Source organism: Polyergus mexicanus, unplaced genomic scaffold, assembly GCF_030449975.1.
Source record: "Polyergus mexicanus isolate NDT 795.1 unplaced genomic scaffold, iyPolMexi1.0 SCAF_7, whole genome shotgun sequence".
Taxonomy (NCBI): domain Eukaryota; kingdom Metazoa; phylum Arthropoda; class Insecta; order Hymenoptera; family Formicidae; genus Polyergus; species Polyergus mexicanus.
The window spans coordinates 11,500,577-11,644,325 of record NW_027223327.1 but is presented as its reverse complement, the minus strand read 5'-3'; the positions used below and the strand labels follow the sequence as shown (position 1 = coordinate 11,644,325).

The following is a 143,749-nucleotide window of genomic DNA, read 5'->3' as shown; positions in this document are numbered from 1 at the left end:
TTTTTTTCTATTATAAATTAATTATATTTATAATATTATACGATATTCATTATAAATTACCTTCGTATTTTGTTGTCAACGTTGCAATATTCAAACAGAACGACGGTTCGAAAAACGACGCTCTTTGAAGGATCACTCATTCAAACAATAAAAAAAAAAAGCAATGATCTTTTATTTAAACTGAAAACACAGTTTAACGGCAAGTCGGTTCGTTGTACGAGCAAGTGTATCAAATCTATCAATAGATATGTATTGACATACACTTTGAATGCATCGATAAACGCATTGAAATGCAGGTACATAACTTTTCCGTACGGGCCGGCTCAATGAAAAAGGAAACAAAAAATATGAATGACAACATGTGCTCGCGGAGATAATTTAATTTAACGCGCCGCAGGCACGAGAATAACGAATCTACATTTCTCGATCGATGGAAAGAGTATCATCGTTATGTTTCATTCTATTTTTTATGTCAATTCCTCTGAAAAGAAAAATGATTCTGTTTCAGTGCAGAAGTGTCAGGCAAAAAATTGACAGAAATCGAAAGATAAATGTTGAATGCATAATGTTAGAAATTTGTTGGAAATGCTTTCTTTTTTTATTATGTAGTTAGAGTTTTATCAAAAGTAAATTAGAACACAGACAATTTTATTTTTATCCATAAATCTTTAATTATAATGAATAAAAACAAAAGCTCTTATAAATATAAACTTGAAATACGGGACGAGATAAAGATTTTTTGTGTTATCGGTAAATTTCGTTTAACAATAAGAGTTTTCGAGATGTGACATCCCTTCGTTACATCGATTTCTGTTGTCAAGAGAAAATCCCGAGATTTTCGTGCTATCTGCAGAACTCGTTTCGAGACTCGATCAATTTCGTTATGGACGAGAAGGAATCAGATACAACGGATCAGCGAAAAGACTTCGTCCGGATCAGGAGAGGAGGCTTTATGGCCGAGGTGACATTTGAAACGCTTTCCAATTTCACCGGAGTCTGTCCACCCCGTGAGACACGTAACAGTTTTGCGGACACGGCTATGGTCGACGAAACTCGAATCGCAAACACGATTAACCCCCAGACTACTCACGTCGCCGTCGGGGTTGGTTTCGCGCGTATCTTTATGTTAGGAATGAGAAGAAATGTGTGGATGAACGAAGAGACCTCGGTACTGAAAGTGCAGTAAAGAATACGACCGACATTAATTGTAAGGCACTTCAAGGTACAAGTCTATCCAGATACTACGTATATCTCATGGTATAGAATTTAATGACACGGCACATATGCACTAATATACGATAAACGAGTAGCCTTGCTTACGAACCGTGTCAGCAGAAAAATTGCACACAAAAATAAAGTGATAATAAATAATACACATAGATAACAAAATATAACAAATTCGATGGGTCGATTGAAATGCGTATCATACGCGACTATACACGACTACAATATATCATCTATAAATTGTAAAGTAGTTATCTTATCAAGCTTTATGTCGATCTACACTTCAGTTATTTAAGTTTCCCATTTTCCGAATAGATGCCTTATCTATTCAAAACATTTTTCAGGTACATTATGCAAATCTGTACAGGATATCAAATAATTAAAAATAAAATCGCTAAAGTTATATATATATATATATATATATATATATATAACAATATTTGTTCTTAAAATAACGTAGATAAATCTAAAGCCTTTTTTTATATATTATTAGATAGCTGTTAGGTATTATATTAGACAATATTATAGAATATTACATCATTTTTCTCAAATATTAACTTATCGAGACAAAGATTAGTAGTTAATCCAACATTGGTAACAATAATTTTTCATTTATAAATAATTGCCGATTATAAAGTTTTAATAAATAAGATTTTTAGCAAATAAAACCTTAGTCTTTAATTAATTTCAAAGGGATCTTAACAGATCGGTAATCTGAATTATAATAATAAGAAGTCAATATAAAAAATTGGAAATAATTTACTGGAAATAATTTAATCTTTATATTATTTTCTATCAATTTTTTTTTATTTATTATTACAAATTAAATTATTAAGGATTTATACTTGCACTGAATTTAATAAAATCCGATTTAAAAATTACTTTTGCGGCGGAGCAATGTTTGCATATTAATGCCAATATCGATATATGCTTTAGTATGCAGACAAGAACGATGGATATCATAGTGTTTATTATTAAAGAATAATATTAAGCTGCGTGACCTGTCAGATTGAATCGTATCGTACATACACAACAAAACATGCAGAGCGTAACATATCAATTTCTCTTATTGATTTTAGAAGAAGATGCTTTAAACGAAATATATATATATATATATATTATAGCATTGATCTTCTTTCATTAAAAATTTGAAAAAAAAAAAAGAAAAAAAAAGATTTTATTTAAAATCAAACTCTTATCGTGATTTTTTCTTCTTCTTCGAAACAACGGAATTTATGACAAGAAAATTATAGAAAAATAGCTTGGTAATTGTGCACATAATTTTAAGCAACTTTAAGCATTTCTTTTTTAATCAATTTAGTATTTTTTTGAGATAATAATCACACTTGGAACACGTCTCGCTCTATATACGTGCATCGCTACTATATTTGTACGTAAGCCATCGCATATGCTCTGACCTCTGACAAGAGTAAAGTCCCATAGAGAAGATAGCACATGAGTAGGTAGAGTTATGCATAATGTAACACGTGATACGAAACAAAACGCCTTCTCCACGATAACAAAATCGATGCACGGAGGATACGGTTAGAAATTGAGAGAGCAAGCTGCAAAGGCGACAAAGCTACAAAATTGTATTGAGCATTTAAAATTATGAACCACGTGTAAGATACTTGTCAATATATCAACGAATGAATATTATTTAAAATAACAAAAAGAATAATCTCATCACAGTAGTAACGTCGATGAATAAAAAGATATTTTTACAAATATAAATATATATACAATACATATAATATTCTTCTTCATATGTAATACAAAAAGAAGAGAGAGAAATATGAAAAGTATTATATATTTGCTGCATATACAAGAAATATGTGTGTGTGTGTGTGTGTGTGTACATGTAATAATCTTATTGTACATAGTTAGAATGGAAAGTTCGTTACACTGACATAGTATGTTTATTACTAACAATTTTTTCACGGTAATAAATATGTAATAAGAAATATGTATGTTCTTATATATGACGAGAAAGTAAAAGGCTCATAGATAACATAAACACCGTAAAATACATTTTTACAAGCTTCTTACATGATTCAATCGGCGATATTCACATGTCCAGAAAAAATGAGAAATTATTTCTTAAATTTATATAAATATGCTATTTAAGATTGTGTATATATGTTATGTGTCTCGTCAAAACTATAAAGTGTGTGGTGCGTTTCTTGAATTTTCTCACACATTCCAATATTATACGTATAATCCGGAAGAAATAATCAGGACAAAGTGCCGAAGTCGATAAAATCCAAGTGGAAGAATTTATATATGGTAAGAACTAGCTTTGAATGGCAGAAAATCTGAAAGCAGCTTTGATATTCCACGTACGTCAGTAAGATTCTGTATCTCGCATACGGTTGAAAACGTAGAGTGGTTCGCGAGATACACAAAAATCTCGAAAGCTAGCGCCAGATTATGCACGTATTCGCGAATGCATGAATAATATAATGTAAAGAAATCTGATCGATCGAATTTAACGAATCTTCCATCCCACACTATTCATAAATTATAAGCCTACTGTGAATACGCACATAATCTGGTGCCAACTGAAGGGGTACAAGATTCAATATCGATGATTAAAACGAGTTAATATGATTCGGGCCATCGTTGATTCGCATGCACGCACGGCTCTAATTAAATTCACAGCTTAATACGGTATTACTAATGAATAATTTAACGATATTATCGTGTCAGTACCGACCGCGAAATAGCTGTTCACGTCGGAAATCAAGTGAGATAATATAGCTTTATAGGATTATGCGATACTTTACACGGGAGATTAATTGCAAATAATAGAGATAAGTTTGTTCCTTTTATTATATATTTGTCGCCAATAGATAATTCCATTCGTGTGAATATATAGTTAGTAAATATTGATTTTTTTACATAATAACGTTGAATTATGAACGAAATTGCGTTCACATAACATATTTAAGTTTGGTAAAAACTAGAAATTTTCGAAAGACAAGATATATCTCGATGGCTTTTTTAAATTATCAAATAAAGGACAGAGAGAGAATTATTTTTAAATATACAGGGTGGCCCCGAACGTTCCAGCCAAACTTTGAGATCTTATAGGAAATTTAATTCTAAACAAAAAATTTCCTATAAACAAGAATCGAAAAATGCTTTCTTAAGAAGTTATCGCTCAAAAACCTCTGAAATCGTCATTATTTTACACATTTTTCCAAATATCATGGAAAATGTGCGTCTTTTAACAAAAAGTACCGAAACAAAAGTTGTAGAAAATTAAATTATCTTTCAAATGAGATCAAAATGATCGTTGTACGTTCCATAGATTTTGATATAACCAGTTTCAAACGTACAAAAAGTGCTTTTGTTACTTATTGTTAGATCGATTAAAGTTGAATCAGGAGGAAATCCGACTAGATCAGGTCATTACTCGATGCCGAAGGTGTATTGGAGCTAAGAGGGGGAGACATTTTGAGAACAGTTAGGTTTTTCATGTCTTTATTCATTTTCTATTATTACGTGCTATTTTAGTTTAAAAAAATTTATTTTATTTTCATAAAAGAAAAAGATTTTTATTTTTTATTTTTATCGTTTTTTCAAGAAATTTATTAAGTTTCATTTTCTTTTCACCTTTCCCTCTTCCTTTGCATCAGAGGTTTTTGACCGATAACTTCTTAAGGAAGCATTTTTCGACTCGTGTTTATAGAAAATTTTTTTGTTCAGAATTAAATTTCCTATAAGATCTCAAAGTCTGGCTGGAACGTTCGGAGTCACCCTATATATATTACTTCCAAGATAATAATGCGCAATATTAATAGCTTAATAAAGAGCTTTTGAAATCGTTGGCGCAATGATACCAAATGTGAACGACGTTCACTATATTTAAAGAAGGATTCAAATTGAACGTAATCACCCTATATAATTTATAATCTGTGCAACGGGAAAAAGCGAACGAGACACACACATAGAGGAGAAAAAAATCACCGAGTAATTATTATCGCGTAGCTATTATCGACCAATTAACTCGCGAATGAATACACACTATAAGCGCTGCATTGAAATAAAGAATCAGTTTCCTTTTGCATCAACGATTATAAAAAGTATCTTTATAAATCACTATCTGTCTCCACTGTCAATCTATCAGAATATAAAATCAAAATCAATTCTGACTCTTTCATTCCAGATCAATCATGATTCTTTATTCTTATATTTATTGATCAATTCAAAATTGTTTCAAAATTAATAATTGTTAATTATATAATACGTTATAAGCTAATCAAATTGCAAGATAATTGCATTCGCTATTTTCATTCGAAGCAAAGCAGCTTTTCCAATGCGGCGCGAATTAACGAAATAATGCCAGACGCTTGGAGAGGCCGCGCTTTTTAGGAAACAATTTCATCGACACCTCGTCGTATGACAGAAGGGCGCATAGAGATGCGCCATGGCACTTGACCAACGGGAAACAAATAGGAATGGAGGGACATAATTAGTACGGCTATAGAGAGATCAAGCTTGGCCTAACCAACTAACGAGCTTTTGCATTCATGCGCCTTCTGTCGACGATGATGCAGTTTACATTGCCGGTGCAGACTAGCGCATTACGCGAACACAATGAAAGGCATGTTCCGAAAACTTCACATCTCTCTCTCTCTCTTTCTCTCTATCTCGTCGCACGCTTTTGTCACGTGTATCGCTACGCAAAAACATAAAGAATCGCACGTAGCGCGCGAATACATATAAAAGAAATGTGTAAATTTATGATATGTCGCCTGCAGTCGTTTCAAAGCTGCGAATATTGATTACAGAGATTATTTAGAATATTTGAACGTTTTTGAATTAAATTGTCTTTAATGCGAATTTTATTTGAAATTAATTTAAGATCACAATATTGTTATAAATTTATAACTTTTACATTTTTTAATTCGCAAAAGATATTTCAAAAATCATAGCGTTTTGAGATATTTCAATATACAATTCTTATTCGTTTTTAAAACGCGCTAAATGACCTATTAGGCGGTTTATTTAGGCTAAAGTCAATTGCATAGCGATTTAACTCGTATTTTTGGCTAGTCTCTGTTTTTGTGTACAAAAATTATATATATTGTGTATATATATATAACAATAGAGAGGGCGAGAAAGAGAGAAATTGCACCGTAATAGCGTTATGTAAAGTGCAAAGTGAAGCAGAAAAGAAGAGATGATGATGCCCGCGATCTATTCGCGATCTATTCACGTTCGCAATGTCTATCAATCATTGTCACCGACACTGCAACGCTCCGAATCGGAATTAACTTTTTAGAGAAAGGCAAAAAAGAGTTCACGCCAAAGTTCGATCTCTTGCTCGAATGCGAGTGACCATTCGATTTTCCTCGACGGAAACTTTTTTCCAGAAATATCGTGAAATTTCGGAATCGATATTCATCTAAACTATAAAAAGGACAGAAGGGAGAGATTCGTCCTTTTATTCTTTGAAGAAAAAAACTTTCTTGCAATTTCCGGAACATGCGGCGAAACGCGATATTAAAATCAAAATCGAAATATTCTGTCGATATTTGTAACAATCTATGAGAAAAAAATATTTCGTGGTATTGCAAATTCTCTCTCTCTCTCTCTCTCTCAACAAAATATAAAACTCAAAGTTATGAATAAACAAAATTTCAATATTTAATTCATATCATATTTATAATCCGGAAAAAGGAATTGAAAAATTTTTATATTTTATTTAATATTATATTTAATATATATTTAAAAATAAATGTTATTAAAGAGTTTTATTATTAACAGTATTCAGAAATCTGAATATTGCGAAAGATATGAAAATCCTAGAGGATCTTTGAATATTGATCGAATATTCGTAGCGAATGTCTTCAAATATTCGTTAAATATTTAAAAAGGAGCAGAAACAGCCAGCAGGAATGTCATATCTACAGCGGAATAGTATAGTATCTATACATTTTCAATATCCATTAAATATCTAAAGAAAATATCCAAGAATATCTATCGAATATTTCACTCCGTAGACTCTTATCGCTCGTTCCAGCTTTCTCACGGCGAAAGCACGACGATTGATCGGGTGATGTGTGCGTATATGCACCTTTGACATTTTCTCAGAAACTCTGAACGTGAACATCCGGTTAGGAACGGAAATTGAGGTGCGTAGTGAGAGAGTACGAGCTACCCAACGCAGGGCGAAAATATATGTATTTCGAATTCTTGGGAAGGAAAAAAAAACTTGCCAAACTTGAAACGCACAATGATGATGAAAACTCTTTGTCTATTCTATGTATTTAAAAAGTCATGATCAATTTCAAAACGAGATTCCGATTTAAAAAGTTATTGCTTTTTCGCAAGAGCATCTACATTTGTCTCGACACTAAAATGTATTATTAATTTAAGAGAAAAAAGTAAAGACTGTATATAAATATTTTTCGCATATTATGCAAAAAACAATTATCCTTATTTATTGAAGATTTTTTTTTTATATATTATAGATATATGTATGCGACGAGTTTTGAAACTTGCATTTCAGATTGATAATATAAATTTTTCAAATAACAACGTATCTTAAAACAAGATAGAGCAATGTTTTATATGGTACAAAGGGACAGAATATTTTTGCTCCATCCCTACATTGAGCAAGTTCACGTAATCATGGGACAGAGAGCACTTTGCTCGTCATTTTTAACGGCGATGATCCACCGATCCGATCAGACAAATCTAATCTCTGATCCTTCCCAGAGGCTGTCAGACTCTCGTCTTACGGCGATCGGTGTCACGGCAAGATACAGAGGAGCTTGCTTTGTTCAGGATTGGCAAAATTTCACATTTTTTTGATAAAATTCATGCCAGTGGTATAAACCGGTTTTTTTTTCCCGAAAAACTTGCCACAAAACTTGTCTTTTCTATCAAAAATGTTAAAATAAAATAAGAAATTCTTTTATATCTTTGTTTTCGTCAATTGATAGAATGTTTTCTATTTTAAGCTTTGTCGAAAATATAAAATCCGTAATAGATTAAATATCGATGTAACAAATATAACATTTGCTTCTTTTGTTAAAAGATGTTGAATGGTAAAGACAAACCGCAGATCTATATTGGCAAAGATTTTTAATTTTAGTTACTATTACGTTTTTCTTATTAAAATAAAAATTAATAGAAAATTTAGTAACATTTATATTATCCTTCAAAGATTTTATTTTAAAAATTTCACATATATCGATTTGAATTAAAAAAGACTATCGTTATATCGATTTTACTATTTTTTTAAACTATAGTAATTAATATGATTTATTAATTAAAGCAAAAATACCTTTTTGTATAAAGTTATATAAATACATTTTAATGTTACATATTACGATTGTTTTACATGTTATAATTTTTGCCAATTTATTCCATTGGATAAAGTCCGGGACAATAAAAATCATAATTTTTTTCCACTTACTGAACTTTTCCGATCAACTATGTACATATTATATCTCGAGGCAACAAAATACATATATGTTAATCTGTTTGCCCTGTACTTTTTCTTTTCATTATTTCTTTGTCCTTCGAATAAAATGCGATAATAACAATTAATCGCTTGTTTCGACTTGCTTAGATAAGGGAAAGTAGAACAAAGAAGCTAATATAATGTGCAGCCACACAAGGAGAATGCCTCCTTCGAAGAGACGCACCAAAAGTACGCATGCACGCGCGCACCCAGACGTTTTATTTACGTCGCGCGCCCGAGGGGGGTGGATGAATCTCTCTCTTTCTCTCCCTCTCTCTCTCTCTCCGTCACCCGGAACACGCGATCGAAGCGATGAGAACGACCTAAAAAGTGGCCAGATACCGTTGCACTTGACACGGACTACGCGCGCTTATGTACGTAAGAGATACGATGCGCTACATACGCACTGTACATGGATATCTCACCGCGTACCCGCGTGTCGTCCTCTGGACGAACGAGGTCGCCCCTTACATCGTTCGCGCTCCAAAGATCGGCAAGACTCGCGACGAATGATAGACGCGGATATATGAATACGTGGAGAAAAAGGGACGGAGAAAATCTCACGACGATAAGATCTCGTGACAGATGCTGAGCTGTCACGGGAAAGTGACAGAGCGATAGCTTACCTGACCTTCCCGCCGCAAAACTGACAGTGCGCGCCCTGCCAGCCCTCGCGGCACACGCAGCTGCCATTGACGCAGTCACCGTTGACGCAGCTGTCGAGATCGCAGACTGTTTCCACCGTCGGTGACGAGGAGGAGGAAGAAGCGGCGTCGCTTACGCGCATCACCCAGCAGCAGACGAGCACCGCCCATGGTAGGAACGTCGCCCACGGCACCGCGACCGCCGCAGCGGTGTCGCTGCCATGGCCGCGTCCTCGTCGCCACCGTCGATCGCGCACCCCGGCGATCTCGTCGTCGTCGTCATCGTCGCTGCCGTTGCCCCCGCCACCGCTGCCACGACGAGATCGCCGCCACTGATCTTTCCGACGATACTTGGACTTATATAGGAACAAAAACATGTGCGCGATCTCTGCCATTTTGATAGGCTTCCATGTCAGGGACAATGGCCGCAACGGACGCACCGACGAGGGACGCGCATACGGGACGAGACAACGACGGATAAAATCAGACAGCCTCACCAACACCCGTAATCTTCAACGCGACAATTCGAGTCCACCTCGATCTATCTCGCCCGACGTACTCGCGCGACTCACTGCTACTGTCCGCGCGCTGGCGAGTGGCGAGTGGCGAGTGGCGAGCGGCGAGTTCGGGAAGAGAGTGCGCAGACGTCACCGCCATGCCACGGTGCACATATATATATGTAGACGAGATATATTATGAAATAATATAGCCTGCTCCTGCTCTAGAAAGGAACCAGATGTAACAAGCGCGACGAAAGGGACAATGATATCTAGTTAAACGTCCTTTTCTTTCCTTTTGTCAACAAGCAGATAAGCAAATTTTCTGCGTACTTTTTATTCAAACGGATATCTTCCACTTACTTTCTATGTCTATGAATACCATATATGTGGGTTCGAAGTTCGAACGATCAAGAGACCGCCACCGTCCACTCGTCCATCGTCCTACTATATTCTGTTGCAAAATTTGTTTTCGTCAGATATCTATCTATCTGAGGGTAGATAGATGATAAAACTTTATCTTACGTTTAATTATATGGGCGGTATTTAAAATTTAAGAAACAGCTTAATTTTCTCAATTCAATTTTCAACTTTTGTATCTATTAGTATCTAATCTAATTTTTCTTTCTATTATAAAAAGAAAGAGGAAAGAAGAATATTCAGAAAAATACATTTTCAAATTGGTCGGGTAAGCAAAAAAAAAAAAAAAAAAAAGTATTCAGGTTTGCCATCTGTTCTCTTTAGCTGACTTGTTCAGTATTCGGCCGTTCGTAGCCGAATCGAGCAACGCGATTGGTCGAAACCTTACCGTGCCGTCTTACGGAAAGCGTGTGTGGCCAGCTTTATCGGTTGCTATGGTGATTTTGCAAGATGGCGGAAACTTGATGCTGCGCAGAATGTGACGAAAATTCGTCCGAGAAGATAGCACACGTTGTTACTTACAACATGGTTAAGCTATGGCGAAGTATCTGATACAGATCATCGTGATGGGCACTCAGGTCGTCGGCAAGGCATTCGCGCGCGCTTTGCGTCAGGAGATCGCGGCGAGCCAGGAAGCGGCGCGACGAGCCGGTGGCGGGAGGCAGGGAGCGCAACACGCCGCCGTCAACACCAGGACAGGACTTTCGTTGGACGAGGCGCTCCGTATCCTTAACGCGGAGCGTCTTGATCAGACGGAGCTGATCGAGCGAAACTACAAGTATCTCGTGGAAGCTAATGACAGAACGAAGGGCGGTTCGTTCTATCTGCAGTCAAAGATTGTACGCGCTAAGGAACGCGTAGACGAGGAACTGAGGAACCGGGAAACAACGGGACCTCCGCCACGAACAGACTCGACGAGCGGTCAAGAAGCTTCCAAGCAGCCATGAGATTCACTTCTAGTCTAAATTTACTTATTTCAATTCTCTAGAAAGTCTTGTACATAAAATATCATAATTAATAATAAATAGTAGATTCTGATCTATCAATTGGGATAGTTTCTCTCAACATGATATAGTTATTTCTTTTATTCGATACATATGTAATATACCATTACGGAAACAGCGACCCAGATATTTTAAATTTATAATTTGTGTATATTCTTCAATGCGTTCAATGATAAAAATCTTTGTAAATACAAAAATGTTACTCTTTCTGTGGATTGAAAAATATGATTTATGAATTAGAAACTATTGCATCGTATTGTGCGAGGTGTAAATATAAATAAGAGAAATAAAGTATCCATGTATATATGTACGTATATTCAGGAGATATATTGATTTGTATAAAAGTTTGTCAAGTTCTCGCTCTTTTACGAAACTTCTTTGTTTAGCTAATTTTCAAATTATAGCGCTATTTCGTTAATCCAGCCACTTTCGCATCCTGCGGTTCAATTCTATTCTGTGCCTGGCGTATGATCAAGCGCTCTTGATTGTGGCGTACAGACCATAAACTTGGCAAGTATTTTGGTTCCATTTTGTTAAGAAAATGTTCTCTCCACATACGTTCCAATTCAACGAGTCCACCTTCTTTCTTTTGAAAATATTGTACAACCTATCGTAGAAAAATTAGACGGTATGAAAATTTCATGGCTACGTGTCTAAATAATATTGAAACAATTACCTTCAAGCCATGTGGCTGGCATTTGTATTGATTAGAAACTGGTTGCATCAATGCATTCTTCAATTGTTCGCTCAGGGCGTTAAGTAGATCTGGCGTAATCTTTTGTTGTCCTGTATGTTCTAGTATGTATTTCTCAAGCTCTTCTCGTCGTCGCGGAGGTAACAATATTCTTTCCTTCAAGGCCTTAACAGCGGAATGTAATTTCTGATAATTTTGCATGTATTTATCCCGTACATGCGACATTGGCCCAATCAGTGGTGCATCGCACATGTCTGCTAACTTTCTTCTGAGCTGCAGATCATGATTATTGCTGATTTCGTGGCAAGATGGGCACAGTAGTAACACATCGTGAGATTGATGTGCCTTCATTACCACTGAAAAGAATATCCAGTATTTTATACAATATTTTATATATACGGAAAGAACTATATATATCTTTATGTTTATATGTGTACTATATTATCATAGTTATTATTGCACAATACTTGTTCTCATCATCGATCACTCTATATCACATTTGCTATTTTTAATCATACTTATATTATTGCACAATGTATTGAAAAAAAATGATGCTTACATGGGAAATATTTTCGGTACTCTCGCGGCACGACGTTCTTTCTAATAAATTTTTCTGTGCACCCACAGACTACACATTGATTAATCTTTACTTGCGTATAATATTGCCCAACTTCTCCTAATGCTCGACCAGATGGCTCAAAATTTAATCTTACTGTATATGGTTCTGTTTCCACAAGTTCTCCCAATTTTTTCGTAATATACCACTCCGCCTTTTTGCGGTCGCATGTACACAATATATCTCCATCAGGCGCTTGTAAGTAACAATTATGATATAATGGTTTGATCCTTGTAGGAATCGTATTCTTATGTTCGTTACTATCGTCTTTATCTAACGCTGATGACTTTTTCTTAGTATTATTATTGCTAGTAGTACTATCTACGCTTGGTGATCGCTGAGCTTTGAACCTTAAGCAGATATATATATATATATATTTATGTATTCTCCGTGAATATACATATATATAATTTATACGAAAAAGCTCATAAATTTTCATACCTCGTATCAACTGTATTAGCAGGCACGCCATGAATCCGTACATTTACATCATTGCTCAATATATTATACAAATAAGTCCCTACTCTCTGCCAGAATGAATACTTTTTTCTCTCTTTTTGCATTATCTACGACAAGATTCAAATGTAAAGAGTTTAATTCATTATAGTAATTATACATGTAAAAAATATTGTTTTTAATAAATTTCCTTACTTTACGATAAATGATAACGGATGCAAGTGCATCGCAAGCAGCATATGCCACTTGTTCGTCTGATAGGGTGCTAGCGTCCCAGTCACCGCACCTCACTTCTACTATTTTGTCCATCTCAATGTTAAGATATTCTAAACTCATGGCAGCTAAACTTTTTCGACTTGGTAAATGGAAGTTTTCAGCTAAAGTTCGTAAATCAAGAGTTCCATTAACTCTACATCCATAATCCTTCACTACCTTTTGTCCATCTTCGAAGGAAGCAACTCCAACTTTTAAGATGTGCTTACTAGCTAATAGTTCCTGTAGACAAATACAACAAATATTATTAAAAATAAATTTTGTTAATGTTATACGGATTTGGATAATAGTTGTCCATTTTTTGCAAAATATACCTTAAGCTTAAGTGGAATATATCCGATCTTTCCGATGCGAAATAGAGCTACTACCCCATTAAAAGTAGCCAATTGTAACAGAGAAACCGGTCCTTCTTTGACCCATTCGCAATCAAAACCAAGTACGCCATCAGACAGATTACTATCAAAGAAGTATTATGCGCAATTAAAGTTAATAATTTTATTATAATAAGATAAAGAATCATAAATGACACATTTCTACTTGAAAAATATATTTTGTAAAAGACTTTTAAAAATGAGCAATATAGAGAAAAAATTTTCAATGTAAATTTATATGAAAGAAAAACTGAGAAGAAATAAAAATTCACTTTTAATTAATCATAATAAAATTCGTTTAATTATGAGAAACTAAAATTCATATAAATCGCATAGAATATATATATATATATAAAATAAATTCTCTTTCATATAATATTTTGCGACAATTTAATTTCCCAAGTATTATAAATATTTGCAAGTATTCTAGATCTTTCTGTGAGAATTTCAAGGATATGCTGCCTTTCTTATACACAACACTTTGGTATTCAATAATACTCTCCCCCCCCCCTCCCCCGCCCCCCCCAAAAAAAAAATGTAAACAAAAATTATGAAAACGTCCGTTTCGATATTATGGAAAGTCACAAGAGACAATAACGTATACATATTCGTTCTAACATTTAATTTATGTTCATATGATATTTTAGAATATTTTATGCACGAGCAAAATATGCTTATTCTTTGATATCGATAATATGATATAATTTCGTTATATTTTTACCAGCGAATACGTTGTACGGCGTAATCGCATTTCTCCGGAGAGTCTGCCAGAATAATCTTGTCTAATATAAGCTTAATTTCTTTGTTGTCACCGTTATTCTCATTATTATTTAAATCTTTATTATCTTTATTATCCGCATCTTCCTCGGATTTATCTTTACAGCTATTATCGTTCCGATTTTTATCTCGATTTTTTATATTTTTATACAAGTGTTTGACGCTACGAAGCACGTTATTGCGATACTTCGATGCCAAAAAGACGAGTCCCACGGTCACGCAAACGAGAAACATTTTGTTGCGCGCGGGAACCATTAATTAAAGAGAGAACGTAATTAAGACAGACGAAAAATTGAATTAAAAAGTTCTTATTTACAATTCAGATTCGTTATATACACGCAACTCGTTAATGTTACGATTTTATAAATATCAATCGATTATTGAGAAATTGTACTATCGCGCCAACGATTATGCGAAAGCGCAATTTGTGAGATAAATTTTCAATCACAAAGATAAACTTATTATATAGACATTTATATAAAACTGACGTGAACTAGCGATTATTAAACATGATAAATCTACTAGTATTCGAAATCGCGATCGCGCCTGCTTTGAAACTTTCGTATAAAACAATCATCTCGCGGTGATCAGATCTCCGACACATCGAAATTTAACGAGGTTCAAAAGACCCCGTAGCTTTATAAACGACCAGCGTACACGGCTACGGGTATCAACGTATCACGCACGACTACGAGACAATTTCGATCGAACACACTTATATCATCTGTGCTTATATCAGCTGTTCGAATCGATCTTCCTATCGGAGTCGAATCTCGACAAGCGCTTTGTCCAGTCGAGAATCGAAATTCTTCGATCTTCGTTCAGAGGATGTAAGAAAAATCTTGTCCATCCTTTCTCGAAGTTTTTTGTCTTATCGATATAATGGACCATATTTGTCTTGACGTATAAAAAAAATAATCTCAAATAAAGTGTTATAAAATTCATTCTTTGACATTTTTTGATTGCGCTAATGCTAAAGCAGGCTACGGCTACGAGAAATAGCAAGATTGATTGGCAATATCCTTTCTGTCTTTCGATATATATCGAATGAGATATGATTGGTTGACGCTCCTGCATGTTCTGTTGGATATTCAATATGGCGTATTTGGTTTTACGTACTTATCTTACTCTTACATCATCCAGTTATTTCTTGGAGATACATTCTAATCTTTCTTCGTAAACACGTGTAATGCGCTTATATCTCTTCTATAGTGTAGTTTCCTATCTATAATGCCCGTAGATTTTGTTTTTGCGCGTCAATTGCGGTGAGATTCAAGTTTCGTTTTTAGGTTACATGCTATTTATACAATAGTATCCCAAAAGGTAATGAGCTAATATTGTACTGTCGTCCGATAATCCTTGAGGATCTTGGTCGAGATACAATGATAACTTGCGCGGCCAACGGCTGTCCCTCGACACAAACTACAAGAATAGACGGCAATCTGATATTGTTTTTTCCCTTCCCAGACGATGATCTGTAAGTATATTTCTTGAGTAGATGATTAACTATTGCGGAGATTGGAATTATTAACTGCTTCTACATTGAATTTCAGAAGAAAGAATCAATGGCTTCACAATTGCAATTTGGCATCGGGCATCGTCAACGACCAGAAACCTTTGCATCTCTGCGAGCTGCATTTTGAAAGAATTAATTTTACAGCATCGAGAGATTTGAAATCGAACTCTGTACCTACCCTATTTGGTAGAATAGAAGGTTTGTATAAGTCTACATAAAAAAACTACATCCTACATTTATGAAGATGTTTTTTTAACAAATAATTTGATGACAACTCGAAAACTATATATACTTGGAATTAACAATCATATTTACAAATATATTTTTAATTTTGCTTGTGTTAGATAATTATTCATTCTTTTAACATTTTAATTTATAATAATAATTTTTGGCAATAAGGGTTTATATATAAATACATTGAAAAATTATTTATTATCTTCTTCTAGAACCTCCAAGGAAACTGAATAAAGTTGAAAATATATTACAAAAAGAATCATCGAAACAGAAAAAGTTAGATGAACATTCGCATACTTTAGTGACACCACCACAGAGTCCATTCATGCAAGACAATGTAAATATAGTTTTTTGACAATATGTCGCTAATATATATGTTTACAAAATATTAATGAATTATTATTTATAGGCATTTACATTTATACTTATGTGTTATATTGCAGGCTGAAGATACAACTAGTGGAAATAAAACAAATGTATCAATTGATGAAACGGTAACTATAAATGGTTCTGCCACATCAAGTTCTGTATTGCATGAGAATCTTCAAACAAACACAAAGACATATCGTTTGATGATACAAATCGATAAGATACGTGGTAAACCAGGCCCAAAGTGCAAAAAGATAATGCCTTTGATAATGCTTAATAACGACACAAAAGTGATAAGCGAACAAGACAAAAACAAGCTTCGGCCATTATTTATTAAGAAACCCTGTGTTCCGGGTAGTTGCAAACTAAGAAGATGTGTGTATAATTCAAGATTAGCATTTCAATGTGAACTATGTAATAAATATTATATTACAAAGAAAGAGGAAATCAAAAACTACTCTTGTACCATATGTAGCAAGAAATTCTCTAATCCACAAGCATTATATCTGCACATTAGAAAACATTTTACATGTGACATCTGTGATACAGAATGTAGTTCTCAAACTGGTTACGACAAACATGTAAGATTACATGTCAGTACTGATCCATTATGTCCATATAAATGTCACCAGTGTAAAAAGACATTTGAATTAAAAGAAAGTGTTAAGCAGCATTGTTTGGAGCATCCTAAGATAAAACTACAGAAGTCTCTTCTTCAAGTCTCGCCTTCTGTAGCCACAATAATCTCTCAACGAAATGATTATCGATGTATGAACTGTAATATTAGCTTTAAAAGCGATCAAGCATACAGGTAAACTATTCTTATATGTGAATAATATTTATAATTTTTTTTAATTATAAGTATGTTAGAAAATTATGTTCTTTTTGTGTATTTATAACCACATAAAATATGCTTATATAACACAAGTTATCAACCTCACCTTCGTCTATTATAAATTTTATAATAGAAAATATACAATTTTAGATTTTATGACATAAAATAATACATATATTGCTTTATGTATTCTAGTATAATCTAAAAATATTACAGGAATCATATAAGTTCTCATGGAAAGAAAGAAGGTTTAAATTGTAACATTAAGGAGACCAACAAGATAATTCCGGTACCGAATTTAACTGGAAGTCAAATAGGTATTCTCCAAGCGGTGAAGTTCAGCTGTCGGGTATGCTCTAAAGAATTCGATAATGTTGGGGAAGTTGATTTACATACAAGGACTCATTTGGACACTGAGGAAGATCTCAAGTGTAATATCTGTAAAAAATTTTTCAAGAGTAGTTTGGCATTTAGCGAACATTTGAAACAGCACCTAGCACGCGCACATCCCTGTCCAATTTGCTCGAAAGCCTTCATCAACAAAACTACTTTAAAAATACACTTAAAAACGCACTCTGATTCATAAGATTTATAAATGGCAATACACTTTTATTTCGATTATTTTATTATGGGTATATTCTATGTAATTATTTTTTAAAGAAGTCTTGTATGTAAAATACAATTATTATTTAAATATTATCTATTCATAAATAGCCGATACTTACACTATCTATTAATATGCTATTATGATGCAATGATAATAAAAGTTTTATGTTCACGAAACTTTTTAAAATTAGATTACATCAATTAGTTCATATTTGCGCGTTTCATATATGATGACAAAAAGCTCGTATATAAATATATATAGTGTCTCTTATTTTTTAAGATATAAATGCAAAAATGTTCATAGCAAGAAATTTTTTGAGTTTTGTTCCGATAAATTATGATTAATTAACATGATGGATAAATTTTTTTAGTTTTTATAGAATTTTATCTTTTTTATATAATTATAAAAATGAAATCCGTCAATGATTTATTTATATCAAAAAAAAAAATATGGATAGTATGGAAACATCTACATTTCTGTATATATAAAATTTATATATTATATAAACACATTATATGAAGACACATATTGCAATTATCCATAGTTGCTTATAGTTATACTGGTATCTTTTATTATATGTATATATTATATAAAAATGTAGAAAATTTGACTATTGCATGCATGCACACACATGTGTGTGTAATTTATTCTATTCAAGTTATAAATAAAGAAATAAAAATTTTCCCATAATATACATATTTTTATCAATATGTATTTTCCTATAATGTATATATCCTTGTCAATATTTTCGTAAACATAGATGTTGAAAATATCAAATGAGCAAGAATCTTTTTATTGTCGAAATATATATCGCTGGTCTTGGATATGTGTATCACACATTTATATCATCAACTTTTTTGGATTTATTAAATATCTTTTGCTTTGTGCTTCTTTATCCTTTTTTATGATTCAAGAATGGAAAAACGAATTTTGTACTTATCGGATATTTAAAATAATAAGAGACACATATAAAGTATCTCTAAATAAATAATAAATATCGTATTATATACACATATGTACATACTTAACACACATACACGATAATATCGGTTTATGATATTACAATAAAATACGCGATGCTGCATATAAATAGATATATCTTCAAGACACCATTCTATATGAAATTGAACTCGCAATCTTTATAATCACGAATTAAAATTAAATCTTGAATTTCAGATTATCTTCTTTAATTTTAATGTAGCGTCTCTTCCAAGAGAGAAAGATTAAACGGATAATATTCTAATTTGTTCAATAGAATAAGCATATAATAATATTAATAGAATAAATAAAATTAATGACGAAACCGCGCCCAATAAACAGAGATATACATTTTTTGATCTTATTCTAAAAAAAATTAAAAATTAAATTATAATTTCTATTTAATTTAGAATCTTTTCTGTTGAAAACAATAGAAAAGATATGAATTCGAATATTTTTAAAGCTATCTCTGATTATTTATATTCATGTTTGAATTCTATTGATTTTATTTTTTGCAAATATCTGCAGGAATGACAAAGTGCGGGTGATAGACTCGAGATCGTGAAGAGGGGTATGACCGCAAGTATGAATGAACGAATGAATGAGCGAACGAATGGCGATAATAGCATCCTTTGAGATGCCGCGGTGTACTTTGGTGAAATGCGCGCAGAATGATCCTGATTTTTACAAGGAAAGGAACGTTCAGATGTTATACCGGCAGCAATACGGAAGGGGCATCTGGGAGGAAGGAGAACCGCCCCCGAGATCCAAAAGGTGCCGACGACCCGCTGCGGAACAATCGCGCCGATGTTCACGGGTCGCCCACTGTCAACGGGGACCACTTCAAACGTAGCCGGCCTCAATGTGTTTATTTGGCCAACGTCAAATTTACACGTGGAAAAAGGGGAAGCCGAAACGATGCGCCATGCCGCCACGGGCATGTCGTCCGAGACACAAATCCGATCGTTTTGTGTCGGGACGCATCACTTTGCAGCCGCAGGCTCGTGTAACCCCGTTGTAAGCTCTTGACTTTCGCTCGACGTGCTTAAGTCGAACACGGGCGTAATGCGATTGTTGTCGGTCGTTTCGAAAGAATCGAAAAGCCCCGATGAACGAACGCGAATTTTCTTTTCTTTTCTTGTAAAATTTGCTGCATAGATTAGATATGTGAAATGTGCGACATATCGTTTATTATATAAATGTGAATATAATAGAAATTTTCCCGATTAGCAATTATACATGTTCAGGTATATATTTGATACTTATTCTCTCTCTTTCTCTCTTATATTTGATTTTATTTTGCATCGCGATCAGCAAATAAAAAATGAGACAAAGGGAAATATTCCTCTATGAGGCGTTTAAAATATTTGTTGATTCTTTTACCATGAGATATTGCTATATAATTAAAAAAAAAAAAAAAAAAAAAAAAAAAAAAAAAAGTGATAAATATAAGTTATAAGTTAATAAGTAATAGTGATGAATATATAATTATTGAAAATATGAAGAGACATTTATTCGATAATTCATTATTAATTTATTATACAATTGTTTGAAAAAAATATCTTCTGGAACTTCAATTTTTATAGAAATAATATTCTATGTTTTGTAATAATGTTTATAATATTTGTTGAACACAACTGCAGTTTCTATGTTTAAATTTCGTAATATATAAAGATTTAATAAATAGAAGTTTAGGATCTATTAGGCCTCGCGTGTATTAGATAGTGCGTGAAGACATTTAGCAACGCTATGTTATGTTTAGAATAAGGTCAAGGTACCAGGTATATCGTTGGAAAAGCCTAGGAGAGGATTCCATAAATTCGTCACGGTCTTCTCCATGAACCACTAAACGCTAAACGACGTATACGCGTATCGCGTATACGCAGAGAGTATGGAACTATAGGATTAAGGGTGGTGAAGGGTCGTCGTGTGACGAATTCGGCAATTTGCCGTGAACGTTTCTAGAAATAGATCTCGAAATAATCCGCAAGACACGTCTCAATTCGTTTCCATTTAGCACATCTTGATATACCTCTGCAGACATCGATTTGTGTATTGATTGATCGGAAAGACCGCGAATATTTTGAATAAAAGTATGTAAAGAAAATATGGCTACTATAATTTTCTCTTTTCCATTGTAAACGTAATCTATAAAATCATTCAGAACTGTTAACGATATTACTATTATCTAAACTAAGATAACTATAAACTAATGTTTTGCCTTTTTATATATTACGGATTTTTATTTAATAGAAATTATAAATACTCGATACAATCCATCGTGAATAAAATTAGGAAATGGATAATCTTAGCGGAATCAAAAGACCTGCGAAAAATTCTAAAAAAAGATATTTCGCGACTAAATTTGCACGGTATTTTTCTATCGTCCATCGAAAGGGTTGTTCGACTATAAAGCCGGCAAATGTGCTAATTCACAATCGTGTCAAAGTGACCGACATTCAGCGTCGGAAAGCGCTTTCTCGATTCAATCTGGTCATTTTCTATATATGTGTGTGTTAGAAAATGTTTAGAGATTCCTGACGCGTGCAATCTGGACAGCTGTATAGAGATGAATGACACGTGCATTATTTGATAGAAGCAAATGAAAAGATCATATAAATATTTAAAAATATTTAGAAATTTTATTTATATATATTATACTAATATAGCATTATCAATTAGTTTAATCATAATTTCATTTTTCAGAGATTATCATTCTATATATTTTTATATCTTATATAATTATATATGAAGATACACAGAAAAGAGAGAAATTTATATAATCGATCAAGCTAATGCAATCAATGCTAATAGATTAAAACTTAAACCTTATCAATTTTTTTGTATTGCTAAAATAAAATGATATATTTGTTATCATGACTTTGTTATAGAACTTTGAGAAGAAGGAAGAGATAATATTTAAAGGAAGAGATGAATCGTGAAGATACACATATATAGCCAATATTTGGTGCATTTGTTTTCTACTGGTCCTTGCATCTAAAAATTAGACAAGATTAAACAGATTCGTTGTTTTTTATATTCTAATCTATAAGAGATATGCGACATAATCAGAATGCAAGACAGTTTTAATCTCTCGGCCGTGGACAATCGTGGAGAAAAAGGCATTACGATTTAATATCAATGTTCGCGGGGAAACATATGCTCCATAGAATATAAATCCGTGAAAAATGCCTACAACCTCTCATCCTGAAGGAAAAAACTAAGAGCGATCAAAGGAAGAGAAAGAGTACGTTCGAAAGAAAAGTAGAGGGAAAGAGAGAAAGAGTCTCTCTTTTGGTATCAGGCACGGGCCATCTGGCAGAAAGATCTTTTATTATGGTATCTATTCCTCCCGTAGGCTCTCTCTCTCTCTCTCTCTCTCTCTCTCTCTCTTTTCGAACGACGAAGGATTCACTCGCGCGGAAGTTGAATCTTTGATTAATGGACGGCGAGATAAACCGCATCGATTTCCCGATCGATATCGAAAGCGAGAGATGGTGTCATGATTGCTTTTACCGTAGCTAATATTCGCGCATAATTTCGTACTTAGACAATGTCGTTTTTCTTTTTGAAGCTGTTGTGCCATATATATATAGATGTTAAAAAATTATTTATATAAAATTATAAAAAATATATGTTGAGGAAGTTTAAAGAGAAAAAAGCGTAATCATTTTTACATTCCTTCTTTATAAAATTTATTTAATAAAAAATAAGATTTTTACGTATAAAATTTGTATTTTATTGGTAGAAATATCTCTTCGCTGCGGTGTAAGAACGGCGTGTCACGTCACGTCACGTCACGTCACGTTACGCGTAATTGTTTGGTGGCTGCTAGATGCTCAGATGGCTGGGTGACTCTTTGGGAGTAACGCACCCCACACTCCTTCGGGGTATCCACGGGAGAGCCCGGGGTGAGCCCCATAATAGCCCTCCACCAGATCCCACCCTCTTGGCAAACAGAAAGGCCTTGAAAGTGTGCACAACCGCAGAGTCGCCGCCCCTTGCATGGCGGGGTGAAATTTGATTATGCCCTTTCCACATGGATGAACGGTGAGATTCATCGGCGGGTACCCGCCAATGATTTATGCCACTTTTTTTCCTTACCGCAGCGACAAGTTGTCTTTGTCGTCGTTAGATATACGCATGCGTGCATGCGTTTCTATCGTTTTTACTGAGAAACAGTTGAAGACAAAAATTCATATTTTTTTCTCTCGTATACCTTTTACATACTTTAGCGTTGACTTTCTTATCTTATTCTGTGTTGAATATTATTTAGAACAATTTATTCAGATATGCGTATCATTAGATACGATTTGTTAAATGTATCGCTATATACATATAATGCAGCTATAATTTATGAAGACTGGATCAATCGAGAAGAATTTTTACATCTCTTGAATTTTGCCTGAATATTAACATTTTCTTGATAAATTTTAATTTAGTATAAGTATTGAAACACATCTTAATAATTTTAAAATTTTAAGCACTTCTTTAGACTTCTTTAAAAACATATTCTTTAGACTTTACTTTAATATGTGTAAATAAGATACTTTCTATTTCAGCTAATTGCAAATGGAGATCAACAGAATTAATATCAATTAAATATTAATATATTTTAGAATTTTATTAAAATATTTTACATATTACGGTATACGCACAAAGAAAGAGAAGGAAATAAAGAAAGATTATATAACTGAAAAAATATAAGAAACATATGACAATCATATATTGAATGCAACAGACGTCATCGGATTATATTAGTCGCGATGCTTCATATTTTTATGTGAGGTAACTTTTTTTACAATACAACAGACACAATACGGTTTCGAAATCACGACGAAAAAAGCGCGCTCCCAATAAATTCAGTAAAATTAGGCAGAAATCTGCGATATTTGTAGCCGCCTGATCCATCATCGGTTATTGACGGATATACAATGAAACTTCAGAAAGCAATAATACCAGCGCGGTGCACCCACGATCGCTCATGTTTTTTTTTTTTTTTCCCGTTTCCATCGGAACAGACCAATTTCTAACGATTGTACATACACAAGATAGGAAAATATCATGCAAAAAAATACGTTTGATAGATCTGTTACTACTCCGTTTTGTAACACGAACACTCAATTAAATGTGTCTATCCTGTCTTAGATTTTTGACGATATTATATCAAAAAATATGACGTGCAAAATATTGCATTTCAAAATAAAGGTAAAAGTTCATTTAAGTGGAATCTCTCTTATATACATATTAATACAAAATAATTTAGATTATAACTTGATTTATAGCTCGTTTAAAAAAAAATTATATAGATTATTTGTAAAATCATATGAGGTTAAATACGTTTGTAACAAAGATTTATTATATAATGCGTTAATTTATAATTATTAATTCTTGCATAAATCGCGAATGCGCCAAAAAATATTCGGCAGATGGAATAGATCCTGTCATTCATCGATCGGAGGAAATACGCGATCCCGAATTGAGGCAACAACTACAAACCTTCGTTTTGCTTATTGCAGAAAGACGCAACTTAAACCTGACACATGAATATCAGTAGCCATAACTCGTTGTTGTGACTTCCGTCGTTCCAAATAAGACGGATCGGAAAGAATTCCGTAAAAGGAATACCGTAGTAACTTCGAGAACTGATCGATCCATCATCAGACTAACATAACTTCTGCATTTAAACGGTGCGTACGCAAGAAAAGGAGAGAAGTGCCTTGACGCTGTCGCAAGATTTCGAAATAGAATTAAAATTTTTTTTTTTTTTTTTGGCTAGACCAATCGCAGAAATTGTTCCACACCTCTTATCTCTAACCAGATTGACAGATCTCAAAAACAATGATGTGAGAAGAAAATAGTAAGATTTATATAATAGTCTGAAATTGAACTTGAAATTTTTTGGAACGAAAAATTGAACAGATCAAGCCTAGTTTAGACAATTTGTAATTTGCAGCAGAATATATAAATTTTAGATGAATATTTATATGCAATTTAAAAGTAAATCTTTATTTTTCTCAGGGGATTACAAGTAATATCTTTACATATTGTATCTCCAAAAGAGAGAGAGGGTGGGAAAGTTTGATTTATCAACATATATAGAGCACTTACTTATTTTTGACGACTTAGCTAGAAAAGATAATAATGAGAAAGAAGAGAGAAATAGGGAGAGAGAGGATCCGTTTTATATTAGGGAGAAGACCGTAAATTACTAAATCGCGGCATCACGGAGATCGTATGATCGCGCAACGGGGCTCAGGCAACGGGATCTTCGCAAAACGGGCGACGGCGATGATGTCGCGACGAATGCGACAAAGGGCAGAGCCCGGTATCAATGGCCCCTGGCCGGTTTTGTAGGAACATCGTTTTGACAGAAGGGTGTCGTCACAGTTGGTGGAAGCGAGACGGCCGACGAAAGCGGGAAGGGTGGGTGGCGAACGCGGCTCTCTTCGTTTCTGAGGGTAACGCGAGATCTTTCTCTCTCTCTCTCTCTCTCTCTCTCCTCGAGTGTTACAATAAATCAACGGCGCGCTTTTGCAAAGCTCCACCCTCGGAGACCTTTGCTGTATATAAGCAGTATATACCATACATGATGCGACACCCCGTACCATGACGGTCCGACTCTGTCTGCCTTGGTCCTCATTGTGTCTAAAGTGGCCTGTCCGTCGATTTTGGAACGGATCGCTTTCTATAAACAATTTATTCTTTCAGCTCGCGTGACCAACCGTGAACGATTCGCATGGAGCTAAATTATCAATGAAATTAAGTAGCAGATAGATGACTCGCGTTTCGTTAGAATTGTTATTTATTCATAATTATTTATTTTTCTTCGATTACTATCTAAGATCATTAACATAACGTAACATTTTTTAAGAAAAAATTCATTGCGATTTAACTATAAAATTCGTAAAAGAAAGCAAACTTAAAAAATTTTGTATTTATTTTTTGAAAATTTCAAGCATTTTTTAGAAAGCTTTTAAATTAATGTTTAAATGTAACTTGTATATCTTTGCAAATATATTCTCGTTAATGTTTAAATGTAATTTCATTTTTAGCCAATGAAAATTGTATCCTTGTTGCGATCTTTTTTGTTACTAATATTAAAAATATTCATAGCACATAAATATCGTAAATGAAAATTACTCGTTAATATTATTTTTATTATGATGCATAACATTATGAAGAAACAGCGATAATAATAATAATGAATCGGTAAATAATGTCTGAGAGTAAGAAATCGGATAATATCTTATTCTGGCGATATGTTCCACACTTACGCAAGGGTTGTCGGGGACCGCGATCCTTCCGCGGCCAATAATCGGCGTCGATCCCAAATTTTGTGTCACTAGGCGTGCCTAGTTTGAGAGAACCGGCATGTTTGAGCAAACGGGGTGGACCCGCGATATAGGCCCTGCGACCCTTCGATATCGTTCGTTCATTCGTATCGGTTCTGCATCGACTTTTTCCGACTCCCCTGTTTCGTCCGCGCTTTGACTTTCCACGCCGATCGTCCATATTCCTCCCTACGTCCGCACTCGTGCTCCCTCGTGACAAAAAGGGCGAGAGCCCCGTGGCCGCAGCGACCGATTAATTCACTACAAAGGGGCTGCGTATCGCGCATCGAGCCCTCGACAGGCCCCTCTAAACCCACCTTCGGCCCTACTGCCAAGGGCGTCCCAGCTCTTATCCTTCTCCCGCCGACGCTTTTCGGGGGACGAACCGATCCTCCCTCCATAAAGAGGATTGGTTCGACCCCCGAAAGGCCGTTAGTAGCGGGAAATATTTCTATATAAGGTCGGGGTGAGCTTAGATTCGTGCTTAGTGAGTTTCGGACAATCCGTAGCACTATCGCGCTGATTATCCTATGTCCGCGAACGAGCGACGACGGTGAAGTTTCATAAGTGGCGATAGAAGTATTTACTGTTTTTGAACTTCCGCTAAGTCTCCAAAGATGTCCGAGCTGAGGACCAACGGCTTCTTTCGACCTTGGCATATTCCAGAGACCGCGAACAAAGCTTCCGGGATTATCGCCGTCGACGATACGCTCCATGACACGTCGTGCAACAGACAGGAGGAGGACGACGAGAGCGTCGTGTCTTCGGCGACATCGACAACCTCTACAACAAGCTCGACCATCGTGGAAACATCCGAAAAATATAACGATCGTCTCTTGAATCGAGATACGGCAGACTCGACATCGTTAAACGTTCGTCATCGCCGTTGCGCGAGGAGACGTCGAGGAAGTGAGTCCTCCGACGACGTGGCGACCAGTACTACGCTTTCCCTCGAAGGCGAGGACATTGTCGGGAGTACCGTGCAAAATGCGAGGAACAAATCACGTGCCTTCCGTTCGCAGCAGCCAGTCGATTCGACGTCTCCCGCGGTTCCTGCTCGCGATCCGGACGTGTTTAACGGTTCCAGTGATGTTAGTCCGCTGAAGTATCTCTCGACGCTCGAATTCCGACGACCGGAGGCTTTCGCATCGATAAGCGATGAAACTTATTCGATGGCGAATTTAGATATCGCTGGACCATCATCGGCCGCGAACTCGATGATCCCCGAGTTGTACTATGCCTTTACTGACTTTCATTCCGGGATTCATCCCGGAATACAATCTGTGGTTCAACCGGAGATTCTTCCTTCGGATTTTTATAATCGTTCCATGGAGGAAGCGGTGCAAATGGTGCACCGACAGGATGCTGTCGCCAAACAAATGAAGAAGATGCGTCCAAAGAAATTTCGCTGCCAGTACTGCGACGTAGCGTTCAGCAACAACGGCCAACTTAAGGGACACGTTCGCATACACACTGGTATATTAAAATTTTTTATATATTTTATCTGTACCAGTTATATGTATATGTAATCATTTGTTGAGTAAGAAAAAACAGCGATGCGTATGGAAGACAGTTGGAGAGAACATCTTTTTCAATATTTTTAAAATGATTTTAGTTTTCGACCCAAATAATTTTAATTTCTATCTTTTTTTATTTTACACATTTTATATATACAAGATTTTTCAATATAATTTATTTACGAAAAAAAAAACAATTTGCTGGAGAAAATAACGATGCATACAGAAAATATTTTTTGGAGAATATCTCTCTTCCTCTCTCTCTCTCTCTCTCTCTCTCTCTCCCTCCCTCTCTGAACATTTTTAGAAGATCGTTCTTTTTTCGTAATAATTTTAATTTTCAAGCAAAGTAATTTAAATCTCGGCTTTTTTCTTTTATTTTACAATATAGGTCTTTAAAGAAAGTTACAGAAAATAAATAACGATTATAAATATCGATGTATCAGCGTTTGCATCTTCCTATTAATATTACTATTAGCAACGAAAAATGTAGAGAAAGTAATTTATAAGCATTAAAAATTATTACTCATTAATGTATTTAATGTATATCGCGCCTCCACTCCCTGATTTTTTTATTATTTAAATAATCACAAATATATGTGTTAAGCAAATTTTCATTCAGGTAATAACAAATTTGTTCGCGTACATCCATGCCTCCTCTTGTTGAAAAAAATATTATCGGTCATCATTACAAGATTGTATCGCAGGCACAAATAATTACATTTTGAACAGGAATATGGCATGCTTTCCATTTGTTACAGGGGAGAGACCGTTCAAGTGTGACGTGGAATCCTGCGGAAAGTCGTTCACCAGGAACGAAGAACTAACGCGACACAAGCGTATCCATACTGGTGTTCGGCCTCACTCCTGCGTCGTTTGCGGCAAGCGATTCGGACGTAAGGACCATCTGAAGAAGCACACGAGGACCCACGAAGTTCGCGATCCTTATCGCGTTTCGGCGGCGGCATTAGGCATGTTCGCTCTGGGCCATTCGTTTCACCAAGCTACCGGACTTCCGCCATACATCTACCAGATCTGACGTCGGGAACTCGCCGGTAAAAAGATCTAACGTAACGATCCGTTTGACAAATTTGAAATTCTTGTACAGGGTATCCGTCTAGTATATATTACACCGCGAAATATATTATACGCTATATTTTGTACGATGTTAGGTGCGTCTTAGGTTGTCTTGAGAGTTTTAAATAGCACTGAAATATTTTCGATACTATTATTTACATTTAGAGAAAGATTTGCCGCCACGAATGTATTCTGCATCTCTCAACTATTATTACGTATTTTCCTGCAACGTGATGGCAATGTAGCGTAATGTAATGAATATATGAATGTAAATACTTATATATAATATATATAATGTAGATATATAGTCTCAGAGAATGCATACACATTTTATTATATATTTATTATTATTATATATATTAGATTTGTTATATATTTGAGATGGATTTATTGTTATAATTATATGAAACAGATATTTACAAATTAATATCGCTTAGTCTTCATTTCGCATTTATTCCCCTTAACGAGAACAGATATCTTCAAATTTCCCAATATTCATTTATAACACATTATAATTGTAGCGTTTTGATAAAGATTTGTTATATTGTTTGCCTTCGAAATAATGTTAATTCGTAAAGTACAAACGTGAAATGAATGTATTAACTTTATCCTTAGACGAGCAATATTTTATTTCTACAACAATTGACATATTTAAGTTAAACCTAATGATTTTATATTTATGTTATATTCTTAAAATATTTCCATAAAGAATTTTTACTAACATTCATATGATGACACATGATCAATTGTATAGTGTTAGAAATTTACAATTGCTTTTAATGATGTTTTTACTTACTTATATTACAGCTAAAAATAGTAATCGCAATACTTTTTTTTCGGGGTAAATCTCCACACTATTTCTCACCCAGATGAACGCATATTTAAATCAAGCAGCAATATAACGCGTCCATCAACGTTACCATCAGGACCACCACCATTTTCCCGGCGATTGAATTCAAGATGGCGTCACCAACTGCAACCCCTCAAATAATAGAGAATCCCCTTGCTCGTTTATACGATGCGCTGTAAAGAACGTAGGGGGAAGAACAGTAGGTTGCGCCCTTTCGTTCTCGAGAACACACGCACGGTTAACATACGCGTGTTTGTGTCTGTACTCTTTTTCCGCCTTTTTTTCATTACAATACGTTTTTATGGGATGTTTCGCGGTTGCGTCTGTGATTTTGAGGGAAATACGAAAGGGTGAACCGAGGGTTTAAAAAGTTGGCTGCGATTAATATTTTTCAAAAATTCTGTATGTATTCTGTTCGAGCCTTTCGTTTTTATTACTATTAAAGTTTTGCAATAGCTTGCAAAATATATTTCATGAATATATATATTCCAAAAGTTAACGATATCATATAATTTTCTGCTTATTTCATATATAACTTATAAAAAAAGAAGAAAAGAAAGTGGACGTTTGTGAAAAAAAAGTTTTAATATATCCTTTGGGAAGTAATATAATCTAGAAAAGAATACGATTTTATCATCTCTACTTGAGCGTCTTAATTCGTTTAACGTATCTTTCCTTTTAATTATCATTCCCATTGAAATGAAAATTATCGTTTCGGCATTTTTAATCTTTTTTCCAATTTCAAGTCTAATTTAACAGATTATATATGTAAAGGGGATTATAGGATAATATTGACATCCGTAATACGGATACGAGATCGCAACTGGCAAAATTGAATAATCCGGGGCTACTGTGGTAGCTTAACGTTAAGTGTGTCAGATTCTCACACGGAGAGTTTCGGTAGCAGAGTTTTCGATAGAGGAAACCCCGCTGGGACATTCGTCCAAGCTCGTTGACACCCCCCTACTGTCCTACAGATATATGACTGCGAGCCCTCTAAAGTTCTTTCTCTAGAGCGTGAATCTTTCTCCCTGCTATGTTTCTCTCTCTCTCTCTCTCTCTCTCTCTCTCTCTCTCTCTTTTTCCCTCTTAATTCACTATACTGAGTTTCAGTGTCCTTTTCGTTGAGGGTACAAAACTTTTCAGACATTCTCTTAATAAGCGATTTTTAGTTGCTTTCAGATAAATGTTCTCGCCTAATTTTATATTTTTAATTTTCAATTTAAAAAAAGAAGTATTAAGAATGTATTGATTTTAAATTTCACTTTCCAAGTTGACGGTCCTCTCGCTTTATTCGTCTTTTTTCTATCTTCTTTTCTTTTTTACTGTCCTCTTCAGGTAGTTCGCGTCGATTCGGACTGTCGCAGATTTTATTATCGGAGGGTAGCTTTAGACTAAATGATTGCTTAAACGCTTCCGGATTATACCTACCTTAATCTCAGATTACATAATCTTTCACCATTAAGCCACCATTTGACACGAAGAGAGATTTGCTGCCACTAATGTTGCATTTTTCACCCAACGCAAACGGATTGTCTTCTCTGAAATTTATTTTTATAAGACGCAAGAAGAGAGTAAAGATTTCACAAATTTATTCAAATTATAATAATTTTTCTATATGTAATTTGGCAGTTTGATTATTTTCAACATTGAAGCTGGAGAATAGCTGAAAATGAACATTCAGAATACAGCGACCTGTTCACTGTAAATCATTTTCTAAAAATTCAGACACATTTTTGTCTGAATTTTTAGATCTAGATATCTAAATGAAACTTCAAATAATCTGTCTCAATCATCAGAATAGTTTTCCTAAAAGTTTGAAAGAGTCTGAACATTCAGACAACATTCTGTCTAAAAATTTAGACACTTCGTTTGAAGTTTTAATCAGTTTTTTTTTTTTACAGTGTTATTCTTTCACTAATTGATCGAATTGTTTATTACGTCCATAACACGTTACGCATACTCGTGTATTTCGTATAACGGTTGGACTCAGTTATCGTGAGTAATCGTTTATATCGTTCTCTACCTGAACCGAATTTATAACCGTTGAAAACGATTCGTAATCCCCGTCGTAATAGCTGTCGCGCCGAGGAAATCGCTGTCATCGAATACAAATTCTTCCGTTTTCCATCGTCGCCGTTCATTCTTCTCGTCTCCTCCCGTCGATGCGCGTCCAAATATCATCTGTGTCGAGCGTATCTTTCGCGCAGCAACGCACGCCGCGGGTGGGCCTGTATATGTCGGAATGTTTGCCCGCGTCATTGTTGCGCGTTCTGACACTCGATACGAATTCTTCCGACCCGGTTTTAAAAAGCGTTTAGGTGCCCCTTATAGCCGGTTCACCTTCCCTCCTGCCTTTACGCGACATATTCCGCTTTTACGTCCCGTACGGATCACACGCACTTTCTCAGATGCATGTGCAGAGGACGAGAGTATTCTCGCGCTCACCCGGGAAGCACACCCGGGGCGCCGCTGACTTTCTGATATATGGATCTCTGTGTATCCATTACTATGGTAAAACACAATACCAAAAATTCCTCTTACGATACGTTTTCTAATTTAACTTTTTTTCTATTAGGGAATTATCGATATTTGTATTTATGAATTATGGTATTAAAATTGACATTATTGGCGAAGAAATTGAGAGATGCTTAGTTTGATCGACGTTATATATTCACCAAAAAGGCCCATTCATGCTAGACGGAAGCACGTCTCGTTCTACCCCGTTACAACGCGGTGCGGCTTTTGCACGCGTTCATATTGAGAAGTGGTATATAGAGGCTATTTGTCGCGCTTGTTAGATCTCATGCACGCTTATGTAGCACTTGTCAAAAGCTAATTGTTAGTTATCATGAACATCGCTACTTAGAATTCATTATTAGATTTAATCATGAATAGGTATACATCGGCATGTAGATATAATTCGTTTTAATAATTTGAGTGGTTCCCACTTATTGTTAGACTTCATTTAACCATCATTTAATGACTCTTTATACACTTATAACATTTGCTATACGTTTGTTTTTGGAAAACTGTTACAAATCCAAATTGAAAAAAAATATATTTATCGAAAAAAACTAGTTGAAAATAGAAGCAAGTTAAAATATTGTTTTAGAAAATAAAAAAGTCTTAAGAGTAAAAAAATTCGAAATATTTTATTTAAAAATTATTGTGCGTATTGATTGATTTATCACGACAAGTCCTCTAGATTGTATCGTGATTTACTGACAGCCTATAAGCAAATGTTAGCTTTCCAATGTTGGGTTTGTTTAAAAATCTATTTATATCAAAAAAATTAATATTATCTATTAGAGAGAAATAAAACTATAAAATAAATGAAATAAATAGATGATTAAAAATCCATAAATCGATATACTGTACAATTAATGTAATTTACATATCTTTTTATTCTGGAATTCTTCATCGTTATAGAATTATTATGAATGTCCCCCCCCCACCCCTCCATAAAAATAATTAGAAATATTAAATTACAAAATGGAAAATTTAATTACAGTTTATTGTTAATTACAATTAATTAGTTAAATTAGCCGAATATATAATATTCTTGAAACTGTTAATAAGATTATTCCAGTTTAGAATTTTATCGCTTTTGCAACAAGCGTTTCGAGAAACAGCTTCTACAAGTCTTAAATTATGTCAGGAGACACATTGCGCCACTGAATCACACGATTTTTTTTATATAAATCGGAGTATTAATAAATCCAAGACCATGAAAAGCATATTGGATCGATTGAAAAATCATGCTGCTCAAAGTCTTCGGCTTATCATTATACGAGTCAATGGAACGGCTCGATCTCGGGTCGCGTACTCTTGACTGAGGAATCGTCTTTTTTTTTTTTTTTTTCTTCTCCATTATCCTTCCCATTCTTCTGAGACTGTCGGGCGTCAAAAAATGGGGGCCTTAGTGTGGGCGGGTGGCTATTCGAATCTCCAAGGAGAGATGAATGAAAGCCAGAAGTCCATTCACGGGCGCACCTGACTCCGAGCGTCGAGTCGTGAGAATCGATCCGTAGATTTTTCAAGATCTCTTTCTTCCGCGTTCTGGGGCACCCCGTTTGAACATCTTCGGGAATAAAGAGTGCGATGCACGGCAATTTTCTCCGCAGCGACGTTCCTCGTCCCACGATTACGTTTGTGTTGCGCCTGCAAGGCTAGATTTTACGTACGTCGTTCTTCTATCGAAAACGTATCGTCACTTTTATGGTTCGTCGGCTCATCTTTACCGAATTTATTTTTAATAATAAATGCTTTTATTAACTGGCTATGTATAATACTTATCTTCAGAAATAGAGAGAGTTCGATTAATAAATTCAAATATATAGAAATTTTAAACATATAATAAATATGCGACAATTTTCAAAAACTTGATAAAAAATTGATTGTAAAATTGATCTGAGAGCCAACAAAAGATTACGCCAAAAAAAAGCGGCGTTCGGCACCTGTCGCAGTATTTTGTATGAACTCGTTCCTATCATTCTGAAACTATATACCTGAACAATCCGAAACAAATTAAGCGCATACAATGAAAAATTCAGTAGAACCGTTGACTACCGAACTCTTTATTCTCGTACGTTCCGGAAATTTAATTCGACACGCATTAATTAATCTGTACCATGTTGATAGCCTAAGAAAGATTGATTTCGTGAGAATATACAGTGGACCTCTTATTGTATATCTTCTCTTGAAACTTATATAGAAAATAATTATGTATGTCATTGTCTGTATTCACTTTTTCATAAAGTAGAAACTGAGAATTATTTAATATTTTGATTCGATAGTTAAGCGAGAATTTTCTTATGCGATAATTCTATTTATTATCATTGATTGAAATTAGAAGCAATATGAGATATGATGAAAGTTTTTTGTATTTTTTTATAATATTTATTTTTCACTATGTCTTTTTATTAAAATTTTCTATTTTTATTTTTTAGTTTAAGAGAAATTTAAAAAAGAAAATCTTTGCAAAGTATATGCAAAAGTATTATAGACGGTGCTACTATTATATATGATATTACAGAAATAGAATGTCAAATTAAAAATTAAAAGCAAAAAGAAAAGTAAATAAGTGTTTCGGCATTTTCTTCTAAAATTTATCTTTTTTATTCGTCATTTTCTTCATCCGTTTCTTTGCCAATGTCGATCTGCTCATCGTTTTCTTCAATTTTATCTTCGTATTCCTTTAATTTCTCAGACAAGTCTGTGAGATGTTTCTTCTTCTTATCCTTCCTAGGTAGCCACGGTCGCGGTGCTCGGAACTCAAGATCAATTTTCTGCTTTTTATCGCCACTATCGCAGTGCTTTCTGATTCTCAGTAAGAATATATTCGGATTCTCTTCCAGATCAATTAGTCTTTTTACCTTTGATCTTCTATCTCTCTCGCTTTCCAGGTGAGAAGCTGCAGAAATTTGTCCAATGTTATCGCCATCTTTTACATTCGGATACAACTTGAGCGTATGACATCCCGTCTCATCTCGATCGCGGATTTTCTTCATCGATGATGTATCTTCCCGAGAAGTACGACAGAGTTCCAAACTTCCATTGGCCATGTCGAACGCGATGCTGTCATTGCATTTTTTTAAGTTTGACGCAGATTCTTTTACATCTACCTGGCCGACGCATTCGCACGGAGGATCGTACTCTTCTTTGACCGACTCCTTGTGCATTCTAATGATGACACGATTGTCATTGATGACAGCTTCGATCTCTTTGTACGGCTGTCTTTTTCTAACAATTTCCGATACAATTTTGTCAGTCGGAGCTTGTTCCTTGTTTGACATTTCGAGTTTCTTCTTCAACCTCGATTCGCTTCTGCTCTTTGAAGAATACTTGCTCATGCTATCTCTTGACATAGAAGTTGTCGTAGCACTTATCGGTCTCCGTGAAGAGATCCTGGATACATTTATGCAACAATTGGAGCATTTCGGAGCGATCGATGATAAGTACGGGGATGGAATATATTGTGAATATGATGGAGCATAACGAGAATTTTTTAAATCAATGCGGCGGGAAACTTTGTCTCTGGATATGATGCGTTTCGGTTTTTCGACAGTTCTGGATTGCACGTAGCATTGAGCCGCGTGACCTCGCGATTGATACGAAGAACTGGATGGACGAAAGCAGTAAGGTGAACAAGGTGCTTGCGATCCGGTTGATCCAGCGATCAATGAAGGCTTCTTCAATATAGGACAGCCGCAATTGTAAGTTGTTACAATCATCCTTACTATTTCTGTTTCATTATGAATGTAAATAACTGAGCTTGTTGAGTCACATGATGATGGAGTATGGAATTTCGAGTAAATTTAGATCGAGTTATATTGGGATAATGACATGTCAATGATTTGTTGAAAAAAGCATGGATCTGCGACATGAATTTGTTTTCCAATACGTAATGAATATGCCTGATTGAAGAATCGATTTTAGCAAACTATACGAATCATAACCACATTTTCGAAAATGGGACCTTAAATAAATAGATATGTTTTGCCTTCAATAAAGATTATTTCCGGCAAACTCAAAATTGCAAGCGAAAATGCAGTCTTCTAACGATAAAAGTAAATATGAGAACAGATTTTTATTAATTAAAAACAGGTTTTGATTAAAATTATACTCAAGAATTAGCCCCTGCTGCTTGGAATTTAACGCTTAAAGAGATAAATAATATTTTCCTAATAAGAAATACAGATGTGTTTATATTATAAGATCATCTTAAAACGCTTTAACAAGATGTATGCCTCTGTCCTCCAATGTCCCATCTGTCATCCTCGTCATCTACACTCGCTAAGAATGCCTGCTCAAAATATTACCAAGAAATCGGGGCAGAGATGATTAGCAATCAGCTCATCATTAGATTAGAAAAGGATAAAAATAGACAAAGAAAGAAACGGACAGAATGGGACCCACCCTGCGACTGCGTTGAAATTCAAAGACCGACAAGCAAAAGGGGCCCCAAGATAATCAACGCAGATTGCGATGACCGCATTGTATTTCGCGTCCATTCGACATCCCGTTTCGATGAAAAGAAGGAATCCCCTTATAAGTCACAAACAATCGGCTATAAGGTTTGTCCTCGTGTCTCTTCAAATTTTAAGAAATTGATAATTCATCACTTAATAAAAACAGATCAATGTTTCGATTCGTAAATCGTAAATCAGAAAAAGAACTCAAATTTTTTAACATTTCATTAACTCTCAATCTTTCCAATATAAAATTTTTATTAAGAAAAAAATACATAGTAAAAAAAAAGTATTAAAATGGAAGATAAAGAAGACAATTTTCAATTATAATTTTGATCCGTTTCCCGAGAAGAATATATGATTTAAATTCCTATAGATCGAATCGTGCAGGGACGAACAGGATAGCCATCAATGCAAGACCATCACGGTTTATCCGCAATTTACCTCAGGCTCTCAAGAAGTATACAGTGATCACATAACAGAGGGCAATCAAAATATCTTCTTACTAAGGATAAAAAAGAAAGCGGAAGATTCTGAACAAAAAAATAGAAACGTCGAACTTGAACTAAGAACGCCCAAACCGCCAACGCCGTTACCTGCACCTGCGCCTACGGCTGTATCTGCAGTTGCACCATCGCAACCCGTTGTCGATTCAATTGTAGAAGATGTACAGAAACCGGACATCCCGGAAGAAATTATAAAGAAACCGACAAAAGTGTCCAAAAGCAAACGAAAAAAGAAAAGAAAGTAGTAACTTAACAGTATTACAATGGTAACGTATCCACATATTTTGTTCTCGTTATAAATCATATTAAATAATTTAAAATAAAAATCTAATGTAATAGTATCAAATTATGTAAATATCTAATGGAAAAAAAAAATGATTTCAATATCCTTTTCCATGTTCTATATTTTGCACATTTTTCAGTTTATTTAATGTTTATGTAAAGGATGCATTTATTTCATTAGAGTTTATAGAAAGAGAAGATATTTACGATATCAGTCGAGACAGTAAATTGAAAATCAGTGTAACTCGAAAAATTTTCCGGGATTTTAAGGAACATGAATATCATGAATATCTGGACCAGGTTTATTGGTAGCCGCATCGATGACATTCTGAAGAAAAGATTAGAATTTCCTCAATGACTATGTAGATGGATCCTCAATACATGCCAGATAGGCGTGAATGCGTAAAGACGTGCGAAACTCAATGTGCGCCCGGTTCATTCATCCTTTCCAACCGACCAACCGTGCAAAACCGTTTCGTTACGGCTCGCCAGATGAACCTCTCGTTCGGGATTATTTCCTATCTTCTTCGTGACTCCTTTCCTCCTCGTACAAAGTCTCAATGGGCCTTACGACGATCGATAGCATAACGTGTCTCTGGAGACCGCGTTGTTGAATCCTACGGCATTATCGTAATTGCTGTTAACTCCTTTCAGTCTTTCCTTTATGTCGGTGACGGTAAGCGGCCAACTTGTTCATCGAAGAATAAAGAAGGCTACTGTGACTTGTCAGATGTCGAAATTCACAATTGTAAATTCTGCGATCTTTATATTTGTAATCTAGATCAATCGAAAATATGAATAAAGGCGCATATGTGCTTATCCATTCTTGATAACATTGAATATCATTTTTATTTAGTTTAATTTTTCTTTTTCCAGTAGAAAAGAATTTGTCCACCGTTAAATCAATCGTCAGAGATACGATACGAATGATTCTTTATTGAGTTTAGTTCACGCTATGTCATTTTATAAACGATTTCGAGAATACTTGAACAATTTTAAACTGTCCCCATATTTCCTCGGTATTGTCACGAGGATCCTCTCGAGGTCGTCACAGTCGGCGAATCATGATTATGCCGCGAACGTCGTCCGCGATATCCTATGATTTCAACGTATAAAGTTGGACACACAAAGAAAGAAGGATAAATGTGTCGCGATTATCGATGCGTAGAGGGAGCGTATGGACGCACAATACAGAGACGCGGGGTAAGAAAATGCATGGGCGGTTTCGTAATCGTGAATGGCGTGGGAGTTCATAAAGGTGTCGTTCGCATTCTGTGTGGTCGCGCGTTTAAGAACGGTGACAATGACACCGGCCAATAAATTAGGACGCTACGAAGAATGAACACGTTCTCGATATACACGCGAAGAAACAGCGTGACGAGCAGGAGCGGTCTCGCGGCGGTGAGTGAAAAGCTACTCGTTTTCCCGTACTAAAGAGAAGCCTGCGGTCGTTGATGAATGGAGCGACAAGTGACCGCGATATTATTATACGTGGGACGGCTCTCGAGTTATGGAAAGGATCTCGGCGCGCGAGATCGGGCCCGTTTTAGGGATGAAAGAGCGGCGATAATTCACGAATCACTTGGAAGACGCGTAAAATGGAGATTTTTTTTCGCACGATTCAACGTGAATAAAATTGAGCTTGCGGCATTTTGATTAAAAAAAAAATTTTCGTGTTAGAAATATTTCTTGCTCCTCCATACATAAGTATATCATCGTCGATAATATTTTTATCTTTGGATGTGATGATTTTATTTTCTTTGGTCTGATATAAATCGCTGATTTTAAATCCTCGCAAACTCGCTCGTTTCTCGCGTTAATGGCACTAATCGTCATTGACAAGGAAGGAATAAATAAATCAGCGATCGTGCGTTCGCCACAGGTGGTGACGCGCACGATCGTCCAGGGTGGTCTGTCGATTTCTCGCATTGTGGTATCGAGAACTGCTTCGTATCCGCAAACGAAGGATAGGGGAGGGAAAGCCGTAATATCATCATTATATTACGTCACACAGATGCGCGGATCGGGGGATCTCGAGACCAGCGTTTTTATATTGCGGTTACGCCGTCATTGTACGCCCTGGTATCCAAAAAGGGTCCTTGGAGGACTCCCGTCGAGAGAAGGTCTGCGGCAGTCATCGGGGTTGCTGATTGGCTGATTCCCCTGTCAACAGCTATGGTAATCTGTACACATTTCCTGCATATCTTTCCTTTCCGATCTCTGATCATCACCTGCCGACTCCGCAAACGAGACGTCTTTGACGAAATTTGAACAATATGTCACATGGATAAATTTAAAGATCATTACTGAGTTTTTTGTATAATGTATATATTGTATAAAAATTGAATAATATATAAAAATTGTTTTAAGAAGAGAAAGTATAATTTTTGTTTAAATTAAATTAAATTATTTCTGCGCATATATTTTCGAATATATTAAATAATTTATAAAGCAAATATTGCTAGGCTAGAAGATGAAAATTATGTTTAGTACTTTAACTCACTCTGAACATTGTGACACTCGTAATCGCAAAATATCGAACATCTCAATCAAATTGGCATAAATGGCAGTCATATTGCTAAAAGTAAATATGTTTGTCTAATTTTCTGTATAAAATTTTAGAAAAAAAAATTAATAGTAGTAGTTGGATCTGATAAGAAGGAATCGTGGGCGATAAACCGTTCCTGTTATCGAGAAAACGAGGGAAAATGTTGACGAATCATGCTGGAACCGCTAATAGCTTTGACGGTGCTGAATTGTATTTTCATGTTCAGTTCGACAGTCACGACCTGTGCGTTATGGTAATGATCCGTTCCAAACTATTTTCCTATTTAAATTTTAATCTATTAAAATATTAATAAAATTCTCATTATTATGCAAGTTATGATTATGCCATCACATTAATAATTTTATATATTAGGTGGCAATATCAGGGCCACCGTTGTTGCGCCAGGAAGACTGCTTGTCAATCAAGAGCTGATTTAAAAAGATCGAAGAGCTATATCTTACGAACTGCCAAAAAATCAGAAAAATCAGACTTTAGTGGCAATGGTGACGTTAACGTTGTCAGCAATTCTAATAGAAACGGTAGTCGCGAACGCAGAAATAAAAATGGTCAGAAGAAAAAATCTAAGAAGAGTTTGAGATATTTGGCGGAATATCAGAAGAAGAGCGAAGGGAAAATGCCACTTCCGTAATTGCATTTTTCATATATACTATTCTTTTTTCCTTTTATTTAATTTTTCTTTTTTGCGTGTTCTTTATTTTATCAATATTATTATGCGTCATCGTTTTATTAGATTTGCATTTTAGAAATAGATTAAAAACAAAGAAGCTTGATGAAAAAACAAAAATGTCGGAAGCTTCTCAGACACTAAATGATACGAAATCGACAGTCGTAATGGAATTTTCAACAGTCCAAAAAGTCGTGCAGATTGTTGACGATTCAGACGTTAATCCAATGCGACCTCCTTTCAAAGATATTGTCATTCAGAAAGATACGATGGACAGAAAACGTGATTGTAATGTTGAGCAGAATTTCGAGAGCAATCTAGCCGAAAATTCTTAACAAATTCTTAACAAGTTAATAGATTAACGATATAACTCACTATATAGATATCGTAGATATTAAAATTAGAATTAATATTGTTATAAAATTAATACAATATTTGACATAATTTGCTTTATTTGTTGTCGCGTTTATTTTTATTTGCACACTTGTAAATGTGAATAAATAGCTTTTCTTAATTCATAAATGCTAAGATATTTCAAAGACTATATATATGGATTTTTTATGTACTTAACAATATCGCTGTCGGTTCTACTAAACGTTTAACACGTTCTCTATTATTTTTCGATAATTTAATTTGATTTGCACATTTCAAGTTTATTTTCGATTCTTGGAAACAAATGCTGTCAGATACCTCAAGATCTTTTAGAGACATATTTGCTTTTGTCTGCTTCTAAAATTCCGTTGTTGTTCTTGCTGTTCAGAAAACTGTCCGACTTGTTGTAATTATTGGAACATTTGACCGGTCCGTTACATATTGGCGAAGTTCTCCTATCCTTTTTTAAACATCGACATGCGTTTCTACCTTCTCCCAATGATCGATCATATATTTTTTCTCTGGGACACGAACGATGGTCCCGTCGTTCTTCGTCATCGCGTTCGAAGCACGAGAAATCCTTAAATCGTCGTGCACGAACTGAATCAGCTTTCACGCATCTCGAAAAATCACGCGAACGTACTTTACGGTGTTTCACGATCGACTTTCTGCGTACGCAACACTCGCTCGAATCCACTTTCCTAAGATTTTTCGAAAATTTTGGAAAACTAAAAGGAAAAAGGAAAAGACTAATTTGATAGAAGAAGCATGCGGAATATGCTCTAGCATATTCTTACGGATCAGTGACTGCTGGCTGTTACGAAGTCGTACCATACCGAAAAGAGAATGCACCAGATACATGTTATGCAGGCGCTGTTGCATATGGTAATGCAGTCCACCATTTCGCGAGTCGACGAAAACTTTACATTTTGCGATTCTTAGAACGACGTTTCATGCTCTGACAGCTGAATCCAATTTTTCTAGATATAATGATGGAATTTCCAATGCAATTATTAATAATGACACCGCTATAAATTGTGCTAGAAGCATAACAACGTAACGATAACGCGTGAAGTATAGAAAGAATCATTGGTCATCGCGTCCGTCAGTTGTCAACCAGTGATGCAACAAATTACAATGAATAATTAATTACAACCGAGAAAATGTAATTAAATCTTTCATTAGTTGAATGTTACGTCAAATCGTTACATCTTTCAATCCCCATCATTAATTCCCAAATGAATTTGAGATGTTAAAGATTATCGAGTTATGTAGCTGCGCCTATCTCACGCTTTTGTATTCAAAATACGAGTTTTGCTCATTTACATCTGTTTATGAATCGACAGGCACTTTGATTGAATATTTTGCAAACTTTAGCAGCGTTTAAAGTACAGCAAATTTTCTGATATATGTATAACATGGGAACATCATTCAGAATATATCAAATAAATTACACTCGCGTTTTATGCGTCTTGACAAACGTTGCACAATCAATTCTTAATATGCACTCATCGTTATAATTTTATGTTGTAATTTTACGATTGCTCGAGTAGGTTAATATACGGCTTTTAAAATATTCTTTCGGGGAACTCTTTGTATTTATATAATTCCGCAATTTTCGCAATCGGATGCACGGTGCATTGATTACCTTAATCACAAGTTATGCTATCAAAGTCGGATATCTTGAAAACACGGCGTACATAAATAGTAATGGATATGTTAGTGACTATGATTCTGGCCTATTTGACCATTTTTGGGCCAATTTTGTAAAAGTTATAGTAAATAGAAGGTATTTATAGTCAACTTCTTTAACTTATTCGTTTTCAACCAAAATATTCAGATTCGACATCGGCGATATATCTATTTTATCATACTAAAAACATCTATGCATGATTAGATTATAAAGCAGAAAGCATATTGATTCTGAAAAATATAGGGAAACTATTTAGAAGTACTTAAAAGTAAGACTGAAAGGAAATTCATAGATTAATTGTATTCACTTGTCGATATCAAAATTAATTTTTAAACACAAGGATGTCAATTTTGCACGCAATTTTGTTTGTGAAATGTATTTTTGTAATTTTAAATCAACAATGGCTCCAATAATACATGCGCTAAGTAAAGGCTTTAGTTTTATTTTATCGGATTCCGATTTGAATTAAAAAAATTAAAAATGTTTTGATAAAATTAAAGGTTTAATAAAATAAAAATAATTCTTCTTCGGGTTACGCTTATTTCAAAATATACAACTGGCTACTTTCGCGCGAGATCAATGATCGAAATCGAGCAATCGTCATTGCAATCAGGTCACGTTGGCTAAGTTTCATTATGAAAACAATGAGACGAGCGGTGTGCATTCTCTACTTAAATTCACGCACGTTGGATGTCACACGTGTGTACCTGGATATTATTCTTATGTACGCGCGCAGTATGTTGCATATGTATACGATATCTCTATGGTGGGGAACTTGCTAACTATTGCTAAGTCGAGAAAGAGAGGAATCGCTCTGCTGCGAGCAGATAGAAATGCTGAACGCCAGAAACGGTGGAAGGTACATCTTTACTCGTCAAACTGGGCTGCACAGTGCAACGCATGAAATTTTTACGAACATCACGACATTCCGGCTGCGATTTATTATTAACTTTTATATAAAAAACAAATAAGTGTCGCAATACTCTGGAGACTGATCCTCGAATCCTCTTTCAATCCGTAAGTAACTGCAAAACACGCACATTGCTCATCGTAAATATATGGAAACATAACAAAAATTATGCATTTCCTTTCATTTATAAATTTCCACAAAATTAATTTTTTTAGAAAAAACATATTTTTTATAAAAATCTAAATATATATTTTATAGAGAGAGAGAGAGAAAAAGAGAGCTATTTGATATTAAAATTTTTTTAAATTGATTTTATAGAAAAAGATACGCGAGAGTAGATATAAAAACATTTATTCAAATAGTTTTCCTTCACTTCACATAAACATTAAAAATGTTTAATATATGTATATCTCCATTATAATTTAATCGACCTTATAGACAACAAAATCGATTCTAGATTCATCAATAATAATAATAATAAAAAAAAAAAAAAATGTACAATCGTTTGTTTATTTCAATTCTCAAAGCTTTATCTTGTAATTATTTCTTACCTGATTATATACTACTAGTTGTTACTTTTATCCGAAAATGTTTCCTTTCTTCCGCAGATGAAACTTCTCTTATATTTATTGAATAATTTTCATCAGTTTAACAATAATGTTATTTGTGTTATGTGATACAATTATGAAAAAGTGGAACGGACAATTTGGAGTAAATTATTTATAATTTAGATTTTAAATGAACAGTTATTCCAATTTCTCTTGAATACTATTAATTACTATTAATTTGCGGAAAAAGATCTGAGATCGAAATCAATTGACCGATTTACAAGTGCCAGTATTATTCTCTCTTTTCATTAATAAAATTGATTGTTAAAAGTACGAAAATTCATCAGTTGTAATGATTAGAAGCGACATCCGCGCTGTTTTCTATATTTAACGCAGAGTATAAGCAAAAGAAGCAAATATTTAGCCACGTTAAAAGTTAAAAATCCAATCCATTAGTGTTAAAACAATTTTATTAAATTTTAGCTCTTGTAAATGAAAAGGATAAGCATATAAACGCAGATTGGAATGCAAATACTGAAAGTATCGGCATTACGTTTCTTTGTACACGTCGTGCAATTCCATGATAATAATGGAGAAGTGTAATGGCCGATTGTAAACTAATTGGTATTCGATCGGTTTTCGCAAAAAAAGAATGCTTTCGAAATTTGCCAATAATTCGAACGGGCTTGCGAGATCGAATTCGTGTCACGTACGCGTTTCTTTTCCCGACTCGCCTGTATGTTATTTCCTATTACTCCCGCACCTTCGTTTCTCAAGCAAATATTTTAAAGAGGTAAACATCGTTTGTGACGCCGAGAATGGATGAGGTCATATTTAGCAGCAGTAATAAATCACGTTATAATATGTGGACAATATAAAGGATGTGCATATATTTTTTTGTGCAATATGAAAAATAACGCTATGACATTATGACAAATTAAATGAAATATATGAAGCTGCAAGGAAGTACGAAAATGAGAATCATAAATGTCGGTATAAAATAGATAAAAAGTATGTAGTGTATCTCTTTCTTTATCATTATGCGTGTCTTCTTGTATATTCTCTCTTTTCAAATTCTTCCAAATTCTTTGAAGTCTGCGTTATGAGTAATCCGTTCATCAAATGGTATTCGGAATTGGAGATTAATTATTTGTTCGCTAAAATGAGAAAACTAAACAAAGACATATGACCTAATGCTATCTTTACTTATCCTGATAAGAAAAGTGCGAAAGTAAACAATAGATTAGATGCAATCTTTTATATTTATATCATCAAATATTGTACATTGATGCCGAAAGAAATGACATGCATTTATTCAAAGTAAAAAATTGCAGTGCTGTAGCAAATAAAAATTGTTTAATTTTAAATTTACGCTGCAGAATAAAAAGACAAATGTCAAAATTATATATACAAATAAACAGAGTAAGAATATATATATATTATCGGATTTTTTCCTCTCTTACCGGATTTTTACTCTCTAACCGAGTTCCACAATTCCCGCATCGTGGCTAGACAACAATATCGATTTAGTTATTGTTTCAGAAAATCATGACGTTATTACCACCAACGCCGGCACAACGGAAACGGATGGACAAGGAGCTCCCACCTGATCCGGATATGAGAGAAAGGGATATCAGAGCGCTTCGAGAATGGCTATCTAAACAATCGCACTTGCCAAATCACATAGGTGTTTGTCCGTAAATTATTCTAATCATCGAAACGAATGTATGATACGTGTTTTCGATAACAGTACTCTTTATAACAGTATCTTCTAATAATATAATATTCAAGTTATTGAGAGCATCGCGCATTTTTTTTTTAATAAGATCTATGACAAAAATAGAATTGATGTTTATCAAAAATTAGGAAAATAACATTTTTGACAACAATATTAAAATCAGGTAAAGAATATATGTCTAACGCGCAAAAAGCTTGCAACGTATCTTATACAAAAAATATATAAATCACGCATACGATTTTACTGATTGTAGACGATGGCAAGCTGGGGCGATTTCTTTACAACTGCAAGAACAGCATCGAGAGATGTAAATTAATACTGGAAAGATATTATACCGTTCGAACATCCTTGCCGGAATTTTTCACTGTTCGCGATCCGCTATCTCGGGATATTCAAGACTCCGTTGGCGTAGTGTAAATAAATCTTACATTCTTTCGCGCGATTCCAAATAATTTTTGAGAAAGAATTATTAGAATACCCTCCTGGGGTTGCGGAACAAATCGAAAAGTTTCAAATAAATTCTCACAGTATTATAATACGTTCTTAAGCAAATATTTTTATTAGAAACTACTTCGTCTTGCCGTCGTTAACCGAGGAAGGATATCGTGTCAGCATCTTTCGGTTACGCGACACCAACGTGGAGAAATTCTCGTTTCAAGCGATAGTCAAACGTATTTTAATGATACTCGATGCTCGTTTATGGGAGGAATCCTGCTTGTCCAATATTATGATCATAGATCTTGAGGTATGGATTTCTCTACTTTTTTTTCTCTATTATGCCTAATTTTTCGTATCAGAAATATAGTTATCAACAGATATATATTTGTATGCTAAATATTCCTTGACTTACTGGGTTTTGAAACTTAAAATTCGTTAGCATAGTGGTAGCCATTAAATATAAAACATTTATTGCTTTAATAAGGTAATCACATTTTTTTTTCTTTTTTTATAATATATTGTTCATATTTTAAGAAGAAAGTGCATATGAAGGATTGGGTGTGGAGCTAGGGGATGAAATATGGAAGGCTAGATTGCACTTAAGCGCCGAGTATATTGAGTGCACTCTCACTTACAAGTTACACCACTGTGTTACGTTACGTCAAAAGCAGATGAAATCGCGCGAGGCGCGATCATTTATAAAGTCTAGTTTCTAGTAAATGAAAAATAGATATAAAAAGATCAAGGAACGCCTTTTACAGTCTTTAACTTTCATCATTTTCGGATATATTAATTACACACGCACGCACGCATTTTCAATTATCAAATATTTAGCATCGGTAACATAAATCTCCTGCAATTTATCTTTTTAGGGATGTAGCACGGCACATTTTGCAAAATTTATTCCGACACAATCTATCGTAAGACGGGCGATGTTGGCAGTGCAAGATAGCATGCCTTTCCGATTGTCTAGCGTTCATTTTCTTAATGCACCGTCATTCATTACTAATATTGTCAACGTACTTTATCCACTCTTGAAAGAAAAACTGATTCAGAAGGTAAACCAAAAATGTATACAAAGTCATAAGTATATAAGATAAAGTACAATTTAAAAATGAGTTGGAGACACGCGAGACAATTCTCATATTTGCAGTTTCACATACATAATGGCGACGGAGAGGAATTATACGCTTATATGGATAAAGATATACTTCCCAACGAATGGGGTGGCAAGGCAGGCACGTTTCAAGAATTAAATGGTAAATATAATCTTTTATTTATTATCAATTTATAATTAATTCATTTCTAAAATGTTTCTCGCTACTATAAAACGTTTTCTCGCGCTTTGTACAAAATATTGTTTATAATAAATAGTATCATAATTAATAAATATATTAATTGTGAAAGTTTAATACGTTAGGTGTTAGGCAATTGATTTATAATATTATTTTTACACGCGCCATACAGCTGCCTGGCAAGAGAAAATTGAAAAGAACAGAGATTGGTTTTTGCGGGACGAGAAACTGAGTCGTACGAACGAGAAGGCTCGTTTACCAGAATCGAAGAGGTCCTGCCTTCTAATGGAACTTGAAGGAACTCAGGGTTCATTTCGAAAATTAAACATAGATTAATGCTAGTTTTATTATCAAAAGCATATTCATACATCAATGGATCGAAGAATTTTATTGATTTTCAAAACTATTTTTTAATCCGATTAAATTGCAGATTATAATTATTAGAGATTATAGTTTATGCACACAGATTATAGTTTTCGACAACTTACAGAAAAATGTTAAATCGTATATGTATATGGCGATTTTTACAATAGTAATGATAGTTCTGGCAATAATTTTGTATGATTTTATATTTCAAAAAATGTAAATTTCAATTTAAAATAACGAAGTTATTTAAAAATAAAAGTAAAGTTATATGTCCATGAATTTAATTTTACTTTAATGCTGTTTAATTTAGTGTTCTCTTTTTAATACAATAAAGAAACTAATTTATTATTAAAAGCGTAATTTTCTATTTTTGCATAAAGGGAGATTTAAAATTTTATTTTTGTTTGCATCAAGCTCCTATTCTAAATTAATTGTTCTATATCAGTTCATTATCCGATGCCCGGACGAGGCGACGAGTTTTTATTTGTTCCCTATTTGATGACATTGATCTCGAGATAGCGCCACATACTTCTATGCTTATCGTTGTCAGATGTATGTTGCTTGATCTGATAAATATCAAGTATATTAAAAAATTTCCACCACTTTACTATAATATTTATATGTATTTAGTAAGAGTAATTTACAATAGCAACATTATTATAAAAAATTTATTTTACATTTTGTGCCTTATTATATGTTTAAAAAATATAACAGTACTCGATGACTTGATGTAATAATAAAAGAATTAGATTAAAAAGTTCAATTTTAAATAAATGTTACAATTATTTAAAGAAAAATGCTAGAAAGAGAAAATATCAATAGATGATTTTATTTTTTAATATCACTTTGATTTATATTATATGTTACGAGTAAAGATGATATATAACACAAAGTAATTGTGCAATTATTTGTAAAATATGCAATTTTTACATTATCGAATAAAAACATCTCAAAAAGAGTCGCACGCTGCAAATTGCACGACCTAGATACGGTTATCGATATAATAATGGACGTCTAATCGTCTATGTGTTAGATTGACGGCTAAATCAATTTATTCCGGCAATTTATGCCAATTTATTTTATGCAACTTAAAGATCGTAAGAATCGTAAAAAGCGTTTTATGTGTCTTTCATAAAAAAATTTCATATACTCATAAATTATGATATATTATGTATATATTTCTCATATGCATGTTCAATTATATATTAATATTATATGGTATTAATACATCGTGCTTATTTCAATGTAATGAACATTTTGAGCTGTTATACTAATTCAAAAGAAAGAAAAAAGAATCTATTAATATTTATTTTTAGAAAAAAAATAGATTAGTTAATTTAATTAATTTTCACTAATTCTTGCACTTTGTACGCTATTGCCTTATCTGCATGCGAGCAAGCTATTTTCTAAATACGAATGAACAATGTTGCTCTAAAAAGATTTCACATTATACAAAAAAAATATATTTATTTAAATCTATCTTTGATTAAGCTACAAATTTATTTTAATAAGCAGACTTGGTTCACATTTTATGAGAAATTCAATACACTAGTTGTTTGCGTGACAAGAATTCATTAATTCTTCTTTACATCTCATTAGATGTAAAGTTAAAAAATAATATTGACGTCGTGTTTGAAATATTTCTTCCTGATATTCAAATTTTTTAAATTAATTTCCTGGATTTACTTATGCTGTCGCGCTTACTTATAATGGAAAACTTTAAAAAATTGCTATAAGCTAAAGACGAAGTAGAAAAGAATCGCAGTACAAAGCACAAAATAAAATATCGTGGCTCTAAAACGACGCCTAAGGCAGCTTAGCGACTGTCGCCATGTACAACGTTGTCTTCTTTCGTCCTCGCTTAACTAACTTAATAAGCTAATGATGCACCGAATAATGTCTCTGTTGAATCTACTTTGATGCCTCATGCCGAATACGGCGTCAGAGACGAGATTTATTTGTCACTCGTATCGTTGAAGAGCGTTGAAATCGCGAAGCGCATCTGATTATGTTCAATTTTTTCTACTACTCCTCGATGAACAGCTGTTTCTTTCATTCCGCTCGCGCGCGTTTAAGAAACGTAAACATTCGTCTTTGCTATCGTTGATATCGTCTTTTGTTTAATCTCTTGGCGCCTTTTTTTTAATTCTATTGGCTTATTTCTTTCTTCTTTATATATCGTTGCAAATTCAAAATGTTATCAGATATTATTCTCGAAGCGATTTTGCAAAAGTCATATTTTATTTTTTTCTATCCCTGTTGCATTATCATATCATAATTATTGGTAATGGAGCAGATAACGGCGCATAAAGACAGCTTCTATCAATATTCCGTCAATTCCGTAAGTATCCCAAGTTTCGATTAACGTCGCATATATTCCGCATACTTGAAGAATCTTTAAACGACGCGATAAAGGTCGCCTCGCATATAAATAAAAAGCATACACACACGCACGCACACGCGTACACCACGCAATCGCGTGAAGAAGCTGTTTTCGCGACATGAGAGATCGTAATTCAAATTTTATTTTTTACAGGAACACATCCGAGAAAATAAGATAAATGAGTCAATTTACCGAACTACGCAGCGCGTTTATCGCCGTACCTTTATTATGTTAATTACACGCGTTAATAGCGCGCGCACCGTTATCGAATACCAATGAGCAATGAGCCGTCTAGCCATAAATCGTTGTCGTTCAGATCGGAAAATCGTTTAGCTCGCACGTATAAATATCCGCACGTTGTTTACATTGCGTTATATAAGCGACCAAGTCCTCGATCGATCTGCGATATCACATATGTATGCATATATTTGTTACTAATAACGAAACGTTATTAAGTGCTTACTGTGCCTAACAGAGCAAGAAAAGAGCAACTGTAACATTTCTTTTTATAAAAATTGCGATACTTATTAATCGTTGACATATATTTATTGTAAAGATTACAAAAATATGCATAAAATATGTATGAATGTAAATATATATAAAAAAAAATTTTTTGATATTTGTAGAAAAATATTTACATTAAGAGCCAATTTTATTAGTTGTTTTATTAGATGTAGATGATATCATATTAATTAATTCTTATAAAGATAAAAAATAACGCTTCCCAGAGCGATCTTCCAAATTTGATCTTTATCGGCGCCTCAACGTAAGCTTTGCAATATAACTTTTGTTATAATAGAAATAGAATGCGTCGTTATCGCCAAGTATCACAATGTACATACGCATAATGCGCGACGAGCGCCAAACGGCTTTGAATTACTTATCAATGAGCTACGTGTTTGTCTTCCGCAGTCGAAGTCAACGCATTAATGTACTGCGTATAAGACGCTGATTTTCAGTGTCGCGATTTCAGTTGTAACCAACAGACACTCGAGGGTATTTCACATGCTCGGTCAGACAGAGCTTCGGGAGTGAAGTGACTGTTGCATTTCATTGCCTCGATTGCAAACGTGTTTTTGTCGCTGCTTATTGGTACGTGCACAAGTAAGACACGCAATCGCCGTATTCGAGTAATTTCACGTATTAGTCTCCCGGTTGCGAGATCCCCCGTCACCGCTGTTACACAAGTAATTACTCATATGCCACGTATGTGTCGTTAATAGACTGATCGGTTAATTAATTAATTAATTAATCGAGACGCGAATACAATGTGCAATTACTTGCCTTGTTTACGCCACGATTATTGCGATAATCATCTATATCCCAGTTCAGAGAACACGCAATAAGCGTACAAAGATTTCATTCAATAGATATAGATAAGATTCTTATTTCTTTCGAAAATAATCCGAATTCTGTGATTTTAGCAAAATTTCTGGCAAATTAAAAAAAAAGAAAAAAATTGAAATATTATATATTAAAGAGATATCGTGTAATTTTTATAACCATGTGTGAAAAGTAAATCGAGAAAGAGAAGACTTATCAGTAGTTCTTTTTAGCTATATATATCATATAGTTCGCTTTTTATCCATTTGTTATACTAATTAAAAATGATGGATGATACACCGAATGACTTAAAAGGGGTGCACGCCTGCTTAGAAATTTCTAAAAAATTGATTTTTGGATTTTAACATCATCTTGTAGTGCAATATCTTGAAGGTATTCTCAGAACATTTCAATTTAATCAGAGCAAAATTGACAAAGTTATAGAGGTATAAAGTAATTTCTTAAAGTAGCACTCGAAGTAGATATGAGACCTATCGTGCGGCAGCTACCGCACGGATCTACAATCTCTTTTGAGAGATTTTTAGAGAAGTAGATTAGCGATGGGTTAGATAGAAACGGTAAGATTAGAAGTAGGTAGATAGAATAGCGGTTAGCTTTGAGCTGTAAAGTAAGAACGGTCATTGTCAGCCTAAAACTTTAAACGCGTTTTTCTCAGAATCACATTTTCAAAATCGATGACCAACATAATTCAAAAATTAATGAATTGATTTACTTTGAAATTTTTCGGGCTTATTTTAAAATTAAAAATCTAGGTACTATGGAGGGCGCTTCTTTTTTTTTGGTCTAGATTTTTTTTTTACACGCGAAAAACTAACATTTTTGTATCCAAAAGATTTTTCAACTTTGCCACGCTGTCATTATGTTAAAAAATAATTTTTCAAAAATCCAGCCAGATGGATCCTAGATAATTTAATATATTATCTAAATTTTTTTGAATTTTTTATTTCATATAACCCTGCTCCGAGCTACGATCTCGTTTATTTTTTAATACTTTTCAATAAAAGAAAAACTCAATTACATTCAATATGTACTCTTCGCAGTATACTAATGTTTTTTTTTAAATAAAAGTGCATTGATTTTTCTAAAAAAAGTTCTCCAAAAAGCATGTTTTTTGTCCCATCTAAGTAAGCATGCCCCTTTAAATCACAAACTCACAATTAAAAAATATTCGTGAATTAAAGTAACAGTATTGTGTGCATGAAAAATAATAAAAATATGTAAAATATATAATTATTAGTATTAGTGATCAGTTTTTTTCTGATGTAAAATTATATATTTTACATATAATATTTAATTTTATATCAGAAAAAATATATATGTAACTTAACAATAAGACTGATATGACAGGAAAAAAAAAATAATTTATATAAAACATCTTTAAGCGAGAGAAGCTTGTAAGACTGTCTTAGATATCTCGAACGAACATTGCTTGAAAATATAATAATGCGGCAATTGGTTTCACTGCGGTGACTAAAGATATGATAAATTTCTGCGAGATGCGACCGTTGATTCGCCTTGATAGCTTGATGGTCATTTGGTATGATTCGCTTTTTATTCAAGCGTGATTTAAAGTGCCTCAAGGATGATGCGCGCGACATTTGCAATCACAATTGTAGTTAATCTCGTTCACATCGTAGCGATAAACATGAGATTCCTGGTAATCGATCGGACGAGTTGCGAGCTCGAACGCACAACGCGCTTACGCGTCTTCGTTAAATTGTCGAAACCTCATAAAGATCTTTTATCGTCACGCAATTACATTCGCGCGAGCATGTATGACCGCTGTAACAATTAACAGCGACAACGGGGAATGGTGGGACATAACACATAACCCCCAGCCTCGCCGTCCGCTACAGTGCGGCAGCAGGGTGGATTGATTTTTCGCCCCCTGACGTCACAATGAATCCAGCATGCGCGTGATGGTTAAACGCGGTGCCGATATCGGTACCGGTGCACGTTCCTCCGTATCGTCTCCTGTATCAAACGGGAGGTAAAATTCTTATCGCTCATCACTTTATGGGAATGGATGAAATTTTGTCGCCCGTTAGTTGCAAATTATTTTTATTACCCTAAAAAAAAGTTTTTTTGACGAGAGGAGAGGATATTATGATACACTAAACAACTATTATCACGATATTATCTCGTTTCCTACCTGTAAATAAAATTATTGCTATTTATAAGCAGAGTGAGATATATATGTATATATTTAAATAAAATAAAGTTTAGTTAGAATGTATATTTTTATATTTAATAATTATTATAATTTATATTTAATTTTTATATTTAATAATTATTATATTTTTAATAATTATTATAATCGTCGTAATTATTGCAAAAAGTATTTATATCATTCAATTGAAGATTACATTACGTATTAACGTAATTTTTTTCGAATTGTAAATTGAGATTAAATTAATGTCAAATGATAACCATGCGCGGTTTATATCTCAACTTTCTAACATTAATATTATCTTGGGAAGAAGAAACGAGAATAAAAGTCAACTCATCGTTCTATTCGAGCTTGATGAGGTTGTTCGAAGATCCATTCAGCAAATTTCATTGACGATGGTCAAACCCTTTAAGTGTGGCTAACAGCTATTGGCACCGACAAGTGACAGATATAGAGAATGATTATAGCTAACGGTAAGAGGAGAGGGTGAGATCTGACGCACGTAGAATAAACATCGCATGAATAGTATTCCAATAAGATTGCATAAGTGCACTCATAAACATATTTCTTTCACAAAGAAGAAATATAGGGTAATAAGTCTATTATTATCATCACGCGGGATCATTACGATCTAATTGAACATGCAATTATTGTGCCATTTCCTAAATGAAAGATTATCGAACTACAATCTACTTTTGATAAGATGCATTGCATGAAAAAAATCAATATCTGGTCTATTTTTTACCTCTTTCAAGTTATCTTTATAATAAACTAGATAATTGTCTTTGCTATTCTAACGAGATAAAAGAGAGAGCGATAATTCCTTCTGTCATTACACGGGCAGTTTTTATCGTTGATATAATAAGGAGGAAATTCTATTTCAATTACACAAAGAAATTATATGTCCGAAGAAGAGAAATAACTTGTATGAGTACAATTGCTCTAAACAGTTTCTTGCAATTACAAATCATAAGATCTCGTCCAAAGAGAGAAACGGGTTAAACCGAGAGGAATTTGAAACGTCATTAATGAAAAATGAAATTTTAAACGAGAATCTTTCTCATGAAGATACTTGCCCGGGGATGAGGGACCGGCGCGCAGCGTATCGCTGCATCCCGAGAGACGTCAGCGCGGTCAAAGGGACGAGCAGGTCGCGGAGGGCAGGACGTTCGCGTAGGGCGTTTATAAAATAACACCAAGATCTCGCGCGTCAGTCGGTGAGAAGGAGAAGGCGAACAGGGAGTCGACAGGGTGGTTGCATGATTCGGGAGGAGGGTCGGGGTCACGGCGGGTTCATTCAGCGATGTGCAGTTGGCCGGGTGCTGTCGGGTCTATCTCGTCAACCGAGCCGCCGCGCTTCTCTCTCTCTCTCTCTCTCTCTTTCTCTCTTTCATCTTCCCCTTCGCGGTCGTTCCCTCTCTGTTCCGATCGGCGCGGTAAAACCGTTCTCCCTACCCTATCCCTACTCTACCCTAACTCGCGTCGTACATACGTTCTCAGCGTGCGCACCGTCGCCGACGCGCTCGTCGACGGCCACCGAGGCAGCACCGAGCGGACAACCGTCGACGACGACGTTGACGACGACGACGACGACGACGACGACTATCGACCTTTCTCCTTTCTTTCCTGCAATCAGTTTGATATCGGAGAGACGGAGCTATCGGTGTTGTCAATTCTTCGTACATCGTGTTTCGCGTGCATAGGACACGTGCGTCGATATGACGGTAGCTCAACGTCCTCGTCATCCACCTGGTGACTGAGCCTTGACGGTACAGCGGCGGTTTCGATCGACTGGCGGCGACGGCGGCGGCTCTCGTAAGCGGAGGTGGGTCAACTCGCGAACCAACGCTCGAGCAATCGCCAGTAGTTGACAGGTGGTGCGCAGTTCTGCTCGAAACACGCGAACGAGCGATTCTGCGATGCGTACGGAATCTCTCTCCGCGAGCGGAAACTCGTACGCGTCGATCAGTTAATCGGCGCCCTCGCGAGTTATCCGTTCGACGGCTAGGTGGAAAGAGAAACGGATACGCGAAGGGAAAGGGAGAGGGTGGGAATCGTGTAGAGGGCGATGAGAAGCACTTATCGCGATTAGAGTAAGGGAAGAAATTGGAACGAGAATCTCTGAGTCACGCGTGTTGCGAGAGCTCCATCGTCTCTCTCTCTCTCTGTCTCTCTCTCGCTACGATCGCACGAAGAACGTCGGGGAACACCCGCGAACCGAATCTTGACACGTGTCAAGGAACTGTCTCGTTCGCACCTAGATCGAGCAAGCTAAAAGAATAGACATTCGTTGCAAAGTGATCGTCGAGAGATCTGTTTCGGGAAATCGGCGAATTTTTCGATAATCGGATCGGAGCAACGCCGATTCGGTGGAGCATCTCGGTCCGAAGAATATACACGGGGCGCTTCCTTCCCTTTCTCGCCTCGGATGGAATGCCCCTCCTCGCGCGCCCGCCCTGTCAGGACGTCAGCTGGAACTTGCGTGGAACGTCCTGGTTGCGCGACGTGCCGCCGCTGCAGTTTCTAGTCCATCGTCGCGCTCCGAGCTCCGACAGACGGCACCGGCCGAGGAAGACGGGAGGAACGGAGGAGCGGCGATCGTTAGACCGCCTGTCTCTGCGATCCGCGACGCGGCGCGGATTCACCGTGTCGCCTTCGCGAAGAGAAAACTTTTACGAATAAAGGAGACGTCCGCTCTCGAGAGAATACGCCCCATCGAGTCAACGAGACCGAGAGGGAGAGTGCGCGCGGGTAATTTCTCGCGTCGACTGTCAATTCCATCTCCTCTCGCTCTCCCCGGCTCTACGCACAATCGGATTGCATACATATGTATACAAATGTACATATATCTCGCTCCACTCGCGCGAGAACGTGCCACCTCGCCAAACTCGTCGCGTGTACTCGCGTAGCATGCGTCAGCCGGAGTGAGCGAACCGGCGTGCAGCTGTCATCGGGGAAAAAAGAGTGAGAGAGAGAGAAAGAGGTAACGTGGATCGCCACGAGTGCATCTTCGAGAGCGGTGCGAATCTCTGCAATTTTCTCCGTGTCGGAGAATCGTCGCGGGTGTGTCAACATCGAGGGAGAAAAAAACGTCGGCGAATGTGAAGTTGCAACGGGGAGGCGCATGATATAAATTGATCATACGAGTAAGTCCTCCGTCAGAACGAACGACAGCCAGCTTGTCGACTTTGTTTCGTGCGTCTCATCGTGTTCCAGCACTTAACTTAAGCTTGACGACTGTGATCTTCTCTCGAGTCAGAAAAACTTGTCGTTTTTTTTTTCCACAGGGATCTCCCTCATCCGCGGGATGCGGGCGAACGCTGTCTTGGAGGAAAACGTTAAAGTCGCTACGCTATCTCGAGAAAAGTAATATATAGTCACCGCGGTGAAACTCTTTCGATCGAGCGTGTGGTTGCAAGCTCAATGTCGATCGCGTGCTGACCGTTGACTATTATTCCATCTATTTATCTCTCTCTGTCTCTTTATTTTTCTCTCTTTCTCTTCTTCGTTTATCTCTCCGTCTGTCTCTTTTGTCGCTTTTAACTTACATAAGAGAGCACTGTCTACAGAGCGAGCGCGAGCGTCCCCGCTACCGATGCAGAGACGAGCCTCCAATTTACAGCACCCTGCTCTTGCGACTGTTAATGTTGCTAATATAGCTGGCATTAATATTAGCTTATCCATACATATATCCATATATATATATATATATATTCTCACTTGCACGTGTCATACATACAAAAACGTCACATTTATTATATATATATCAGTCGATAGAATGAATCAGCACTTTCGCTCGTTGTCGCGAGTAGCCAAACATATATTTCGTTCTCGTGTTATAACAATTTTGTCTTCTTTTCCATATTGCTTGGATAATTTTCTCAAGTAAAGAACAAATTAATTTATATCCTCCCTCTAACATTGTAACAAGATGCGCCGTGTCACTCGGCATTGCGGTATATCGCGATCGTTTGCTCTAACGACCGCGTCGATTGTTGCGTGTATCGCGACTTAAGCGGCGCGTGCCGATGCCGTCAGATTTTATCGCCTGCGTCACCAAGAGAACGTTTCATCGTGAGATATCGGAGCAAAGATACGGATAAAGACGACGGAAGCGCGATACATGTGCTGTATATATCGATAGAAAGAGAGAGAGGGAGAGAGAATGCGCTGAAATCGACAGATACGCGAGACGCAACGATTTTCGCAAATGTCAAGTCTGATTTCGTTCGTTACCGAGGCCTGTAATCGCGCGAGTACCATCGCAGTTCCGCGATTAGCCGCTGAAAGAGGTCGGCAATAAGAACACCGTTTACTTAATTAATGCGGCCGATCGGACGGGAGCCGTACACGGCCGTTGCGCGGCTCGTTGACCCCGCGTGCGATTCTCTTGGACTTGGACCGTCCTTCGGTCGAATTGATTTACGTCGAGCTCGACGGCGCGGCTCGGCGGCTCGGCTCGATGACGAAAAACGGCGAAGAACGAGAATAGAAGAAAGTGGTGGCGAGTTAGTGCGCCGACCCGGACCGCCTATTCGACTTTTTTCCACTGACGGCGGCGGCGGTGGCGGTGGGTCCTCTTCTACTTGTGTTCGCGGCTGACCTCCCCGTGACCCGTTCTGCAATGCGTCAGCTGTTCTACGCGCCGCAATGCACGGTCTTCTACCGCCGCCGCCGTCACTGACATGTATCTACAGTCCGTTCTCGCACGTTCTACATCCGTTCTCCGAGCTTCTCTCTCTCTCTCTCTCTCTCTCTCTCTCTCTCTCTCTCGTGCCGGATACATTAGACGTCATATATGCTCCGACATTGGCAACATTTATTTTTCTAGAGGTATTTATGGAGGAAATACGCGTGCAATCACTGACAGCTATCGAACTTTGACATGTGTCATATCTCAAGTATAAGATATTAAATAATAAATAGAAGAATTATTCCATATCAAAAATATTAGAGATACTGAAAATTATGGAATTTGCCAATCACTGCAATTTAGGAAAGTATTATAAGTCCGCTAAAGTTGTGAGGATTTGACTATTTAAAGCGGACTAATAATCGTTTTTCCTATATAGATCGATGACGTCGGGACGATATTTCTCTGACTAAATATGCTCTCGTAAAAGCATATAGAATAGAGAAACAGAAACTAAAATCAATTTAAAATCTTGGATATACATATAGAGACTGTCTAACGTATCATCGAAAGTATCACTATCAGCGAAATTACATTGAGTAATTAGCCGTATGTATATTTCGCATGCACTATATTCATCTTTTCGTTTTACAACATGAGACGACAGGCAGATATTACGAAATCTATCTTCCCAATTTTATTTCTATTTCAAATCATTTTATCCGTTTCTGCATAGTTTCGTAAGAGTGAGAAATTTTATTAGATTTTCTCGCTTCTGACGTCATTGATGCATATAGTTCCAAACATGGTATCGCTCTGGTAACGCAATGGTAATTTCCGCATGGAAAACAATCGACTTTAATTCGTTTGATGAAATGTTACGTAATGGTAGAAATTTATTGATGAGATAAAATTTTGAAACAAACCTCGATTTATCAATTTATTTCAAAAAGATACCGCACGACGAGATATTTGTTTGATTATCATCTAGTTTTCAAATACCATGTCGGCTACTTTTTTTCTGCTAGCAAGTGGGATGAATATCTTTTGAGCACTGCCAAGTCGTGAGTGAGGTATTGTGTGCTATTATCGGATCCGTAACACTATTGATTTCGATAACAGCGAAATATCCGGGTGCAATGTATCGGAAATTGAGAAATAAATCTCTTATTGCGATTTATATTTCCGAAGTCATAAAAGAGGAAATATGTGATTTATTATCATTTAAAATTATTTAATTTTTATTATTACTCTCAAAGCTTAATTCGTTAATATGTCATCATTTTTTGTCATATTTTTAATTTGGTCGTTGTTCAAATAAATCATCTTTCTTCTCTTATCTTTCAATACTTTCGTTTCCAATAAAATTACTTTATTCCTCCACGATTGCGGTCACCGCAACACATTATAACAATTCGTTTTAATATACATCACGCATATTTTATGGTGCGTAGCATAGCACAAAGTGTGACAGAGAAAACAAACGTCAAACCGGCAAAAATCGATGGATCTTGTGCTAAAAGTTGATGGCGACTTTTGCTAATTCTAACTGATTTAAATAATTTGTTATATTACCATATTTTGTCACATACACAATAACTACACTATTTTCTTGATCTATTGCGTGCGATATTGTTTAGGTTTAGAACACATATTCATTTGCATGGATTATTTTATGTTTACAAATATATTAAAAAGATTTCAGATATCAATGAAGACACGATGAAAAGCGTTACAAAGTGTAAACAAAAGTTTTATAAGATGTAGCATATCTCGGAATCTATCCACAGAAAATTTTATCGGGAACGAGATTCTGATAATATTAAAAAAATTAAAAACTCCATTTGAAGATCAACTATTGACGATATTTATAAGGGACCGAAAGAATAAAGCTTTGAATCGGAATACAAATACCAAACAGCGAATTACATGAAATTACATGTAAGGACAATGGATGAAAGAAATTTTATTTTCTTTAAAAAAAAAAGAGAAAATTTAAAATGTCGTTAATAATTGTAACAGAGATTATACAATTGTCATCTATTTGCTGATTTAATTGTCGTTATAGCGCATGATAAATACTCGATAAGAGAAACGATAATATTTACAGATTATACGATAACTAAAAATGCGAGGTCAGATTGACACGCGAAGAGCCGGATTGTACTAATTGCCTTCGGTCCTTCGGCGATCAATACTTTTACATATAAAACTCTTATCGACGTAAACTCTCCAATTTGATTTTTGACCGAAATGTAAAAATGTAACCAATTTATTTAATGAATGGAGAGCGGAGACTTGTCGCAGATTCTATTTTACGAAAATAGGTCTCGTCCAAGACACTTTCCGGAAAGCGTCAACGTAACAAGTCGACTATTGAACGACGAGGCTTTCGATTTTCGCATCGTGTGACACACTCAGCGAATATTGCGTTTTGCATATCTCGAGTGGTTGTCACCTAGCATTATCGACATGTTTCCTTTGAACGTTACAACATTATCATAACAAGCGGATATTATAACATTATACCCGCCGCATATAGTGCGTGTTACCTTGAGATGCGTTCGATGTGAAAGTCGCGGAAAACTAATTCAATTTTTCTTATATTATATAGCTTTTACTCACTTAGCTCGATAAAATTAAATCTGGAACTATGCTGATGAAGCGGAGAAATTAAAAGCGGAGATTGCCAAAGGATAGCAAATAACATAGAGTCACAATTATTTATAATAAAGCCTGAATTATAAATCTGCTTCGTAGCTTTGTCTCCAATTGTCATTTATAGTTTGAAAAAAATAGCGTTATTAATTCTGGAAATTTTTATAGATTATACAAACTTGGATTTTTGCTGCTTTTTAAAATATTTTGATTTCGATAGACTATAAATATTTTTAATTAAAACAATATTTTCTAAATTCATGTTTAAGAGGAAGAACCTATGTAATAATTAATGTGAATAAAGATAGAGATAAAATTAAATTGATCAATAATAAAACATTCTTGATGATTGACATTGGAAAACTCGCGGACATGATATAATATTAAATTCAGATATGACTTTATCTATTAACGTTAATAAATATTTAAGTGATAAACGCGTATATAACTTTATCTAGAGAGATTTATTGGAATCGTTAGATGTATTTTGGCTCATCAAAATGTACACGTACATATATAACAATGGCCAGATGATTTGTTTTGTATAGAAACTGAAGGTACAAAGTAAAGAGAATAAGCTGAATGAAAATCCAAAGGATTAGGCGTAGTCGCCGAGACCGTGAAGTTCATCGAGTGGCGAGGATTTTGAGAATGAATCAGCTGGAACAATGCTATAGGTCTACGTATATGCGTTCAGGGTTGAAGCAATATGAAAGTTGAGGTTGAGGTTGCGAAGCTTCTAGCTCTAAATATAGAATATACTTTTGTAGGGTCAAATCAATAGACATATGCTGCACATATATATATATACAGGGTGACCCATTTTAACTTAGGCAGCCAAATAACTCGAAAAATAAGCACACTACGAAAAAATGTTTAGAATCAAAATTTTGTCATTTCGAGGGGGAAGTACAATGACGTTAAAATGAGCCCCCCCTCACCGCCCAGGGGAAGGGGTGGGGGGGCTCATTTTAACGTCATTGTACGTCCCCCTCGAAATGACAAAATTTTGATTCTAAACATTTTTTCGTAGTGTGCTTATTTTTCGAGTTATTTGGCTGCCTAAGTTAAAATGGGTCACCCTGTATATTTGGGATGTGTAAATTCCACAGATTCTTATCTTCCTCAGACATGTCTAAAATATATACATCTATAATACAGCGGCCGTATGCTTTTTTTTGCAAATAATGTAATCATTCAATCTTCGTAATTTGTCAAGTTAACGTTCCAATTTTGATGTGATGTGGCCCCACAATCGTAGATTATTTTTGACACGAATACGATTCTCCCCGCGAGTTCATAACGTTATTATTTATTGCACGATTAATGCAAGTAATCTATACCTGTCTCCAAAAAGTCAAACAGACCTTGTACTTAGTGCAACTATAAACCGCTAAATAATTCATATAACAGACGCGCACATGTGCTCGTCTACTTAAGACATAACATTATGCAACAAACAACTGTCAAAAGTACAGGAACGTAACATTACGCGTAATCCGGCTGTACCGCAAGTGGCCATTTAAAATTTTCACTGTCGCAACTTATTTTTGGAAATTGAGAGTCGTTATGTTAGTAGATCGAAACATTGACGCGGGAACCGCTCTCGAAACTAACATGGGAAAAGCTATCACTGACTTACGTATCATGTTCATATCAGTTTCAGCGCATCTTATCTGCGGCAAGGTCCGGGGACGCTGTGTTACAATCCGGTTGTCGGATGTGGTGCATGCAATTGGCGACTGCAGAAACGACAGCGGTAGCGTCATCAGCATCGGGGATAGCGATCCGGAACTCGAGCGATCTGGCAGGTGAAAAGGTATATTGCATGAGAAGGGGAGACTGCCGGTGATGGACAATGAGCAACCGCACCAGGAACTGGTCAAGTGCGTGGTCGTGGGTGACACGGCAGTCGGAAAGACCAGACTGATCTGCGCCAGGGCCTGCAACAAGCACGTGTCATTGTCGCAGCTCCTGACTACTCACGTGCCCACAGTCTGGGCTATCGACCAGTATCGGATCTACAAGGATGTGAGTTTGCGAAAAGAAAAACCTATGTAATAAGTAGTATAAATTATATTAGATGAAATAATTTGTGAAAAATCTATATTTAATACGGAGAGATATTATATTTTAGATTAAAATATCGTAAATATTTTAAAACATAATATTAAAATATCAAATAAAATAATTTTTAAAAAATATCTGATATTGAATTGAGACATAATTATAAAATGATTTTGCTAAGGCAAAAATATGTTTATATTTAATTATCAAATATCTCTATTACAAATATATATCTCTGTTATTAATTTTCTTAGAGATACGCAGTGATATTAAATATGATATGTGCCAGGTGTTGGAGCGGTCTTGGGAGGTAGTGGACAACGTAAACGTGTCGCTACGTCTCTGGGACACATTTGGCGATCACGAGAAGGATCGACGTTTCGCATACGGCAGGTAAAATTATAGTCGAGCACAATTTCATGCGAATCGATATTAATCGAAAGAACTTTGCCAGGTCTGACGTCGTGTTACTATGTTTCTCCATAACCAACCCCGTTTCCTTGCGAAACTGCAAGGTGATGTGGTACCCCGAGATAAGAAGGTTCTGTCCGCAAACTCCGGTCCTATTGGTCGGATGCAAAAACGATCTGCGATACATGTACCGGGACGAGACTTATCTCAGTTACTTCCGCGATCGCAGTCCCTTTGTAAGGTAAATTATTTCCTTTAAAAAGTTTTAATTTAAAGAAAAAGAAATTTAGAAAATTAGAGAAAAGATGATATAATGGAAATTATTTCAAGAAAAATATTTTACTTTTCTTTAACATTTTAAAACGGAAAAATTTTCAATTTCTAAAACTTCTTCACATCTTTAAAATTTTTTTTTTTTTTTTTTTTTTTTTTTAATTTCTATTATTCTCCTTTGTGAGCATCGAGAATTAGAAAATTTAATCCTTTGATATAGTGTAAAAGAATAATGATTTAGTTTTTATATTAGTTATTTTTCAAATTTAATCTAAAAAAAGGTAAATTCCATAAAAAATTGATTGTCCTATAAAATATATAAAAAATAATTTTTTAGAAACATGATCCAAGCACGTGTACCATTTAGTTATCCTAATCGATCAGTCGCTTTTTTGGCTACAAAATGAAATTCGTGTTCAAAGCCAATTTTTTAGTCTCGTGTGAAACTCATTCAATCGCATCGGTGCTCCTTCAACGATGGGTTTACTGAATTGTACCAAAGTATTGATCTCAGCGAGTTCTCTTTTCGTAAGCTTCCTCGAAATCTTTTACTGGCAAAAAATATTCATTATGATCAGCTTACGTGACATATATAAAATTTATCGCGGGATATGAAATTTATGATGGCACTGCGGTCGATTGTGAAAAGCTTAAAATTTCCGATAAGTCGTCGTGTAATCGAGTCGAGCCAAAATTAACCGAACCTTGACATACGGCGATTACTCCTTCGGGAGAAAGACTGAAAGTTTCTCATGACTTTTAACAAGTCTTCCTCTTGTATATATGCCTGTGGTAATTCGGGATAATTTCGATAATCATCATTTTTCTACCGTTTTATATGTCTCTGTTTTTATATCACAATTACAATTAATACGTAACTACAAATTTATGAAATGGTGACAATTATTCACAGGGCTACAAGAAAGAGCGATCTGGTGATGCCAGATCAGGCACGGGCGGTAGCGCGAGAACTCGGTGTCTGCTATTACGAGACAAGCGTCTTCACTTATTACGGCGTGAACGAGGTTTTCGAAAATTCGATACGCGCCGCCTTGATCGCACGTCGTCAGCAGCGTTTCTGGATGACGAATCTGAAGAGGGTGCAAAGACCTTTATTACAGGTAACGAATATGATATATATAAATCAAACATCTTTATTTTATAATAAATTTATCTTCAAAATACACAGAGAGATAATAAATTCTTTCCGGCATTTTCGTAATTTCTAATATTGTCTCACGAGTAAATATAAAATTTGGAATTGCTTATTTCGGACGTTAAATTTAATTAATGCTTGAGTCACGTTTTCTTCATCGACGATGACGAGTTGTGTGATAATTTTGTTCGACAGGCACCATTCTGTCCGCCAAAACCAGTACCGCCGGAGGTATGCCTAGCTGCGAGTACATATGAGGAAAACATGAAAAGCCTGTGGACGAGACCGATTCACACGGACGTGACTCTGATAGCTGGCAACTGCACGTTCTTGGCTCATCGGTGCTTGCTCGCCGCGGCGTCGCCGGCGTTTCATCGGTTATTCTCGATGGAACTCTCCCACGAATTGACACCGCGCAGCTCCAGCGAGTCCAGCATGGTATATGCCAGCTCTATCAGGTTCGGAGGTAGTAAACAAGATAACACAATAACACATGTTTCCCTTATTGTCTCGTTAAGGTGAGCTCTTTTGGCGAGGCCACCGTCGGTGACTTCAACGACGATACCGAGTGCCTAATTCGTATCGATCAAAGCAAACCCGCAAAGTGAGTTGATCCTTCCTCGTATGTTTGACTCCTGCGTCAGTTAACCCTTTATTTGGCAAGTCGCAGCTAACACGTACACGTGAAACAAGTCTAATCTTGCGGCAGGTGTTGCAACTAACGCATTAACGCAATAAACGTTGCTCGAGCTTAATACTAACGATAAAAAATAAATGCTACCATCAACAAAAATCTCACTAACACTATGCTTGAAAGCATTATTGTCAAATAAAGAGTTAGATGCAGCCCCCTTCCCTTAGCCTTTGCACGGTTTTTCAGTGTCCACATATTCCACATTATAAGTAGCGATGGAACAGAGTTTACGATATTTCCGTAATAAGAAGTTTGTATATTTCGTTTCGATGAAACACGAGCCCCTCGCACAAACGAGTAATATACGTTGCAGAGTTTGGGAACAGCTTAAGCGACGATCGAGTTTTCAAGTACTGCCGACGGTGGATAATCAGAGGAAGACTAACGGTGCGACGAGAGAATTGAATCATCCTGCCTTCCAAAATATTCGTATATGTCTGGTGAGAATCTTAATCGCGAAACTTATGCGAAAGGTCAACATATAACTATCACTTTGTCATGAACATTTTTTAGACTGAAAACGCGAATGGAGTGCAGCAGCCCATGACTGTGGTTACGCTGTCGAAGCTGATCACGCCGCAGGCGATGCAGCAGTGCTTGCAATTCATTTACACGGGCAGCTTGGACAAACGGTATCATGATCTACAAGTACGTTGGATCAATAGAAATTATCCTAACGATAAGAGAAAAAAAGGTACATTCGAGAATGTACAAGAAGAACTTTCTTGTTCATTTTTGCTACAAAAGACGGTGCGCGTATAAAATAAGCAAGTATTTTGAGAAAACGAAATAAAAATTTAATCTCTTCCGGATGTGAAAATTAAACTAAAACGTGATCTCTATCTCGTAGGCTTACGCAGATAGAACTCGACCGAATAATTGGCGCAAGCTCTCTCTTGCGCGCTTTTTACTTATATATATTTATTATTTTTTGAAGACAAATATTATTTATGTATAAATTTTTTTGGTTTGAAATCATGAGAAAAATGACGGTCAGTTGCTAGTATTCCTGATATATCGTGTTTGTAATAAGTCGTCGTACATGTATGAGCTTCTCTTAAGAGCGTGTGAGCTAAAAACGCAACTGTTGCAGAGTATACAGTAACTAACGCGGCTCTATTCTTTCAGACAGCTCCTATCGGGCTTCTACTGGTTAGTACAAAGCGTTTGAAATTGCGCTTGAAAATTTGACAGTCGCATCAGATACATATGTACACGTTACATGCGCACGCACGCACGCACATAGTGGCCTCATTCGACTTGAGAAAAACTTAATTGCGAGATCATATATCATATCATACGAGCATGCGCCTTTCTATAATCACGACTCTTCAATTATAAAACAAACTTGACGCTTTGCCGAAAATTGATCTCTCGTTTAAAAGCAACAAGTAAAGAATTAAATAAGAAAAAATTACATGTATAATTATAAGATAAATAAATATTAAAGAGGCCGTCTGTAAAAATTGCTTATGTATCTCGAGAACTCGTTTATCTCTTGCGTTTCTCGTATAAATTTTGGTTTGTTTAACAACAATTTCGTTGAAATTTGCATTGATCCTCGGCGTTTAACTAACAGGCCATGCTCATTAAGCTTATAATTCGCGGCTCATCGCTATCGTAGTATCGTAACGATCATCGTCCTCGACATCATTGAGCCGGGAGGATCCTCGAAGAATCGATCGAAGTGCGATCGACTTTGGCCGATTATAGAGGTGCATGGATACGCTTCCGATTGTTATCACAGACATTCTAGAATCATTGCCTAATAGGATAGGTTCCACTAGCGAGCCGAAAATGGAAAGATCAGATATCGTATCTTTTTTTTCTTTTTTTTCCTTCTTTCTTTCTTTTTTCGTTCATTCTTGATGAGAATCGAAAAGGCGCATCGGTATGACGTTCCCGTTCCTCTCACCCGCAGGAGATCAGACAGGCGGCTGAGTTTCTCGAGCTACCGCAGTTACTCATGGTGCTCGGCAGCATACAGACACGGGAGCAGTTTGTCAATAGCGATCTCAATAATCGGTACAAGCAAGTGGTTAGACAACGATTGGAGGACATTTGCCTAGAGCAAGGTTAGTATCGATCAATGAGCGATGAAGCAATTATTGCCTTCAATGTAAATATGCTTAGGTCTTTTCGCCGATGTGATGTTCGAGTTGGACGATGGCAGCGTACCGGCTCACAAAGCGATTCTCACTGCCCGATGCGACGTGATGAAAGCCATGTTCTCTGGCGATTTTCGCGAAAGTAGCGCAAAAGTCGTAAGTGTATGCGTGATATTAAATTCGACGTTTTAATTTGTGGAATCGATGCGAGTTACGCGTTTACATTTTTTTACGTTAATAATTCTAACTCTCTGATAAATAATAGAGTTTTAACAAACTCGGTCAATTTATAAATGTAAATCGGCTATAGTGTTATGGGTAACGAATAATTGTAATAGATCCTTGCGATTGCAATCGATAGATAGTCTTTCCTGGAGTACGGGAGTACACATTCCACAAATTGCTGTGCTATCTTTATACGGACGAAGTGCCAGCGATCTCCTCGGCAAGATGCCTGAACCTATTGGAACTAGCCAACAGACTCTGCCTTCAACGATTGGTGAATCTAGTCGAAAGCAGGGTGATCGAGGATCTCGATCGCCTTTCGCAAAACGAGGGGAACGATGCCGTCGAAAACTGCCTGAGGTTGCTGGAGCCGTGCAAGGTCGGTTTCTTTCGCGCGTTCACATCGATTAAAACGCGATAATTTAACGATTACCTATGTTTAATGCTTGGTTACGACTTTGCAGCTGCATAACGCCGATCAGCTGGCCGACTGGTGCATGAATCATCTCTGCGTTAACTATAATAAGCTGTGCAAAATGTCGCCTCGCAGCGTGCGGTTGCTTCATCCTGAGAACCAAGAGTATCTGAACGAGCACCGATGGCCGCCGGTTTGGTACGTGTTACGAAAATGTTAATTTTCCATCAATTTCATTTCAATCGACATAATTAGTTTTCATTTGAGAGAATTTATCTCCTCATAATAATATTAAAATTTTTTAAATTATAGCAACATTTTCTTTCTGTAATACAGAGAGCAAAATGATGCTGTATGTTCAGATTTAAAACTTATTATATATTTTTCATTATATATTATATAAGATTGCTCTCATTTAATTCCCAACTGATCACGATGTGTCCTCGATAGGTACTTGAAGGATTACGATTATTATCAAAAGTGTCTGGCGGAGCAGGATCGCGAGAACAAGCCGACGTTGAAACGGAATCGTAACCAGTCCGGCTGTCTGTGTTTCTCGGGCTCGAGCAAGACCAGACGGGAAGGTAGCACCGGAAACGGAGGTGGCGGCGGCGCGACCTCAACGACGTCGAACGAGACGCCGGCAGATCGGCCGCTCTTCGACGCCTCTACCGAATCCGGCGAACAGACCGTATGACAGGAGCCAAGCGGCCTAAGCCGCTCAGTCAGATTCATCTTGGTCCTACCTGTGCTCATGGTCTTCATATGCACTATTTTTACCATTTTGATACTGCTACAGATTTATACTTAAGCGGACCGCGCAGGACGAAGCTATGCGTAAACGCACGTAAATACACATAAACACACATAATACACACACTCACGCACATACACATACATACGCGATGCTACGTACGTATGAATAAATACGAGAATACACACAGATACACATATACGTCGATGATCAGCGATAAAAGCCGATCCAGGGTTAGTTTGAGATGCATTCGATTCTTAGCCCGAGAGATCGAGCTTCAAAAATTCTCCTTTTTCTTCTAACGTTGTGCACCCTCATTTTTCGCGCCGTGTATTTTTAAAAGCGCGGTGCCGATGACTCGGATTCTCGCGAGTGTCCGTGAATTTTTCCGAACTTGCGGACTTTTGCGATGCAGCTCATACTTTTACCTTCCGCAAGCGACAAACGAGAACAGTATTTTTCGAGGGGGGATCTCCTACTTTCTACACGCGTTGATACTTCGATGTGTATACATTCAGAGACAAAATTGTGTGGATGCTGATATGAATAAAAATCAGATCACTCTTTCTTCGTTTGATTCGTATTTTCTGTTATAAAAACGAGGATTGTTGATACGAATAAACATATCCATAAACAATCGTTTCACGTATGTACAAATATGTCTCAACATTTCGAAAAAATGGCAATCTATAAGAAATAGAAAAGCAAAACTGAAGTAGATAATGTATTATTTTTTATCATATATAAAAAAAATACAATGATAATTCCTTCAACTGTTCTTGTTCAATTTTAAGTCATATTTTCAAAGATATTTTCATGTGAAAAGCATGAAATCATATTAAGACACTAGATGATGCGATGTATGTGAAGAATAAAAGAAGAATGGATAAAAAAATACTAGCTAAAATAATATAGGATTGTTTAGAGTTCTCGAAACATGTATGTGTAAAATTTGTACGTGCATACGTTTATCGAGGTGCAACATCTTGCCATCTCTGTAAAATAGGATTGTCGATTATAAAAATCAAGAAATTATAATGGGGCGTCCACTCATCGTTGTCCCTGATTGTATGTTGCCAATAGCGACTTTCATCGATACATAACGCACTTGCATCGCGCGAATGTGGCCGCTTCGCCGATGCAATATCAATTTGATGAAGATCAATTAGTCGTATGTTGCATCGCCGCGATTAGCATCGATCACGGCATGATTGTCGTCTCGGTATGATTCGGTGCGTTCTCTCGACGGATTAGCAATTATTGCGACAATCATCCGCGATCTGCCGTTTGACAATTTGTAGTAATTATATGATTTCGCGTCTAATTTCGCAAAGAAGACGTGGAGCAATGAGCGGGAGCTCTGAATACTGAGCTTGTGATATGAAAACGCGAGTATAGAAGAGGAAAAAGAAAATGACATATAACATTGTCCTCCTGTCAATGCGTGTTAGACTGAAGAAACGAGCAATAGCTTTAGTTCGTAGCGAAGCTAGTAAGCGCTATTGTGAAATGTAACGAATCGGTCTGCCAAAGTCAATCACTTTTCTTAATCATTGCTTTCAATGGACAGAGAGTTTTTGACAGAGACAAACTGGCGCTACATGACGCAGTTAATGGCAATTGGCCAAGTTGCTGTCTTGCGTCGTTTTAATTAAAGCAAACGAGACGTGATAAACTTTGGAAAGATTGAGCAATTTTACGCTATTTTACGGTATAACGGTGTTGGGCATTTACGGATATACTTAGGTAAACAACACAGTTATTGACCACTTGAAAAAAATATTTATTCCTAATTATGAAATAATCAATAGAAGATCTTGCCGATAATTATATTTGATTATGTATGATAAACACAAAATTTTAATTTTGTTTACAATGACTTTCATATATAGACAATGTAAAACATAAGCAAGAAACTTGTAAAATGGATTTTACATTAAAATTTAAAATAAAAGCTATTGGTCACTTTTAAAAATCTATAATCTTATAAAAGAATCTACGACACTTTATGAAAAAAGAAAAAAATATACCGCGAATATTGAAGGTAAATAAAAATTCGCGCTAAATTAAAATGCAAGTGATCAATAATCGCAGTCAGTAATTATAATGGTCAGTAATTACTGTATACATAGAATACTGAAACTGTCACCTTATAAGTGTGTAGCACAATTTCAAATTACTGTAAAAAAGTATGAATTGTTTTTCACATTTAAATACAATCTAAAAACCATTGTGAAATTATCTAGAAGACGCCTTGATCTGTATCAGATGTCTTTTAAATGCCTTTTATAAACATGTCTTTTGGATATTTGTGTTGTTCGAGAGATAGCATTAATCACACATAAAGTGATAGTTTAGATATTCTACGTCATTAATATCGTTTACTCCAAGACGCCCAAGACTGGTACGTAGTCGCTTAAAAGACATAAAGATATAAGGGTATATCGTGCCATGTAAAAGTTCGAATTTGTATTCTTTACGCGAACAATACGCGGCGATAAGTATCGCTTCTCCTTCGTTCCATCCAAGAACAATCTGCAATTAACAAAGTTGCTATTTTTTTCGTACAAAAAATGTTTTGCGTCACGAGACGGCTTACAATTGCACGCGTTTAATAATCGTCCATTTTCGCAAAGGGAGGAAATTAATCGCAGCATTAAATATCGCGGCAGCCGCATCAACATATCGATTATGATAATGAATCATTGCTTCGATGACGCTACCATCATTGTCACCGCGGCAGTGATTTATCATAGATAGAGAGAAATGATTGTTTGTAACGGGAAAGACATAATGTACCTAGTATTAGGATCTAGATAAGGCAAAGCTTCCTATTTTTTGCACACAAGAAACATCATCGCGTTTCGGCCGGGACAAAAAAAAGATTATTTCCCCAAAAGATTTATTTTGTAATTTATCTTAGATCTGTACACGATTAATTATTCTACAACGCCATTGTAATATGGAATCTTTCGCTTAAGTAATGTATAATATATTTCAACACAATATTGATTCTGATATAAATCTTATGGACGGGCCATTTATTTGAGCGGCAAGTAAAAAAAAAAAAAGAGGAAATTGAATTTCTTTGCAAGTACGTTTTATAAAGATGATTTTTGCATATATAAAGAAATGTAATTTTACATTACATCGGCCCGGCTGTGACGCTCGCGCGATTGAATTAGCATAATATTGATATTAATATTGATAACACGATATTAAAAATAGACTTAACATGAAATCGATAATCTAATCAGTGTTAAGAGATATTACCGTTAATAATTTGATACTCGTTAGCTCCGATATCATCCGCATAATCACCCTTGTACTTCTCAATCGATTCGCCCATACTCGCAATCGTGAAAAAACTTATATTGCAAAGGGAGAAATGGTGAAAAGAGCGAGATAAACGCAAGGATTAAAAATGCGAATATGGGACGGAGAACGAACGGGAAAAGTGCAATGCACACGGATGAACTGACATTCATACAGTATGTTTACACATTTGTATCGCGAAACAATTGCGTATGGACAATTAAAAACGAAAAATTAATCGTTTTCTTTAAATTAATTTTTTTTTTAATTGAGATTCAAAATAAGAATTTCTTCTTTTTTTTATTCAATTCATTTTAAACCATCAATTTTTTTATTTTTTATTTTTTTTTTTTTTTTATAGAAATCGCGATAAACTTTTTGTCACTGATACACACAATCATAACAAATCGCGCTACTGCCCGATCTATAATGGAATTATGTTTAAGTGAGAGAGAGAGAGAGAGAGAGAGAGAGAGAGAGAGAGAGAGAAAGAGGAAAGAAAGAGCACTCGAATATAATAACTGGACACAGTGATACGGTGTACGTCTGTTCCGACAAGGATAAGAATAACGTCCCACGTGTACGCTACGTCAATTTCGATGTCAATGTTCTCCTTCGTCGCTCATGTATATATGATATATTTAGTCCTAAGTGTATATTTTATACTGAAATATTGGTAAAAGTAGAATTAAGCGCTCGATCATATTGATAGATCGACAACCCAAAGGATTCATGCGCGCATTTTCCTCGCATTTGCGTTCCTGAGTAAGAGTGAGAGAGAATGAACGAGGAAAGAGAGTAAAAAGAAATGTATTTCTTCGACATTATCGGAGAGCAATAGGGCCAGATAAAATAATATAATAAATCGCATTTCATATTTAATATTTTATTTTAATTATTTTTCGTTGACTCTCTTTCCCCTTTAATATTGCTTCAATAACGTCATGGACGTATGTTTCGATGAAAGAAATGTAACGGGACATTAAAACTAAAAGAACAAATAGCAAAAAATAGAAAAAATGTGAAGTCCACTTATATGCGTAAAGTGATCCGTCTGAATTTGGTCTAGGAACTGGCGTTAAACTTTTTAAGTTTCGTTCAAACAAGAATGTCAACTTATGCCTTTGTCTTGTTAAAAAATTTTTTTTTTACAAGATGATTTAGGTTAAATCCAAATTAAAAGTTACGTTACTTCAAAAAATTAACAAATGCAAATTTTTGTTAATTTCTAGATACACTAAAATGCTATTCAATAAAATTATGGCTATATTAAAATGAATTTTCATCACTGATATAAATCTTCTTCAAAAAGAATTCGACGAACCTCTCTCGATAAAATTTATCAAAGAGAGGTGACTGCAAGAAACACATTATGCATTTTTAATATCTGATATAAGATTTCATTTATACATATTTATCTATTCTTATTAAATTTTAGTTATATATTGCTGGAAAAATATTCACGACATCGTGCTTTTGTACGGTTAAAAAAGAACTTAAAATTCATTGTAATTCTCTAGCTCGTTTGTATCTAAAAATTACACGATATATGTTTTCTTATTTTTTATTTTCGATATTATTGATGCGAGAAAAATTTTGCTGCATCTTTTTCAGAAAAATTAATTTCTTTTAAATATATATTTTTTTTTTATAAAATATATATATACAAAGTCGATATCAAGAATAATTTAACTTTAACATAACAAGGAAGATTTTTAGATGCTCGGACAAATAAACTTAATGATTATAAAAATAAATCTAACATCTTGAATTATTTTAATATTATAAAAGTGTCTCAAAAATATTTTAAAAAATACAAATATTGAAGGTTATTCATTTTTCATAAAAAATTGTTTACTAAAATGCTGCTTAAAACTTGGGCGACTCAGGAATGTAAAATAGATAGAGAAGTGCTGTATATGATATATCTGCACTTCGAGTATTGTTCCGCGAATTTTTTTTTCTGCAACTATTTTCCGTATCTTCTCCTTTTTTACCGTTTCAGTTGTAATTAATTCGCAATTTTGCAGATTTTGTTCTGTGATCATGCATACTACTTTGCATTTACGATTGATCACGCACGTTTCAACGCGTCTGAAAAAAAAAACACGTTTTTATAGCTATCAATATGTAACGAGAATAAACAACGCGCGTTAACTATTAAATAAGTCTTATTCTGTAACCGCGTAAGAGAGAATTTTAGTCTAATGTCTAATGATATTTTAAGAAAATCAGAACGCAAGACGAAGATGCAGAGAACATAATTCAAAAAGGATCGGCTGACAATCCACAATTAATTTCGTACTTCTCTAATTGATCAAACCGATCACGACGACTTGTGTGTTTCGGTTCAATCTGTGCGCGCGAATGCGAATCGTCGTTCTACACTCATCTATCTCGAGAGAAGAGTGACAATAGTATTCACGACATATAATACATGCATACATACATATATATACACACACACATATATATATATACATACATACATATATATATATACATATGTATAATACATTATTTTTACGTATGGGCTTATAAATATCTAGCAAATACGACTGTGTTATTTGTACGAATAATCTCATTCAAGGAGCACAGGATATTCTTCCGCATCATTCATAAATAAACAGATTTCTTTACAATATGCCAACTAGTTAAGAGTACTTTTTACCAGACACACTTTTAATAGTTTTAATTATCTCAATCAGGTCTGTAAATAATATATTTTATATTTAATTTTAATTTTATTTTTTTATATATAAAATAAATGTAACCTAAATATACAAGCTATAGAGGTGTGGAAAGCATTATCATTGCATTTTTAATTTCATCGTACAAATCTTTATAATCTGGATGTTCTTTTATCAGCACCATGAGACTGCCACGCTTTACACCCATCGCTGTACCGATATCCAATCTTGATGGAGTAAAGCAATAGGGAATACTTTTGTCTTCGCATACAATTGGTAAATGGCACATAATTTCGATGGGATATACATCTCCCGCAAAGACAACTAAACTAAAATAAGAAATATTTGTGATAATCTTGCAATCAACGTGCAATTCATTATCCATTTAAAGAACCTGTAGCTTACCCCGTTTCACCCTTACGAAGGTGTTTCTGTACATCCTTTAAGCCATTGCGCAGATATGTCTTGTGCTTGGATGCTGTAATAAATAAATAATTTCCTACATATAATCAACATATACATGTTAATAAAAATATATATTATATATTATAGATCGTATTATATATTTATATTTTGGAAAAATGCTGATGATAACAACTGAAACAGCATACCTTTCTTTATACATTTATAGATCTTTTTGGTTAGTTTCTTAGGGGCTATAGGTTTGGCAATAGCATTCACAAGCTGTAGCTTTTTCTCATAGCTTATTTCTAGAGCATCAATGTTTTCTTCTTTTACTATACTCTCGTCAACCTCCATACTGATTTCCTCCTGCATTTTATGTGAATATTTTCGATTTTATGAGATATCCGCACGTATCTGAGCACTATTCTTTCTAATTGTACTCGTTCGTGCATGCGACGGTCGACCTAGCTCAACCTGTTTTAAACCACGTGTCACGTTAACGTTAAAAGCCAGTGCACATTGCACGTAAAAAAGTTAGTTGCGATCGTAAGACCTTAAGCAAATCGACCAATCACCATCAAGCATTCTAAAATGTAATAAGAATGTTTAACTGTGATTGGTTGGTTTACTTATGGCTTTATAGTTACGACTAAAATTTTTTCACCTGCAATGGCCTTTAAGGCTGTGTATAAAGGTTGGTAGTGAGTATACCATTTACCAATGGATGTTGTGAACAATTTTACGTGCAGAAAGTAGGAGTGCCAAGTCCCAAGTGCCAATAGATATTAGCAAACATATATCAAAACAAAATAATAAATCTATTCTATTATGTTACATTTTTTATATTTAAAGTGAGAAAGTTTTAAAGAGAAAAAAAAGATTGAAAAAAAATATAGGAAATGTACATAGTTGAAAAAAGAACACCTATGTAGCATCTAGGGCTAATTGGTTTGACAATCAATTCAATTATATTATTGTGTATATTATTTTTATTACACATAAAAATTTATAACAATAAAATTTGATTAACGATGGTTGAAATCATTAAATCTTTGTGACAATCGATAGTCCACGTGTTAAGCGTGCGATTTAGTAATATATTTGTCATTGAATAAAAAGAAAATGCTTTTGAATTTTTGTGATCCTCGTTTACGTCCAGAAATAAAATGCAGTACTATCAGTACGGAAGGATATGAAGTAACCAATTTGATAAGCAATTCTTGCAAAGGATTTTTGGCATATTCCTGCATTAAACCGCCAGTTCACATAGACATCACATTTCTTTGTAACATCAAGATAAATCATATATTGATTTGGCCATCCGTTGGATCGCAAAAATCATTGGGCTTTCAACTTTACTGCAAAAGTACAAATGATTTTAGTATCCCATATACCTTCTTATCCAGTGGATTTTTGAGCCCCTCTGATGCTGGACTATTGTTTTATCCAAATGATATTGATCCTGCAAAAATCGTCACACCAGCAAATTTCTTAAAACGTTATATTAAAGTCTCGATGCAACATTTGACTATGTATACTCACATTTTAAGACTAACAATATGTAAAACGGAAAAGTCGGTACCAGCATTAGGAAAGATTGAAGTTTGGGGAACAGTATCACCTTGTTGTGGGAAAGATGTTGTCGCAAGTGTATACACTTTATGGACTAAACAGCAAGCTACATTGGTATTACCCATAACTGAATGCAAAACTGGCACTAACTCTATAAATATCACTGGCAACAGGTTTGCATATATTTACATATAATATATTATATATATCTCCATGTATTGTATAATACAATAAAACAAAATATTTTTCATATATATCCAGACAAGAAGATAATGCAAAGCTTGAGATTCCTGAGAGTTTTTTAGATCCCATTACATGGGAGTTAATGACTCAGCCAATTACGTTACCTAGTGGCAAAGTAATAGATCAGACCACATTAGAAAAGCATGGACAGAATGAAGCAATCTGGGGAAGACCATTATCGGATCCATTTACTGGCATTGTATTTAACGAGCATCGTAAACCAATTATGGCAACTGCATTGAAGTCGAGGATTGATAAATTTCTGTTAGGTCATAGTAATTTGAATGAAATAAAGAGTATACCAAGAGTCTTAGGTCATGATTCAACTTCAGCTATAGCAGGAGATAGAAGGATAACTCAAGTATCAAAGTATGTGCTAAACAAAAACTTGTTAAAAAGGACTGTCAAAGATGCTAAATTAGATGCATGCAAGCAAACGATGGATGGTTATTTACAGCAAACAAAGAGATATTGCCATCAACTGCCAGCAGTTGTCGTATGTTCCAAACAATCTGCCAATGCAAGATTAAAACAAGTGACAAAAATTCCAAATTTCTCTAAATTAGTTCATAATAATTCTCATAATCATAATAGGGATGACAAATCAGAAAGATTGGTAGTGGCTGACAGCGACAGTTCCTTAGATGGCAATATAAAAACTCTATTGTCAAACATTAAACGCTTCAGTGAACCAGAAAAAGTGGAGTTACATAATATATCTAGTGATTGTAAATGTTGTAATAATAGTATTCTTTATAAGCTTCCCTGTAAACATATAATATGTAGAAAAGTGTTATTATCTATCAATGTAAATAGTCAGTGTAAATCTTGTGGACTTTCTTATAAATTGAGCGACATTGAACGAATTCATGACAATGTTTTAAATAGATAAATAGCAGTAAGATTATAAAATATTATAAATATATATTATATTATCACTAAGAAAATATTTCAGTTCTTACTGATATAACTTGAGCTTTTTCACATTTATTATTTGCCAAATTTTATCCATATAAGGAGAATATGCAAAATATATTATTGTAACTTCCTGAATCATTAGAGATCAATGTTACATCATTCATGACAATTCCAATATGACCATTTCCAATAATAAGATTGTTCACATTTTGGCACATACAATATAGTTTACATTCACATGTAAAGTCGACGATTACGTATGTAAATAATGTTTATAAAAACTTGTTTCTCTATCTCCATACATATGGTATATTATAACTTATAAATAAATTTTTTTTGATTTATACGTTTCTGTATGTATTAATAAGCAACGCGTTATTGTAAATATTTTACATACAATTTATATAGCTCGTATAAATTTATAATAAATTTGTAAAATAAATGTTTTTTATATAAAACATAAATTTATAAAGCGTCCATTATGCAATATATTTTAATAAAAATTAGAAATATGGCTATTCTCAAATACAATGATTTTGGAATATTAATTGTTTACTTGGGCATTTGGACATTTCTTTCTTTTTATAATGTTTTCACTTTATAATTTCTCGAAACACAAAATTTTCTCAAAAATATATACTGATATAGATTTCAATACCCAAAGAAAATATTTTGAATGCATTTGATCCGCGTGCGCGCGCGGCGTACAGAATTATTTGGAATATTTTCTCTCAGGCATTGTGATTAATAGCACATGTTTGGAAATTCATTTCATTATAATACAGCGAAACCAGAATCCTGATTTTGTCGCTTGGCAATGTTGAACAATGATAGTAAATAATTACGGGTATCTGGACAAACATAAAATGTAAGTGTATGTTCTGGATGTGGAGACATTTTCTCAAAGGTATCGGACTGTCTGTCGCTATTGGTTGATACGCTGGCCAAGCCAGTGCTGCTTGTCCGAACGTACTCTTCAACTCGCGCTCTCATTTCTTGATTCATCTAAAATTCATGTTTACAAATGTTTTTAAATTCGCATGATTTGATTATAAGTTTATAAAATCAGGCTTATTTTACCTCGTGTTCGACTGGCGATAAAGGTCTGCTCGATTGTGTTACAGCCGGTGGACAATATAAGCACAACATGGTCGATTCCGCGATATGATCAACGCTCGTCAATTCTTTTAATGAGAATATTCGTTCTACGCTGTCCTCTGCCATGTTAACAAGTAATAGAGCTTGTCGTGTGAGGACGAGTGTCACCGCGCGATTACTGCCCTGGTGAATGACGTAATCTGCGCTGGTCACATGAAGGATACTGTCGTGACTGTGATCGAGTAAGGGTGACAAACGCCAGGTGTATCGCACAGACGTGCTATTATTGCCAGTAGTATATTGCACGATTGGTCTCTGACGTGGCTGTTAGAAAACAAAAACGGACAATGATCAGATCATGGCAAACCGCAGAAAAATGAATTTTCATTATTTGAATTTTACCGTAGGCAAGGAATTCCATCCAGCTCCCTGTAATAATCCTTGACCCGTGAGAGCGACCAATTCCGCGGCACCACTCAGTGGCTTAGTCACGACGCCGACTAGACCGAGTCCGACTCCGGTAACTAAACTCTTGGTCGTCGCCTCGCCTGACCACACTTGCTGCAGAGGATGATGCGCCAAGCCAGCCACAGCCGCTGATTAACAATCAACAATTAACGATTATCTACATATGAGAAAGATATTTAAAAACAAAAAAGAAAGAAATGACTACCTAGTAGACTCATTCCGAGACCAGTTAAACCCTGGTAAAGTCCTTGCGCCATGCCTTGAGGACGCATTCTGCGCGACTCTTCCTGTCGCTGAAGATGTTCCTCGTCCAATGTTAAACGATCCAAGTTTCGCGCGACACTAGATGCTAGTTTTGTTACGGAATTCACAGTACCTACGAAAAGAGGAGCAAGACGGTTAATTATATTTATTTCTCAAGTATTCTCGGAATAATGAAAAAAGAAAATAATAATTTTTATACCCGCTGTAACATGTTTCATCAGACTGGCTGATCCGTGCGTAATTCCAACGATGAAACCCCACGGGCCTTGTAACAATCCCTGAAATGGTAGTGAAACGAAGTCTCTGAGACCGGATCCGAGTGCTTGCGCCAAACCTCCCGGTGATCCGAGTATTTCTAACGATCCAACCACCCAACCTGACGCATCAAACTTCGTTATTTATCTCATTGTTATATAAAAAAAGATAAATGTATTTTGCGTATATATGTATTGCCGACCTGCTCCAAATATAGCACCGGACAAGTAATGCATGGTAAGCGCATTGCCAAGCCTGTAAGGTGTGGTCAGTAGATTCTTCCTCTCGAAAATACCGAAGTACAATGGGGAATGATCCAGAGCGACGTACAATCGTACAGAGGTATGAACGCTCAATAAAATGGACAATGGTTCTATCACAAAGTTTTGCAATCTCAATGGCTTGCTCAAGATTTTCGAGTCGATCATGATGTAGTCCGGTATGTATACTGCATTCGAAATAGCGATCGTTTGAATCCGCTTAGGACTGTCGTTCAACATCAAACGTGGTGGTATCATCGAAGTTGCGTAATCTAATAATTGCGTTATGTATGTGTCCTCGATATATGCGCTAATGGGCGCGATTCTCATGCGATATTCCTTCGATGCTGCAACGGAAGTATATATCATTACCCATGTGAACAGAATATTTATTTGCTTAAAACATTATTGACTACAAGTCTATACATATTTCTTTTCTCAATAAATATATCTTCCCATAAGATACATACCTATCATATTTCCGTTTACTTCCCAGACGTACTCGACAGCTATTAAAGAATCTTGTTTGATTTTCTCCATATTCATCATTAAACAATTATTACTATAAAACGCCATCTCCCTGTTGGGCAATGGATTCTGATTTATCAATACTACAGGAAAGTCGAAACCTCCCTGATCAAATAATTGATTATCCAACTGCAAGTCGCCTATGTAGCAATGTAGATTGATAAATCTGGCCTTAGAATTTACGGTGATAACTAAATCCGTCATAGATAAACTCGCGACTTCGATTCTTTGCGCATTTTCATTGATGTCGTGAAGAATGGCGATAGTACATGCACGCAGATTAACTGTTACAGAGCCTTCTTTAGGATTCGTCGAAGTGGCATCGCTGGAAGATTGATTTTCATCAGTGGGAATTTTGTCCATCGTTTTCGGAATCAATTGCTTCGACAACGATGACGGGACAACCATCGATTCCATCGGCAAGGTGTCTTCTTGGGCCGAGAAGAAACTTGTTAGCGATGTTGAGCTACTTGAACTCTGTACATACTGCAATAGTTTATCCTCTTCTAATCTTTTCAATGGAATCGGCGCGGTTGTTTCGTGATCCTTTGACGTATTCTTCTTTCGCAGTAATCTACTTCTAATGTCTTGAGCGGATATTTCGATCTGAGAGATAGGCACGATGCTAATATGAGTGGTGTAACAGCAGTTCTGCATTATAAGCTTTACGTCGCCGTACGAAGGCAATCGGAGATACTGGTCCATCGGCGTAGACGACAATGCGGATAGATTCACGCCTCGCGACCATTTTAGACTTGTCTTTTCTGTCACTTGATCATTTTGCACAGTGGAAAATAATAACACGTTCGATGCGCTTGGAACGACAGTATCGGGTAGTCTATTACTGACGCAAGGAAGGGAATAGTGAAATGTTGCTCCGCTATCAACTTCGCACATCCATGTAAAATGGACATTATCCGGTAATATTTCGGTTCCTCTTTCATCGGCTTGTCCCAGCAGGATCTTAAAGCCGCAAGCATTTTCGATTAACAATTGCGGATGATCATCACTGTGTATCACGATGAACGTGGTACCTTTATCTTCTTGCGTTGTCATGATAACCGGCATGGTCGAAGATCCGTTTGGAATTGCGACGGATTTGCGGCTCATCGCTTGGTCCACTCTGATCGGACAGGACCATCTGTGACCGAGGCTGAAAGATACATACAATACAAGTGGCTCGACATTGCTTTCCGTATACAGCGTGTACCATTGTACGATTGGTGTACCCTGCCTTTGATCCTCGGACGGCGAGACGTTCAGGCTGCAAGGGGTGAGATCGTGCGGCAGCTGCAGGTTTCTCGCTTCCTCGTGCACCGCGAGCGTGGCCACGCACAATTCCTGAGATGTCAAATTGGCGATCACGTGGCTACTCGTGATTCGTACCAGACGCATGTCTTCGTGCATAGAGGAACTGATGCTTAAGATAGATACACTGGTGCCACAGTCCACGGACGTCTTGATGTTTCCATCCACTGGTATGATGCCATTAATTCGCGGCATGTAGAAGCTCTGGCTCCAATCGGGTCGTGCCAGTTGCAATGTTTGCGACGTGTAATAGGTATCGCCGATTCCGACACCCACATGAAAGGTGCCTTCCAACTTGGGCGGCGTGACTATGCCGTAGTGAGGGATCTGGCACAACTCTGTATCCTCCGATACCAGCGAGATATGGCAACCTAGCGAATTCATTACGAAGCACCAAGGCTGCAGTTCCAACAACAAAGTACTAGAGACCAGTCCTGCGTCTTGATACTTCACCTGTACGTGTGTCTGCGGCTGCTCCGCAGATATCCATTCCTCCCCCGTGTCGTCCCCTTGAAAAGGCCATTTCGCATCGTCCTTTCGGTCTTTGAGATCTCGTAGAATTTCGTCGATGTTCTCGACGTCGGGTCTTCTGAAGAACTTTCGCTGATCCACCGAACTATACGAAAGCGGTACATAAGGATTCGACGCGGAGACACCGGACTCCAATTGAAACGTCAGTTGATGAAAGTGCTCGAATGTACCGGGACAGTATAGTTGCTGACACTCGCCGCGACCGTTCACTACTGTGCTCGATGACATCTTCAAGGACGGAGTTTCCATTTGGACTCTAACTGGCACTGGTAAATGCGATCTGATCATGTAAAGCGGACTCAATACTGCAAGGATCTTCACCTTGTCCTGTATCGTCTGCGTTACAATTCGTACCCAGATACTAAAAAATTGACCGCGTTCCTGGAGCGGTACTTTTACAAGCCAGGGCTGGCCCCATTTGACGTTTGGTTGAAGAGGAATGTCGCCGGTCCAGGATAAGTGCGTCAAATTGGTGAAACGTAACCGCATAGCCATTTTTTTGTCATTTTCAAGCATAATAGATGACGGAAAGCTCTTACCCGGTACGGGATACACCTCCTTCGAGACTGTTACCTTAGAACCGACATCTGCTTCATACTTTACCAATTTCATCTCAAAATTATCCTTCAATTGATTGGAAATTACAAGCTGTCCCGAGAACGTTACGAGTTTCTGCGTAGCGGAAAGCGATGTTACATTCACGAAAATCACCGTGCCGCCGGTTATCGAATTATTAAATTCTATCACGTGGGTTCCATCCTTGTTGACAGGAAAGGGTCGGCTCCATACCCAGGCGTTCTCTTCAATTGATATCCGTATCATTTGATTGCCAATCTGTCTCCACGAGTAGAAGTTACACTGCCTGCTCTCGAGAAGTATACTGTCGCCAGTGCCACTTTGACCAAAACGAACAGCTACATTGCTATCGTTAGCAATTACATAACGCGTCAGGACAATCACACTTTTCTCCTCCTCATCGAAAGACGCCAGCCATAGACGGATGGAAACCGCAAGAGTGTGAGTGATCGCCGGACCCAATTTTAATGTAAATGGGTTGCTCGTTAACGACACGTCTATTTTGTCCGATAACGACAACTGTAATCTTCCTTCCAGGGAATCCAGCACCTCTTGCATGGTCAAGTGACTATAATCTAACACGTGCACGTTCAAAGTACCGCTGATATCGAGCAGTGTGGAGTTGTCTACCCATTTGTTAAGCACCAGAATAGCTCCCTTTTTTTCCACGGACATAAAACATTGTATCTCGGGGATCCTTCCATTCAACGTGTACTTATCCAGCGGTGGCGGCAGATCATTGTACACAGTAGTATCAATATGATTGTACAGAGACATGTGAAGCACGCCGATATTTAAGGCGATCTGTACGTTTGGTATTAACAGAGGATTAAAGTAGGAATCGATGCGCAAGCAGGCCGCGAGAGCACGCGCGGAAACGATGTTTTTCGAGAGTGACCGCTTGTTGCTGGACGAAATGACCACGCGCCACACGCAGGCCACTGCACGTGCCGGTGCTCTTTCTGGCAAATCCAATCGATAAGAATCCGTTTCCGATAAATAAAAATCTGCGTAACGTTGATACGACATGTGACTGTCGCTCCAATATTCAAGGATGCAAGAAATTCTGTCGACATAATTGCCATCGGCGTCCACTGTCTGTAACGAATCGTTGTCTTTAAGGCAACATTGATTGTTTTAATTTTAAGGTAATGAATGTTTCAGTACTTACTTCAAATGGAACAGGAGATATATGTATTCTCGTTAATGTGCGTGGTTGCGGATATCTCCAAGCCATCGCTTGTTGAGGATAAGCAAAGAATACTACCTGTAAGAAAACAATAAATCAAACGCATTCTTTTATTTTTATTTAATTTGGTATAATCGCGTTAACTAACTTGGTATGGAAAAGGTAATTCATCCGCAGTGCCATCGACAAACTGGAATGCACCAGCTTTTAAATCATCCTTGTAATGTTGTTCAGTCGATAATACAATTTGTTTCTCATTTTTACTCTCGTTTGTAGAGAACGAGGCAAATTCGATTAAGAGCAATTGGCAATCTTGCATGACCATTTTTATAATTTTTATCTGATCAGGTCCAAAATCAAGATATAGACTTTCACTGTCTGCCTGTATCTGTATCTGCGGAATGACTTCGCTGTTGTACGAAGATTCCCAAAGTAAGCAAGTTGTTATGTTGCAACACCATGGATTTAATAACACTTTGATATTTCCGTTTAAGATCGCAGATATAATAAAAGAATCTATGGATAAGTTTGAATAGATCCTATCTGGTCTCATAAGTGTTGACAAATTCCCATTTAATGATGCTAAACTAATAATGATTTCTGCTCCGGTATCAGTCTTTAAAGATAGTACGATTTGTTTTGTGTTTAGATGTAGATCAGGTACACTGAATTTTCTCGATTTTGTCGATGCTGCTAAATTTTGAAGGTCCGCGGCGTCCTTTTCCTTTGCTGGTACTTGTGTAGCGTCGGCGTCCATAAAACACAATAGTACCTGAAATGCATGTAAAATAGGATTGTCGCAAATGTATGCATATACGTATTTTTTATTTTTTTTTTATGAAATACCTTATTCCGTATATTATAAAGCTGGTTGAGCCGAGATAAAGAAAGATGTATTTTCGTCGGTCGTCCCATTTCAATAAAAAATTGTCGATTTTTGCCTAGAATCATCTCAGATTTTATTGTAGCAAAAGAAGGTGGGATACCCGTGTCTGGATGTGAATCTCCATGCTTGGTTTCTATCATAAAAATTTTGAAATCCTTTTCAATCGGTATCGTGTTCAGATTTTGGGCATCGCCAAGTGCCGTTGTTATATCAAAACAGGATATCTAAATCGGACAATATTAATAATATTAATTGTAGCAAGATATGTATATTCAAGCAGTTAAGCATTACAAATATTGATTTTTTTTTAAACTACATATTAAAAAATGCATACTTGAATTTTTTTAGATAAATGTTGCTGAGAAAAGTAAATATTCGGTTGATTAATCATTAGATAAAGTAATGACTGTTTTACATTATCGTTATCGTCTTCACAATCAGTTTTGTGTATATCCTGAAAAAATAATTAATATTTTAACAATAATCAAAATACTGTAATAAAACAAATTATAATTTTATTACTCACTACATCATTCTCTAAATTAAGAAATCCATTCTGAACTTCATACAAGATAAGAGTTATCTTTCCACAATTCACTAAAAATTCAAATGGTGGAAATATCATTGTCTCGGCAACCGCAGATCTCCCCTGATAAAATTATTTTTAGAACAAATTAGTAAATCGTGAAACATTATTTTTATAAGAATGTATCGATAACTTACAATTACTGTCGAATGTATACTGGACATTTCAAAATCAATACCACTGTCTTTTGTAAAATCGATATCTGGATCATCTAATGTCTGTTTCAACCAATTGACAGGTTTTATGCTTTGAGAACCCAAAGGAAATCTTTGAACTGTGTTATTAAAACTATTTTGATCTTCCACTTTCTCAAAACTTCCAGACACTAGCGTTATAAATTCATTATTGAGCGTCGATATTAATTTAATTTGATCCAAATTTATTGTCAATTCTATGTCTGTAATGCAATTCACTTCAATGGCACTTCCACAAACTATCGTGTCACCTTTAAATGTGACAGCTGGTGCAATGATCAAGCAGAGATCAAATCTAGAATTAAACATTAAAGTTAGGAAAAGTCTAATAAACTAAATATAATAGATTTTTATATGTGCACATTAATTACATTACTTTGTTAATACAGGAGATGTAGAGAAATATGGATCGAGACTACTACCATTCCCGAGCTTATTCCATTCCAATGCAGGATTCTCATTCATTGTATACAGATATGATTGAGACATCCTCTGAAAATATAAAATGCGCAGCGATTATATAATTATCAAATCTGTGTATATTAATGTGTTTCAAGAAATTTTTTAAAATTTCGGATAAGATATAAAAAATATGTACATTTATAAAATGTCTGTTTAATAGTAAACCTTATTAATGCTTAGCTGATAATTCCTCCATGTAGTGGTATATGCGCACACTCCTTTAACATTAATTTGATATTGACGATCTTCCACGGCCGAACCTGGTACATTTAATATATTTGCTTGAGCAGCCAGGTGATATATATCAGTTCGCAATAGAGTTCTGCAAATTGGATTTTCCGCATCCGGCGTGATACGAATTCCGTCCAACTATAAAAGAACTCCGATATAAATCATTTTAAACATTATATCATTAGGGAAAAATGTAGATAGTTTTTTCAAAAGTAAAACGTTTTACAAAACCTGGAGCATCAATAAATCATGTTGCAATTTATTTGCTTGACTTAAGGCCGGCATCATGAGTCGAAAACCTTTGAACTCCAAATGTATCAATGGTAATGATTCATTATTCAGAGTGATTATATCAATTAATGGCGTTGATGTGCTTTTGCCACGAGTGACTTCCGCACTTTTCTCAATATATAAACCAAGACATGCAAAAGGTTTTAGCAATTGGCTATATTTACCAATTACACTAAGTGGTAAGATTATATCGATCATTTGCATTTTGATGAATATTTCAGAAATGTAGCCGTTCATGGACAACGCCGAATCAATCAGCATTTCTTTCTAAATGTTCGAGAAAGTATCAGAGAGTTAGTATTAATTCATATATATATATATATATATATATATATATATATATATATATATATATATATATATACATATATAGAAATACATATGATTAATAGAAATTTTTCTTATAATTTAAGCGAGATTGTCAATAACCAAATGTTATTACCTTTTGTCTTACCTTTTGTGATTTGTAACGCTTGTGAGTACCCCAACGTGTGTACACATTTCCTGATTTTGCACGAGTAAGCGTAAAACTTAGAAAACCTGAATCATCGCTTTTCTCTAAATTATCTTCTCTTCCGCAAAGTATTAGTCCGGCGTATTCACCAGCATCCCAATTCAATGCTTGTGAACCTCTATTGAATCACAATATGAATGTACAAATTAAAGAAGCATTGCTTGTAATAATAAATAATTTATCTTTGCTAAGAGAGGATTAATATATATATGTATATGTATATATGTATAAATATTTTATAAAAATATTAATTTTTACCTAACATAATGTAATATCGTAGCTGTTGTTATTTTACTTTTTAATTGCATATAGACTGATTGCAGGTCTAAGGATGTTATAATATCCTCCAGTTCCAATATCAATTTTAAAGAAGATCCGTCTACTTGTTCTATAATGTATAATTTAATTGCTACCTTTGTTATGGTCCATTGGATCCATGCTGTTACAACTAAACCGTCTTTCTCTGTTAAAATAATTAATAATAATTAATATTTTTCACAAGAATAAATATATTTGCAACTCACCATATCCTAGATCGTCTTTTGATGTAGATACGGTTGAATTAGTTGTATCTTCTTGATACATTATTTGTGTCGGGGTGGATGGAGTTTGAGGTATGGCAGGGAGAACAATTTGCATTTCATTGCTCATCTGTCGTACAATTGTGTTATTTTCCCGAGAGCCATACAAAGTTTGTAATATTTTTACGATATTTAAGATTATATTGCTCATGAAAACAACCTGAAAAATACATTCCAAAATTTACATTTTTATGATATATTATGTTAGTATTATTAAATAAATAGAGGTTCATAATTAATACCTGTTCTTCCGAAAGTGAAATAAGGATAGGAGAATTATCAATATGTACACAAATGCTTAAAGCAGTAAGTGTATTTGACTGAATTGCAGCTGTCTTAGTCGTAAGAGCCACTGTAGCATTTAATGTAACTTTCTTTATGAAATTTTTTTGTGTCCTCTGTTGCAATGTGTAACAATGAAAATCTACAAGACTTAATGTCCAAGGAAAGCTCTGTAATCCTAAAATAATAATAGTAATAATAATAAATGTGTATTATATATGTATTTTAAAATGTGTTTATATATGTGTATATATTGTATATATATATATATATATATATATATATATATATATGTGTGTGTGTGTGTGTGTGTGTGTGTGTGTGTGTGTGTGTAAATTTCTGAATTATAAATAGACTTACGGCATGTCCACATAGATTCTGGTAATTTAACAGGAAGATTTTGCAAATACGGGTTTAAAGATTCAGCATTCAAATTAGATGAATGTATAAGAAGACTTGGCAGTTTTATTATCATTATTTGTAAATCTTGATTGTCTGTTAAGGCTCTGTCTTTGACTTCTTCTATGCCTTGTATATATAATATATATTTTATAAATTGTTTTTATAAATTACATATAAAAATACATCAATATCAAAAAGATGAGAATCAATACAACAGCTCTATGAATAGGTCTAATAGTGATTCAATCCCCATCTTTTTGTCTTAAATTATTTTTGATAATAAATTATTTTTAATAATTATAAAAATAAAATAATAAAATATTATTAAATATTTACCATCAGCGCCAATGCCACTCATTGTATTAGATGGAATATAAATAACAATATGTCCTATATAACCATTTAACACTAGACTGCTCCACTGCGAATATGACTCTGCTAATTTGACCAATATTCCCGATTTCTGCAAATTCTACCATAAATCATTTATTTCTATATATATTTTTTTAATATCTAATGTAATTATCATATTAAAAGTAATTCCTTTGATAAGTAATGCACAGTAAGCGATTGATATAATCACTATATGATATATTACATATATATATATATATATATATATATATATATATATATATATATATATAGAGAGAGAGAGAGAGAGAGAGAGTGAGAATATATTTGCTATTAATATAATTTTTTAATACCTGTTCCTCTTCTGTTTCAGTTTTCTTTTGCGTTTCATCGTATCGTAGTGTTTTCGATTTTTCTGTTACAGCTGATCTCTTTTTCTCTTTGTCCGATGAACTATGCACACTTTCATACAAACTCGGAAATGTTTTCTTTCGAGTACCTGTATCGGACGATGTACCTTCGGTGATCAACTGTTGGCTATCTGAACGTAATATGTGTGTACTTCCCGATTTATGATAAGTGGCACAATATTTTAACCATTCAAAGAAAAGTGGATCCAACGAAGCTCTGATTTCGGCAATTTTAAATGAAACAAGTGATGGATGTGTATGTAGTTCGACATTTTTAGGAAACTGTATTACACTAGATAAAAGCGGTATATTTCCTGTGTCACTAAAAGAATAAAAATTTAATTACTTGACATTCCTCAAAGTTTCATGTACATATGTTATTGATGTATAATATATGTATATACGAACTTGTAGTCATAATTTTCTGGACCCGAAAGAATAAAAGTTTGTTGTAAATCATTGAGAGCAAATATTTTTATAGAGTTTACATTCATCTCGTTTGATATCATAACCGAAGATGATACATTTTTGCACCTTATATTTTCTAGGTATAATTCTAAGTACACTGGTGCTGCAACAAATAAAAAAAATGTATAATTATATTTAAAACAAAATATAACATTAAAACACATTAACATGTTAATATTATTTACATACATTTCTCTTGACAGGCGTCATTAAAAAGAGTAGAACAGATAAGTGGATTTGTTGTATCTGCAGAATTAAAAACAGAAGTTGCTATAGATACAGCAGCCATTAATTTTGCCTTAGTCCCCGTGATAGTCACACTATCCGTTTGAAAAGAGTACGATTTTTGAACCATATCTATGTCTCGCCAATATTGAGGATATAATAATATTTCTGAAGAAGCTTGCACCGAATAAGGCATCATTATTGAAGTATCGCAAGTTTTTGTTAAGTGGAGTTGACTTTTTGCTCCAGTTATCTATATAAACATTCTAATATTATATCTGTTATATAAAAGTGTGTTCATAATAATTATGCATAAATACTCTGCTCACTTGTATGTCAGTAATCGCGTGGCATTGGATAAACATTTCTGGTTGTAAATCTGTCAATTTGGACGCACAAGCTACGAGTCTAAACGGATACATAGGCTGAACTATGGTGGCAATTGCTTCATCGCATTCAATGGTTACAAAAGGATCATCCGTAAGAGCTGGAGATAATGGAATGATCTGGAAAGACAAGTCATATTCATTTAACACAAAACTATTAAAATATTAAAAAATATGATAGTTACCCGAGCCTCGACAATTTTACGTTGCCGCGGCACTCCCATGACGCAATGATCTGCCAATTGTAATTGTAGCGACGCTGTTTTTAATATTAATTTTGTTTCCGTCATTGATACATTCTCTCTGAGTGCTTCATACTCTTCTAATGTAACTGGAGGTAATTCATCGATGAGAGGATCTAAAATTGATATTTATATATAACTTTTATTCACAACTTTTTTATTTAGTGTAAGATCGTTAATTAAATTGAAATATATTTCATTGTATAGCAGATATTCACCTGGTTTTGTTACAATGTAGGGATTATAATCATATTTCGCTGCAGCTTGTTTAATAGTATCAATACGATGAAAAATACCAGAGCATAATCTGATTGTCAAATTTCCAGATAGGTACCTCATTATCCTGTGTTCCTGAAAATTGCTACAAAAAGTGAGTTGTTTATAAAAATTCTTTATTATGTTTCACATATGCATAGCTATGAAGATATTTCAAACACCTGTATTCAAAGTTTGATCCAAACTCGAGTAGTCTTTCAGGTGTTATGTCGTCGGGCAAATCCATAGAATAAACATAATCCATCACAAACGCTGGACACTTTTCTAATAATTGTTCGACTAAAAGAGATAAATTTCCATTCTAAATTTAGATCTATAAAATGTTATATGTATGTCTTCAATAAATATTATACCCGAAACTATTGTCAAGTGATAATCTATTCCTTGCTTGTAATCTCTCTTCTTCCCTTTGTTTTCTACAGCTTCTTCATCAAACAACGAATCTTTTAGATAATCAGTATTCAAGTTCCCAGCTATTACGTAAAGAGGCGGCTATAATAATAATTTACCTCTCAGACATTCTATCTAAGTTTGTATATGGCTAAAATAATTGATTGCTTTACCTGTACACCATCAACGACTTCTACATGTCCACAACTGCACATTCCTCGTGGATAGAGTTGTATGCACGCCACTCCTACTTGAAACGTTGTCATTGTGATTCCTTGAATTAAGGTATCCATCACAACTCCATTTAATTGAAGTGATAAAAACGATTTGTATCTAATTTTTCGAGATTTGTAAAATAACTGTTCTTTGACGCTTTCGACAGTCTGTAAAAATGATTGAGATATAATCATTTATTTCCATTATTGTATGTACAAGAAATGTTTTCTTTGAAAGATAAATTATGTTCATTACCTTAAACGTTAAAGTAGCATCATCTATATAAATACCCAAGTGTATAGTATGACCAGAATATGCCATTTGTTGTTCAGCGGACCAATTATTATCCCAGTCAACAGGCAGAACAGATGACATTATATCCCAAGCCCACCCACCCCATCCAATTGCATCTGTCGAAGTTCCTACTACCTGACTTGTATCATCTGAAAATTATTATTTTATATATATATCTAAAATATAAAAAAAAATATTTGAAACAGCACCTAAACGCGATATCGAACCTTGTGTAACATCCTCTCTCTCATCCACAATAATGGAAGATTTCTCTTTGCTTAGTGGAAATTGCTTTGTTTGTAACGCCATTATCAAAGCCGCCAGTCTGAGGAGCATCGGTACTTGTTGTTCAGTCATACTAAACTCCATTTTTTCGCAATGAAGATCAAGTCTCGTGATGGATGCCCTCTTCAAAGTATTGCTGTGATAGTTTATAATCATGCGGATTGTCATTGAGGATCGATATAAAACAGGATCCTGTTAAATTATTATTCAAATTAACTTCTTCCTAGATTAATCTATAATATCTTTTTCTACATATTTAAGAAAATATGTATGCAAAATATATCTTAGAATAAATACCTGATATATCTCTATCTTCCCTGATGCATCCATTTTATCCAAGCACAACGTCAAATCCTGAATAGTAATAACTTTTCTAAGCATCACTTCCTGAGTGTTGATATCTGTAAGCATTAATATTATACATATACATAAATATTATATATTTATATATCTTCAATCCATATTAATTATATTAGTAAAACAAGGGACGATTTTTATTCTGTGATTATGTATACAAATACCCACCAGTGAATGCTGGCTCCCATTTATTATTAACGGTTTGCATACTTAATAATTTGACATTTACGCTAAGTACAATATCTTCTTCTACATATTTCAAGATGAGATTGTTGCAGTGAATAGTAATATTATTAATAACTTTTGTGACTATACTTTTTATATATCCAGGTGGAGCTTCCTCTCTATAATAAAAAGTCTTGTCTATATACATATATTTTATTATCTTTAGTTGCTAAGCAATCAAATGAATACTAAACTAATAAAATTTTAAAACAATATCAGATTGAAGAAATTAATAAAATTTCATAACAATATCAGATGAAAAGTGATACTTACTGTATCACCTCCTTTTTCTTTTGTAATGTCGCTGGATTAGTTTCTGTGGTATTCTCATCTTTCAATTTTAAGATGCATTCTGTAAAAGAAAATAGACAACATGATTGTTTGTCTCACACAAAATGTAGTATTTTTAATATATTAAACAAAATTGTTTATTTTTTTATCTACCTATAGTATTAATAGTAACAACTATTGGTTCAGAGGTAATTTTTACCCAAGGAACATGTATTAACAATTCATGTATGTGGCCACTAACAAATACGAATGGAAGATTAAGTTGCTCTTCCAATACCTCTAATCGTAGATCCAGATTTTGAAATGATGCATCTCCACCCCATAAGGATACCTGAAAAAAATGTTTCTTTTTCTATAACATCTTGTGTGTGAAGAATTATTACTTTTATTTTAAAAAGTGTTATTAAACTTGTTCTATATATCATTAAATTGTTCAATACTTTTGAACAAGAGCAGTTAATGTAGTTTTATGGTGAGAAAACGCTGTAAATATTCTGTATGTTAATATTCTTTTTTTCTTCCAAACTATTGACATTATGAATGAGAAATATAAAATACAGATTTTTAGAAAATTTAGAACTTAACAACAAGAAATTTAGAATTCGACATTTTACAAAATAAAACATTTTATCACAAAAAAATATGGATGCAGAAAACTTTTATATGCTTACCTGTGATTGTTCTGGTTTAAAATTTTTTACATATTTCTCTACATAACTGAGTATTACTGGTGTTATATAGGATTCCAATTTAAACATTGTGTTTGGCAGCGTGAGACATCTATCATATTTTTATAAACTTTTTTCATTAAAAATAGTAAGAGTTGTGTCTTAGATTAGAAATCAGTATCGGAAATTTTTCTTTTCTATCTTTTTATAATAATAAATAATATATATTTTATAACTTATACCATCTCTATTCAGTGAAATAGTATCCAATAATTTTGAATGAATACTATATATCCTGACAGGCATATAGATTTGTCTGAAAATTATATAAAATATATATATAAATTCTGTATAAATTAATTTTATTAAATATATTACTAGTTTAGATATTAACTTGACATTAATGCCATTATGTAATAATCAAAAAATAAAATAAAAATATAAATACATTCAAACAAATTATATTATTTATTAAAGGCTAGAGATATGAAGATTTTGGTAGGAATATGTGCATTATGTTATATTACTTTAAGGACAAAACTAATTTTGAATATATCATGTAAATAAAAAAGAAAAAGAAACTAAAATAAAATTAATATAAAAATATCAGAGCATACATTTTATACTACACATGATTGAAGTTATTGAAATTATACACTTTTATTCATTTTATCATTTATTCATATGATTCACAAAGGAGAGAGAGAAATGGGATAAATATAATTATCATAAAGTTTCAAAGAAAACAAATTTATTTGCAATCAGATTTTCTAACTAACGGCATTTTCTCATATTTCATTACAATTTAAGAAATCTGAATATAAAAAAATACTGTAATACAGAGTCACAGCTGATCATCTGTCAAATGACAAGCCATGCGATTTCGAAATTATTACATAAACACTATTTATTACCGCGAATACGATAAACGCAGCGGTAGCATCAATTCCTACGGATCAATTCTTACGGAGACGTAACACTTTCAATTTAAAATTTCAGTTTTGATCATGGCTATTTTATGATCTGTCTCGATATGATGACGTCTATTAACCTCTCTCCGCAACAAACTGTAAACTGCCAGCTGTTACATCTCATATGAAGGCAGCTATACAACATACAACGCATGCGCGAAGTGAAAACCTGTGAGACATCTTTGACTTATGAAAAGTACAATATTTAAAAGATGATATAGATTTTTTTTTACAAGAACCCCAGTTTTGAAATATAAATCTTACTTTTTAAATATCTCCCTACAAAAAGTTTATACAAGGAATATCAGACGATTTTGCGAGCAACTCAATTTAAAGTCTTTTCTTTCAATCTATAATCGGGAAACCGTTGATTTAAAATCTATAAAATATAACATTTAAAATTATGTTTTTTAAAATATCCGCGGTTAATAATAATAATTAATGAGAGATGCAAAATATCTTATTAAATAATACTAATATCAATCAAGAAATTGTATAATATATTTAAACTTTTTTTTTTACACAATAGTATTTTAGCTTTTTTACAGATTATTACAATGTACATATATTTACCGATTTATTGAATTATATTTGTGTACAATTAGTATAAAAGTCTGCTAGTGATTTTAATAAATAAATATAGGGTGCGTTCAGAAAACAATTGTTGAGTAACAATCGAACGTGATTGGTTCTTACTTCTAGAATCAACAAATCAACGTCGAGGGTTGACAAGACGATGCTCAACGATTATGTCTCCTGAACGCGCCCATTATAAAAATATTTTAAATAATATTCATTTGTTTATTCATCTTGCTTTATATGCACAATTTCCATGCATAATGAATTGTCAATGCCAAACGTGTTTTACACATATATAATTATAGTTGTATTTTTCTTCCAGCTTCTTCAAAGTCTTTTACTAAACATCGTAATATTTACAATTTCTTTTTCTTATAATAATGGCAAATACGTATCCCATATCGCGAGATTACACGAAACCGGCTATCGACCAACGTATTGCTCAATTAGTGAAAAGAAGAATCGGTTCACGGGAAGATTTGCCTACGGAAAGTACAAAGGAGCGACTCGTAAGTTTGCGGGTTTAATATATATATTTTTTTTAAATAGTCTCAATATACTTATATCGTACATATATTTTCCTTGAATATTATTACAATATTTAATAATGTAACCACAAACATAAAATATTTGGAAAATGCTTGTTTAAAAATTTATCATATAACGAAATAATGAAGAGAATAAATAAATACATAAATATACAAAAGAAAAATTTATTTACATTAACAGCATTTAAAATCTTTTTGCTAAAATGTTACGTGATTTTTAGAAAAAAGTCTGTTTTCCATTATACATAAATCCTTTTATTTTTTTAGGCAAAATTTAAGGAGATTCGTAATGCCAGGCAAGGGTTATTAAAAGTTACACATCGACACGTCTTAGAAACAGCGGCATATATTTTGAATACAGATGCTGAAGTGCTGGAAGAAGGAATTCTCGACAAAGATGACTACGTAAACGTATTTAGCAGTTTCTTCGCCGAGGGTGGAAAACAAGCTATTATTGTCTATTTTCAACCTATGAATCCCCCGGCATTCGGTACAAAACAATCATTGTATTTAATATGATATTGATCGCGATTATTGTATTTAATATATATTATTTGATATGACGTTAACGGCGATAATTACGCTGTTTCATATTATACCGTGATATATACGAGATTTATCACACAGAATCTGGGCGATGGATCCCGCAATTCAGCAAAGAACAGCAAGTTATACGTTGCTGCATAACAGATGGTACTACCGAAGAATTTTCGGGCAAATGCGTCATAGTTTATCGATTAAAGTCAAATCTTGAATTCGGAATCAAGCAGTTACTTGACGTAAGTATCTCGGTTAAAAGCTCTCATCGTAAACTCTGTTGAATTTACATCGTATTTTTGGATTGATAGCGCAATATATGTATTTACAAAACATAAATAATATATTTTAATTCACTTTCACATATTCGTACATGAGATTGTATTCAGTTTCACGGAGCAATTTATGTATAATACCTTTTTCTTTTCTTAGTGTTTTCTCCAAAATTTTTCATGCTGCTCTTTATTTTATTTTCTACATAGGAAACGTATTACGCCTATGCCGAAATAGATCATACATCTCACAGTGCACTGGCAGGTATATCTGGTTTAATTTCGCGTTTACACGGACAAACGTTAATTGCTAATACGCAATGGGGAGAATTGTCGAGAAGTGAAGCTGGCGAAAAGATAAAGGATGATTTTATAGGCGATTTTCGAGATTTTTGTGAATTTCTTAATAGTATGTTATAATTTATTCAATTATCGTAATTATCAATGTATTTCTTCTAGATATATGAAATAATCCTTGTTTTCTTTCTTTCTATAGTGACAAAGATAGATTTGGAAAATATTATATGCTTTCAAATTAATTGGGATCTTTATCAAAAGTATTTGGCGCAGCCTGAAAATATTAAAGAGAACATTTGTAAATTGGACGTTATTGAAGCAGCAGAGGCTGATGTTAAAATATGGAAAAAATTGATGGAACGGGTGCGTGATTTTTTACCGATCATATCTGTTAATAAAATTTTGCAACTTTTCAAAAATGATTTTGCATAGGCCATTGTTGAGAGTCAACAATTGCGTAGGGAAACTGAAACTGTAGGACCATCCGCGGAACTTGCTTATTGGAGAAGATTGTTTGCTCAATTTTCATCGATAATAAATCACATAAAGTCTCCTTATACTCGATCATTTATACAATTATTAACGGAAGCGAAGTCAAAACTTATTAAGGTATAAATCCGTAATACATATTGCACTAAATGTTGTATATTATATATAAAATAAAAATATTGTTGGTTTAATGAGTAAGAAAAATAAGTATTTACAAGTATTTAAGAAACCAAATGTTAAAAAAGAAAAATAATTAATAAGTTATAAATATATAATAGTAATGCATACATATCATTAATTTTAATTCATTATATTTTATATATAGAAATGGAAAATATTAGGAGATCATGTAACAAAGATCCATATTCTATCACAAGATAACGTGAAATATTTATACGCCTTAGAAAAATTTACACAGCCGTTGTACAGATTAGATCCAACGAAAATAGGAGATCATTTACCCGCTCTCATGTATGCAATAAGAATGATTTATACTACTTCGCGATTTTTCAATACGAGAAAGATGGTAACCGCAGTATATGTAAAGGTATTTTCCTGTAAAATCAATAATTAAATAATATTCAAATTACTTTTCAAGTATATTAATTGCGAAAAATTAATCAAAATTTTATTTATTTTTTAATCATCAAATTATTTTTTAAAGATTACCATAATAGAAAAAAATTATAATTATATTATAATCAAGTATATTATAAGTTATTTATTTTTTATTACATTGCGTTAATTTGTATAATCTTTATTCAGATAACAAATCAAATGATATTAGCATGTAAAGCATATTTGACGGAGAATGGAAAACTGAGTATTTGGGATGAGTCGAAACATATTATGATATCTAAGATAAAGGTGATAATCAAACAAAAATGTATAAAATTAATGTCTTCTATCCTTTTTTTCTTTTAATCAATCTTACAATTAAAACAATAAAATCAGTGTAATATCGTTATACAGGATTGTATTAAGCTATGTGAGATATATCATAAGTGTTACGACGATATGTGCAAAAAGGTCGAAGAATCCTCAGACGAAAAGCCTTTTGAGGTATCCGAAATGTATGTTTTTGGAAAGTTTGGCACTTTTAAGACGAGAATAATAAAAGTGAGTAAGTAATAAATAAAAGTAAAAGTATGTCATAATATCTGTGCATAATCACGTTATTATAGTAACTTTTATTTCCGATAACATAGATCATGGATATTCTTGAAACAACACGAATGTATTCCATTCTGCATAGTTCGACCATCGAAGGAATTGACACATACGCGCAAAAATATACAAATTATTTTAAAAAGATTTCCTCGCAAAAATATGATCCTTTGGATCACAGAAAACCATATTTTGATTCTGATTACGATGAATTTAAAAAGAGCGTAGCGGAGACGGATATGGAGCTTAGAACGTTCTTTTATAATCGTGTTTCTCTTCAACCAAATATAACACAGAGCTTAGAATTGATAGCTAGGTAGTATATGTGTAAACTTTTTTTTATATTATTTAGTCACACGTAAAAATATATTATATTATCCATTATATGCTCTCTTTCAGATTTCAAAAATTAAATCTTAAGCAATTGAGAATTGATAGAAAGTGTTTAGAACTCGTCGCAATGTACGAAAGTGAAATTGAGAATATTCGCGATAGATATAATGAAGATAGATCCGATCCACCTATATCAAAGAATATTCCACCTATCGCTGGTAGAATCCTATGGATTCGGCAATTGTATAAACGTATTGAGATTCCTATGAACATGTTTAGATCGCACCAGAGAGTAATTACATATGATTCTATGCAGAAGTGCGTTAAAATATATAATGCACTAGTCGGTGCATTTATTCATTACGAGTTAATATATCACAAAGCGTGGTATGATTCGGCTAACATTGTAAGTTTAACATTATTACTTAAATTAATTAGGATGCTAGTCAAAAATTCCTAAATTATATGCAATCTGGAATTTTAGATAAATGTATCTTTTTTGTGTTTCTCTTTAGAGAGAAATAGATTTAATCGATATAGTATTTCTCTAATTAAAATTTATATTAAAAAATGTAAAATGTGCTATGGATGTAAAAATTAGAATAAGTAAACTTTAAATTCTCAGAAACTGGAATTTAAATTCTCAGAGATATAATTAAGGGATATAATAATGTCATATTAATACAATTTTTAATTGTGCTAGGTTCGTCTCGCATTATCATCATCTATGCTTGTGCGTCATCCGAAAACAAATAAGTACTGTTTAAATTTCGATTCTTACATATATGAAGTGATACGGGAATCGGAACATATGTCTAAATTTGGATTAGAAGTACCAGATTTTATACAAATTTTAATCTTTTGTAAAAAAAATATATTTTTATCCTACGAGAGAGTGAAAAAAATGCTTCAGAGAAATGATTCCCTTAGGTATATAAATTTATTTCATAATTATTGATCTAAGCTTTTTTTGTATATATATATATATATATATTTTTATGTATTCATTATTTGTGCGCGCAGACGCTCCATCCCGATCATATTTTTAAATTTAATGAAGTTTGCACTCGTCAACCTCGAAATTGCTTTTTATCCTTGTCTGTCAGTAATTACGTGGTCCTCGTTAAAAATCCCTAAAGTATGCACTAAGATAGAGGAAACGATTCAGAATGCAGAGATATTTCTGAAAGAAGTGACAGATATGAAAGAAGCAAGAGTGGATGAAGTATTTGAGTCTATTGCGGAAACAATATTACTTCAATTAGATAAGCAACCGAAAAATCCAGAACAATTTTTAGCCGATAACATAGCTTTTCGAGATAAAATAGCAATTGACTTGGAGGTAAAATCTTCAGCAGCGGAAAAAGCTGTTTTCACAATCATTAATAAATTTATGGATCTTGTAACTGATCCTACCGTGCAAGATATTAAATATGAGTGGATGGATCCCGAAAAAATTCAAAGACAAGCGGGATCCGAGAACAAATTGATACAGGGACCTTTCGAACCTGGTATTATATTTTTTCAAAGTATAATTATGACGATGCGTATTATTCTATGTTACGATTAAGTAACGATTTAATCAAATATAGGCTTTGGTCATATCGAAAGAACGAATAAAGTTAAAATAAATCAAGTGCATAATGATTGCATGGAACTCTTTGCACATTTCAATAATAAACTGATAGAAGCTTTGGTAAAGTGTACAAAGAATTCTTTAGACTTATTAAAACAAAAAGCGACTATTATGAGGTATTGAGATAATACACACATTTTTATACATACTCATATTTGTCTCATTATACTATATTTTTATTTTATAGTTTTATATTGATGATAAAATTGTCAATTTATATGAATTATACTTTAGCGTGTTAGTTGAAGATCTTGAAATAGATGAGCAAGAAACTCCGATAATGATGACATATTTTGTTTTACAAATACCGAATATTATAATCATCCCATCGATAGAAGAATTACAAAACTATTTCGGTAAAGTTATAACGAATATTGTAGAAACACATAAGAAAGTGTTCATGTGGGGACAGCGATATTCTACAAATATGCAGGCTAAAGCGCTTGGTAAGGTAAATTATAATATTATGTGAAATATTCAAATTAAATGTTAATAATAAATATATCTGACAAATATATTACTAAAAGAAGAGAGAGAAAAATATCGGTATATTTTTTATATCAATATATTAATATACAAAGTTTTTAAATAAATCTTTCTATCATCTACTGATAAAGAAAGTAGATATTTATGTAACATATTTTTGATTATTTATATTGATTATAATTTTTGTATCTTAAGCAGATAAAGAAGATCTGTTCAATACCTATTTTCAAAGTGTATCAGATCATAAAGAGATAATACGGAGCTCAATGAGTCTACAAGGTTTAATATTAATGTTGAGAGATGATGTCTCCAAAGTTGGCAATGTATAAAAATTTAATATAATGTGTAACTCAGTTACATTTATAATATTACGTAGATGATAATCTGTATTAAATATAATTATTTATTTTTTAGTCATATTTGCGATATTCCTACATATGGGCAGATAATAGAAATGAGATAATACAAGCGTTTGTTGACTCCAAACCTTTTATACAAGAAATCAAAGAGAAATTTATGGAATATGAAGATTTAATGACAGAAATCCAGAATTTACCTGATCGGCACATACTTGGTCCTCTTCAAATCAATACAAGTATGTAAAAGTATGTGAAAGTGATATTGCTAGAAATGTTATCTTTTTAGCAAACATATTTTAGATATATTCATCTCATTAAAAAATAACAATGATAATTATTTATATTAATATTCAATTTAAATATATTAAAGAAATTGTTTTCGAGATTTCTGTAAGAAGTTATTTTACAGATAAATTGAAATTAGCATTCTTTGTCGAAGCAAGTGCGTGGAAGAGATCGTTGGGTATTATTTTATCAAATAGCTACAAAAAAAAATTGCAAACTATAACAGACTATATTTCTGAAAAGAACAAAGTTCTCTCCAGGAATATTAAAGATTTAGAAGATGTTAGAGTTGCAATGAAATGCTTGGGAGAAGTACGAGACGACTTTATATTATTAGACATGGAACTGATTCTAATTGAAGAGACTTACACGTTGATGGCAAAATTTGACATAGATATATTGAAGGAAGATCAAGATATAGTAGACGGATTGAGATATAATTTTAGCAACATGCTTAATATGGTATTAATTTGTTGCTTTTACTTAATTCTATTCAGTATATTTTCGTATACTTCATCATGTTGCTTGCATTAATAAAAACAATGTTTTAAAATTACGCGAATATGAATAATATCCATATTTTCGTAGACGAAACAAGTTCAAGCAATTATATGCGAGATGCAAGAGCCATTGAGAAAAGAACTCATTAATGGAGTTGCAGTTCTTAAAGAGAAAGTGATGCAATTCGACATGGATTTCGAAGTTAATGGCCCGATGGTTGAAGGGATACCTGCAAAAGAAGCCAGCGAACGGTATGATGTTTCACGATTATTTAATTGTATTAATTTGTATAAATATACTGAGAAATTGGTCTATATATCGATATTAAAAGAAGATTCAATTTTAATAAAAAAAAATTTTTTTTTTTAAATGTGTGAAGCAATATGTTGATAACAATATTTTATTTTTCGTGTATTAACCATTTCAAGACTTATCCTGTTCCAAGCACGCTTTGAAGAATTATGGGAAAGATATGAAACCTATAGCAGTGGCGAAAGCTTATTCGGTATAGGAGTAACGGAATATCCAGTTCTGCAACAGAGAAAAAGAGAGATTAATTTATTGCAAAAGTTGTATACGTTGTACTTACAAGTTATGCGTATTATCGACAGCTACTATGATATTCCGTGGTCTGAAATTGATATCGAGGCGATTGAAACTGAATTGGCCGAATTCCAAAACAAGTAAGGGTTATTTTATTTATAATAAAAATTTAATTATATAAACTTATATAAAATTCTTGTAATAAAATACTACAATATAATTTTTAGATGTCGAAGATTACCGAAAGCTATGAGAGAATGGCCAGCATATATTGACTTAAAAAAGAAGATCGATGATTTTAACGAAATGTGTCCATTATTAGAGATGATGGCTAATAAAGCTATGAAAGACAGACATTGGGAGAAATTATCAAAGTTGTGTCATTATTTTTTTGATGTGGAATCTGAAACTTTCACCTTGGCAAACGTTATGCAAGCACCATTGCTAATATACAAAGATGATGTGGAGGTATATCTAAAGAAATAATTCTTGCAAAATTTAATAACTGTTAATTATTGTTTAAATTATATTTTTTCTACAAAGTATAAATAGTATATTCGAAAATTATAGGACATATGTATTAGTGCAGTAAAGGAGCAAGATATCGAATTTAAATTGAAGCAGATAATTGCAGATTGGGCGATTGTGAATCTGCAATTTTCCAGCTTCAAACAAAGAGGCGAATTAATGTTAAAAGGTATCGAAACGATTGAAATAATAGCACAGCTTGAAGACAGTTTAATGATTATAAGTTCCTTGCTGGCAAATCGGTATAATAAATATATATTTAAAACTAAAATCATATTTGTGTGGTTTAATATAATACACATTCCCTATATATTGATCGAATGTTATGCAGTTACAACGCACCGTTTAAGAAAGAGATTCAGTTATGGCAGACTAAGCTTAGTAATACGTCAGAAATATTGGCGAAATGGTTAACGGTACAGAATTTATGGGCTTATCTAGAAGCAGTATTTATCGGCGGTGATATATCAAAGCAACTGCCTACTGAAGCGAAGCGTTTTAATGTAAAAAAGATTACGAGAAGATCGCAATTTTATCAATGAGGAATAATCTAAACATTTATTATTATTATTATTATTATTATTATTATTATTATTATTATTATTATTTAGGCCATTGATAAATCTTGGGTCAAGCTTATGCTTCGCGCTCATGAGAAATTGAACGCGGTAGAAACGTGTATTGGAGATGAAACCATGAGCCAGTTTTTACCTCATTTATTAGAACAACTAGAATCGTGCCAAAAATCTCTTAGCGGGTACACATATTATCAGTAAAATAAAATAATTATACCTTAGATTAAATTGTCAAATCTAATCAACAAATTTTACTAATATAGTTATCTAGAGACGAAACGAGTTATTTTCCCGAGATTCTGTTTTATATCTGATCCTACCATGTTGGAGATACTTGGACAAGCAGCAGACTGTCACACAATACAGAATTATCTTGACGGATTTTTCGATAATATAGCAAAGGTAATAAGACAAAATTTAACGCATTGACAAAATAAAATAATTACGACAATCTTGCCATATACTTTGCAAAAATACTTTTTATCGTCCCTGTAGCCTTATATGGTATGTATAGAAAGTTTGTACAGAAAGTTTATTATATTTTATAGCTAAAGTTTTCCGAAAAGGAATATGAAAAGATTGTAGCAATGTATTCGCGGGAAAATGAAGAAATAGTGTTAGAAAAGGAAGTTGCATGTACAGGAGGCGTGGAGAATTGGCTAAATACCTTGTTAACGGTCCATCAACAATCCGTTGGCGTCGTAATTTCGTTAGGATTGCAGTCATTTTATGTGCCTGAATTTGATATCTTGTCGTTGATAGAAAACTCTGTTTTACAAGTAAGATGATGTGCATACAAATATATCACACATATACAATAATTAGAACAAATATTATATTACGTACATAATTAAAAGAAAAATTTGGATTTAATATATGTAATTTTATTTACATTTTTATTTTCTGTAGGTGGGTTTATTAGCGTTACAAGTTTTGTGGACGCGCGATTCCGAAATAGCAGTCACAACAGCCAAACGTGACAGGACGATAATGAAAAGAACTAATCAGTGGTTTTTAGATTTGTTAAACAGTCTTATAGAAGTAACAGTTAAGGATCTTACCAAATATTCTAGAGCAAAATACGAATGTTTAATAACAATACATGTGCATCAAAGGTATCGCTTTTAAATATTTGTTTCTAGTAATTATAACGTAATAATGATCGTTAAATTTAAATCGCGAAATAAATCTTTCAGAGACATATTTGACGATCTGTGTCGTCTCAGAATTCGAAATATACATGATTTCGAATGGTTAAAACAGTGTCGATTCTACTACAACGACGAATCAGAAAATGTCACAATCAGAATAACCGATGTGGAATTTATTTATCAAAATGAATTTTTGGGTTGCACAGATCGTCTCGCAATTACGCCGCTTACAGACAGATGTTACATAACGTTAGCGCAGGCTGTGGGTATGATATGTGAAAAGTGTGATGGCATTTACACCGTTATTTATGTTCCCTCATTTATTATTATCCCTACAAATATTTCTCTTAGGAATGAATTTCGGTGGAGCTCCCGCGGGTCCTGCTGGCACGGGTAAAACGGAAACAACGAAAGACATGGGGAAAGCGCTAGGAAAATACGTTGTTGTATTTAATTGCTCCGATCAAATGGATTTTCGTGGTTTAGGCAGAATATTTAAGGGACTGGCGCAATCAGGTAGCTGGGGATGCTTTGACGAATTTAATCGAATTGATCTACCAGTATTATCCGTTGCCGCACAACAAATAGCAATCGTGCTTAATGCGCGAAAAGAACGAAAAATGAGTTTCTTGTTTAGGTACACAAACAATTTTACAAACCCATAGTTATTTATCATGTCAAATTATTTTTATTATATTGTGTTAAAAGATTTAAAAAATGTATATCTTTGTATAATGTTCTATCGTTTCTTTTTAATTCGCTCATTTTAATTGAAAATTATTCAATTGTTAATATACATCTCAATTTACTATGAATAGCATTTGTATTTTTAAATTATAAACGACGTGACGTTTCTAGTAAACTGATAAGCTTCATTTGCAGCGATGGCGAAACGTATGAACTCAACTACGAATTTGGAATATTTATTACTATGAATCCTGGGTATGCTGGTCGACAAGAATTACCGGAAAATTTGAAAATACAGTTTAGAAGCGTGGCTATGATGGTTCCTGACAGACAAGTAGAATGAAATTATTATTATTGTCTTCCACTTCTGTACATTATATCATTACAAAGTTACGCTTCCAGATATAGAGAGAAAACGGATTTATAATTCATAAAACTTAAAATATAACAGCTACATTGCGTGAATTTAATTTAATTTTGTTTGCACAGATCATAATGCGAGTAAAACTTGCAGCATGTGGCTTCAAAGAGAACATAGTATTATCGCGGAAATTTTTCACGTTGTATAAATTATGCGAGGAGCAGCTCAGCAAGCAAGTGCATTATGATTTTGGATTAAGAAATATTTTATCGTGTTTACGGACGCTTGGTGCACAAAAACGCGCGCATCCCACCGATTCCGAGGAGACCACACTTATGAGAGTATTACGGTACAAAAGCACATACAATTGTTATAATCTTATCTTGAGAAATTGTTCGAGTACAGAAAGAGGTGACGTACTTCTGCGTTTATTTTTTTTAGCGATATGAACTTATCTAAATTAGTGGATGAAGATGAGTCTCTTTTTATGTCGCTTATCGAGGACATGTTTCCGGGTATTAAGCTAACGGTACAAACGTATAAAGAGTTACAGAAAGCGATTGCTAATGCTACAGTTGCTCTTGGCATAATGAATCATAGCGAATGGAATTTAAAAACTGTACAGGTATATCTGATATTTGTAACATATGTGTATGATATTATCTCACATATATTTAGGTCTTTCCGAAAGAAAATAAAATTTCTTTTTAATTGCTTTCAAGTGTGGGATAAATACGCAAAATTAACATATATTATATTATCATTGAAGAAAGATGAATGGCAATAATGTTGTACATTTCTATAGCTATACGAAACATCGCTCGTTCGCCACGGTTTGATGGTTTTGGGACCAACGGGATCTGGTAAAACGCAATGCATGTTGGCGCTGATGAGAGCTCTAACAGAGATGGGTATACCACATAAAGAAATTAGAATGAATCCAAAAGTTGGTATTCGTCAACTAAATACGTCTTCATTATGTATCAAACATTTCAACATAGAAATAATTTTTCTCTGAGTTAATAAAAAAATATTGATAGGCGATAACTGCATCTCAAATGTTTGGAAAACTCGATGTCGCAACGAACGATTGGACGGACGGTATATTTTCTACTATATGGCGAAGATGTATGCAAACGAAGAAAACAGAGAGTTTATGGATTGTATTGGACGGTCCTGTCGATGCGGTATGGATTGAAAATTTGAATTCCGTTCTGGATGACAATAAAACGTTGACATTAGCAAATGGAGATCGCATTATTATGGCAGCGAATACGAAATTAGTGTTCGAACCTGACAATGTGGATAACGCGTCTCCGGCGACCATATCGCGCATGGGAATGGTCTTTGTTAGTGCTTCTGTGCTAAAATGGAATTCAATTTTAGAGGTAATATGGATTCAGGGTTTTCGTCATAACGATATTTCACCCGCGGAAACCCATTTTGATGTTGCAATACTTTTTATAGGGTTGGCTCAAAAAATGTTCCACCAATGAAGCTGAAGTGTTACGAATGTTGTTTCATAAAATATACGGCGATGCGCATACGTTCGTTCAAACAAAGCTTCATGCAAAAATAACGCTCTTAGAAGCGCTTTATATACGGCAATGTATTGACCTATTGGAAGGTTTGAATATCGGAAATTCTGATCCAACCAGTAAATATGTGATATTCTCCTCTGTATTCAAATATTTATTTACTAGAAATGGCTATACAATATCAGCATTATAAACAGCAATCACTTTATCAAACCGTATTTATCTCGTTGTTTTCTTTACGCATCCTTTCCCATGTATCTTTGCAGTTTTATAATATTCTTTTATCTTTTAATATGTTTTTAGTTTGTTAGTATTTCTATTCTAATAAGACGTATAATCTACACAGTAGCAACAGATTAAGATCAGTTAGGATTTATAGTTAGCTTCTAATACTTAAATACTTATTAAATACTTAATTAAAATTCTAATTTACAGAAATATTGCCTCAACATCATATCGAAAAACTATTTCTGTTCTCTCTCATGTGGAGCCTTGGTGCTGTATTAGAACTTGATGGGCGACTCGCATTACAAGAATATCTTGTAAATCATGAATCAAATTGTAACTGGCCGAATTATACGGTTCGTATGATATATAATTTTATGATCCATTATTTAATTTGCCGAAATAATGTAGCATTCTTGATCTCTTTACGGTCTATATATATTTGATAGGAAGATGAAACTATTTTTGAGTACCTAGTATCAGACGACGGAAAATGGATACATTGGAGTAAAATGGTGTCAGAATTCGAATATCCTTCAGATCGTGTCTTGGAATACCACACTATTCTTGTGCCTAACGTCGATAATACAAGAACGTTATATCTAATCGATATCATAGCGAAGAAGGGAAAAGCAGTACTCTTGATAGGTAAATGAAATTAGTATATTTTCGATAATTTTAGTAAATGTGAATGCATTAAATAAATTAATCGCATAATAGGCGAAGAGGGTACCGCGAAAAGCGTAATGATGAAAAGCTACATGTCTAAGCATGATCCTGAATATCATTTGAATAAATTTTTTAACTTTTCTTCAGCATCCACGCCAAATATGGTTCAGGTAACAACTCTGAGTGTAAATAAATTTTAAACACTTTAAATTCAAGTTTTTAAGATTTATATCCACAATTATATTTTAAATTATTTTACTTAAATTGAAAGATCTTTTTTTTTTCCAGCGCGTATTTGAGAGTTACGTCGAAAAGCGAGTGGGTACTACTTACGGTCCCCCTGGTGGGCGTAAAATGAGCATTTTTATCGATGATATAAATATGCCGGCCATAAACGAATGGGGCGATCAAATTACAAACGAGGTTGTCCGTCAGTTAATGGAATACAAAGGATTTTATTCTCTGGATAAACCGGGTGACTTTTGCACTATGCAAGATATTATGTTACTTGCCGCGATGCATCATCCGGGTGGAGGACGAAACGATATCCCACCGCGATTAAAACGACAATTCAATATTTTTAATTGCACGTTACCATCCAATAAATCTATGGATACAATTTTCAGTAAGGAAACGTTCAGTAACGAAACACCATAAAAATGTAATAATTTATTCAATTAAATTTGTAACAATCGCAGGCCTTATCGGCCAAGGCTACTTTTGCATCACGAGATTCTCTGAAACCATCGTCAATTTCTTGCCGAAGCTTGTACCATTGACACGAATACTATGGCAGCAAACCAAAGGGAAAATGTTACCGACTCCAGCAAAATTCCATTACGTTTTTAACTTGCGTGATCTGTCCCGTATTTGGGGGGGTTTACTTAGAATAGAAAGAGCTGAATGCGAATCTATAACGACGCTGCTGAAATTGTGGGAGCACGAATGCATACGCGTGATAGCGGATCGGTTCGTTATTCTTACGAAATATTTTCGCTTAATTATCGCGACGTGACAATAAATTTCTGATCCTTTTTAGCTTCACCACTGCTGTCGATAAAGAATGGTTTCAAAATACGTTAAAGTTGGTCGCGGAAAAGATATTAGGTCCAGATTTCCAATATTATTCTCCGATTGAGACTTATTTTGTTGATTTTTTGCGGGAACCACCAGAACCAACAGGTGACGAGCCGGAAGATTTTGTATTTGAGGCACCTAAGATTTATGAGGAGATACCGAGGTACAGATTTTTCGATCTCAGAGTTTTATCCGGTAGATCAAGAAACAGAAATATTTCTCACATCAATATCTCCACGCCTCTCGTAGTTACGATGTCGTTAGCACCAAAGTTCAACAAAATATGGAGCAATTTAATGAATACGTACGCGGCATACGTCTTGATTTGGTCTTCTTCCACGACGCTCTAGTGCATTTGATACGAATATCGAGAATACTTGGAGTTCCCAGAGGCAATGCATTGCTAGTAGGTATTGGAGGCTCCGGCAAGCAGAGTCTGACGCGACTGGCGTCCTTTATTGCGGGATTCAACTTCTTTCAAATAACGTTATCTAGGCAAGTACTAGAATTTTATTAAACATTTAATCGTAGAAATCGTGAAAATGGAAAATAATTATAAGAAATATTCAAGAATGTTCAAATATTGAATATAAAATTCAAGTAAATTTTGGTTTTATTTTTGAAATATATTGAAATCTTTACTTTGTATATGTATGTATGTTTATAGAAATATTGCGCAAATATTTTTAATACTGATTTTGAATACAATATACGAATAAAAATGTGTGAAAAATAATATGTGTAATTATATAATTTTAGGATTTATAACGTAGCTAGTTTGATGGACGATTTACGAAAGTTATATCGCACCGCTGGTATTGGTAGCAAAGGCCTCACATTTATTTTTACCGACAATGAAATAAAAGACGAAGCATTTTTAGAATATATAAATAATATGCTAAGCGTCGGCGAAGTGGCCAATCTTTTCCCAAAGGACGAGTTAGATGACATTTTGACAATTGTCACGCCGCTAATGAAGAAGGACGATCCTCGACGACCGCCGACACAAGACAATCTTTATGATTATTTTATATCGCGAGCGAGAAATAATTTGCATATTGTTTTATGTTTTTCACCAGTAAGCTCCTTTACTGTCACTTTTAAAGAGATCCGTTTTTATTTCGGCTTACTAAATAAAGTTGATTAAAGTTAATTTAATTGATTAAGTTGAATTATTTATACAGATTGGTGGAAAGTTTAGATCTCGAGCGTTAAAATTTCCTGGCCTTATATCTGGTTGCACAATAAATTGGTTCTTAAGATGGCCGAGAGACGCACTATACGCAGTCGGTGAACATTTCTTAGACAAATATAAAGTCATATGTAGCCCCGAAGTAAAGCAACAATTAATGCAAATTGTAGGTGATATTCAAGATGACGTAAGCGACACATGTATAGAATATTTCGACAGGTACTTTATCTTTCTTTTATTTCAGCGTTTCTGTATAAAAATATAATTGAACTAATTTCATTTTAATAAACGCAGATTTCGACGTCAAGTATATGTGACTCCAAAATCATTTTTAACATTTCTCGATAATTATAAAATGTTGTATAAGCAACGTTTGGATAATATTAATACGCTTACTTCACGTATGACTAGTGGTCTGAGCAAATTAATTGACGCTGCAGCTCAGGTTGATATATTACGGCAAGAATTGGAAAAAAATCAAGAAGAGATCGTAGAGAAAAATGTGCAAGTGGAAGTGGTAAGTATAGGCAAATAAAAAAAAAAATTTCATTTTTATTATAGATTTTGTAATTTTACCTTTTTATAACATGTAATAATATAACATTTTCAGATTCTCATTACTGTGAACGAGAAAAAGAGAGAAGCTGAGAGTGTGAAAGCAAAAGTGCAAGTGTCGAAAGATGAAGCTGAAGCGATTCTACAAGTAATTGCGAAAGATAAGGCTGTAGCAGAACAAAAATTGAAAGCTGCGGAGCCTGCCTTGTTAGAAGCTGAAGCTGCGTTACAGGTAATGCATTATGAGCAATAATTTCTATTAATGTTAAGTATCTTTGTTATAAAACAAATGTTTATCGAAAGCAATTCATCTACTTTAGACTATAAAAGCGGCAGATATCTCTACTGTTCGTAAATTGGCTAAACCGCCGTATTTAATTACACTTATAATGGATTGCGTTCTGATTCTATTTGGAAGAAAGTTAGAACCAGTCAAACCTGATTACGAACATCAATTTCTAACATCTTCATGGACAGAATCCTTAAAGGTAAATACCATATATACTAATTTCCAATTAATATCTACTATATATATCTCTCTCTCTATCTCTGTTAATTGGTAAAATCTCAAATTTTAAAATAACGCGCTTTCTTATTTTAAGCCATACATTATTTGCGTTTGTTGCAGGTCATGGCTGATACTAGATTTTTGTATAATATACAAAATTTTCCAAAGGATAATATAAATGGCGAAACTGTCGATTTAATGATGCCGTACTTAAATTTCCATATGTATACATACGAAGCCGCGAAACAAGCCTGCGGAAACGTAGCGGGTCTGATACAATGGACTATCTCTATGGTTGCTTTTTATGAAATAAATAAAGACGTGCTGCCTTTAAAGGTATGATGCCCCGATTAATAAACATTAATACAATATAAAAATAATCATTGTCAATTACTAGTTTATATAACTAAAGGAAAATTTTCATATTAAATAATTTCATATTAAGGTAAAAGTTTCATATTTAGATATATGTATATAACATTTTCTCTCCTTCTTTTTCTCCAACTATCAATTCTAAGAATGACATAAATTAAAAAATGTCAATAATATATAGTTAAAAAATATATAATAAGAAAAAGAAAAATTCATAGGCAAGTCTTCTTGTACAAGAAAGTAAATATGAGAAAGCCAACAGAAATTTGCTCGAGGCGGAAGAACTGCTGAAAGAAAAAGATGACGCTTTAAAAATCGTACAAAGTGAATTTGATGCCATGATGCAGGAACGACAAGTACGATAATAGTAATAATAATATATTAAATAATAATAATATAATACATACGTGCCTTATATTTATTATTAGATAATTGTTGACCAAGCTGCGGCTTGTCAAGCAAAAATGGATGTCGCGGCCGCTATGATTGAAGGATTATCCGGGGAAAGAGCAAGATGGACGGAGCAAGTAGCTGTATTTAAATCAGAAACAGAACGTCTTGTCGGAGATGTATTGGTACTTACTGGATTTCTTTCCTACTGCGGACCATTTAATCAAGAATTCCGAGTTCTTTTGCAGAGAAAGTGGTTTGACTTTTTACAAGATAGAAAGATTCCAATTTCTGTCACCATAAATATCGTTAACACATTGACAGATACAGCTACGGTTAGTACATGCTATAAAAATATAATTAAAATTTTACTAAATAAACAAATATTTAATTTGTTATATAGATTGGCGATTGGAGTTTGCAAGGTTTGCCGACCGATGAATTATCTGTTCAAAATGGAATAATTGTAACGAAAGCATCGAGATATCCTCTTTTAATTGATCCACAATTGCAAGGCAAAACATGGATTAAAAATAAAGAAACGGATTTTAATTTACAAGTACATAATAAAGTAAAATGTAAAATACAATATAAGACTGGTTTGATATATAAGATCTTAATTTATTTTCCAGATAACATGGTTTACGCACAAATACTTCAGAAATCATTTAGAAGATTCTGTATCGATAGGACGACCGTTATTGATCCAAGATGTAGGGGAAGAATTAGATCCAGTATTAGATAATTTGCTGGAAAAGAATTTTATAAAAATAGGAACTTCCTTAAAGGTAGAAAGATATAGCTTTTCTACTTCTTTCTGTGTAATTTTATATTTGGTATAATCTATTGTGACAGGTTAAATTAGGTGATAAAGAAGTGGACGTTAGCAAGGATTTTAGACTTTATATCACAACAAAGTTACCAAATCCTTCTTATACTCCCGAAATTTTTGCCCGTGCATCTATAATCGATTTTACTGTTACGATGAAAGGTAAAATTACGTTACACATATTCTTGATTTAATGTTTTATAAATTTATATCTTTTAATTATAATTTTATTTATTTAATTTTTTACGTTTGAATTGTCTTACGTCCACATAGGTCTAGAGGACCAACTTTTAGGAAGAGTTATTCTAACAGAGAAAAAAGAATTGGAGACAGAAAGAACGCAATTGATTGCCGATGTAACCGCAAATAATAGAAAGATTAAAGAATTAGAAACGAGTCTTCTACATAGATTAGGAACTGTACAGGTATGCACTTTTTGAAGCGTTAATTAAATAATCGTGAAATATACAAATTTAATAATATAATTTTTATAATATTTTTTATGCTTCTAAAGGGCTCTTTGATAGAAGACGTTGAATTAATGTCAGTATTAAATATCACGAAGCAAACAGCGGAGGAAGTAAATGAAAAGCTGAGTATCGCAAAGGATACGGAATTAAAAATCGATACAGCACGCGAAGAATTCCGACCGATTGCGACGCGTGGTAGCGTTTTATATTTCTTGATATGTGACATGCCGCACGTCAACTGTATGTATCAAACGTCCCTCGTTCAATTCTTAGAACGATTTGATATCTCCATGGATAGGTAAATACGAATAGTTTTTGCGTAATGATCTACAATGCATCGCGATAGATGTTTTTAATATTAATAAAAACGGTAAAACACTGCATAAAAGGTAACACACCTTCGATATTATTGCTATTTAAATATGTTGTAGGGGAGGTTCTTCCGAGTAATACCTCGCAAGAAATTTGTGGGGGACAGAGCATTAGTTTAGGAGATATAATAAATTAAGGTTTTATAGTAATGCTTTTTCTATTATAAATTAAGAAAAAATGATATATATTCATGGATACTTTGTCAATAATATGTTTCGGAGATGTGTTACCTTTTATGGAGTTTTAAAACAATTTTTTTTTTTTTTTAGACACGTACAATTGAATCATAATTCTCTTGATTAGATCCGAGAAGAGTCCGGTCAATCAAAGAAGAATAAATTACATTATCGAGTACCTGACGTATGATATATTTAAGTACAAAGCACGCGGACTTTACGAGATACACAAATATATGTTTATTCTGTTGATGACATTAAAAATCGATCTACAACGCGGTAGCATTACGCACGAAGAGTTTCAATATTTAATTAAAGGCGGCGCAGCGTTGGACCTAAAAGCAGTCGAGCCGAAACCTTGCAAATGGATTACGGATGTGACATGGCTTAATCTGATTGCACTCTCGTCATTGCGACAATTTCAGTACATTGTATCTCAAATACCCGCTTCCGAGAAAGTTTGGAAACATTGGTTCGACAAAGATGCACCAGAGGAAGAAATTATACCAGATGGTTATAACGTTTTGGACACGTTCCGTCGATTGCTCTTAATTAGGTAATCTTCTAATATATTCTATTTAATGTTGTGTTTTACAAATCAAGACCGAGCAAAATATCACACGAGAACGTATTTTATATATAAAATACATAAAATATTCTGAAAAATTTAAGCAAAATGTTGCGTTTTACAGAGCTTGGTGCATGGACAGAGCGTTGTCGCAATCTAGGAAATACATAGCGTCTTCCTTAGGAGCGAAATACGCAGAGCCCGCGATTACGCTTCTGGATGCGATGCACAGCGAATCAAGGCCAAACACGCCAATGATCTGTTTCTTAAGTATGGGATCGGATCCTACGCATAGTATCGAGCAACTCGCGAAGAGAATGGAGATGGTTTGTAGAAGTGTATCGATGGGACAAGGTCAAGAAGTTCATGCTCGTCGACTACTGAATAGCGCGAAAACTGAGGTACATACGCGGTATAGAGGAGAATTCTCATCTACTTCGGAGTGTTCTTTAAATATTAATTGGAATAATTTATAGGGTTTTTGGGCATTATGCCAGAATTGCCATTTAGGCTTAGAATACATGGCGGAATTGGCAAACTTTCTATTGGAGATGGAGGCACCTCATCCGAATTTCCGCGTATGGATCACGACGGAACCGCACAAAGATTTTCCCGTTTCCTTGCTACAAATGTCTATCAAATATACGTACGAATCTCCGCAAGGTAGATATCTAATTTTACATCTTTGAATAAAAATATGTGCGTCTTATGTAAGGAAAATGATGAAAGCAGGATATATAATATGATTTTTCTGCATTAGGAGTACGCGCTGGTTTGTTGGCGACGTATAACGGCATGAATCAGGAAATGCTGGATCAATGCGACGCCGCGCAATATATACCGCTAATATACACGGTATCTTTTCTGCATACGATTGTTCAGGAAAGACGGAAATTCGGTCCTCTGGGATGGAATATACCTTACGAATTTAATTTAGCGGACTGGTTGGCGTCCTGCATGTTTATAAATAATCATTTGAATGATTACGACTTGAAGCGCGGTATAAATTGGCAGATTGTGCGGTAAATGAAAATTTCATATCGTGTGTCTTTCTTTACCTTAACGACGGTGTGTCAATATTTTTTATCGTACATATATATTACATATTTACAGTTATATGATAGGTGAGGTGCAATACGGTGGACGTGTCACAGACGATTACGATAAAAGACTGTTAAATACTTTCGCGAGAGTATGGTTCACAGATGCGCTTTTTGCGGAAGGTTTTGTTTTTTACAAGGGTTATCCTCTCTTGATATTTAAGCAAGTGAGCGATTATTTACAAGCGATAGATACCATGAATACCATAGATCCGCCACAAGTATATGGCTTGCATCCAAATGCGGATATTACGTAAGATGTTTTTCAGAAAGGAGAAAGAGATACGTATATATAAAAATCAGCAGAGTTACGTAAAATAATTGAAAAATTATATGTGCATTGTAGATATCAAAGTAACACTACGCAGACTGTACTGGATACGATAATATCTGTACAGCCGAAAGAAGCGGGTGCTGTTGGAGCAGAATCCCGGGAGGTGGTTGTTACAAGACAGGCAAAGGAAATGCTGGAAAAAATTCCAGCACTATACGACATGTTTCAAGTTAAAAATAGGTTCGCGTCAATTTGTTTGTCGTTTTGAACTATTCATCATTTTTTCGAGCGATTAATAAAGCGATATAACGATCTATTTTTTAACAAAAATGATTAACGAATTTTTTAACATCGTAGATTACGCGCGATGAATCATGCTGCTCCAATGAATATTTTTCTAAAGCAAGAGATTGATAGGATACAAGTAGTTATAAAATTGGTCCGCGTTACACTCAAGGATCTTTTGTTGGCTATAGAAGGTGTAATTATAATGAATGAGGTAATTTTCTTAAAGTTCTAATTAAACGGTTGTTAAAGCAAAGTTTCACAAAGCGAGTAAATGTGAATTGCGTTAAAGGAATTGCGAGATGCTCTCGATAATATATACGACGCGAAAATACCAAGAATCTGGAAAGCTCGATCATGGGAGTCTACTTCCTTGGGCTTCTGGTTTACGGAACTATTAGAGAGAAACCAACAATTTTCGACTTGGCTGCAGAGTGGAAGACCGGCAAAGTTTTGGATGACTGGATTTTTCAATCCACAAGGTAAATAATATAATTTTTACGTTAAAACGAATTCTTTATGTAATTTTATAAAAAAAGAAATTAAGCTCGATTAAAAACTCGGTTTATAGGATTTTTAACGGCAATGAAACAGGAAATAACGCGGGCTCATAAATGGGCTTTGGATAATGTTACGCTTCATAATGAAGTTTTGCGTAATATCGCAGAGGAGATCAAGGCACCGCCACCTGTACGCAATAATAATTAGTGCAACACATATATACAACGTTTTGCGTAAAAATTAATAATGCCGATATTTGCTAAACAGGAAGGTGTTTACGTTTATGGACTATTTCTGGAAGGTGCCGGCTGGGATAGAAGAAATAGCCGTTTATGTGAATCGTCAAATAAAGTTCTTTACGTATTAATGCCAGTAATACATATTTTTGTTTTACATAATGTTCCAGATAAGAGTCCGAAATTGTATCAGGTAAATGTGAAAGCATAAATAATAAATTTTACAATATTTAATAATATATATATATATATAATTTTTTCTCACGCAAATGTTTTTTCCCTGCAGTGTCCCGTATATAAAAAGCCTCAGAGAACTTATGTATTATTAATAACTCCGCTTTGGCTGCAAACTATAAAAAGTCCTGATTATTGGATATTACGCGGCGTCGCTCTGTTATGTGATAATAAATAATTCTATTATAAATAAAAAAAATCTGCTTTTAAACTCTCATCTGTTACAGATTCTACGCATTGTGTGCGTTGAAAAAGTTGTGCGTTAGCGTGTCTTGAATAAAATGTCAGATAAAATAAAAAGCAAGAAAAATGAATTAAGACATATATAAAAATTATTGAGAATTAACAATGTAATTAATAAGTATATCTAGCAAACTATGTGCATTTTGTGATAAGCGTTAATTTAATGGAATCTATATTATCGATATGTCGAACCTGCATTATCGCCCAACTCGTAAAGTGGCGCATTCTGTTTTAGAGCGCGCCAACTATCTAGCACGACGTAATTCAAATCTAATTGAATAGTGCGCGACATATTGCGAAACGAGTGCTTTGTGAAATTCGTTCTTTTATATCCATCGCAATCACGCATAAATTAATTGCGCAAACAGCGATCGACGTTATAATTACTTCGTCAACGATGTAAGTAACATAATTATTATATTATTTCAATATTATCTTACAATACATACACGTGTAGACAAATTCTGTTTATTAGATTAAATTTCGACTTTCCATTTTCCATTACGCACAATCTCTCGCTTTCGAAATCTTTTATCTACGCGAATGTTTACATATTTGAACTTTAATTAAATAGCCTAGTGTATTATAGATTTGAATGGTTTGCTTATTTAAACGTTCAACGAAATGTATATAAATCGATGCATTTTTATAATAAACATTCGTATTATTGTTTCAGTTTGGTTAAGAACATGGCCAGCTAGAGCAGGAATGTCATAATAATGCCTTCAAACTTTTCAATTTACTCAACGCGTACGACGAAACGGTATGTCATTTCTCTTCTTTCCTGTTATATTATTTGCCATGCGTTTTAATATTTATGCACTGTGTTCAACTATGTTTTAAGAGAAATTACATGTATTTCCTATCGTCTCATACTTACTATGAGTATGACATAAGTGAGTTTGAAATTTTCACAAATTGTTTTGTAAGAGAAACAATTTTTACCTTTTGTAATTCCTTTCCTAACGTATATGTAAAATATTGAACTTGAAACTGTTACATTTTCATATTTCGAAAACACATTATATTATTTATAATTAAGAATAACGATTTAATATCATGATTTTTTTTTTTAGAAAGAACTCTTAAAGGAAAATTTTCCATTAGTATAAATTCTTTTATAATCGATGTTTATAATTTAATGTATTTTCGCCGTATTTCGTTAAAGGCACTTTCGCCTTTTGTTAATTCGGCCGTTTAACTTCGCGAATAATTGCGCGGGCAAACACGTCGGGGGCCTAAGTTAACGCAAAGGAAGAAAATAGCGAAACATTTTGTTCCGCAGTATCCCATTACGTTCTATGGCTTTCAACGTATCGTCGTGTTATCCGGCTGATATATCTCGTATGTCTATCCACCCTCGCGCCACCGTTAATAGCAGGCAATTTCGTGTTCCCTCGGCTAACCCGTGTAATTGAGCCAATGTGTGTTAATCAGAGGCGCCTCATTTGCCACGGGGAATAGTCCAAATTGCTTTTGTTACCTGGAATATCTTGGTGCGCGGCAATGCTTGTATTGATTTACAAAATTGATATTTTGCCTAAAATATGCAAAATACGTGTACGTACATACATCGTGCGATACATCGAATTACGAAATGCACCGAGTATATATCGATATATCCCAAAACAGTATCACATTTCTTCGATAGAATATGTGTTTATTTTTCTTTTTCTCTTTTCTCAATATACATATTTTTTCGCATGTAAATAAATATTATATTAATTCATAAAATATTTATTCGTACAATGAATAACATTACTTTATGAAAAACATTACGTGATGAAAAAGCTTTGATTTTTAATATTTTTCAGTTTATTTTATGTAATGCACAATAATGCTGCAAACATTCTACGCGGGGTGAACAGCTTTTGTGACATATTTTTATAACACAATTTCGACACATACTTTTCATGTCATCGCGTTCAAAATATTTCTGCCATTTTACGAGAAGTTTACGTATAAAATACGTGACTTATATATATTATTGATATATAATATATTTTTCTTTCTCTTTGTCATAAAATTTTAATAAAGTTTCAGAAGCAATTTTTATCTAATTTATCGATTTAGAGTTATTGTAGTAATAGAGATCTACGATGCAGTCCAACATAGATGCATCTAGCACGTGTGCTAGAGCCTAGTACAATAATGTACTATTGTCAAGGGATCGCATTGGTCCGAGTCAGCGCAGTTAATTTTCGATAGTACCGAATCACCCTCGTGATAATTGCCGTCCATGACTTCAACTGCTGATCGTCTTTGTCTACTTGTTCAATGCGAAAGCAGCACGATTTGGCTTTCTGTGATTACAAATAGCTTCATTGTCAATAAACGTAATATTATTATTTTAATTGTAAAGAATTATCAAACAATCCTTTAATTGAAAAAATTGAAAACTAAATAAACAAAATAAACTTTAGCTAATTTTTTTTCTTCAATTTAATTTGTATATATTTGTAGAATCAAAATCTTTAAGAATTAATTAAATCACATACATACTTAAATATGTATCTAAAAGATATTAAAAAACTTAAAAATATTGTATTTTAGGATGTAAAAATTAAAATTTTTTCATTTCTATATATTTATAATCAGATAAAAAAACTTTATACATTGCTAGAAAAAAGTTCAATATCTAAACTTTAATTATTATATGTTTTAATTATATATGTTATCAAGCAAATACTAAAAGAACGTTGTTGCTTATATATATATATATATATATATTTTTACTTCTGACACTATGTCATATTGGACACGTCTTCAGCCAATTGTTTTTGTTTTGTAAATTCGTTTAGTAAATTCAATGATTGAATTAACAGATACAATAGAATAATTATAGCTAATAGCGCGTGAAGGCGGTAATACCCAAGGGATTTTCTGCTCCTCGTCCCATCAAGAATAATGTGTGAGATACACGCCAATCTCACAAGGCTTTCTAAATTATACCTTTCCCACAAGATCGTTTATCTCGTCATCAAGCAAGAAATTCAATCTCATTTCTGAACATTTAAATGTTTTAATATTTATTACACTGTATGGAATAATTTATCTGTCTTTCTTGTGTCTTCTCATCGTGTAGTTATAATTTTTCATTATATTTAACAGTTGGGGTTTTGCTTAATTTCTCATTTTTCTTTGTATTGGTTTACTTCGTTTTTCTCTATATAGTTTTTATACCTTGATGCAATACCAGCTTAAATACAAGCACTAGTTCTCACATAATGTGCAGTAAAAAAATTGTCAAGGCAATATAATATTTAATGTCGAGTCTCGTATTTTTGCACAAAGGTCTACGACGACGCTGCAAACATGGCGGTGGCTATAATTCTGTCGACGCAAAGCATAGTATAGCCGAGATGACATTTGTTATCTCGCACAGGACACATGAGCGTCTGCGAGAAGTTTTCTACTCCTCTTAATCGCCGGTCGGCTCGCAGACTCGGAAGTTTCTTTTCTCCGTCGCCCAACTCCGTCGCATTTACTTCTAGCGGAGATCGCGGCAACTTTTCTTTAATATAACTAAATGACTGGTCTGAAGGCCGTCGAGAGAATGTTCTCGCGAAAGTTGGCGCCGGGAAGATGAAGAAGCCGCAACGGTTCCGAGACCTGCTCTCGGATTAGACTAGTTTACCGAGATGGTGCCTCGCACTCTGTAACCATTACGATTGCGCACCCGGAGCTCCTTTTGCGTGACACTTGATAAGATTCTTCAAGGGCGAGTCTTAATTGCTTGTTATCAAATGTTAGAATTGAGGAAATATATTGCTACGTTTCGAGACACATCGGAATATCTCTCACATCTATTTTAATATTAAAATATTAAAGTTGTAAATAAGTCTATAATTTATATAATTTGAAAGAAATTTTACTATTAAAAAAACACAAGTTTTTTAACACAAAAAATGAAGAAAATGACGGTACCTCCTCCAGTCATTGCTGAGGAGATATCGAAATAAGTTGATTTTATAATCAAATTAATCTCGGATAAATTAATAAATTTATGATTGAAAAAGAATAATTATAAAATTTAATAATCATTTATTTGTCGAAATTAAATAAATTATATCCTATTTAGATGTTTTTGCTATTTATATGTCGGGTTACATCAATCGCTTTCTAATTGCATCGCGCGTAGCCACAATAGATCTCTCTTCCGGATAGATCCTCCCTACGACTCTTCGTCCGGAAAGGGGAGTCTTCGCTCGTTATCCAGATCGCGGGCTTCGCGAATCTTATCTTCTTCGTGGTCGGTCCAGACGCGTTTGCCATAAATCTCGGTGCGAGAGAGGCGGCCGAACTAGTGTTACGTATGCGGGATGAGTCCGGTCGCGCAACAACCCTCTTGTTTCGAGTCCACCGCGTCACCCTTGAGGCCAGCTTTTTGTTCTGACCACCGTCTCTAGCTCGGTCTCCGGGCTAACTCGAGACTCTGTTGTGGGGTGGGAAGGAGTAAAAGTAAGGATGTGTGTGTGTGTGTGAGAGAGAGAGAGAGAGAAAGGCTTCTCCAGTTATCGTGGTATGCGCGGTCACCAAACATGTTAGCCGCGTATGTGCATGTCTGGGGACGATGAACGCATCTCGCAGTGGTCCCGCTGGTATGCTCGGGACAATAATCGTACCATCGAGGATGCGCAAACATTGTGCATATATGCACCGCACGACAATGTCCGCTGGCAGCCAACGTGCGCCTCCTTTGCACAGAAATCGTCACGTGTCATGCCCTTTTTCTCTCTTCATCTCCATTTCTCTCTCTCTCTCTCTCTCTCTCTCTCTCTCTCTCATTTTCTCTATCCCCAGTCTCTCGGGATTGTATGCTTGCTACCGTTTACAGCGTATCCCGGGATATGCTAGACTATATAGTTACCGGCAGAACATCGCGTATGCTTCTCTCGTATATGGACATTTTCTGACTTCGGTACGCGAGTCTTTCCGCTCGCTTTCTACCAGCGATGGTACAACCCGCGTCATGATTTTGAAATATAAATCTATAGAGTTGATCGCAATATTTTCCGGTGAAATGGCATCGAAAGAAGGAAAGAAAAAGAGAAATAAAGACACGATATGGATAAAATATTGTATTATCACCGATTTAGTTTTCACGACGAGATAATTCTTAACGGAGAAGATATTTTCCGAGTGAAAATCAAAAAAATCTTTACAAGGTAGATAAAAAGAAGGAAGGTGAAATAATAGTTTCTTGAACAGCAATTTGTACTTCGACATCGTCGCATCTCTTAAACCGAGGCCATTTACTGGCTCTGCGTAGCATCGAGTTTCCGCAGCAATTATTATGCTAACGAATGTACCTTTATCCCACCGCAGCACGTCCGCCGGATGGTTGGCTGGACTGCGAAAATTTGCAAGAAAGATCGTAGGTAAAGGATGTGGTTGTAATTTCTTTTTTTTTTTCTCTTCCCCGGCAGACAACTCTAATTGGGCAGCGACGCGCGGAGAAGGGGCGTATTCGCATACAACGAGCTTAAAATTAGTCGGCACTGAAATTTAGGCGTGTATAGAGGCATTCCGCTTTCCAGAAATCTAGATGACCAAATCCATTTCGATAATGTTCCTGTGATGTGAGTCGCACTCGATTCGCGAAACAAACAAATTTCTGCTATTGATTTGTCTGTGAGCGTATGGGCGAGAGAAAACGGGAGAAAGAGAGAGAGAGAGAGAGAGAGAGAGAGAGAGAGAGAGAGAGAGAGAGAGAGAGAGAGACGTACGTACGCGGACGGTATCATCCTACGGAAATCGCACGACCCAAAATTCTTTCCCGATAACACCGCATCGACAATGGGCGGCTTATCGAAATTTCTTCTTGTTACGTTGCGGAGGCAAAAGGGGAACCCAGCTCTCTCAATTGAAGTTCCGACAGTATGCGCAACTATCGCGGGCCGAAAAATATTTCCGACATTTTTGTCGCCTGGATATTTACATCGCGATGTAACAAAACTCTCTTTTTCTCTTTATCCTTTTTTTTTTTTTTTCGTATCCGAAGAAAAATGGTGCAAACCATTGAAAATCGCGCGTTCTCTTTGAAACACGATAAATTGCAAACATAAAATATTCTTTGAGATAATTTAAATAGTTACATAACATTAAAAATAGAAAAAAAAGGACTATTCTTTTTAGATAAATTATTCTAATAGTGTTAAAGGGAGAATGTTATTTCGATTGCGCAAGCGTATAAAAATTCCTTCCATATGTTTTAATTGCATCAATCAGTAATTTTATTCTTCTTTCAATTAAATAGATTTTTTCATATAAAAGTCAATTCCATTTTATATTACGTAGTTTAGCGGTTTTAGGAACGATTTCACGGTTTTTTTTTTGGGGGGGGAAACTTGTTACTTTCCGCTATACGCGTAAGTGACGGCTTTGGCTTAAAAATCCATATTTTTTCGCTTGCGCTTTCAAAAAATTAATGGGCATACCGCCCGCGGGGTTATTTTTGCAAGCTACAGAATAACGTTGAAAGGGCGAGAGGTATCAACGGCGCGCTCGTGGCTGACTTTGTCGTTTTCGTCAGGATTCTCATCACAAGGAAAAATCTGCGAATAGGGAGATGTGGAAGCGAACGCGCCTCCACTCCGACGCGAAAAGATATACGCGACGAAACGTATATTGTCTGTGACGTACACCATTAGCAAAATGTATTCGCGGTCCCTCTGATATTTGTATGGCAAATGAACAGTCTATATCGCATGATAAAAATACATGTACGAATAGTAAGCGTTTTCCCAGAATGCCATGTTTGTCGCGTGTTTGTTAATACAGATGAATAATTTTTTGACGCTTCATGCGATTGGTCCTTCGAATATGAACTTGTCACATAACAAATTGAAATATTTTTCAGAATCTTTTATGAAACTCGAGCGTGATTACCTGTCATATTTTACGAAATGTCTGTCCGCATTCATATTGCATCGACTTGTTTTAATACAATAATACCACGCAATTCATTTTTCATAAATAATATATATATATCGTTTTTATTTTGCACGTATTTTCTCGATATAATTCGCACGATACATATTGAATAACATAATCCTTATAAAAACTTATCAAAAGAGATAATTCTTTATCGCAATTTTTTATGTAAAATATTATAAATATTAAAAAAAAAATTAAACTTAAAATTAAAATTCCATTATTGCATCTACATATAATTAAATAAAGATTAAGTTTTTGTATCTCTTTGCATCTTTGAAAGATAATTCCTGAAATTTCATTTCTCATTGTTTATGATTTCAAAGTTATTAACTGAGCCTCGACTATATTTGTCTCCAACTGACATAAAAAAATTTATTCGTAACATTTCATACGCTAGTCGCAAATTATTTTATAATATATAAAAACTGATTTTTATTTCATGGAATCTGTATGATATTTTTTATGTACACCGCAATCGACGATCGCTTCTCCTCTTCAGTTCGATTTCCGAGCATAATACAAATCGATCGTGCCTCGAATTCTATTATTTTATCGGCCGTGATGGCTGGAAGGCGCGAAAATTGCGTCGGAACTCATTGTCGCTGCCATCTCGTACACTCTTCTGGCGATTCGCGCGGGCGCTAACTAATCTGATTAATATCCGATTTGAACGATGGATAATGAAAACGGCAGGTAGTACGCCATGACACCTACATCCACAGGTGGCCAATTAATTTGCAAGCGCACACACTTTACGTGACATCGACATATTCCTGGCATGAAGTCACGTCTCTCCCTTTGATCTACGAACAGGTACCGCGAGGACGCGATCAATCCTTTGTGCGTGTGGCCGCGCTATACGTACACGTCGATGGATCGGCGATCGTCCACGCATCGTCGGCACTTTCGTCAAAATTTCGTTCTCGCGTTCATCGATTGAAAGTAGGGCGAATGTTACACCGTCACATACGCGACGCATCTCGCCATATTGTTCGCCGCGACGCTCGTCGGCTGCGCAAAGTTTCGTTTACTTTGCCATATATCTCTTCTTTTAATCCTAGCTCTCCGTTTAATAATCGTAATGGAAACAGGTGGCGAGACCACGCGGTGAAAGCGCTATACCCTTCGATGAAGTTCGCACGGACTTCTCGCGCATCACAACGCGAGAGTAAATATCGCGCTGCCCTCCCCTTCCTCCTCCCGGCATTCGTTCTTGATTAATCAATAGAGCGCTCCGCGACGCTCAAAATTACGAGCGCGGATTACGAGCAGCGACGAATCAACCGTAAATCCTGTGACGCGGCCTGGCGCTCGCACGAACGGCCCCGTTTTCATGAAATTTAAAACGGAGGATTACACAAACGGAGATATTTTTTACGAGAACGCGCGCGCTTTATCGGAATATTTTTATGCTCGATCGACCGTGCCGCTTTTGGTTGCAATACTCAGTTTTGCTTGTTTGATTCGGGCTGGCTGTTGTACGAACGTTGCGATGCGAATCCTCGTCCATGATTCGTTTGTAAAATTTATCCCTGTGTGTTTTAAAACAAACATCATCTTATCGTATATTAGGTTTTCGATACGTGTCGCGTATACATCCGTTTGCAATCTCTTCCTTTTCTAAGATTCGTTTACCACTTTGGATTTTTCGAATCGCGGTCATTTTTTTCTCTTTTGAATTACCTCAGCGGACTTAGGAGATCGTTGCCCGCGAGATCAGCAGGGATAGGACTGAAATTGCACTCCTGAAACCGGACAAGACAATAATTTCTCGAAACTCTCTGGGGAACGGAGGGAAGCGAAGGGAAGTTCCTCCGTGGAATAAAAAGAATTGTCATAAGGGTCGCGGAAAGAAACTTATCTCTGCGAATATGTCGTAAATTTTTTTTATTAGCGAATGGTTTGACGTTAATTTGCGCAATAATTTTAATCTTATAAAAATAATATTCCGCACAAATGGAATGATTATACGATTGACAAAATATAATTATATTCGATTATGATATAATAAGAACTTTATGCTATTAATAATTGTTTTTTTTTTCTTCGACTAAAATAAATTTCGTTAATCACTTTTGAATGACAGGTAGAATTTTTAATAAACCTTTTCGTCATCTTATCATTATTTTTTGCCATATTAAAATATATGTGTTTACGTAGGTTTAATAACATAACGCGATGAGACCCCATCGAGAAAAACACTGGTGATGGCAGCCGGTCTAAGTGCTTTCGCAGCATACCATCGTGGTCTCGCAAATCACTCGAAGGCGGTTGCGATAATAGTGTCGCTTTAACGCGACAAAATATCGTTAGCCCTTCGCCTCTATTAAATTGCTTCAACAAGATGACAAACCCGACAGCTCGGGATCGAAAGAAATTTAATAGAGGATTTTACGATAACAGCGCGTGAAAGACCGACGCCGAGCCCGAAAGACGGAATGTGGGTGACGAGAGAATTAAATTTCAATGTGATACCACCATAAGACACTTTGAATTTAGGAGGAAGCACTTGATAAGGGTAGCGTTTACATACAAAAGTTCCAAAATATTGTACAATATCATATTCATTCTTTCGAGGGATAAGCGAGAAAATGTAGGGGAAGATAAACGTTCCTTATCTCATATTCGCATTAAGTTTTTGAATAGAAACTACATCATTACAATACACGACGTAGATGAACCCTCAAAGTGAACGGCAATGCACGGTCATTGATTACTTCTGAAAATCTATTATGCTTATATATCTATATTATACCTTTATTATATTCTATATCTTGTTAAAAAGCTGGGGAAAATGTAGCATTGATAAGAAATAGAAAAACAGGGTAAACGCTAAGTTTGCTTTAATAAAAAATTCTAGAAGCTAAAATCAAGTGACCAATAATTCTCTGACGGTCAACAATTATGCCAATGTTTTATATTACGTTTAGAGAAATTGTGTGCAACGTTTGAAGGTTGCGTATACCCTTGGTATACATAATGTAATTAAAACTTTCAATACCCATATGTATCTACTCGCGATTTTTTCAACGGGACATCGAGATGGTGAGACAAAACGCAGTCCTCGCGCACGCGAGCGAGAGACAAATAACTCGGATAGCGAGAGGGACCGGCACCGACGTAACGCTATAAAGGCATAAAGCCGAGACGGCGGTGCCGAGAGGGCGAGGGACGATGTGAGGCGAGGGCGCGGTATGCGTCTGTGAAATTCAACCAAGCTGTTCCGTTGGTAATAATGGACGAGAGGCAAGCGTTGAAATGCAAATTAGAGCGCGGGTCGCGGACAGCTTGATACATGTGCGGGGATTGTGGTTTCGCGCGATGCGCACCGCCGCCTATACTCGCGGCGAAATAAAGGAGTTTGTTTTGGAATTTTGCTCGGCTCGCGGAGGACACTATATAACGTCACGCGTGTAGGTTACGCTTTCCTTTCATCCTTTCTCTTTCTGTCTGTCTGTCTGTCTATCTATGTCTCTCTCTCCCTCTCGTTCTCTTTCCCGCGTGCTTCGCTCACGCTTCGTGCGTGTGCGGATAGCATTCGTCACTGACGAAGAGAGCCGCTGGAAATGATCGTTGATTGTCGTACGCGCATCCCCTAAACTGTCCTTCGTGCCTGCGGTTGTTGTGACAAAACGTGCAATTTCCATGACGATTTCTGCGATAATATAACGCGGCGCGTTACGGCGCTTGTTATGTCAGTCCGAACGGAAATGAAAGGATATTGGGGGAGAGAAAAAAGAGAGAAAGGAAACGAGAGGTCCGTTTCTTTGCGATGGTCGACGGAGCGGCGCCGTTCGCGCGCGGAATGAGAATTGAAATGACTCCGGATATTTCCTTCTTCTTTTAAATCGCGACCGACCGAATATGCATTTAAATCGTACGCGAATCGCAATTTTATCATCATTCTGTTTCCGCTTTATTGACAGACGAAATAATTTTACGGGTACAATTATCGAAATGAATATAATATGGACGCATTATCAGAGAAATATCACTGCTTTCATTTTTCACGAAAGATGATGTTAATACTTTAATGTGTCTTTAAAAATACGAATGGCATTTTTTTTTGAGCAGTTAATATTGTAATATATCTTGTCGCAAACGTTAGCGATTTTTACTTGAAAAATTGTTTGAGAATTTTTAGATAGAAAAATTTGGGGATCTGATTCACGTGGCTCTAATAGATATCGCAAACTTTGCAAGAAAAATTAATAGAACTTAATTTTATTCGAAAGAATTTTTCAATAAATATCGAGGAAAAATATTATTCGATAAAGTTTTGTGTGTGATAACGTACTTGATACATAGCACTACTGTGTAGCGCCATGAATTTCCTATCAACGTTGTAAATTCTGAAATCCTAATCTTCCCTCGAGATTTGTGGTTTGAAGATAATGCCTTTTGAGTTTCTGCACCTTGGAGATTTTAACTTTCTAGATTGTGGCTACGAATATTGTAGAACACTATGAAAGCAAGTTGCAGAACCAAGATTAAATTTATACAACCAGTTAAACTTATTTGTTAATAACAATTTCAAGCTTTTAGAGAAAAAGTAAACGAAAAGCTTGTCAAATTATAACTATACATATATTTGTATTATACGTATATCTACATTATACATTTTTCAAATAATGTTAGTTTCGCATTCTCTTGATATTAATATTGTCTCAAAATACGTAAAAAAAAATGATAAAACTTTATTACGACCTTAAAATATTCATGTAAATTCTATTTATCTTTAAAAGCAAGAATATCGAGCAAGACCGAGCAAAAATTTGAATTTGCTCAGCGTTTTCGCAACGTAGGCTTTTCTTGTCGTATCAAGTGTTCACTATAAAAAGTTCAATTGTGTCTTGAGAGCTATATTTTCATTTGTGCCGCGAGGTAAGTCATTAGCATCTTGCTTTTGCAAGATTCAAACCGGTTGTACGCCATCTGCGATATCCCACGGCAGTGCTGTGCAATTCGTGAAATCGAAAATATCAGCATCGCAAATTCGAGGTCGCGTGCTATCTTCCCCTCTTGGAATTTATCGTTATGGTAACGCAACCTGGAAGCTGCTTGGCGTGAGACTTCCGGGCCGAGCTCCCGATTTCCGTATCAAATGGCGAACTCTTTCCTGCGGTCACACCGCGTGAATTTATGGCCTTTAAGGCGCGGCAATTCGCGCCCCGAGATGGTCAGTTCCACTTATAAATTAGCCAGGAAATATCAGTCGTCATGATGTTTCTAGATGACATCGTTAATTGCGCGCGACCAGTCTTCATCCTAGTTTTCATTCGACGACTTATGGTATGAATCGCGCATAAATTACATAAGCCATTGCAGTAATCTGTGACAATATCTGCAGAAAAGTAACGCTAGAGGAAAAATATTGATGGAATTTTTTTTATATCGACTAAATTTATCAGTGATTTGTAACTTTGAGATTAAAATTAATGAAATAATAGTCTAGAATTATTTGTTAGGGAGTGAATTATTTCAGTTTTTCCTCTCTTGTTAAAAAAATGCTCTAGTCTTTATTATTACGGGGATAAAGCATATTGTAACACGTTGATCAGAGAGAAGCGTTGCTTAAATTGTTGTCATTCTTAATTGTATTTAAATGTTCGTGCAAACTTTGCGCATTTATGACGCGAAACATTTTGTGTTGATAATATTGCAAGACGCGACATAAGACGTAATCAAATACGTGATAATGATTATTCGATTTATTGTTTATTCAGCTGAACAAAACGGGGAGGATGAGGGAGCTCGGGTTATGACCCGTGAGAAATGCGCCCTTGCTCTTACGGAATTGTGCGGATGACAGTGAATTAGGTGTCTTTTGCTACAATAACCCATAAACATTCCTCCTTCCTTGCGTCGCGTATTTATCATCCTGTCCGAGTAATATGCCACGGGGCGGCCCATGCGATGCACGTATATTCTCATCGGGTACAGAGATGAATGCACGCTCCGGTGATTCGTTTAGACGTAAAACCCAAGTAATAAAATTGTTGACGACGACTGCGTAGATCGGGTAAAGTATGGAAGCGCATAATGGAAGAGAGAATCGCGGTTAAGTTTTTTACAACGACCAGATATCGATGTGTGTCTATCCTGATGTAGTAACGTCGGAAATGCGAACGTACGGACGCCAGTGACGATTTTCCTTATACTCTGTTTTCGATGCGAAGAGAATTCCGATGCTTTCGACAATTGAAAGAATTCGATACCCGTGTCACGTGTGCGAGGCGAAACCTTAGCGAATTCGATTGCTAATCGTTAAAAACGTTTGGCTTATGAGATTTATGTTGCGTGGGAAATATGAAAATATTTAACCCACAAATATATTTTTAAGAATGTTAACAATGTTGGATATTTAAAACATAGAGTCATGTTATTCATTATAAATTAATATCGATATTAATATTGATATAGTATTGATATTTTGTATTATTGATTATTAGAGAAAATGAGATACGTATAATTGCTTAATGTTGAAATTTTCGTAACATACATTAACTGATATAAAGATGTTGATTTATCATTTAAATTAATTAATTTTATTTCTTAATTTACGATATTATTGTGTGAACTTGATATGATTAAATGTCGCACCTCGATAATTCCGACAAGAAAGCTGACTGAAATTGGGTGCGAGCGCGTTTATCACACCACAAGATCTCTCATAGCGAGTCTTGGCGTAAGATGTGGGACTATCGTGCCAATTAGCGTGTTGTACATGGAGAAATCTGAAATTGCGAGTGGCGCGCTCAAACGCATTAGCCTACGTCGTCACGGGAATCGTTGGCGCACGTGCTCCAATCTTCCTAGATAAATTAGCGTGTCCTCTGATACTCGTTTCTTGTTAAATTTACGCAACCGGACATACGTAATTATTTCTATAATTTTCAAGTAATTATATTCATAATTCACGCAAACTAAACTTATTTGCTAACTCTTGAAATTTCACCACTTGCCGCCACAAAATCATTAATAAATTTTGCATCAAACTTTGTTTAACATATTTCACGTCATCTACTTTATCTCTCGCAGTCATATTTCTGGTTCTAAAGACAGGAATAATCCAGACCGTAAAATCATTCTTAATGCAAGAAATATCCGCGCTTCATCCAAAGCTGAGCTCGCTTGAAACTCGAAAGCGTTAGGGCTTTCTGGGAACCAAATCCGCGGTGGAATTCTATTACGAGATTGCGCCGAGTTTGATCCAACGGGTGCCTTGAGCCGCCGCGAGTAAAACCGTTTCTCGTCCGACGCGGATTCCATTTTTAACTTTCACCCCCCGCACCAGCCTTCTTGCCTCGGTTTACGGTCGCGAAAACGCGTGTATCTCGATACGTGGCGTGCAAGTAGTATACACGTTTCGCGCCACGTACGTTTATCTCGCGCGACATATTTCACGGCACATTAACATATTATACTCGGCTTTGTATCGCGAGGACAAAAAGCATGTTTGCTCGTCAGCTTATCAGATGTTAAGTCTGTCGCTCTTTGCGTTTTTCAACTTAATGCTACTTTATCCACGACGGAGACTCTCGGCATACCACTGGGCTCTCTCTCTCTCTCTCTCTCTAACTTTCCCTATTTCACCCCCTCGTGGCTTGACAATTCATCCTCTCGATCTCTCGCACTCTCGACCTTACACTATGTATTTTTCTATTTTTTTCTCACTTGTTTTATTTCTTTTCTATGTAATGTATTTTTACATTTCGTCTTTACATACGTTTTCACAAGTTAGTCCCTATCCTTTAGCCTCGGGATATAACGGCGATTTCGTATTAAATGAATAAATGTCATTGCGAAATCTGTCTTAATCATTCAGCGTAATCGCCGTCTTTTATGCTTCATCCCGATGATAATATACTTATTATAGTAGACCGTATGGCTACAAACTAGCCTTTAACGCGTTCCTATTTTTTCGGAGCAAATAGTAGCCAGGGTGAGTCGTTTAGATTTCACGCGACACGCCGACAATGCAACGTCGTTCGATGCACGCCGTAGATTTCACTCGAGCGATGCACCGCGTGGAAAAGAGATTGAAAGACGGAAAGAAAGAGAGAGCATTGGTGGTTCCTCAAGTAAACAGCGCGTCTTGATTGTGCGCTCTTTCGCATTCTGTTGGCAGTCTCTTCGATCTCGATATATACAAGTTGCATAGTAATCGCCACACCGTTTTTGGTATTCAGAGAGAGCTTCCCCTCGGTTATCTTTTTGAGATGTATGTCCCGTAGGTTATCGCACAAATCGTCCTTTTCCAACTTATACATTTTTTCTCTCTTGTTTGTTATTAATTAAGAAATTTTAAAGTTTAACGAAGAATACGAGATAGAAAGATATATAGTTTTGGCTTTATATTTCGCAACATTTGTAGAAGTGTCAAAAAAATATTATTTTAAATATCATAACATGTTTGTATTATTTTATAAGATTTTAAAGGAAAAGAATATCATTTTATATATTAAATTCATTTTAAAATTATACATCTTCTTACCTTAAAACAAGTGTCTTAGGAAAAATGTGTTATATTGTATACTCAGCGCTTCTGCTAAAATAAACTACGTTATATATGGTAAATTAGAATTAAGTAATTTAGGATTATTTTCCGTAACACACAGTATTCATTTGACACTTGTGCTGAGTAATTGTCAGCACAAAACGCGACATGCCGAACGTTCAGCGGCGTAAGCGCTTACGGGATGTACAATATATCGGCAAAGCGGAGAAAACTGCAAGCCACACAAAACTTCGAGATGCCGTAAAAAAGCGCGGAACGGTGAGAAACAGAGAGCAACTCGTACTGCAATTATGCTTGCCTTTTTGTTCACCGGTTAATTCCAGTTTTCAAAGCTGACGCGAACTAAACTCGCAGGCGGGAATTTATCGTCATAGACGAGAGAACACACCGCGCCAAATAATATCAAAGTAGATTTTCCTAATGGAGAACGAGAATTATCGTGAAAATATAATTGCGATTGAATATTCTAGAATAAAGGTTTAACAAAGAGTAGAGCTATGTACTTGTTTCATATTTCTAAACAATGGTAACACTTTACACAGTATGACTTTGACAATTTATCAATAAATTATAAAATAATTTTCGTATTAATATAATAGTATATTCAAGATTTAGGTAAGTTGTTATAAGTCTTATATTCTGGAAATCATAATATTAAAATATGTCCGGTTTTAGTTATAAATTATTTAGTTCCCTCTCTTTTACTGTTATCACATTTGTTCTTCTGTACATCTTATTATATGCATCTAACTTTTGCCATTATTGCCTTACTTTACCTTACTTACTCGGATAACTCTCTTATAATAACTTTTGTTATAAACACTTTTCATCATTAAGTTCTAACGATAATTTTTTTTTCACTTCATTCGTGATGGTTTTATTAAAGTCGGTCCCAACTCTCTCTCTCTCTCTCTCTCCACTTTATCCTTGTTTTATACACGAATCAGCTACGAAATTAAGCTGTGTTTGCCGCCCACATTTGTATTGCACTTGTCATACATGTATAATGCGGAATAAAAGTAGAAGTAACGATGCTTTTTTAAGTTACGTTCTGTATTTTATAATCCTTTATCAATGCTTGTAGCTGATTGCAAATAAGAGTATCTTTTCCGGTTAGACCATGAAAATATTTATGACGCTTTCCGTTTTCCATTGGAGACTTCACGTCACTTAAGCGCAGTTCCGTGTACAGAAGAGATCGACAAGTAAATGATTATACATGTAATGAGTTTCGCGAAACTCAATCTGATTCGGAAAATACGATTAACAGTCGTCTAAAGTACCTAAATTGCTTTCAATACTTAATACGATTGGTGTAGCGTAGTTCGGATGTCCACTCCGTTTAATCATTTTAACGATGGGTCAAGCGCGATCACTTCGTCCTCTCGGCCATATTCGAGAGAAATTTGCACCTCAATTGCATACGGTCTTTTATTCATCGCTCCGGCGATTCGCCCACGATTTCTCTGGCGCTATTGCCCCAGATCTAGTCTGTATACTTCTCGCGAGATTAAACCAGAACGATTAGCATAAACATTCTATAAAAGTCAAAGTGACTCTTTAAACGGCGGAGAGGCTTGATCGTGAATATCACGGGCAAACTTCGGATTTCATTTTGCCAGTATAAAGTGATGCTTGCGCGAGACGATATACTGCATTCTTTCGGATTCTTCTCGGCTGAACATTTAATCATTCTCTCAAACTACTAGTAGACAAGGTTATATATAGAAAAGTCTCATGTTACTTTCTTTATATTGTATAAAATTTCAATAATATTGTAATATTGTGCGTTACAATGTACGATATTCTCAGCATTTGTCGCCGAATAATTTTCTATCCCGTCTATATGATACGATCAGAAATGATATTGAATACACAATAAAAATGAGGATTAAAGGAATATAATGTGGATTAGATTACAGTTATATTTATCGTTAAATCAATGGAACGATTTAAATTACATTAATTTTTGCTTAGTCTCTCTTATCGTAATATCGAAAGTTATTAGCGTCGTGAGATTATAATGTTCTAGTTTAATTTTTTTTATAAACGCGATGATAATAAAATTCGTCATCAAACTTGCATAAAAAATTCTCCATATCCAGGCTCTTTTTCAATATTCCCTATTTTGATTGCGCAGCGCAGGTAAAAGTCCTGGTCTCTAAATCGACATTTTTGCAGTTTCAGTTTATTAGGACACGTCAGGATGCGATTTATGTTCTTGCCGTTCGCGGTCGTTTCGCGTTGCATTAGCTATCGTACAACATTGACAGCGCCTTTATGTCTTATTTTGCTTCTTAAGAGTCGCACATCGGAAATTCAATGTTGCAATTTGTTGGATGCCTATCGCGCTTACTACGGCAAAATACACGCGATGGCTGAAAAGCCATCAATCGCGCCAATAAAGCCGACGGGATTTTTTTTATTTTCGTAGCGTTTAGGCTGTTTAGTACTTCGAGGTCGTATTTTGAAAATCATAAAATATAATAATCACACAAAAGATGATTTAAGCACCATAATTCTTGCTGATCGTCCATACCCGATCTCGTGATTATATGTAATATTTTTAAGGGGATAATGTACCCAATGCAAAATTTGAACAAGTTTTGACACAAATGAAAATTTATAATTAATTGAAAATATTTTTTACAGATATTTTATTAATTGAGATTTTGCCTGTAAAATTATCTATAGATTTAATTCTTCTAATTAAAATTAGTGTAATATTAAAACTATAACATTGAAGCACACAAAGAGCAATGTGTATTTTAATATATTCAAATATTTAGATATAAATTTAAAATTTTTTGAAAACAATTTCTTCTATAAATTGAAATTTATAGATCAACTTTATATCTTTGAACAACATTACATTAAATTTTGTTGAAATACAGCGAGAGCAGAATTGAATATCAAAAAAATATAATTACTACATGTTTTTATTTAATACATCAAGTTTCACCCTTAGAATAAAATTCATACGAGAGACGTGTAACGGTCGCAAATTATCCGTCCATTTTAGCTGCTATTTTTTGACAATTTCCTTTTTAAGCGTGTTCGCAATTATAAAATCAAGCGAAAACAAACCACACTCTCGCGAATCCGAGATTTAATTTCTGTATGGGATATTTTTGCCGGATAAAAATAACAGACTGATTTTGCGAAAGCCGGATTTTCATAGGACTGTGAATCACGTTTTGTGTCTGGAACCGACGCGACGTTTCCACATTTTATGACGATCGATCGCGTGAGTTTGCGCGACGCTCGGAGCGTCACAGTGCGCGTTTCCATATTCAGTCTTATTTCATTCCCATGCAGGAAGGATGCCGTTAACTTTTAACGGTCGGTTAATGCGACATCGCGTTCTGTGACCCGCCTCTAACGGTTAGCTTGAACGTAGAGAGTCAGGAAATATCTCGTGATGATGTAGCAACTATCATATAAACGCATTGAGAATGAATGTCATGTATTAAACTTTTATATAGAGAGCATCAAATGATAATAACACCTTAAAAAAAATAATTTAACAATATAAGATATTGATATGTATGCGTGAGGCATTTTTCTTTTTCTTTATTCTTTTCTTCGAAGATTATTCAGATTTTTTTTTGAAATATAGATTTCTTATTGTTAGATTAGAAATTTTCTTAGCAAAGAGAGATCTGTTCCATTTTCTTTCTTTATAATCTTCAAATTATTAATATTAAGATGATTCATGCAATCATTGGGTATGCATATAGTTATCGGAAACTAATTAGAATATAATCTGTGACGTCAAAATCTGTCAAATACGTGCAACATGTAAATTTAGCATGTCTATTGGCTTATGAAATATATAAATGCCGTTTCTAAGCCGATAATATATATGTATATGTAAATTATAGTTCTCTTGCATAATCTAATTAGGATAATGGATAATTAGCAGATTAGAGTATTCAAATGAATTAAATATACAATTTTTTGGTATAAATATTGATAAACTGTATTTCTAGCATAGAAGAAAATGAGAAATGTATCTATTAGCAATTAATTGCCAAGCAAGCATTAATATTTCATTATATAATAATAATTATGCATCAATAAATAATAAAAATTATATGATTATTATTGTTTATAATAGCGTACAATTATGTAATATTTTATCACGTGTATAATATATTTTCAATTTTTTATAAAATTATTTTTCTGTTTTTATATAATAGAATACATTTTTATATAATAGATTGTCGTTTTAATCATGATATAAAGTACGCAATCATGATACATCTCGATAGAATATCTACGCTATTTGTTTACTGATTGCGTGCAACGCGCATTGCGTAAATTTTCAGAGACACCTGTAAAGCATACCGAAAAATTCCGAATTAGAACGAGGTCGTGCCAAGTTTAAATCGTAGCTTTTATCCTCTTGTATTCGCAATTGAATGTTTTTTAACTTTTTTTTGTCCGACTCCGTCACATTTGCTGATGTCATTCGAATCAAACCCATAGCAAACATTCTACATTTAAAGGGGGTTCCCAAAAAATAGGGGATTGATCATTATATTGGATGGCTGTTAACATGCGTGCCCGCTTGAGACTAAGCCGATGGAACGCATATCACGGTTGGTACTAATTTCCGTTTTAATTAACATCGCATTTGCGTAATTAATCGCTGTCAACAGCTTAGATGGCACAGCTTAAATGCAATGTGACGGTATACACGTATATTCTGATCTAACGATAGAAACGATGTCCTTTCTTACTTTGCATTGCTTGAAAGCCACTGCATCGATATCCGAAGTAATTAATTAATCATTGAATTGTCAATGCTGATTATCGATCAGTAAAAAATATACAGGGATAATATAAAAGGAAACTACACAGACACACACACACTTATATATATATTATTATATATATATATATATACTATAATAAATTAACTTTCCTAGATTTTTATCGATCCAATTGCCAACTGCTCGATATAAATCGACTTAAATCCAAGAAATATATCTGTTCTAATTTCATGTGAAAAAGATCGTAATTAAAATCATTTATACATATCCCATACGAAATGCAAGTAAATATTGCAAATTATAAAAAAAAATTGTTTAACTATCGCGTTTTAATTTATTATTTCAATAATATAAGTTATAGAGTTTTGTTGGTAAGTGTATCAGTATTATATATTACTTGAAGTGTCAAAGCAATCTTTCAACCAAATCGCGTACACACACTTGTACAGACGATATAGTTAGTACTATCAATTAGGAGATGCTATGCAATATGCAAATTTGATGTAGGTGTTTATTGTATGTGGAGACGGTGACTTCCTCGCGGAAGTACTGGTTAATTAATGCTATCCTATTTGGTAGCAAGCTTCCTTGTCGGACGAGAAATCTTTTAAATTTTGTACAAATGGAGATCTCGATTCTTTACGTACCCATTATTCAACAAGTTTGCATTTCAGAAATTTTGATTGGCTTTGGTTCGTCAGAAATTACAATGAATTGCAAAGTATCTGTCTAACATTAATTGTTTTCCGACTTTAATGAACTCGAATACTTTTGCCTCTTTGATAAATAGTTCTTTCCCATCGTAAAACAAAACTCAAGAAAAAATTTAATTATCACTTGTAATCGGAAATTTATACTCAAATTTTTAAATAATCGAATCTTTTGTTCGAGTAGAAGTAACAGTTTTATATTTTAAAGGATCTTCAGAAAAATATCTTACTCACCGATTTGTCGGATTTTACATTTTGTCGCAGATGTGTAATGTAATAGAAACATTACTTATTTCATGGTAAGATATTATTTTTACGATTGCAACATTAACAATCTATATTTAGAATATATATTAAGAATTGGATGCAAGTTTCGAATTAGTCGTTAAGTTTTTCAAAAAAATAATATTATTTGTATTGTATAAGATTCTCGCGATTAAGAAAAAAGATTAAAGAATTTTTCATGTAAACATGACGTTTCTATCATCTAATACTGTTTATTGATCGAAGAGGCAAACGAGTAGCGGCAGATGTTATAGCAAGTTCGCGAAGCGGATGTGACACGATCTAATCCAGACGGGGTAGCAGAGCAGCGCCCGGCTCCGTCACAAAATTGGACGACAACCGTACCGCTGTCACGGCGGGAAATCGCGGAAGTTATTTAACGTATTAACTCGCTACTTGTTATTTTAGCTACGGATGCGTTGCACCTCGAGGGAGAGCGAATCCAGTTTCCAAGAGTTGCACGTCGGCAATTTGCGATGTTCTTGACTTCCTCGACTCCCCTCGAGGCGCGCCTATCCTCGAGCTTTACTACTGTCACTGATACACGCATATAAGTGAAACGATCCCGAACATACACGAACGATGAATTGACATAAATGCGTACATCTTACTCTAAACATTAATTACATTGTGAACATTCTAAATATAAAGCTTTTAATAGATTTTCAAATCTTACAAATATATTAAATATATTTTGATATATTTAATGAAATAAAGTAGCAAAAGTGTTTTCCATATCTTTACAAACAGGCATTCAAGAAATATTTTCATAAAAGTATATCAAGGTATAGCATTATCATTATTATAAGAAAAGTTGTGACAATAATCTGAATTACATTAAGAAGTTTGTCGGTAAGAATTAAAACTTACAAAGCAAAGGAAAAATTAAAATTTTGCTCGAAACAACTTTTGTTTTATAAGACACGAAGTCTAGATATATATATATACGCTAAAATATGTTTCTTTGCTTTTAAATATAATTTTTTCCAAGTCATAGGAAAAGATATAGGACACACATTCCGATTATAGGCAAGGATTCGTGCGAGTCTAGACGATGAAAAACAGACATATGTCTTATATTGTCAAGCTTAAGGCTAGGTTTGCACGTAGCTTACAATCGAGCGATGTTGAGAATGCCGCATTGACGGACGCGTCCGGATCTGTTTTATTGAGGCTAGATAACGGATCTCCATAATACCGCGACCTGCTCCTCACTTTTCTATTACCCGCCTCGTTCTCGAGCAGGTATTGTCGTCTGCGATGGCTTTTCAAGATAAATGAGTTTTGAGACAATGGGGTTGACGTTTAGAGCTGACAATACTCGACGGTACGAATGCGGAACGTGACTGGATAAAATGCGTCTATGGATTCTGAAAAGTTAGGTCCACGGCAGCGGTATAGCTGAATATCGTAAGATATAAGTGTATACAGTTTGAAAATGTGTGATTATCTTCTATATTAATATTTGTTTTAATGTTGATTATTTTACTTGTACATTTGTTATTTTTATAATATTATTTTATAACACAGAATCATTATCAAAAATATTAGATTAATTGCGTTATTTTTACAAAAATAAATAGAATAAGAACAGCGATATATTCAAACTGTTTAATTTTAATGAGTCTTTATTTAAGTATCTTGTTAATAATAACTGGATAATAACTATTTAGTGTGGTAATGCGGTTCGCGTAAACGTTGTACGAAGCATAACAAAGTTTCATTATAGATAGCAATATATAAAGCTCCTTTTGATATAAAGTAAAAGCATAAAGTTAAATGACAAAGGATTACAAAGGAGGTGTGTGCAGTTAAAAAGTTAATTAATCGATGTATTACCTTGTGCATGCGAATGTATTTTCTGCATTAACGTATAACATTTGTCGACAAAAGAAATCGAACTAGAATTGAATTATGATTAATTGCGAAATTGGTGAGCATTTTGCTTTAAGCTCAAACATATTATTTTAGTTTTGATTATTAATGATGTAAAATATTTTACATAACGCAAATTTATATTCTATAGGATCAAACAAAATGATTATTGTCACTAAAAAGTGATTACTCTTAAATCACGGAGAGATAGGAAAATGTATTAGGCAGAAGGAAGTGAAAAATTTTGAGGATTCTTATTTAGTCTCCCGAAGCCTGGGTATATTATTAACTGTCCCGTACACATGGAGATACGATATACCTACTCGCGCGGAGATGCTGGAAAGTTATGGAATGGGCTTGACCTGTAATTTACCTACTAAGTGTTTGCATACCTGCCTGTACAGTACGTAAAGTTAACTAATTAAACACTTAACGAAAGTTTCGAACTAATTAAACGAATATCAAGCTGCACTAGGAGTCATTAAACATTCCTTCAAGTTTTTATTACTTTTTTTGTCTCGTACCGCGAAGTACCAGTCGACATTTTTGCGATTGCCTTCGAGTTGCTTTAGCGGAGAAGCGTATTTTCCGAATTCTTCGTAAAATATTATCGCCGGGGAAATATGCTGCATTCTCTCTATGAGATATGCACCTACTTGGCGAGGCCAAAAAAGAAAGAGGGCCGCCTTTAAGAGTTTATTCCGCAAAACTTACTTTAACTAGGTTTTTTTTTTTTGCTTTTTTTTTAACTCGATTTAAGAAGATTTAAATGTGTTTTGCACCTCTCCATTATTTAGTTTGCAGTCTCGACGGCGGTTCATTCTCTCGGTTTTAAAGCGGGATAAAATAAAAATGGCAATTGCGCATAAAAATATCACTTCCTTTCGTTGGCTGTCTGCGAGAAAACCGAGGTAGATAGCTTGTAAAATGTTACGCACTCGTCGCGCGATTACAATGCGAATTACGTCGTGTTTCGTGGACGCTTTTACTAAAATACAAAAATAAATATAGACGATTTATTTGCGCATTTGCATAAAACACGAACGATCCAGCCTCCGATACGCATCTAATTATATTCCAATGAAATATCCTACTCTTTCGATAAAAGAGTATCGATATTTTTAAGTGATATACGCGGGCGTACATAAAATCGCGGACCGCGATAAATTAGCGGATAAACTTACGAAATAAATTTCGTCGGACCTATAGCCCACGATCGATAAGGAAGCTAGTTATAATGACGCATATTTTGTTGCATATTACAATATGCTTTTAACGTTTCTCCTACATTATCTTACATTAGTCTCGCATATCATGGCAAATATGCTCAATATTAAGAAATTGATAAAGAAGCTCGTGCTCGCGCCCTATAAAATGCGATTAGTCACGATTTATATGGCGAAAAGGATTTGCTTCTCATTCTCAGTGATGTTAGTTATATAACAGAGATTTTCTTTCACAACTGTACGTATGCAAATTAGGAGCTACAATGCGTTTTTAATTACGCTCTGAGCTAGCGGCTGCATCAGGATTTTTTAAAAATATTTAAAAGTATATTTTAAAACGCGCGCTTACATTTTAATATTAATACTTGCCGCTGAGTGATTTTCCTTAATTGAGTTTTTATCTCATCAACCGTCGTGCGGAAGCACCGTATCGTTTTAGCGCGACGATCGTGAAACAATTTCTCGGCGGAGAGCACGACACGTTAATGATCTCAGCGGCCTTACATGCGGAGTTAATTGGCGATGGTTTAAATTCGCGTACGGGGAGGAAGAAGATAAAGCGAGAGAAGCTAATGAGATAGAGAGAGAGAGAGAGAGAGAGAGAGAGAGAGAGAAGAGGACGGCGATGAGAAGAGAAAGATAGGGGGGCTAAAAGAGCATGTGCGAGCTATCGTAATTGCGGGTGTGAGGCTACGGTAAATAAAAGGGATTATGCGCGCGATTCGCGTTAAAGGGCATTTT

The 143,749-nt window shown here is 34.8% G+C and overlaps 14 protein-coding genes and 1 pseudogene across 27 annotated transcripts in view; 9 read left to right on the top strand and 6 right to left on the bottom strand.

Moving 5' to 3' along the window:
* Nucleotides 1–9,954, bottom strand: part of Dsd (attractin-like protein dsd) — a 27,775-nt gene extending 17,821 nt beyond the window's left edge. For all 4 annotated transcript variants that reach the window (XM_070298422.1, XM_070298424.1, XM_070298425.1 and 1 more), the window contains exon 1: nt 9,331–9,954. In XM_070298422.1, the coding sequence (XP_070154523.1) occupies nt 9,331–9,743 (413 nt within the window). In that variant the 5' untranslated portion in view covers nt 9,744–9,954. The remainder of the gene's footprint in view (nt 1–9,330) is intronic.
* Nucleotides 9,955–10,698: 744 nt separating this feature from the next.
* Nucleotides 10,699–11,559, top strand: Blp (mitochondrial import inner membrane translocase subunit Tim16). Its single transcript, XM_070298895.1, has one exon. The coding sequence runs from the start codon at nt 10,802–10,804 to the stop codon at nt 11,210–11,212; it is 411 nt and encodes a 136-aa protein (XP_070154996.1). The 5' UTR covers nt 10,699–10,801; the 3' UTR covers nt 11,213–11,559.
* On the bottom strand, nt 11,474–15,158 carry Exd2 (Exonuclease 3'-5' domain-containing 2). The gene is made up of 7 exons (XM_070298894.1): nt 14,401–15,158; nt 13,623–13,764; nt 13,231–13,530; nt 13,021–13,145; nt 12,523–12,929; nt 11,946–12,319; nt 11,474–11,876 (listed from the first exon to the last, which is right to left on the bottom strand). The coding sequence occupies exons 1-7, from the start codon at nt 14,709–14,711 to the stop codon at nt 11,676–11,678; spliced, it is 1,860 nt and encodes a 619-aa protein (XP_070154995.1). The 5' UTR covers nt 14,712–15,158; the 3' UTR covers nt 11,474–11,675.
* Nucleotides 15,159–15,551: 393 nt separating this feature from the next.
* On the top strand, nt 15,552–18,584 carry LOC138934594 (zinc finger protein 883). The gene is made up of 6 exons (XM_070298527.1): nt 15,552–15,642; nt 15,746–15,933; nt 16,010–16,170; nt 16,419–16,543; nt 16,650–17,386; nt 17,627–18,584. Exons 2-6 carry the CDS (start codon nt 15,839–15,841, stop codon nt 17,994–17,996), a joined length of 1,488 nt encoding a protein of 495 aa, XP_070154628.1. The 5' UTR covers nt 15,552–15,642; nt 15,746–15,838; the 3' UTR covers nt 17,997–18,584.
* Nucleotides 18,585–26,946: 8,362 nt separating this feature from the next.
* On the top strand, nt 26,947–28,894 carry LOC138934590 (uncharacterized). Its single transcript, XM_070298524.1, has 2 exons — nt 26,947–27,805; nt 28,608–28,894. The coding sequence occupies exons 1-2, from the start codon at nt 26,947–26,949 to the stop codon at nt 28,883–28,885; spliced, it is 1,137 nt and encodes a 378-aa protein (XP_070154625.1). The 3' UTR covers nt 28,886–28,894.
* A 5,999-nt stretch (nt 28,895–34,893) lies between these two features.
* Nucleotides 34,894–36,009, bottom strand: LOC138935186 (uncharacterized). The gene has a single exon (XM_070299610.1). It carries the CDS (start codon nt 36,007–36,009, stop codon nt 34,894–34,896), a length of 1,116 nt encoding a protein of 371 aa, XP_070155711.1.
* Nucleotides 36,010–36,323: 314 nt separating this feature from the next.
* On the top strand, nt 36,324–37,498 carry LOC138935184 (uncharacterized). Its single transcript, XM_070299609.1, has 3 exons — nt 36,324–36,345; nt 36,518–36,852; nt 37,124–37,498. The coding sequence occupies exons 1-3, from the start codon at nt 36,324–36,326 to the stop codon at nt 37,496–37,498; spliced, it is 732 nt and encodes a 243-aa protein (XP_070155710.1).
* Nucleotides 37,499–40,256: 2,758 nt separating this feature from the next.
* LOC138935183 (uncharacterized) lies at nt 40,257–41,103 on the top strand. The gene is made up of 3 exons (XM_070299608.1): nt 40,257–40,336; nt 40,456–40,728; nt 40,854–41,103. Exons 1-3 carry the CDS (start codon nt 40,257–40,259, stop codon nt 41,101–41,103), a joined length of 603 nt encoding a protein of 200 aa, XP_070155709.1.
* Nucleotides 41,104–41,459: 356 nt separating this feature from the next.
* On the bottom strand, nt 41,460–42,085 carry LOC138935182 (uncharacterized; annotated as a pseudogene).
* A 1,512-nt stretch (nt 42,086–43,597) lies between these two features.
* On the top strand, nt 43,598–48,305 carry LOC138934770 (alpha-tocopherol transfer protein-like). Of its 3 annotated transcripts, none has more exons than XM_070298840.1 (7): nt 43,598–43,850; nt 45,822–45,978; nt 46,283–46,442; nt 46,594–46,774; nt 47,340–47,525; nt 47,621–47,726; nt 47,935–48,305. In XM_070298840.1, exons 2-7 carry the CDS (start codon nt 45,840–45,842, stop codon nt 48,096–48,098), a joined length of 936 nt encoding a protein of 311 aa, XP_070154941.1. In that variant the 5' UTR covers nt 43,598–43,850; nt 45,822–45,839; the 3' UTR covers nt 48,099–48,305. The 3 variants fall into 3 exon arrangements, with proteins under 3 accessions (XP_070154941.1, XP_070154942.1, XP_070154940.1); XM_070298839.1 differs by having other exon boundaries at nt 43,600–43,850; nt 45,834–45,978; XM_070298841.1 differs by lacking the exon at nt 47,340–47,525 and having other exon boundaries at nt 43,599–43,850; nt 45,834–45,978.
* Nucleotides 48,306–51,484: 3,179 nt separating this feature from the next.
* Rhobtb (Rho-related BTB domain containing) lies at nt 51,485–73,616 on the top strand. Of its 6 annotated transcripts, XM_070298834.1 has the most exons (16): nt 55,864–57,171; nt 57,313–57,391; nt 62,977–63,347; nt 63,673–63,776; nt 63,838–64,035; nt 64,981–65,188; nt 65,419–65,661; nt 65,742–65,827; nt 66,231–66,357; nt 66,431–66,565; nt 67,046–67,069; nt 67,839–67,992; nt 68,051–68,181; nt 68,387–68,629; nt 68,715–68,863; nt 69,116–73,616. In XM_070298834.1, the coding sequence occupies exons 3-16, from the start codon at nt 63,168–63,170 to the stop codon at nt 69,360–69,362; spliced, it is 2,229 nt and encodes a 742-aa protein (XP_070154935.1). In that variant the 5' UTR covers nt 55,864–57,171; nt 57,313–57,391; nt 62,977–63,167; the 3' UTR covers nt 69,363–73,616. The 6 variants fall into 6 exon arrangements, with proteins under 6 accessions (XP_070154932.1, XP_070154934.1, XP_070154937.1 ...); XM_070298831.1 differs by lacking the exons at nt 55,864–57,171; nt 57,313–57,391 and adding an exon at nt 51,485–51,603; XM_070298833.1 differs by lacking the exons at nt 55,864–57,171; nt 57,313–57,391 and adding an exon at nt 55,535–55,850.
* Nucleotides 73,617–75,286: 1,670 nt separating this feature from the next.
* Nucleotides 75,287–76,292, bottom strand: Nhp2 (NHP2 ribonucleoprotein). Its single transcript, XM_070298842.1, has 3 exons — nt 76,036–76,292; nt 75,830–75,902; nt 75,287–75,753 (listed from the first exon to the last, which is right to left on the bottom strand). The coding sequence occupies exons 1-3, from the start codon at nt 76,199–76,201 to the stop codon at nt 75,522–75,524; spliced, it is 471 nt and encodes a 156-aa protein (XP_070154943.1). The 5' UTR covers nt 76,202–76,292; the 3' UTR covers nt 75,287–75,521.
* A 272-nt stretch (nt 76,293–76,564) lies between these two features.
* On the top strand, nt 76,565–78,968 carry LOC138934769 (RING finger protein 37). The gene is made up of 2 exons (XM_070298837.1): nt 76,565–77,574; nt 77,663–78,968. The coding sequence occupies exons 1-2, from the start codon at nt 76,952–76,954 to the stop codon at nt 78,534–78,536; spliced, it is 1,497 nt and encodes a 498-aa protein (XP_070154938.1). The 5' UTR covers nt 76,565–76,951; the 3' UTR covers nt 78,537–78,968.
* Nucleotides 78,697–95,606, bottom strand: Vps13b (vacuolar protein sorting 13B). 4 transcript variants are annotated; one of them, XM_070298826.1, is made up of 39 exons: nt 95,470–95,606; nt 94,559–94,871; nt 94,041–94,218; nt 93,870–93,948; nt 93,540–93,715; nt 93,312–93,415; nt 92,957–93,206; nt 92,691–92,878; nt 92,393–92,602; nt 92,183–92,321; nt 91,991–92,108; nt 91,772–91,914; nt 91,497–91,669; nt 91,255–91,431; nt 90,890–91,178; nt 90,641–90,803; nt 90,176–90,554; nt 89,805–89,940; nt 89,427–89,594; nt 89,027–89,244; nt 88,728–88,944; nt 88,462–88,666; nt 88,132–88,321; nt 87,630–87,956; nt 87,333–87,536; nt 87,082–87,197; nt 86,649–87,000; nt 86,452–86,574; nt 86,260–86,379; nt 85,886–86,149; nt 85,188–85,811; nt 85,022–85,117; nt 81,378–84,948; nt 80,850–81,254; nt 80,592–80,768; nt 80,334–80,504; nt 80,063–80,256; nt 79,643–79,984; nt 78,697–79,567 (listed from the first exon to the last, which is right to left on the bottom strand). In XM_070298826.1, the coding sequence occupies exons 2-39, from the start codon at nt 94,643–94,645 to the stop codon at nt 79,337–79,339; spliced, it is 11,304 nt and encodes a 3,767-aa protein (XP_070154927.1). In that variant the 5' UTR covers nt 94,646–94,871; nt 95,470–95,606; the 3' UTR covers nt 78,697–79,336. The 4 variants fall into 4 exon arrangements, with proteins under 4 accessions (XP_070154927.1, XP_070154928.1, XP_070154929.1 ...); XM_070298827.1 differs by having other exon boundaries at nt 88,144–88,321; XM_070298828.1 differs by lacking the exons at nt 92,957–93,206; nt 93,312–93,415; nt 93,540–93,715; ... (2 more) ...; nt 94,559–94,871; nt 95,470–95,606 and having other exon boundaries at nt 89,805–89,931; nt 92,691–92,768.
* An 879-nt stretch (nt 95,607–96,485) lies between these two features.
* Nucleotides 96,486–118,609, top strand: Kl-3 (dynein heavy chain 8, axonemal kl-3). Its single transcript, XM_070299607.1, has 66 exons — nt 96,486–96,614; nt 96,921–97,143; nt 97,281–97,432; nt 97,673–97,871; nt 97,959–98,122; nt 98,192–98,368; nt 98,574–98,795; nt 99,014–99,115; nt 99,221–99,367; nt 99,457–99,731; nt 99,815–100,154; nt 100,452–100,678; nt 100,772–101,259; nt 101,341–101,500; nt 101,619–101,830; nt 102,066–102,193; nt 102,285–102,465; nt 102,639–102,976; nt 103,103–103,266; nt 103,444–103,698; nt 103,786–104,026; nt 104,129–104,328; nt 104,418–104,589; nt 104,698–104,843; nt 104,925–105,063; nt 105,210–105,440; nt 105,571–105,776; nt 105,858–106,078; nt 106,164–106,449; nt 106,695–106,833; nt 106,989–107,209; nt 107,302–107,485; nt 107,666–107,806; nt 107,901–108,248; nt 108,328–108,517; nt 108,834–108,979; nt 109,073–109,271; nt 109,344–109,462; nt 109,581–109,917; nt 109,991–110,261; nt 110,332–110,532; nt 110,619–110,864; nt 111,129–111,447; nt 111,554–111,780; nt 111,856–112,078; nt 112,172–112,348; nt 112,437–112,604; nt 112,745–112,960; nt 113,215–113,352; nt 113,425–113,721; nt 113,790–113,945; nt 114,019–114,174; nt 114,242–114,377; nt 114,489–114,640; nt 114,730–114,983; nt 115,361–115,789; nt 115,926–116,202; nt 116,278–116,464; nt 116,562–116,823; nt 116,915–117,154; nt 117,248–117,415; nt 117,533–117,674; nt 117,753–117,942; nt 118,032–118,150; nt 118,229–118,390; nt 118,484–118,609. Exons 1-66 carry the CDS (start codon nt 96,486–96,488, stop codon nt 118,607–118,609), a joined length of 13,788 nt encoding a protein of 4,595 aa, XP_070155708.1.
* The last annotated feature ends 25,140 nt before the right edge of the window (nt 118,610–143,749 follow it).

Coding starts and splice junctions, on each gene's coding strand:
- LOC138935183 (XM_070299608.1), top strand. CDS start 40,257: ATGCTGGAACCGCTAATAGCTTTGACGGTGCTGAATTGTATTTTCATG. Junction 40,337..40,455: donor GTCACGACCTGTGCGTTATG/GTAATGATCCGT, acceptor TTTATATATTAG/GTGGCAATATCAGGGCCACC. Junction 40,729..40,853: donor GAAGGGAAAATGCCACTTCC/GTAATTGCATTT, acceptor TTTTAGAAATAG/ATTAAAAACAAAGAAGCTTG.
- LOC138934594 (XM_070298527.1), top strand. CDS start 15,839: ATGATAACTTGCGCGGCCAACGGCTGTCCCTCGACACAAACTACAAGA. Junction 16,171..16,418: donor CCTATTTGGTAGAATAGAAG/GTTTGTATAAGT, acceptor ATCTTCTTCTAG/AACCTCCAAGGAAACTGAAT. Junction 16,544..16,649: donor GTCCATTCATGCAAGACAAT/GTAAATATAGTT, acceptor GTTATATTGCAG/GCTGAAGATACAACTAGTGG.
- LOC138935184 (XM_070299609.1), top strand. CDS start 36,324: ATGCAGTCTTCTAACGATAAAA. Junction 36,346..36,517: donor GCAGTCTTCTAACGATAAAA/GTAAATATGAGA, acceptor CGCTTTAACAAG/ATGTATGCCTCTGTCCTCCA. Junction 36,853..37,123: donor CACAAACAATCGGCTATAAG/GTTTGTCCTCGT, acceptor AAATTCCTATAG/ATCGAATCGTGCAGGGACGA.
- LOC138934770 (XM_070298840.1), top strand. CDS start 45,840: ATGACGTTATTACCACCAACGCCGGCACAACGGAAACGGATGGACAAG. Junction 46,775..47,339: donor TTATGATCATAGATCTTGAG/GTATGGATTTCT, acceptor TTATCTTTTTAG/GGATGTAGCACGGCACATTT. Junction 47,526..47,620: donor AAGAAAAACTGATTCAGAAG/GTAAACCAAAAA, acceptor TCATATTTGCAG/TTTCACATACATAATGGCGA.
- LOC138935186 (XM_070299610.1), bottom strand. CDS start 36,009: ATGATTGTAACAACTTACAATTGCGGCTGTCCTATATTGAAGAAGCCT.
- LOC138934590 (XM_070298524.1), top strand. CDS start 26,947: ATGTCCGAGCTGAGGACCAACGGCTTCTTTCGACCTTGGCATATTCCA. Junction 27,806..28,607: donor ACACGTTCGCATACACACTG/GTATATTAAAAT, acceptor CATTTGTTACAG/GGGAGAGACCGTTCAAGTGT.
- Vps13b (XM_070298826.1), bottom strand. CDS start 94,645: ATGTTTAAATTGGAATCCTATATAACACCAGTAATACTCAGTTATGTA. Junction 81,255..81,377: donor AGTAAACGGAAATATGATAG/GTATGTATCTTA, acceptor CTTCCGTTGCAG/CATCGAAGGAATATCGCATG. Junction 79,985..80,062: donor GATGGAATTCCTTGCCTACG/GTAAAATTCAAA, acceptor GTTTTCTAACAG/CCACGTCAGAGACCAATCGT.
- Exd2 (XM_070298894.1), bottom strand. CDS start 14,711: ATGGTTCCCGCGCGCAACAAAATGTTTCTCGTTTGCGTGACCGTGGGA. Junction 13,531..13,622: donor ATATTCCACTTAAGCTTAAG/GTATATTTTGCA, acceptor ATTTGTCTACAG/GAACTATTAGCTAGTAAGCA. Junction 13,146..13,230: donor CCGTTATCATTTATCGTAAA/GTAAGGAAATTT, acceptor ATCTTGTCGTAG/ATAATGCAAAAAGAGAGAAA.
- LOC138934769 (XM_070298837.1), top strand. CDS start 76,952: ATGCTTTTGAATTTTTGTGATCCTCGTTTACGTCCAGAAATAAAATGC. Junction 77,575..77,662: donor ATAAATATCACTGGCAACAG/GTTTGCATATAT, acceptor ATATATATCCAG/ACAAGAAGATAATGCAAAGC.
- Rhobtb (XM_070298831.1), top strand. CDS start 63,168: ATGGACAATGAGCAACCGCACCAGGAACTGGTCAAGTGCGTGGTCGTG. Junction 63,777..63,837: donor CGACGTTTCGCATACGGCAG/GTAAAATTATAG, acceptor GAACTTTGCCAG/GTCTGACGTCGTGTTACTAT. Junction 67,070..67,838: donor CTCCTATCGGGCTTCTACTG/GTTAGTACAAAG, acceptor TCTCACCCGCAG/GAGATCAGACAGGCGGCTGA.
- Blp (XM_070298895.1), top strand. CDS start 10,802: ATGGCGAAGTATCTGATACAGATCATCGTGATGGGCACTCAGGTCGTC.
- Nhp2 (XM_070298842.1), bottom strand. CDS start 76,201: ATGCAGGAGGAAATCAGTATGGAGGTTGACGAGAGTATAGTAAAAGAA. Junction 75,903..76,035: donor CTATAAATGTATAAAGAAAG/GTATGCTGTTTC, acceptor TATTTATTACAG/CATCCAAGCACAAGACATAT. Junction 75,754..75,829: donor CTTCGTAAGGGTGAAACGGG/GTAAGCTACAGG, acceptor TTCTTATTTTAG/TTTAGTTGTCTTTGCGGGAG.
- Kl-3 (XM_070299607.1), top strand. CDS start 96,486: ATGGCAAATACGTATCCCATATCGCGAGATTACACGAAACCGGCTATC. Junction 114,378..114,488: donor TTTTACTGTTACGATGAAAG/GTAAAATTACGT, acceptor ACGTCCACATAG/GTCTAGAGGACCAACTTTTA. Junction 116,203..116,277: donor TGAATAGCGCGAAAACTGAG/GTACATACGCGG, acceptor AATAATTTATAG/GGTTTTTGGGCATTATGCCA.